At 37.7% G+C, this 144,179-nt stretch overlaps 2 protein-coding genes and 1 non-coding gene across 21 annotated transcripts; 2 read left to right on the forward strand and 1 right to left on the reverse strand.

Moving 5' to 3' along the window:
- Positions 1-55,265: 55,265 nt before the first annotated feature.
- LOC136216164 (small nucleolar RNA R71) lies at positions 55,266-55,370 on the reverse strand. Its single transcript, XR_010683155.1, has one exon. It is a non-coding gene; the product is annotated as a small nucleolar RNA R71 (small nucleolar RNA).
- A 5,849-nt stretch (positions 55,371-61,219) lies between these two features.
- On the forward strand, positions 61,220-82,302 carry LOC136202576 (adenylate kinase 5, chloroplastic-like). 16 transcript variants are annotated; one of them, XM_065993318.1, is made up of 11 exons: positions 61,220-61,756; positions 61,897-61,932; positions 62,000-62,080; positions 62,172-62,311; positions 64,252-80,347; positions 80,452-80,615; positions 80,690-81,056; positions 81,163-81,414; positions 81,534-81,675; positions 81,774-81,821; positions 81,947-82,302. In XM_065993318.1, the coding sequence occupies exons 1-5, from the start codon at positions 61,724-61,726 to the stop codon at positions 64,310-64,312; spliced, it is 351 nt and encodes a 116-aa protein (XP_065849390.1). In that variant the 5' UTR covers positions 61,220-61,723; the 3' UTR covers positions 64,313-80,347; positions 80,452-80,615; positions 80,690-81,056; positions 81,163-81,414; positions 81,534-81,675; positions 81,774-81,821; positions 81,947-82,302. The 16 variants fall into 16 exon arrangements, 13 of the variants coding, with proteins under 13 accessions (XP_065849390.1, XP_065849381.1, XP_065849367.1 ...); XM_065993309.1 differs by lacking the exon at positions 81,163-81,414; XM_065993295.1 differs by lacking the exons at positions 80,690-81,056; positions 81,163-81,414 and having other exon boundaries at positions 64,252-74,603; positions 75,078-80,347.
- A 19,115-nt stretch (positions 82,303-101,417) lies between these two features.
- Positions 101,418-109,209, forward strand: LOC136202642 (glutathione S-transferase DHAR3, chloroplastic). 4 transcript variants are annotated; one of them, XR_010674516.1, is made up of 7 exons: positions 101,427-101,784; positions 102,208-102,298; positions 102,508-102,651; positions 103,425-103,542; positions 108,245-108,385; positions 108,712-108,868; positions 108,963-109,209. XR_010674516.1 is itself a non-coding variant. In XM_065993405.1 (6 exons), exons 1-6 carry the CDS (start codon positions 101,547-101,549, stop codon positions 108,796-108,798), a joined length of 804 nt encoding a protein of 267 aa, XP_065849477.1. In that variant the 5' UTR covers positions 101,425-101,546; the 3' UTR covers positions 108,799-108,961. The 4 variants fall into 4 exon arrangements, 3 of the variants coding, with proteins under 3 accessions (XP_065849486.1, XP_065849477.1, XP_065849466.1); XM_065993405.1 differs by lacking the exon at positions 108,963-109,209 and having other exon boundaries at positions 101,425-101,769; positions 108,712-108,961; XM_065993394.1 differs by lacking the exon at positions 108,963-109,209 and having other exon boundaries at positions 108,712-108,961.
- Positions 109,210-144,179: the final 34,970 nt, after the last annotated feature.

Below are 144,179 nucleotides of genomic sequence, written 5' to 3' on the forward strand. Positions count from 1 at the left end.
ATTAAAAACTCTGTATGCTTTGCTGTTTGTTGAGTAGCCCAAAAAGATAGCCTCATCAGCTTTTGAATCAAACTTTGCTAAGCTATCTTTGGTATTTAAAATAAAACATCTACAGCCAAAGGCACGAAAGTATCCAATATTGGGCTTTCGTCCTTTCCAAAGTTCATATGGGGTTTTCTTTAATATAGGTCTAACTAGAGCCCTATTAAGAATATAGCATGCTGTGTTAATAGCCTCTCCCTAAAAATACTTTGGAAGCCTATGCTCATCCAGCATTGTCCTGACTATTTCAACCAGAGTTCTGTTCGTCCTTTCAACAACCCCATTTTGTTGAGGTGTTCTAGGAGCAGAAAAATTGTGGTCAATGCCGCTGGCTTCACAGAATTCAATAAACTTTTGGTTTTTGAATTCTCCACCATTATCGCTACGGATGTGAGCTAATTTTAGGTCTTTATCATTTTCAATTTTCCTAACCAAATTTGAAAATGTCTTAAAGGTCTCATCCTACAATGACCAAATTTTTCTATACCGAGAGAAGTCATCTACAATGGCCAAGGAAAATCTTCTTCCACCCAGACTCAGCGGCTGGACTGGACCGAAGAGATCCAAGTGTAGTAACTCTAACGGACGCTTAGTTGAGACAATATTTTTGCTGTGAAAAGATTGTTTGTTTTGTTTTCCAGCTTGGCAAGCGTGGCATAATTGATCTTTTTCAAATTTAAGTTCAGGCAGTCCCTCAACCAATTGCTTTCTTGCTAGTTTGGCCAGGAGGTCCATGCTTACATGACCAAGTCTCCTGTGCCATAGCCAGGAATTCTCTTCTTTTGATACTAAGCACACAGTTTTTGAAAACTTTTTCTCTAAGTCTAGCATAAAGACATTATCTATGCGAGGGGCAGTTAAGATTAACTCATTTGTTTTACCCTCGTATATTTTACATCCAGTAGCATCAAATATAACTTTTCTCCCATTGTCACATAGCTGAGCTACGCTGAGTAAGTTATATTTGAGTCCGCTGACTAGGGAGACAGATTCAATAGTAGGATTACCTCCGATGGTTCCTGACCCTACTATCTTACCCTTCTTGTTGTCTCCAAAACTTACGCTCCCTCCTCGTTTACGCTCAAACGTGATGAACTGAGTTTCATCACCCGTCATATGCCTTGAGCATGCGCTGTCAACATACCACATCTTTGACTTCTCAGCACATCTCAGGCTTACCTGCATTGTAACTAGTTACTTTTTAGGTACCCAATTCTTTTTGGGTCCTTGCTTGTTAGGTGCAACAGGTAAAGCATCATATTTTATTTTATGGCGGCATACATGGACAATATGGCCATTCTTTCCACAGAAGTCACAACTGACCTTCTGTTTAGGATGTTTCACTGACTTGTCAGCACCCCAGTGCTGAGCGTGCCAGCACACCTTAGTGGTGTGTCCTTTCTTCCCACAAAAGTCACACTGGACTTTTCGCTGGGGATTCCATCTCTGCTGAGTACCTTGGTACTGAGTTCTCAGAGGACTGTTTCTTTTATTTGGAACCTTTAGTTGGTTCTGGATAGTTGTGATGTCCTTTCTCAGTTTCTTTGAAACTGATTGGACTTCAGAGACAGACTCATGTATGATCTTCATGTTATCATGCAGAGTTGAATTGTCCTAAAGAAGGAATCTGAGGTCACTCAGTTTGACCTCTTCCACTTCGTCACAGCGCCTGCTGAGTGCTCTAACTTTCTTATTACACTTCTTGACAAGTGTGTAGAGATCACTAGCTGGGGAAGAGTAATTACCTCATTTGATTGCTCTTCGTCATCTGATGCGACGGATAGGTCAGCATGCTCAGAGACGCACGGCTCAGCAAGTTCGTCAGCCATGAAGCATATCTTCGCTGACTCGGTGGCCTCAGTTTCTGTAGATGAAGACTCATCACTGTCGCTCCATGTAGCCACCATTGCCTTTTTGCCGTTCTTCTTGTCGTTCTTCAGTGTGGGGTAGCTTGACTTAATATGGCCGGTTTGATGGCACTCAAAGCATGTAATGGGCTTTGAGCTGTCCTTTTTATATTTGCTGTCGCTTGAGTCAGCTTTATACTTATCAAACTTTCTCTAAGGCTTCTTAGAGTATTTGTCATTCTTCCTGAATAGCCTTTTCATCTTCCTTGTGAACATGGCCATCTCCTCATCATCAGTTGAGCTCCCGTCAGTGGAGTCAGCTTTCATGACAAGGGATTTCTGCTTCTTGTCTTCAGATTTTTCCTTCACCTCAAAGTTTTTCATAGATATCTCATGGGTCAGCAATGAACCGATGAGTTCGTCATATTTGTAGGTGGTTAAATCCTGAGCTTCCTCAACAGCTGTCTTCTTTGCTTGCCAGTCTTTAGGAAGACTCCTGAGTATCTTTTTGACTTGTTCTTCCTCAGTGAAGATTTTCCCAAGTCTCTTGAGCTCATTAATGATGTTGGTAAACCTTGCATTCATGTCTGAAATGCCCTCATCATTGTTCATCTCGAACAGCTCGTACAGTCTCATCTGCTGATTCACCTTGGACTCCTTTACTTTATTGGTTCCCTCGTAGGTGACTTCCAGCTTTTTCCAGATCTCTTGTGCCGACTCACAACCTGAGATTTTATTATGTTCTGCAGCATCGAGCACACAGTGAAGCATATTGATAGCCGAAGCGTGATTTTGGAGCTTCTTAAGATCATCCTCTGTCCATTTGGCGTCAGCTTTTACAACTATTTGGCCAGCCACAACTTCAACAGGTACAAATGGGCCTTGGACTATAGATAGCCAGGCACTCATGTTTGTAGCCTGAATGAAAATTTTCATCCTATTCTTCCAGAAGGTATAGTTTGACCCAAAGAATAGGGGAGGCCTAGTAATGGACAGCCCCTCAGGCAATATCTGAGTTGTTTGGTTTCCAGGGAGAAATCGAGTGCTGTTTTCGCCCATGGTAGGGATCAGCTCAAGGTTGTTAGACCTTTTACAGTGAGCTTTTAAGCTCTGATACCACTTGTTGGTCCCTTGTAGGGTTGCAAGTATAGTTCCAATGGGGGGTTAGGAACTATTTAAACTTTTTTGCAATTAGGGCAGACTTCTTTTTCTAAGGAAAAAGGTTTTAACAGCGGCGCTGAGTAAACAGCAAGATACTGGCTTAGTCAACTGGTGACTAGGTCAGTTTCTTAGCTTGAGTCAGGAGATAGCACTTAGAGTCTATTCCTGAGCTCAGACGTTTAACGCGCACAACTCAACTTGACCTCTTTACTTGGTCAATTTTTGGTTATTTTAAGCAAGCAATATATATAAGGAGTTAAAGGTAAGAAATACTTTACTCAGCAGATTTATCCAGGTTCGGCTTCTTCTAAGCCTACGTCCTGTCCCCGGAACACGTTCCGAGATTTCGAATCCTCTACTGAGCTCTTTAAAGGTAGAGCCTCAAACCCTTTACAATCTTAGCAACTGAGTATAACAAGAGTACCTTCCTCTATACCTCTACTCAATCATAATCTCACGCTGAGTACTATAACCGAGTACTCAGCCTCTCCTTTCTATCTTCTAGAAATGATAAGTGTTTGTCCTATACAAAGATTTGCTAAGACACTTTAGACGATTGAAATAATCACTCTAGACTTTTACACAGATATAAGAATTGTAGTGTAAGATTTGCTTTGCTTCTTTGCTTGCAGAACTTGTGTAGAAATTTGGTCAGCGTAATGGCTTGATCAAGTTCTGTATGGAATGAAGCTTCTGATGGCACTATTTATAGAGACGTCTGGGCATCGGTCATTTCGAATTTCGAAATAACCGTTGGAGGGAAACGGCTTCCTGTCGTTGTCATCCTGACTTGCTCAGAGCTCTCGGCCAATCAGATTTGTGTATCTTCTGTCCTCGGTCAGCTCAGCAGACTGTCTCTCCTTTTACGGTAAAGTTAACTGGACAACATACTGTGTCGTCTGAACTTTACCCAAAGTAGAAATACTTTGTCTGGAAGTTTTCTTAAGCCAGCTGCTGTCTTTGTACGTTTGTCGAATCTACTCAGCAGCTTCATCTTGAAGTTGTTCCCGAAGGTCTTCTAGATCCTTCTTTTGCTGAGTTGCATTTTGTCCAAAACGGCAACGTTTTGACAAACGCGGGCCGAGTTGTACTGAGTTGTTTGACTTGGGCTTTAACACTTGTATTGGGCTTGGGCCTTTTAATTCTTGTGTCTTATAAACAGTTTTAACTCAACATTGAACAAACACATTAGTAGAATAAATCAAAGCATTTAAACTTAGTGTGTTTAGAATATTTCACTTAAACAATTTTGTCAAATCAAAATTATGTGGAAAGGTGTTTCAACAAACTCCCCCATTTTGATGTTGGCAAAACTATTCAGCGAAGAACTCAGTATTGAGCTCCCCCATGATAGTTGACCTATTTCAACTTAGCAAACTCCCCCGTAAGGGTTGAGCTACTGACTTAGTTTTACTCTAAACATTTAAAGGTTTAATTCGAGTAAGTCTAAGGTCAGTTTTCAGATATAGGTCAGCTTATTAAACATATTCTATTTACTCAGTATTAAGCGGAAGGTTTAATCATATAGAGTGCGCTGAGTAATTTATTGTTCAATGGATTCTTAACAAACAATGTTTTATAAGCACATAGGACAATGTCAAACATGTTATCAGCATTTGATTCAGTCAATAAGATTTATAAGTATAAAACATAGCTGATTTAATTGAAGATACGTAATGACTCAGTACACAGTAACATATATCATAACTCAGGAATAGGAATAAAAGATGCAGATATGATATATTGATAGTAGTCAGTGTTTACACAACAAAACTTATAGATAAGGCATATAGATTACATCTGACTTAGTCTATACTGAGCTAGCCTATCTATTTCTTTTTCTTGTGTTGCGACTGACTTCGCTCATGCTGAGCTCTAGCTGCTTGTTCTTTCTCCCCCGTTTTGTCAGCATCAGGAGGAGGAAGTCTGAAAGCATCAGTTAAGACAGCTCGAGTCAGTTCTTTAGACAGCTCCTTAAGTTTCTCAGCGCTTTCGTTGACGTCGTCAAAAATTGCAACTCCATCAGCTGATACCTCTTCGGGTACGTTGAGTTCAGCAGCACTGAGCATGTTTACGCTAAACGCTTGAGCTTTGCCTTGCCAGATGAGAGCTTCAGTAAGACCAGCAAAGATTTGGTGAAAGGTCTTTAAAAGGGCTGTGTCGTAATACTGACGTTGAATATTGTTATGACGAATGTGGTTGAAGGTTTGTTGTATGATAGACTGCATCTCATTCTATTTCATTGCGTCAGTATCCATTTCTTGCTTATTCAGATTCAGCAAGCGAATAGCCTCACCAATTTGCTCTACTGAGCACTGATTGTAAGAAACCATTTGCTCGTTGGTCTTGAGTTGCTCGGTGTGAAGCTGAGCAAAGAGCATCTTGATTTCAGATGAAGTGGCATAGTCGGGATTCACAGCTGACAAGTTCTGAACTTGTTGGTGTAAAGAGTTCAAGTGTTGCACAGTTGTCAGCTGGATCTCAGCCAGTTTGGCGATTGAATCCTGCTTAGCTTGATGTGCTTGGAAAGTAATGATTACATTCAGCAAGTCCTTGAGTCCCTTAACTTCGTTGAGAAGTTGAGTGACCTGGGAAACTTGAGTATTCTCAAAATTTGAAGACCCAGCAGCAGGAGGAGTGGACCGTTGAAGGTCTCTGATCAACGCTTGCACTAAGTCAATGATCTTTTTGCCGGACTCAGTGGCATTCAGATAGCTTTGTGAGCCTTCAGGGACATCAGTGTGACCGGAAGGAAGAGGAGTGAAAGGAGTGACTTGGTCAGTGACTGGAAGTGTTGTACCAATCTGCACTTGAGGTTCTGGGATAGTTGATTGATCAGCAGAGAGTTGAGTTGGAGAAGTGGTAATACGAATACTGTCTGTGCTGACGGCAGAAGTGTCTGGAGTCAGCACCATGCTTGAAGAAATAGCATTCACAGTAATCGGCTCAACCTGACTGGTTGAGGTGGCGGAAGCATTTTGGTCGGCATGTTCCTGTTGAGAAGAAACAGAGGCTTGCTTTTCTAATGACGCCGATGCAGTAGAGGTAGGTTGGTGTTTGAAAAATTTGAGCTTTACTGAGGTCCTTGGTTGTCTTTGAAATGACAAAGTCAGGAAGAGTTGGTGGTGGCACAAAATCTTCACTGACAGGCTTCTCACTGGCCTTAACCAACTTTCTTCTTCTACGAGGTGGAGTGACAGTTTGACTAGGATCTCCTGAGTGAGAGGGGGAAGATTCGTGTTGCTCATCATGAGGCTGGTCAACTTGTTCTTGGACTGGATCAACATTGTGTTGATCAAGTACTTGCTCATCTCCAGCGGTAAACCCATCATTGGCCTGCTCAGTCTCATGTTCACTAGCTGTCTCTTCAGAGTCCTCAGCGTCATCCTGACCGCTGGCCTCTTCTTCTTCTTCGGTACTGTCACCATCAAGTTCTTCCTCAACTTGTGAGATGAAATGATCATCCAGTTGTACCTCATGTTCTTCGGACTTAGCTATTGTACCTTGACACTGGGTGAAGTGAGAGTCACCCGGTACAACAAAGTCTGTAGGTATGGCGTTGAGGGGAGTCAGTGTAGAAGGCTTCTGCTTTTTCTGAGGTTGCTCAGTAGTTTCCTCAGTTCCAGGCTCACCTTGCCTGCTTCATTTCTCAGCTGACTTACCAGCTGACTTCTGTCTTTTTGCTGGAGACTCAACATTTTTGGAAGGAGTCTCAACAGTTTTTCTTTTGCGGGAAGCTGGGGCCTTAGTCCTTCTCCATTTCTTTGGCTCAGCAGTTCCCTCAGCTTGTCCAGCAGCAGCAGCAGTAGCAGCTTTACCTTTCTTCAAAGGCTGTCCAAATTTCAATGCTCTCAGCGAGGCAGCTGTTATCTCAGATCCTCGAGTCTTCTCCTCACCTTCGAGATCAACTTTATGGTCGATGAGGATTCTTGTGATGATTGATCCTAGCCTCAGCATACCAGAGCTGCGTAGGAAGCCAGCGACAAGAAAAACTGGCATGTTGATTGGTGTGTACGTCAGCATATGCCATATAAAGCACTGCTCGAAGTTCGTTGCTGAGGTAGTGCAGTTGATCTTTGGGTAGATGAAGTAGGTCAGCAAGTAATTAGCCATATTCTGGTGCTGACCCATAGATGAAGCTGAGACTTCTCCTGAGTGACCCTCAGGTTTACAGAAGTTGGTTGCATACCCAGTTCCATCCTGATCTCCAGATCTCCTCAGCCTTGCTCCCTCAGTTTTTAATTTGAGCATATTTCCTAAGTAGAGAGGGTTAATGAAGATGGTTTTCTGTTTCACCACTGTACATAGATAGTCAGTGTTGTCATTTGCAATGCGGAGGTTGTGGTAAAACTCCCTTACCAGGTCAGGGTAGGTGTCATCCCTAACCGAAAACAGCTCCGTCCAGCCATTTTGTGAAATCCACTCGCAGAAGGGTTGTTTGTTTTGTACGAAGTTTTCTGATACCCATCTTGAGGGCTCAACTTTCCATTCGCGGACGTTCTCAAAGACCTTGGAGTAGGTCCTGACTTTTACAGGCTTTCCCTGACCAGAGGTTTGGCCAGCTTTTCCTTTGCTCGGCGAGGTTACTTTGGTAGGTTCCGGCACAGAGGTTTGCCTGGAAGTGTCATCGGAGTTGGGCTTAGAGTGGCCAGCACCAGAGATGTTGTAGGAAACCTTAGTCATTGTTGAGGATGGGAAAGCTTAGAGGGATTTTTAGAGAGAAAGAATTTCTTTGCCAGAGTATTCGATAAGCGTAAAGAATAAAAATGGGGAATTACCCATTATTTATAGAGGTGAGAAATGGATCTTATCGAATTCATGTGTCAGTTTTGCCTCGGGATTGTGAACAGACAATAATCCTGGCATTTATGACACATTCGGCACGTACGTCATCCTAGGTGGCTATACGTGTGCTTTTGCAATGATTCTAACGGATATAACACTCAGCGTTTAGAATACTAATCGTTTGATATTCTGAGTGGTCAGTATTGCATAATGGGATGATTTCTAAGTTTAAGTTTAAACTAACTTACTCAGTGTGCAAGTTTACTCAGTATTTGCTGTTTAATTAATTTCAATGAGTACACAGCAAAAGCAATCATTCAGCATAGTAATTCACTCAGCATGCATATTCATTTAGTTCAGGAATTTACTGAAGAGGATTAAACATACCAATAGCTTCTCTCAGTATGCTGAACTGCTCACGGGCCAGTGGCTTCGTGAAAATATCCGCAAGCTGTTCGTCCGTTGGGACAAAGGTCAGCTTGATCTCACCTTTGAGTACATGGTCTCTAATGAAGTGATGTCTGATGCTGACATGCTTCATTCTGCTGTGTTGAATTGGGTTCTTTGAAAGATCAATTGCACTTTTGTTGTCACATTTGACTTCAATTGTCTTCGTTTGAACACCATAGTCTTCAAGCTGTTGCTTAATCCATAGGACTTGAGCAACACAATGACCAGCAGCAATGTACTCAGCTTCAGTGGTAGACAAGGCTACTGACGCCTGCTTTTTGCTGAACCAGGATACAAGATAGCTTCCTAAGAAGTGACATCCTCCAGAGGTGCTTTTACGTTCCAGTTTATCCCGGCCATAGTCAGCGTCAGTGTATCCAATGAGTGTGAAATCATGAGTATTGGGATACCATAAACCTGCGTTCACTGAGCTTTGCAAATATCTAAGGATTCTTTTTACAGCAATGTAATGAGATTCCTTATGGTTAGATTGATATCTAGCACAGTAGCATACTGAAAACTGAATGTCCGGTCTACTGGCTGTTAAGTAAAATAGAGAGCCTATTATACCTCGATATAATTTTCTGTCTACTGACTTACCATTCTCGTCAGCACAGAGGACAGTGTCAGTGCCCATATGAGTGGATATTGGCTTGCAATTCTCCAAGTCATATTTCTTTAATATCTCCTTGGCATATTTGGCTTGACTGATGAAGATGCCATTCTTTCCTTGTTTAATTTGAAGACCGAGGAAGAAGTTGAGTTCTCCCATCATGGACATTTCAAACTCAGTCTGCATTTGTTTGCTAAACTCCTTGCACATTGATTCGTTAGTTGCACCAAATATTATATCATCAACATAAATTTAGGCCAGCAGGGTATCTTTACCCTTTCTCTTAATGAATAAGGTTGTATCAGCTTTACCCCTGACGTAATTTCTAGTTAGCAGGAAACTGGTCAGCCTCTCATACCAAGCACGTGGTGCTTGCTTGAGGCCGTACAGAGCATTTTTGAGTTTATAAATGTGGTTAGGGAATTTATGGTCCTCAAAACCTGGAGGTTGATTAACATAAACCTCCTCGTTTATAACTCCATTAAGAAATGCACTTTTGACATCCATTTGGAATAATTTAAAGTTCATGTAAGATGCATATGCACATAGAATTCTAATTGCCTCTAGCCTTGCCACTGGGCAAAGGTCTCACCGTAGTCAATACCTTCTTGCTGACTGTAGCCCTGAGCTACAAGCCTTGCTTTGTTCCTGACTACATTCCCTTGTTCATCCATCTTGTTCCTGAAGACCCATCTTGTTCCAATGGTCTTTTGACTCTTTGGATGAGGCACTAGCTCCCATACATCGTTTCTTCTGAATTGATCGAGCTCCTCTTGCATTGCGTTCACCCAGAATTCATCGTACTCAGCTTCAGCAAAATTCTTCGGTTCCTGAACTGAGACGAAAGCAACATTGCTGAGGTACTTCCTGAGTTGATTCCTCGTCATCAGGGTATTCCTAGCAGAATCAAGGATCGCACTTTCTGAGTGCCCTCTAGGAATCCTTATCTCTTTAGGTAGATTTATGTCTTGTGCTGTTTCTGTTTCAACAATCTCTGCAGAAGTAGATGGGTCAGTAAAAGTAATCTTAGGTTCACTCTTACTCTTGCTCAGCCTTTTCGTGAATGACTCAGTAGCTGGATCTTGGTCAGCGGTTACTGAGTGTGGATCATCTTCGGTTAGCGGCTGGTATCTACCTGCAGGGTTAGTTTCATCGAACTCCACATGTACTGACTCTTCTAGAACTTGAGTTCGCTTATTAAAAACTCTGTATGCTTTGCTGTTTGTTGAGTGGCCCAAAAAGATAGCCTCATCAGCTTTTGAATCAAACTTTGCTAAGCTATCTTTGGTATTTAAAATAAAACATCTACAGCCAAAGGCACGAAAGTATCCAATATTGGGCTTTCGTCCTTTCCAAAGTTCATAGGGGGTTTTCTTTAATATAGGTCTAACTAGAGCCCTATTAAGAATATAGCATGCTGTGTTAACAGCCTCTCCCCAAAAATACTTTGGAAGCCTATGCTCATCCAGCATTGTCCTGGCTATTTCAACCAGAGTTCTGTTCTTCCTTTCAACAACCCCATTTTGTTGAGGTGTTCTAGGAGCAGAAAAATTATGGTCAATGCCGCTGGCTTCACAGAATTCAACAAACTTTTGGTTTTTGAATTCTCCACCATTATCGCTACGGATGTGAGCTAATTTTAGGTCTTTATCATTTTCAATTTTTCTAACCAAATTTGAAAATGTCTTAAAGGTCTCATCCTACAATGACCAAATTTTTCTATACCGAGAGAAGTCATCTACAATGACCAAGGAAAATCTTCTTCCACCCAGACTCAGCGGCTGGATTGGACCGAAGATATCCAAGTGTAGTAACTCTAACGGACGCTTAGTTGAGACAATATTTTTGCTGTGAAAAGATTGTTTGTTTTGTTTTCCAGCTTGGCAAGCGTGGCATAATTGATCTTTTTCAAATTTAAGTTCAGGCAGTCCTTCAACCAATTGCTTTCTTGCTAGTTTGGCCAGGAGGTCCATGCTTACATGACCAAGTCTCCTGTGCCATAGCCAGGAATTCTCTTCCTTTGATACTAAGCACACAGTTTTTGAAAACTTTTTCTCTAAGTCTAGCATAAAGACATTATCTATGCGAGGGGCAGTTAAGATTAACTCATTTGTTTTACACTCGTATATTTTACATCCAGTAGCATCAAATATAACTTTTCTCCCATTGTCACATAGCTGAGCTACGCTGAGTAAGTTATATTTGAGTCCGCTGACTAGGGAGACAGATTCAATAGTAGGATTACCTCCGATGGTTCCTGACCCTACTATCTTACCCTTCTTGTTGTCTCCAAAACTTACGCTCCCTCCTCGTTTACGCTCAAACGTGATGAACTGAGTTTCATCACCCGTCATATGCCTTGAGCATGCGCTGTCAACATACCACATCTTTGACTTCTCAGCACATCTCAGGCTTACCTGCATTGTAACTAGTTACTTTTTAGGTACCCAATTCTTTTTGGGTCCTTGCTTGTTAGGTGCAACAGGTAAAGCATCATATTTTATTTTATGGCGGCATACATGGACAATATGGCCATTCTTTCCACAGAAGTCACAACTGACCTTCTGTTTAGGATGTTTCACTGACTTGTCAGCACCCCAGTGCTGAGCGTGCCAGCACACCTTAGTGGTGTGTCCTTTCTTCCCACAAAAGTCACACTGGACTTTTCGCTGGGGATTCCATCTCTGCTGAGTACCTTGGTACTGAGTTCTCAGAGGACTGTTTCTTTTATTTGGAACCTTTAGTTGGTTCTGGATAGTTGTGATGTCCTTTCTCAGTTTCTTTGAAACTGATTGGACTTCAGAGACAGACTCATGTATGATCTTCATGTTATCATGCAGAGTTGAATTGTCCTGAAGAAGGAATCTGAGGTCACTCAGTTTGACCTCTTCCACTTCGTCACAGCGCCTGTTGAGTGCTCTAACTTTCTTATTACACTTCTTGACAAGTGTGTAGAGATCACTCAGGGCATTAACCATATCGTTTCTGAGCTAGGGAAGAGTAATTACCTCATTTGATTGCTCTTCGTCATCTGATGCGACGGATAGGTCAGCATGCTCAGAGACGCACGGCTCAGCAAGTTCGTCAGCCATGAAGCATATCTTCGCTGACTCGGTGGCCTCAGTTTCTGTAGATGAAGACTCATCACTGTCGCTCCATGTAGCCACCATTGCCTTTTTGCCGTTCTTCTTGTCTTTCTTCAGTGTGGGGTAGCTTGACTTAATATGGCCGGTTTGATGGCACTCAAAGCATGTAATGGGCTTTGAGCTGTCCTTTTTGTATTTGCTGTCGCTTGAGTCAGCTTTATACTTATCAAACTTTCTCTAAGGCTTCTTAGAGTATTTGTCATTCTTCCTGAATAGCCTTTTCATCTTCCTTGTGAACATGGCCATCTCCTCATCATCAGTTGAGCTCCCGTCAGTGGAGTCATCTTTCATGACAAGGGATTTCTGCTTCTTGTCTTCAGATTTTTCCTTCACCTCAAAGTTTTTCATAGATATCTCATGGGTCAGCAATGAACCGATGAGTTCGTCATATTTGTAGGTGGTTAAATCCTGAGCTTCCTCAACAGCTGTCTTCTTTGCTTGCCAGTCTTTAGGAAGACTCCTGAGTATCTTTTTGACTTGTTCTTCCTCAGTGAAGATTTTCCCAAGTCTCTTGAGCTCATTAATGATGTTGGTAAACCTTGCATTCATGTCTGAAATGCCCTCATCATTGTTCATCTCGAACAGCTCGTACAGTCTCATCTGCTGATTCACATTGGACTCCTTTACTTTATTGGTTCCCTCATAGGTGACTTCCAGCTTTTTCCAGATCTCTTGTGCCGACTCACAACCTGAGATTTTATTATATTCTGCAGCATCGAGCGCACAGTTAAGCATATTGATAGCCGAAGCGTGATTTTGGAGCTTCTTAAGATCATCCTCTGTCCATTTGGCCTCAGCTTTTACAACTATTTGGCCAGCCACAACTTCGATAGGTACAAATGGGCCTTGGACTATAGATAGCCAGGCACTCATGTTTGTAGCCTGAATGAAAATTTTCATCCTATTCTTCCAGAAGGTATAGTTTGACCCGAAGAATAGGGGAGGCCTAGTAATGGACAGCCCCTCAGGCAATATCTGAGTTGTTTGGTTTCCAGGGAGAAATCGAGTGCTGTTTTCGCCCATGGTAGGGATCAGCTCAAGGTTGTTAGACCTTTTACAGTGAGCTTTTAAGCTCTGATACCACTTGTTGGTCCCTTGTAGGGTTGCAAGTATAGTTCCAAGGGGGGGGTTAGGAACTATTTAAACTTTTTTGCAATTAGGGCAGACTTCTTTTTCTAAGGAAAAAGGTTTTAACAGCGGCGCTGAGTAAACAGCAAGATACTGGCTTAGTCAACTGGTGACTAGGTCAGTTTCTTAGCTTGAGTCAGGAGATAGCACTTAGAGTCTATTCCTGAGCTCAGACGTTTAACGCGCACAACTCAACTTGACCTCTTTACTTGGTCAGTTTTTGGTTATTTTAAGCAAGCAATATATATAAGGAGTTAAAGGTAAGAAATACTTTACTCAGCAGATTTATCCAGGTTCGGCTTCTTCTAAGCCTACGTCCTGTCCCCGGAACACGTTCCGAGATTTCGAATCCTCTACTGAGCTCTTTAAAGGTAGAGCCTCAAACCCTTTACAATCTTAGCAACTGAGTATAACAAGAGTACCTTCCTCTATACCTCTACTCAATCCTAATCTCACGCTGAGTACTATAACCGAGTACTCAGCCTCTCCTTTCTATCTTCTAGAAATGATAAGTGTTTGTCCTATACAAAGATTTGCTAAGACACTTTAGACGATTGAAATAATCACTCTAGACTTTTACACAGATATAAGAATTGTAGTGTAAGATTTGCTTTGCTTCTTTGCTTGCAGAACTTGTGTAGAAATTTGGTCAGCGTAATGGCTTGATCAAGTTCTGTATGGAATGAAGCTTCTGATGGCACTATTTATAGAGACGTCTGGGCATCGGTCATTTCGAATTTCGAAATAACCGTTGGAGGGAAACGGCTTCCTGTCGTTGTCATCCTGACTTGCTCAGAGCTCTCGGCCAATCAGATTTGTGTATCTTCTGTCCTCGGTCAGCTCAGCAGACTGTCTCTCCTTTTACGGTAAAGTCAACTGGACAGCATACTGTGTCGTCTGAACTTTACCCAAAGTAGAAATACTTTGTCTGAAAGTTTTCTTAAGCCAGCTGCTGTCTTTGTACGTTTGTCGAATCTACTCAGCAGCTTCATCTTGAAGTTGTTCCCGAAGGTCTTCTAGATCCTTCTTTTGCTGAGTTGCATTTTGTCCAAAACGGCAACGTTTTGACAAACGCGGGCCGAGTTGTACTGAGTTGTTTGACTTGGGCTTTAACACTTGTATTGGGCTTGGGCCTTTTAATTCTTGTGTCTTATAAACAGTTTTAACTCAACATTGAACAAACACATTAGTAGAATAAATCAAAGCATTTAAACTTAGTGTGTTTAGAATATTTTACTTAAACAATTTTGTCAAATCAAAATTATGTGGAAAGGTGTTTCAACAAACATGCCCGACACCACTCAGGAGGTACCGGACTCGCCAGCGGGGCTTTCTAGTGCCGACTCTCTGAGTTTTTTCCTTAATTTTTAAATTTTCAAACTAATGGAATCAACCGATTTAGCCGTTTATCTAGGGTTTTCGTCACAGGTCCTCCGACTCGGTGTCTACAGTTGCCCCTACTTTTCTATTTTGACACTGACGTGTGTGCTTTTTCGAAAACATTTTTCGTGAAAACCACACACGCAATGGGAAATATATTAAACAAAAGACACATATAGAGTGGGAGGGAAAATACCTGATCTCCATGTCGCAAGCCCCTACCTTGTCTTCAGTCTCCACATCGACTGTCCAATCCTAGTCTCTACATCGACCGTAGGTGTCGACCGCAAGTACACAACTTTTTCTAGTGACCCTAGTCTCTAAATCGACCGTAGGTATATAGCTCTTTCTAGCGACCCTAGTCTCTGAATCGACCGCAGGTATATAGCTCTGTTGGAGTTTAGTGTCCTAAAGACAATTGTTTTAGGATATAAATATTAATGAATAAATTGTTTATCTAATCATTTGTTTAATCAGATATATAGCATTAAAATGTAACTATATATAAAGGCACAAATCTTTCATAAAGAAAGTAATCCTAAGTTTATTTAAGTAGTTATAAAGTGTTCATACAAGCATGAAGTGAGACTATACTTTATAATAGACCAATAGACTTAAAATCAACCCAGGTCAAGTAATATGTTATAGGGGTTGGTGATGGGCGTGCGTAAACGGCTTAGGTAGAGCTTACGAAATATATATTATGCTAAGTGCGTTACGACTACGGATGTGATCTTCCTAAATGCTCTATCTCTACTAGACGCTACGTCTTAGGGGCAAGTGTACCCCGTCGTATCAAGTAATAATCCGGTTAAGACCGGGTATCGAATCCACGGGATTTATAACTACAAGTATTAAACGACTCGGTTTTATACGTTATCTAAGCAGTGAATACTTTAGGTTGGTTTGGTTGACAACTACAAACTACTCCTAAGCTATTGGTGAGACAGATTTATGTAATGGAAAACTCCACGGAATGATATGGGTGACGATAAGTTATAAATATAATAAACAAAAACTCTGAATATATTCGATTGATGATTTTACTCTTGCAAAGACGACTACGTGTAGTTCGACCGACCCGTGAAGTATTTAGACTACGTGGTTCCTAGTCAAGGTGTGTCTAATGGTGGGGATCAGAAACTAGGGCCCGTAAGTTCCGTGGTTTGTCAATTCCTACGGTTTCCGGTGCGTCACTTCCGGTAAGGCAACACCTATATGAATCCCTAAAGATAGCCCGAATGGCGTCGGAAATCGCGTTCCCCTACACAATAATCAATTACGAGTATCAAAACAAGCAATAAACATCAACACATATATAAAAACGGAAATTGCAAATCATATATTATAAATATGGGAAGTGTAAATGCGGAATACAACCAAGCCTAGTACATATGAAGAGTACAAGCTAATTAGCGGGTAAAGAGGGAAGAATCGGCCCTTGGAACTAGCTAACCGGACTCAAGGCCGTCTCTTAGGTCTTGGAGGTGGAACTCTCGAGCTTGGTGGACGAGGATGGAATGGAACTTTGACGGAATGACGGATTAAACGAACAAGCTCTCAAGGTGGTAGAGTTTTATTACATAAAAACTGGGATCCCTCAATAGGTGCTAATCACCCTTATTTATACACATCAAGCTAGGGGTAAAATTGTAAGTTCACAAGGTGCAAGCATGGAGGGACATGATTTTCTGCAGATTTCCCATGACACGCCTCGCGTATGGTGGAGTACGCCCCGCGTATTTTCCCATTCCGTCAGAAATCTCTTGCATGTGGACCAAATCCAGATCTTGTTGTCTCAACCACGCCCCGCGTAGACTGGGGTACGCCTCACGTGGTTGAGCTAGGGGTAAAATTATAAGTTCACAAGGTGCAAGCATGGAGGGACATGATTTTCTGCAGATTTCCCATGACACGCCTCGCGTATGGTGGAGTACGCCCCGCGTATTTGCCCATTCTGTCAGAAATCTCTTGCATGTAGACCAAATCCAGATCTTGTTGTCTCAACCACGCCCCGCGTAGAATGGGGTACGCCTCGCGTGGTTGAGCTTCTGAGATTTTATTGCTTGAATTGGGTCTTTTACGCCACGCGTAGTCTGAAGCACGCCTCACGTAAGTAAGTCTCTAGTTTTTTGGACTGAAGAACTTCCCATACACGCCACGCGTGTATGGTTGTACGCCCCGCGTATTGTTGGTTGACTTAGAAGATCTTGCAGTCTGACATTCATGATTGAGACATTATTGCTTATCATTGCTCATACGCCCCGCGTGGAAGGTAGGACGCCCCGCGTGGCAGTGGGTAGGTTCTACGTGGTGCCTGCGGATTGAGCAATTATTTCTGACAATGTGTTCCACGCCCTGCGTGGAGGGTGATACACCCCGCGTATGTCAGAGGATTTTTGCTCCTTGCTCGTACCTGAAATACAATTCTCGAGAGCCGAGTTAGCTTGAAGTTTTATTTTCTAATTTAATCAAAAATAAGGAAAATTAACCGAAAGTACGGAATTTATTTTTATTTCGTTATTTTATTAAAACATTCTATTTTTGCAATTAAACTTATTTATTTAATCCAAAATTAAACCGTAAATCACGCTAAAAGATAGGGACGAAACGCCCCTATCAAACCTCCTCGGACTTTAAATTTTTACTTGTCCTCAAGTAAAAGAAATCGAAAGACAATGGATTGAGATTATTAAGAAACAAACCGTCGGTTGGTTTTACCAAGTGCGTGATTCCGAAGCTAAAGTTTTATGCAAAGTTTTCGGCAAGTACCTACGCAAACAAATGAGTGACCAAAACTTGTTTGAAACCTCCATGATCAAATTTAATAGGCAATATTAACGGGGGTTGATTATCTTTTGAGAACCTGATAGTACCTCACCAAGGAATTTCACTCTTACGCTCAATTTTGGTGGGTCGGTGTTTTTGCACTCTCCTTTGCACTTACTCGAAGTCACTTTGAGTTTGCATTTTCATCCGGGTTTTTCTTCCTATGTCATGGTCTAGGCAATATTAAAAATGGACCCGGAAGGGGGTTGTAATGTGGGTGGCTTTTTAGTGGTTAATTTTTAGAAACTCGAGTTCAAACACCATTTTGATGATCGCACTGTGTTTTTATTTTGGCCTTAGTAAGTTCGTAAAATATAACTCGAAATTGCTCGGGTGGAGCTTGAGAATGCCTTTTGCTCTTTATTGTGTTTTTCTTTTTCTTTTTGTTTTGAGAGCGGCACAAAAATGATTTCGAAAGCTTATGATGCTTAATTATCAAGGCCTTGGCTTATTTCGGGTAGTTTTGGTGCGATTTGATTTTGTTGGTATTTAAACAAGAGGAAAAAGGGTTAAATGTTAAAAAGGTATTTAACAACAACAAAAAGTCGGTTAATAGGCTCGAGGGGGTTTCCTAAAGGTTAATGAAAACGAAAAAAAATAACGCTTGTGGAAGACTCGACTCTAAATCCTTGCAAGGTGATAGCTTAAGACTTGAAATACAGATTTCACTTAACCTATCTATTTTGAGTTGACTCAGCCTGTACAAGTAAAACGAACGTCTCGCTATATGTGACTTGACATTACCCATAGTCATAAGATTCAGTTCAAGGACGTAGTTGATAAAGGATCGAATTATACCATAACTAATACTGAAAAGTCAACGACAGAATCAACCTGTCTTCTTATAGCTCTAGGGGAATGATTACGAACTTGCTAATCACATACTCTGTGCATCATTCCGTTATGCAAAGATTAAAATATAATTCTTTGAAAATTAATTTTAATAGTTGCATACGGCTAGAAGCAATAAGAACCTAATGGGTCACACATAAGACTTGGAACCCAAAAGAGAGACAGATGTTAATTAATTGATGGAAGCCCAACTGAGCCCAGTAAGAACCAGTAATAGAGGGTGTCGAAATTTATGTATGTAAATACATAAATAATTAATTTGATTTTTATCTATTCTAATTAGATTAGGATTATGAATTAAATTAATTAAAGGATAAATGAGTTAGGAGTTTTAATTAGATTAAATTACTGCTATTATTATCCAATAATGTTATTATTATTATTTTTTATATATTAGATATATTAATGGATAATAATTATGAATCCTATTCCGAATAGAATTCTTATTTCATTAACCTAATTCTATCTAACTATGGATTAGATACAAGAGAGAGTATAAATACTCCTATAGGGATTTTCGAAATCCTCCCCCTAAGAACAAGCTAGAGAGTTTCGAATTCCACCCTAGCAACAAGAGAGAGAATTTCGACCCCTAGCTCGAGGACGAGATTTTCCACCGCTTCCTACCGATTCAATTGATTTCATCTTTCTTTCTTTATCCTTGATCTTGTGTTGATTAATTAGAGGCAAACTACTTTGGTTGTTATTCAACGGTTGATTCTAACTTGATCTTATATTTGTTTTGTTCTGTGCTCGGGAACTCGAAGTAAGAGTTGTGGGCACATCGTTTACAACGGTAGATAGAACATCAAAAGGTATTTCTTCTTATCCCTCTTTATATGAAATAACGGTTAATGAATCTTATGGTTTATGGAAATAGGTTAAATTTTTATATTTCCGCTGCTATTCGTTAGCATATTTATCAAACATTGGTATCAGAGCCATCGTTAAATCCGTTATTTCATATATGAAAATTTAGAAGTTTTTCAATAGGATTGAATAAATATTTATGGTTAGGTTAATTAACAAATAGTTTTTGATTAATTAATCCTAAAGATAAATAAGTTTTAATTACTTGTTAATTAAAACAGATTATGCGTATGTTCCTAATTATTTTGGTTGATAATCATTATAACAAAATCTATTGGTTTTATAGTTAGATTGATAAAATCAGTTTTATTAATTCTAAAGATAAAACGAAAATCTATAGTAGGTTTTCCTATTTTCTGAAAATCGTTTTAAAACCGTTTTAGAACTGATATATATATATTTAAAATTATTATTAAAAAAAATTAAATACGACAGCAGCTCGGGTCGCGCCTAACGGCGCGACCGGCCGCTGTCGCGCGGCTGCTGCCTCGCGGCAGCCGCCACTGCCGCAAGGCAGCGGCGGTTCAGCAGCCCAATCTCGGACCCGGCCCGAGACCCACTTGAATTTTAAATTAATTAAAATCAGTTTTCTATATAATTAAATATATATGTTTCAGAAATTGATAGTATTCTATTTTGGAAAATCGAATGAAAATTTATTTAAAAGTTTGTTTTACCCTTTTGTAAATCAAAAGTATTAAATGAATTAAAATCAAAATAATTGGGACGTGCATAATTAAAGTTTTGTATAGTTGTATTAATCTAAAAGATTAATATAGAAGATACAAAACTATTAGAAGTAAAATTCAGTGTTTTGAAAACCGGACCGGACCGGCCGGTCGAACCGATCGAACCACGAACCAGTCAAGTGTCCGGTCCGGTTTTAGCTATACAGGTTCAACTATATTAAACCGTATCAAATCGGGATTGAACCGCGAATCGGTGTTGAACCAGTGAACCGGATTGACCCTGGTTTTTTGCCATTTTTTGAAAAACATATTGAATTAAGAAAAAAATTTAAAAATTAGGTAGAGAACAACCTCTTTAATAATTAGTGTTAATTAATTTAATTTTAATCTTAATATTGTGTTAAACTATGAGTTTGATTTTAGATGTGTGAATTTTTAATTAATGTGTTAAATTAAGGATTGGTTGCCGATGTGTGAATTTTTATATTATCTGTATGAATTTTTAATTTTTAATTAATATGTTAACTTAAGAATTGTTTATTATATGTATGAAATTTTTAATTTTATGTTCAATGAAACATCATTTTATTTTTTATATATATATTTATTTATTTTTTTATCCGGTTGAACCATTCCGGTTGAACCGATTGAACCTATTGAACCTTGAACCAGTTGTCTCACCGGTTCAACGTCCGGTCCGGTTTTCAAAACATTGGTAAAATTGGATGAAAGTTAATTTGATAAGTTAATGTGATTAATATAAATATTACATAAAATAGTTATGTAATCAACCAATTAAATTTATTTAATTGAGTCTATGCATGTTTGGAGTTATGGACATATTTGGACCCTCTTTTAGTCTTTTGGTATTTTTGAAATAGGGCCTGCGCGTCCTGCCTTTCTACTATCTATTGTAATTTCTCCTCTCATCTAATTCCCTTCAATTCAATTGAAGTTTTCTTTAGTAGTATAGAAATTAATATGTAATTTCAAGGCGCCATGAAGAAGACGGAGGACCTAAAGAGAAATATGTAATAGTTAGTATTTCCTTAGGTTTGGCCTTTTATTCCGTCTCTGGCTCGACGGAATAATTTAGATGATATATCCATAACGCCAATGTATGTGTCTGATGTATGCTAAAACAAATCAAGACTAAGTTAGATTATGAGACCTAAAATAAAATCCCTCATTAAAAAGTTAAGTAAATAAACAAGTTATTAAAATCGGTTGCCCCTCCCTAATATTATAATTCAGCCGACAGTACTGGGGGCCTTTGGGTTGTTGAGCAAACTCAAGCTCGGGGTCTTACGGTAACACCTGAATTATTGAAAATTATTTTTCATGAATATGGGGTAATACTTAAATTAGATTATGATAATTGGATGAGCAAACTCATGTTGTCATAAACTAATGGGCAATATGGTTGGGATTAATATGAATAGCATATTAGTTACTAATGTGGTTAGTAACCCAATAACCTAGGAATCACATTAAAGATGTGATTGATTACATGAATCTACCTAACGAATGAGACTAGCTTGTTGAGCAAACTCAAGGCGAAATTTCAAGAGTTAGGATCCTAGCTCACTAAAGGATTTGTGAAATTCTTCGAATTAATATGGAGGGCTATTAATTTGGCAAAATAGTGGAAGCAATCTAAAATAAACAAAGGCCTATAATTTTAGATTGATACACTTTAAAGCAAATGAATAACACACGTTTACTCTTTCTCACTCTCAGGTTTATATAATCACTCTTAAAATCATGACTAAAACCAATCTGCAAAACATTCTTACCGATAACAAATTGAATGGTTCAAACTTCACCGACTGGTTTCACAACCTCAAAATTGTTTTGAAGTTGGAGAGGAAAGGGTATGTACTTGATACGCCGATACCCCCTTACCCAAAGGATGATGCTCCCTACCAAGAATTTTATGCTTACTTGAAGCATAAGGCTGATGGCGATCAAGCTGGAGACATCATACTTGCATCCTTGACACCGGAAGTAAAAAGCAACTGCATGTAGATATGGATGCCTATTCCATGGTCAAGCACCTGAAAGAGTTATTTGTGAATGAAACTCGGTGCGAACGCTTCGAAATAACAAAGCAATTATATAGATGCAAGATGAAGGTGAGCACATCTATAATGGCACATTGTGCCAAGATGATCAGCCTTATCACCAAGTTTTCTAGTATTGGAGATGCGATGGACCGTGAACTAAGTGAGAACTTACTTCTTCAGTCCCTCCCCGAGAGTTACTCACAGTTCATCATGAACTACCAAATGAGTGGCTTGCAAACCTCTCTTGAAGAGCTTGCTAATATGCTCGAGACAGTCGAGCCCAATATAAAAGAAAATAAGGAGATATCAGACCTTGCTATTGAAGGATCAAAGAAGAGGAAAGGGATCTCTCCCGATCCAAACCATCCTGATAAAGGCAAGGAGGCTGTGCTCACCGAAATAATGGGAAAGGAATTGAAGAAGCCCAAAGGAAGGTGCCACTATTGTGGTGACGTGGGGCATTGGAAGAGAAATTGTTCTTTATACCTAGCTACCCTCAAGAAGGGAGAAGCCGGGACTTCAACATCTGGTATGCTTTATATTGAAATAAATACAATTTCGCAGTTTGAATCTTGGGTACTTGATACCGGATGTGGATCTCATATTTGTACAAATATGCAGGAACTAAATCAGACTAAGGAATTGAAGAAAGGAAGCATAAACTTGCGAGTAGGAAATGGAGCAAGAGTTGTCGCCCTCGCAATTGGAGATTATGTTTTAAATTTGCCCTCTGGGCTTGTAATAGAATTAAGGAACTGTTTGTACGTTCCGCAAATGTCTCGTAACATTATTTCTATTAGCCGTCTTGTTGATGACGGTTTTCATATTTCAATAAAAGACAAGAGTTGCAATTTTTATAAAGATTCGATCTTTTATTTTTCAGGAATATCACAAAATGGGATTTATGTGTTAGATGACAAAATTCCTCTTTTTGCAATTGATACCAAAAGACATAAGCTAGATAATTCAACTTACTTGTGGCATTGTCGTTTAGGCCATATAAACAAAAGACGCATGCTTAAGCTACATCAAGATGGGCTTATAAATTCAATTGATCCTGAATCATTGGAAACATGTGAAGCATGTTTAAAAGGCAAAATGACAAAGACACCCTTTAGCAATAAAGGTGAACGTGTATCAGACACTCTTGGACTCATTCATTCAGATGTATGCGGTCCTATGTCAGTCCAAGCAAGAGGATGATTCAGATACTTTATTAGCTTCATAGACGACCATACCCAATATGGTTATATCTACTTGATGAAGCACAAATCCGAAGCTTTTGAGAAATTCAAATGCTTCAACAATGAAGTGGAAAATCAACTAGAAAAGAAAATAAAGACACTTCGATCCGATCGAGGTGGCGAATATCTTTCAGATGATTTTCTGAATTATCTAACTGAATGTGGGATTTTCTCACAATGGACACCTCCCTATACACCACAACACAATGGTGTATCCGAGAGGAGGAACCGTACCCTACTAGATATGGTACGATCCATGATGAGCATAGCATTACTTCCAAAGACATTCTGGGGCTATGCCTTAGAAACTGCCCTCTTCACCCTAAATCGAGTACCAACTAAATCCGCTACTTCCACACCATATGAATTGTTCGTTGGTAGGAAACCCGTGTTCTCATTCATGAGAGTATGGGGTTGTTCAGCATTTGTCAAACGCATTACGTCCGCTAAACTAGATTCTAAATCTGATAAATGTTTCTTCATTGGATACCCTAAGGAAACTGTGGGATATTACTTCTATCATCCAGATGATCAGAAAGTGATAGTATCCAAACACGCAACCTTCTTAGAGAAAGAGTTTCTCGAAGAAACACAAAAGGGAAGCATGATTGAACTTGAAGAAGTTCAAGAAGAAGAAACACCGACTGAAGCAACAGAGGCGGTTGAGGTGCCCGAAGCAGTCCCATTAGATGAGACTGCAGTGCCACCTATTCGTAGATCACAAAGAGTTCGTGAACTCCCAGTTAGATATGGTTTTCTAGTGGGAGATGATGACGAGGTTCTCGTGTTAGACGACGAACCCGAAAACTACGAAGAGGCTCTTACTAGTCCAGATTCTAAAGCATGGCTTGAGGCCATGGATTCTGAAATGGATTCCATGTACACCAACCAAGTGTGGACTTTGGTTGATCCACCCGAAGGGATAAAACCCATTGGGTGCAGATGGATCTTCAAAAAGAAGATAGACATGGATGGAAAGGTTAGCACCTACAAAGCTAGGTTAGTAGCGAAAGGATATCGTCAGAAGCAAGGAATTGATTGTGACGAAACTTTCTCTCCTGTGGCTATGTCCAAATCAATCAGAATCATGAGTGCTATTGCCGCTCACTACGATTATGAGATTTGGCAAATGGATGTGAAAACAGCTTTCCTAAACGGAAACCTGCTTGAGGATGTATATATGATGCAACCTGAAGGTTTCATATCAAAGGATGCAAACAAAGTTTGCAAACTTCAGTGATCCATTTATGGAATCAAGCAAGCATCTAGAAGCTGGAACAAGCGTTTTGACGAAACCATAAAACAATTTGGTTTCAAAAAAAATTGCGAAGAAGCTTGCATTTACAAGAAAGCAAGTGGGAGCTCTGTAGCATTTCTAATATTATATGTGGATGATATATTACTAATGGGAAATGACATAGCTCTGCTACAGTCGGTAAAAGTGTGGTTATCTGGTAACTTCTCAATGAAAGACCTTGGTGAAGCAGCTTATATACTTGGTATAAAGATCTACAGAGATAAATCAAGAAGACTGCTTGGTCTTTCACAGGCTACATACATCGAAAAGGTGCTAAAGCGGTTTAGCATGCTTGAATCAAAACGAGGTAACTTACCCATGCTACATGGAGTAAAGTTAAACAATCATCAATGTCCTAAAACCGATGATGATAAAAAGCGCATGGCTGTAGTCCCGTACGCCAGCGTAATCGGTTCGATTATGTATGCTATGCTATGCATTAGACCTGACGTAGCGTTCGCGTTATCTGTAACGAGTCGTTACCAAGGAAATCAGGGAGACGAGCACTGGATTTCCGTCAAGAACATTCTTAAGTACTTGAGAAGAACTAAAGATATGTTCCTAGTGTACGGAGAAGGGGATCTGAAAATAGAAGGATTTTCAGATGCAAGTCATCTCACAGATGAGAACGATTTTAAATCCCAATCAGGATACCTGTTTATCTTGAATGAGGGCATGGTCAGTTGGAAGAGTTCCAAGCAGGGAAGCGTAGCTTTCTCTATGACCGAGTCAGAGTATATCGCAGCTGCGGAAGCAGCAAAGGAAGCGGTTTGGATTAGAAAGTTCATTACAGAACTTGGTGTGGTGCTTGACATTGTAAATCCCATTACATTGTGTTGTGATAACAATGGAGCCATTGCGCAAGCAAAGGAACCACGGTCTCATAATGCATCCAAGCATTACCTTAAGCGATACCACATTATAAGAGAAATTGTGGCAAGAGGAGATGTGAGAATAGAAAGAGTACCTACAGAGGACAACGTTGCAGATCCGTTGACAAAGCCCTTAACCCAGAAAGTACATGATCGTCATCTAACTTCTACTGGGATAAGTTATAGAAACAATTGGCTTTAGTCCAAGTGGGAGTATGTTGGGGTTTAGTGTCCTATAGACAATTGTTCTAGGATACAAACTTAATGTAAATGAATTGTTCTTTATATTATTTGTTTTAATGAGATATATGTTTTACAACTATATAAAGGCAATCCCTTTTAAGCACTAAATAAAGTCTAATAAAAGGAAATCCGTAAGTTTGTTTTAAAGTGATTATAAAGTGTTCATACAAGCATGAAGTGAGACAAAACTTTATAATAAACTAATAAACTTAAAACCACCCCAAGTCAAGTGATATGTTTAGGATTGATATATCACTGTTGAGACTTGCATGTAACAATGTCTTCTGTCCGACAGAAAGCTGATCTCTCAATCTTCATATATACAGATATATGGACAGTTACATGGATCCGATGAAAAGTAGTTCATTAGGATTGGGGACCCGACTTGAGATAACAGGATGGGTAGATTCATCCTTGTCACCTGTTCATCTCATTGGTATTAATAGGTGTAAATAATCTTCAGACTCAAAGGAATATTAATTGGTATTCTGGATTACGAAATGTGACGCTTTGACTCCGGTGTAACACGATCCTTAACAGAGATGACTCTGGGGTGTGAACAGCAGACGTTGGGTATCACAGGAAGTGATTGCGGGATCGTTATATATTGGATTGAGCATTTATCACTCCCGATAAATGGGAGATATGTCCATGGATCGCTTGTGGAAGACTCGACTCTAAATCCTTGCAAGGTGATAGCTTAAGACTTGAAATACAGATTTCACTTAACCTATCTATTTTGAGTTGACTCGGCCTGTACAAGTAAAACGAACGTCTCGCTATATGTGACTTGACATCACCCATAGTCATAAGATTCAGTTCAAGGACGTAGTTGATAAAGGATCGAATTATACCGTAACTAATACTGAAAGGTCAACGACAGAATCAACCTGTCTTCTTATAGCTCTAGGGGAATGATTACGGACTTGCTAATCACATACTCTGTACATCATTCCGTTATGCAAAGATTAAAATATAATTCTGTGAAAATTAATTTTAATAGTTGCATACGGCTAGAAGCAATAAGAACCTAATGGGTCACACATAAGACTTGGAACCCAAAAGAGAGACGGATGTTAAGTAATTGATGGAAGCCCAACTGAGCCCAGTAAGGCCCAGTAATAGAGGGGGTCGAAATTTATGTATGTAAATACATAAATAATTAATTTGATTTTTATCTATTCTAATTAGATTAGGATTATGAATTAAATTAATTAAAGGATAAATGAGTTAGGAGTTTTAATTAGATTAAATTACTCCTATTATTATCCAATAAGGTTATTATTATTATCCTTTATATATTAGATATATTAATGGATAATAATTATGAATCCTATTCCGAATAGAATTCTTATTTCAATAACCTAATTCTATCTAACTAGGGATTAGATACAAGAGAGAGTATAAATACCCCTATAGGGATTTTCGAAATCCTCCCCCTAAGAACAAGCTAGAGAATTTCGAATTCCACCCTAGCAACAAGAGAGAGAATTTCGACCCCTAGCTCGAGGACGAGATTTTCCACCGCTTCCTACCGATTCAATTGATTTCATCTTTCTTTCTTTATCCTTGATCTTGTGTTGATTAATTAGAGGCAAACTACTTTGGTTGTTATTCAACGGTTGATTCTAACTTGATCTTATATTTGTTTTGTTCTGTGCTCGGGAACTCGAAGTAAGAGTTGTGGGCACATCGTTTATAACGGTAGATAGAACATCAAAAGGTATTTCTTCTTATCCCTCTTTATATGAAATAACGGTTAACGGATCTTATGGTTTATGGAAATAGGTTAAATTTTTATATTTCCGCTGCTATTCGTTAGCCTATTTATCCAACAGATATAGGTATAGGCTTTTTATTTGGTAGAGAGGAGAAATGTATAACTCATGATTTGTAATATAATGCATTCAGTCGATCATAATAATTCCAATCATTCTCTTCAAATATATTCATGCCTTTATTTATTTACGAACAACAGATATACTTAGCCAATTGTACATTATTTTTGTAATTGCTCAAGACATAACTACTGTTACCAGGACCCGCCTTTTTTCGGTTTTTAGATCCTAACGATTTTTCAACTCTCCTTTTATTATCCCGGAATTTTCAAATGAGCGCCCTCTCGGGTTTTCACTCATTAGGATGTCCCTTATTGTTGCATAGATCGCCCTTTGCGGGTTTTCAACCTATCGGGAATTTTTATTTTCTCTTTTTTTTTTACGAAAAGTATTTCTTAAGCCTATCCAGATTGGTAGGTTCCGAGAACTCAATGCCATCCATCATGGTTAGTTTCACCGCCCCTTTGCTTAGCATCTTCTTCACGAGGAATGGTCCTTCCCAGTTTGGCCTGAACTTGCCCCTAGGGTCGGTGTGCGTCCTTCGGATCTATTTCAACACCATGTCTCCCTCTTTGATAGGACTAACCTTAACCTTTTTGTTGAAGGATCGGGCCATCCTCCTCTGATATAGCTGCATGTGGTAAAGGGCCTACATCCTCTTCTCGTTGGCCAATGCCAACTGTTCATACCGTTTCTTCACCCATTCCGCTTCAGTAATCTCTCCATCTACCGCGATTCTCAGCGATCGCCTCTCAATCTCAATCAGTAGAACTGCTTCTGCCCCATATACTAAGGAGAACGGCGTTGCCCCAGTAGATGTTCTAATAGTCGCGCGGTAGGCCCACAAAACAAGTGGAAGCTAATCGTGCCAATTCTGATGCGACTCCACGGTCTTTACGAGAATCCTCTTAAGGTTCTTATTTACCACCTCCACTGCCCCATTAGCTTGCGGGCAGTATGGAGAAGATCTATGATGCTCAATACCGTATTCCTGGAAGAGACTTTTCACTTCCCCCCTGAAACTGGACCCTATTATACGTGATCATGTGGTGAGGCACCCCGAACCTGGTGATTAGATGCTTTTCAATAAACTTCCTCATTTGCTTCGATCCCAACTTACTAAACGATTCTGCCTCTACCCACTTAGTGAAGTAATCAATGGCAACTGCGATGAACTTGTGCCCGTTTGATGCATTAGGCCTCACCTTGCCGATGATATCAATGCCCCAAGCTGCAAAAGGCCAAATGGGTGCCAACACGTGCATTTCCATAGCTGGCAGGTGATTATAATCCCCATGGATTTGACAATCATGGCATTTCTTCACATATTTGTTGCAATCTCTTTCCATGGTGAGCCAATAGAAGCCTTGCCTTATGATTTTCTTTGCTAACACTGCTCCTCCTTTATGGGCTCCACAAATTCCCGAGTGCACTGACTCCATCGCTTCACGGGCTTCTCCCTCGTCTAAACATCTCAATTGTAACCCATCGGTGTGCCTTTTGTAAAGCAAATCATTGTGCATGATGAATTGTTAAGCTAACCTTCTGATCACGACCTGATCCCTAAGTTCTGATTCTGCCGGATAAGTTCCACTTTTCATGAAGTTCACGATGTAGAAATACCAAGGCTTTCCATCCACTCCTAACAACATTACATCTTCGTAGCATGGTTTGTGAGACCTCCTCAATACTAGAGGCTTTAAGGCAAAGTTCCGTGGATTATCCCATACCGACACCAACGTGGACAAAGCATCCGCCGCTTGGTTCTACGCTCGAGGAATATGATAAAAGCGGCACTCACTAAACCTCTGTGCCAACCCCCCTAGCTGGTCTAGGTACGGGCGCGACCTTTCTTCCCTTACTTCCCAATTTCCCTGGGCTTGCTCGATAATCAGCTTTGAGTCGCCCCAGATTTCAACATACGATGCTTCGAGCGCTGCTAACGATTCTAACCCGTAGATGCACGCTTCATACTCGGCCATATTATTAGTGAGAGGGAACGATAACTTCTTTGCCATTGGGATCCTTTCTCCTTCTGGTGAGATAAGTAACACTCCTACCCCGGCTCCATTCGAGTTAACCGCTCCATCAAAGAACATTTTCCACGGTATAACTTCTATTGCGTTCAGGTGCTCATAGGGAAAATCATAGTTTATCTCCTCTTCTTCCGTACTTAGGGGCTGATTGGCCAGAAATTCCGCTATGGCTTTCCCATTGATAACCCTCTTCATTACATATTCGATGTCAAATTTTGACAAAAGCAACAACCATCGGGCCAGCTTCCCCGTTAAGGATGGAGTTCGGTACAGATACTTCACGGGATCCATCCGGGAAATAATGATCACTTTGTAAGACTGAAAATAGTGTCACAGCTTCTTCGTTAGCCATACTACTGCCACGCACATCTTTTCGATCATATTATACTTAAGCTCGTATTCCAGGAACTTTTTACTCAGATAATACACCGCATGCTCCACCCCAGTGTCCCCTTCCTGGGCCAACATTGCTCCCATGGATCGCTCCTCGATCGCTACATACAGGAGAAGTGGTTTTCCAAGTTTAGGCGGTCTCAAAACCGGTGGATTAGTCAAATAGGTCTGGATGCTCTCCAAAGCTTGCTGGCATTTGTCGTTCCAAACCGTCGGTTGATCTTTCCGTAGCAGCTTAAAGATTGGTTCACAGATTATGGTGAGTCGTGCTATGAACCGACTGATATACTGAACCTGCCCTAGGAATCCTCTCACTTCTTTCTCATTCTTCGGTGCCGGCATTTCCTGTATGGCCTTCACTTTATCGGGATCCACCTCAATCCCCTTATTACTGATTACATAGCCTAGGATTTCCCCGATGAAACGCCAAAGAAGCACTTCTTTGGGTTCAACCTTAGCTTGAATTCTGCGATTCGGGCCAAAAATTTCTCAAGTGCCGCGAAATGCCCTTCTCTTATCTCTGATTTAACCATCATATCGTCCACATAGACTTCCACTTCTTTGTGTATCATGTCGTGGAACAGTGCCGTAGCCATTCACTGGTAAGTTGCCCCGGCGTTTTTCAAACCAAATGGCATAACCCTATAGCAGTATGTTCCCCACTCAGTAGTGAACGAGGTTTTCGCTTTGTGCTTCTCAGCCATCTGAACCTGCATGTAACCCATGAAATCATCCACGTTCTTGTGTAAGACACTGGATGCGGCACTGTCAATCAACACATCGATGTGAGGCAATGCAAATTCATCTTTGGGGCAAGCTTTGTTGAGATCTCTATAGTCGACGCACATTCGCACTTTGTCGTCCTTCTTTGCGATTGGCACTACGTTTGCCACCGATGGCGGATATTCGATTACTTTGATGAAACCTGCCTCTAACTGTTTCTTCACTTCCTCTCTGATCTTATCCGCCCATTCCGGCCTTATGCATCGGAGCTTCTGTTTTACGGGTTTAGCATCCGGGTATGTTGGAATACGGTGAGTTACGATTGATTGATCGATTCCCGGCATGTCTTTGTACGTCCACGCAAACACTATTTCGCATTTTTTAATTATTCTTTCAAATTCTTTCCTCTCTTTAATAGTTAATTCTTGAGCAATTTGTATAAGTTTAGGATTTTCATCCGTGCCAAGATTGAAAGTTGACATTTCTATTGCATTGATTTCAAATGTAGGCATGTTATATGAATGAGAATGCATGGAATGATCAAAATCAACATCAAGTAGGTAAGCAAAATCAAAATTCATTTCATTGATAGTATTGGCGAGTACATCGTCAGATTCAAACAAAGCAGTAATACAATTGTCATCATCGGGGTTCTCGGGCTTCTCATAGGCTTTGGAGGTGCTTGGTTCATCCACTGCTCCCACGGTTGCCTTAGTAGTAATGACATGCTCCTTGGCATTCAGATCCAGCATCATGAGCTCCTCTATGAAGCAGCTTGCCTCTCCTTTGCCCCAGCTAGTAACATCATTGAAGATCTCAAATCTTGGCAGAATCTTTCCATCAGTGACCCGACCCGCTCCCGTCATTACAGTAATTTCCAGCTCATCATCAGACTCATCCCAGATATTGATTGCAGCTCTCTAATTGATAACTTCCTCGTCCAAGGAACTTCCCCAAATATCTACGACCATCAGATCCATCACGTGAGGGACGTTCGGATTTACGTAGGAAGGGTCCGACGATCCATACCGAGCCCAGCCTATCAGTTCGTCATAATCCTTTAAGAACACCATGCTCAACTTCGTTGCCATAAGTGGAATAGCCCCCTTTCGGATGCACGTGAGTTTCTCCTGATCGCTTAAGGTGACTTGACACGAGGTATACTTGAACCTCCATCTTCTTGCGTAATCCACAAATGCTTCCTCGGGAAACTACTTGATCCTTTCTAAATCCTCCAACGACCCTGTCCACGGAATGTATGTCTCATATCTCCGTATAAAGGCCTTTATGAGGGATCCCTAGTCCCCCTTTGTCTTCACTGAGAGCATTCGGTGCCACATCAAAGCTTCTCCTGTGAGTGTCTTTAGAAAATGCTGAATCAACTCACTTCGATAGAGTCCCGCGTCGTACATGTAGGCATGGAAACGGTTTATGTGATCGATGGGGTTCTCATCTCCCTTGTACTTAGCCATGGTTAATACCGCCTCTGGTGTCTCCTCATCGGGTGACTCGGGCATTTCTTCCGGATGTCCCCATGTGGTGTATTTCTTGATGAATCTCTTAGTCATTTCAGCCCAATTCACCTTAACGGTCATCGGAAGAGACATATACCACACCAGTGATTCTCCTGCCAACGAGTTGCAAAACAAACTCGTAATTTCCTCCTCTTTGAAGCCCAGGGGACCCATAGCGGACAGATAAAAATGCAGGTGCTCCATGGGGTCCTTGCCTTCATTATACTTGCTGACAATTGGCAATGGGCGCTTGATAGGCCCAATTTGCATCGCGCTATGTTTCACCACCTGTGCTTTGGCTTTTCTATACTTCATCAAAAACAAGCTTGACATTAGTGACCAATCATGCTTAGTCGATTCAGGTAGCAACTGAAACCACCTCAAAGGTTCGCCCGCTAGCGATAGATAGAACCACGGAGCGACATCTTCCACCTCATATGGCTCTCTAAACATAGCGCACACATACCCGAATAAATAGACTTCGGGATCTTCTACCCCACTGAACAAACTCAACACCGACCTGACCCTCTAAGATGACACCTCTTCGGGTTTTCCTTCATCATTTATCACTTCCTCTGTTAGTCCTTCTCCTAAGACGGATACATGCAACCCACTTCCTACATTTATCTTTTCATCGGAGTCCAACAGCTCCTCTTCATCCTCCCCGAAGGGTCCTACTATCAAGCTTCCTTCTAGCCTAGATCCGATCATGCTCACCCTATGACTAGGCAATGGATTACGCCTAGTGGAAGGGTTCACTAATGAAGGATCAACTATTTTCTTTTCCTCAATCAAATCTTCGATCTCATGCTTCAACCTCTCACAGTTCTCAATAGTGTGCCCGTAATTACGGTGGAACTCGCAGTACCCTCTAGCTTGCATCTGCGGAGTAGGCTGCGCCTTGTTATAAGTGTTGGGGTTTAGTGTCCTATAAACAATTATTCTAGGATATGAACTAAATATAAATGAAGTGTTCTTTATGTCATTTGTTTTAATAAGATATGGTTTCATAACTATATAAAGGCAACCTCTTTTAAGAACTAAATAAGTCTAATAAAAGGAAATCGTTAAGTTTGTTTAAAGTGATTATAAAGTGTTCATACAAGCATGAAGTGAGACGAAACTTTATAATAAACTAATAAACTTAAAACCACCCCAAGTCAAGTAATATGTTTAGAAATAGGATTGACATATCACTGCTGAGATTTGCATGTAACAATGTCTTCTGTCGAGACAGAGAGCTGATCTCACAAGCTTCAGATATGCAGATATCTGGACAGTTGCATGGATCTGATGAAAGGGAGTTCATTAGGATTGGGGGCCCGACTTGAGATAACAGGATGGGTAGATTCATCCTTGTCACCTGTTCATCTCATTGGTATTAATAGGTATAAGTAATCCTAAGACTCAAAGGAATGTTAATTAGTGATTCTAGATTATGGAATGTGATGTTTTGATCCTGTTGTAACACGATCCATAACAGAGATGACTCTAGGGTGTGAACAGACGTTGGGTATCACAGGAAGTAATTGCAGGATAATTATACATTGGATTGAGCATTTGTCACTCCCGATAAATGGGAGATACGTCCAAGGATCGCTTGTGGAAGACTTGACTCTAAATCCTTGCAAGGTGATATCTTAAGACTTGAAATACAGATTTCACTTAACCTATATAATTGGAGTTAACTCGGCCTGTATAAGTAAAACAAACGTCTCGCTATATGTGACTTGACATTATCCATAGTCATAAGATTCAGTTCAAGGATGTAGTTGATAAAGTATCGAATTATACTGTAACTAATACGGAAAGGTCAACGACAGAATCAACCTGTCTTCTTATAGCTCTAGGGGAATGTTTCGGATTTGCTAATCACATTTCGCGTACTCATTCCGTTATGCAAAGATTAAATATAATTCTGAGAAAATTAATTTAATAGTTGCATACGGCTAGAAGCAATAAGAACCTAATGGGTCACACATAAGACTTGGAGCCCAAAAGAGAAACGGATGTTAATTAATTGATGGAAGCCCAACTGAGTCCACTAAGGCCCAGTACATAGGGGGGCGATTTTATGTATGTAAAATACATAAATAATTAATTTGATTTTAACAATTCTAATTAGATTATGATTGTGAATTAAATTAATTAAAGGATAAATAAGTTAGGAGGTTTAATGAGATTAAATTGCTTCTATTATTATCCTATAAGGTTATTATTATTATCTTTATATTTAGATATAATTATAAATAATAACTAATAAGAATTTTATTCCGAATTAAATTCATATTCAGCAACCTAATTCTATCTAACTAGGGTTTAGATACAAGAGAGTATATATACCCCCTTATATGAGAATTTCGGCCAAGCCCTAGTCTGCCGAAGAGAGAGAATTTCAACCCCCTTGTTGAGGACGAGTTCATTCACCGCTTCCTTCCGATTCGATCGATTATCATCTCTTTCTCTTATTCCTTGATCTTGTCTTGATTAATTAGAGGCAATCTATTCTTGATTGCTTTTATACGGTTGAGTTCTAACTTGATTTTGAATTGTGTTTTTGTCTTGTGCTCGGGAACTCGGAGTAAGAGTTGTGGGCACTTCGATTGCAACGGTAGATAGAACTTCAAAAGGTATTTCCTTCCGTCCCTCTTTATATGAAATAACGATTAACGGATCTTGTGTTAATGGAAAAAGGTTAAAATTTTTATATTTCCGCTGCCAAACGTTAGCCTATTTTCCTTCAGTGGTATCAGAGCCTTCGTTAAATCCGTTATTTCATATATGAAAATTAAAAGGTTTTTTCAATCAGATTGAATAAATATTTATAGTTAGGTTAATTAACGAAACTGTTTTGATTGATTAAGTCTAAAGATAAATAAGTTTTAATTAATTGTTAATTAAAATAGATTATGCATATGTTCCTAATTATTTTGGTTGATAATCATTGTGACAAAATCTATTAGTTTTATAGTTAGATTGATAAAAGTTAGTTTTATTAATTCTAAGGATAAAACAGAAAATCTTTGAAAGGTTTTCCTATTTTTTGAAAATCGTTTTAAAACCGTTTTAATACTGATATATATATATATATATATATATATATAGATTTAAAAAAAACGGAACAGTAGTCCGGGTTGCTGCCTCGCGGCAGCAACCGTTTTGCGACTGGACGTCACTGCCGTAAGGCAGCGGTGGCCAGCCGCCGCGCTGCTGCCAAACGGCAGCAGCGTGTTTAGGTCTCGGCCCCCTTTGCGGGCCCGGCACGAGTAAAAGCCAATTTGTTTTAAAACCGTTTTAAAATAAAATAGTTTTAAATATATTTATATATATAAGTTTCATAAATTAATAGTTTTCTGTTTTGATTATCGAATGAAAATTTATTTAAAAGTTTGTTTTTACCTATTTGTAAATCAAAAGTATAAATATGTAATTGATACATTTAATTAGATTTAATATAGAAGATACGAAACTGATACAATTAAAATTGGATGAAAGTTGATTTGATAAGTTAATGCGATTAACCTAAATATTACATAAATATTTTATGTAATCAACCAATTAAATTTATTTAATTGAGTCTATGTATGTTTGGAGTTATGGACATATTTGGACCCTCTATTTAGTCTTTTGGTATTTTTGAAATAGGGCCTGCGAATCCTGCCTATCTACTATCTATTGTAATTTCTCCTCTCATCTAATTCCCTTCAAGTTAATTGAAGTTTTCTTTAGTAGTATAGAAATTAATATGTAATTTCAAGGCGCCATGGAGAAGACGGAGGACCTAAAGAGAAATATGTAATAGTTAGTATTTCCCTAGGTTTGGCCTTTTATTCTGTTTCTGGCTCAACGGAATAATTTAGATAATATGTTCACAACGCCAATGTATGTGTCTGATGTATGCTAAAGCAAATCAAGACTAAGTTGGATTATGAGACTTAAAATAAAAATCCCTCACTAATTAAAAGTTAAGTAAATAAGCAAGTTATTAAAATCGGTTGCCCCTCCCTAATATTATAATTCAGCCGGCAGTACTGGGGGCCCTTGGGTTGTTGAGTAAACTCAAGCTCGGGGGTCTTATGGTAACACCTGAACTATCGAAAAATTATTTTTCATGAATATGAGGTAATACTTAAATTAGATTATGGTAATTGGATGGGTAAACTCATGTTATCATAAACTAATGGGCAATATGGTTGGGATTAATATGAATAGCATATTAGTTACTAATGTGGTTAGTAACCCAATAACCTAGGAATCACATATTGATGTGATTGATTACATGAATCTACCTAACAAATGAGACTAGCTTGTTGAGTAAACTCAAGGTGAAATCTCAGGAGTTAGGATCCTAGCTCACTAAAGGATTTGTGAAATTCTTCGAATTAATATGGAAGGCTATTAATTTGGCAAAATAGTGGGAGCAATTTAAAATGAATTAAAAGACCTATAATTTTAGATTGATGTACTATAAGGCAAATGAATAACATACGTTTACTCTTTCTCACTCGCAGGTTAAATTAAAACACTCCTAAAATCATGACTAAAACCAATCTGCAAAATATACTTACCGATAACAAGTTGAACGGTTCAAACTTCACCGACTATATCGCAACCTCAAAATTGTTTTGAAGTTCGATAAGATAGGGTATGTACTTGATACACCGATACCCCCTAACCCGGCAGATGATGCTCCCATCGAAGAGATTGTTGCTTACCAAAAGCACAAGGCTGATGACGATAATGCGGGATGCATCATACTTGCATCGATGACACCGGAATTGCAAAGGCAACATGAGGGAATGGATGCCTATTCCATCATCATGCACCTAAAGGAGTTTTTTGGGAAACAGACTAGGTGCGAACGCTACGAGATATCAAAATTGTTATATCGTTGCAGGATGCAAGAGGGCACATCTGTGATGACACATTGTGTCAAGATGATTGGCTATATTACCAAGCTTTCTAATATTAGATTCGCGATGGATAACGAACTAAGTGTAGACTTAATTCTTCAATCTCTCCCAGAGAGTTATTCACAGTTCATCATGAACTACCAAATGAATGACTTGCAAACCTCTCTTGAAGAGCTTGCAAACATGCTCAACACAGTTGAGCCCAATATGAAGAAAGACAAGGCAATGTCGGCTCTTGTCATAGAGGGATCAAAGAAGAGGAAGGGGAATTTTCCCAATCCTAAACATTCCAAGAAAGGCAACCATGCCCACTAGAGCTAAAGGAAAGGAAGTGAAGAAGCCCAAAGAAGAGTGCCACTTCTGTGGTAAAGACGGGCATTGGAGAAGGAACTGCAATGAGTACATAGCCTCCCTAAAGAAGGGAAAAGACGGTGCTTCAACATCTGGTATGTTTTATATTGAAATAAATACAATTTCAAAGTCTGAATCTTGGGTACTTGATACCGGATGTGGATCTCATATTTGTACGAATATGCAGGAACTAAATCGGACTAAGGAATTGAAGAAGGGGAGCATAAACTTGCGAGTAGGAAATGGAGCAAGAGTTGTCGCCCTCGCTGTTGGAGATTATGCTTTGAGTTTGCCCTCTGGGCTTGTAATAGAATTAGGGAACTGTTTGTATGTTCCAGAAATGTCCAGAAACATTATTTCTATTAGCCGTCTTGTTGACGACGGTTTTCATATTTCAATAAAAGACAAACGTTGCGAGTTTTATAGAGATGGGATTTTCTATTTTTCAGGAATATCACAAAATGGGATTTATGTGCTAGATGACAAAATTTATGTATTCGCAATTAATACCAAAAGACATAAGCTAGATAATTCGACTTACTTGTGGCATTGTCGTTTAGGCCATATAAACAAAAGACGCATGCTTAAGCTACATCAAGATAGGCTTATAGATTCAATTGATTCTGAATCATTGGAAACATGCGAAGCATGTTTAAAAAGTAAAATGACAAAAACACCCTTTAGCAATAAAGGTGAGCGTGTATCAGACACTCTAGGATTAATACATTCAGATGTATGCAGTCCTATGTCAGTCCAAACAAGAGGAGGATTCAGATACTTCATAAGCTTCATAGACGACCATACCAGATATGGTTATGTTTACTTGATGAAGCACAAGTCCGAAGGTTTTGAGAAATTCAAATGCTTCAAGAATGAAGTAGGAAATCAATTAGGAAAGAGAATAAAGATACTTCGATCCGATCGAGGTGGTGAATATCTTTCAGATGATTTTCTGAATTATCTAACTGAATGTGGGATATGCTCACAATAGACACCTCCGTATACACCACAACACAATGGTGTATCCGAAAGGAGGAACCGTACCTTACTAGATATGGTGCGATCTATAATGAGAATAGCATTACTTCCAAAGACAGTCTGGGGCTATGCCTAAGAAACTGCCCTCTTCACCCTAAATCGAGTACCAACTAAATCCGCTAGTTCCAAACCATATGAATTGTTCGTTGGTAGGAAACCCACATTTTCATTCATGAGAGTATGGGGTTGTTCAGCATTTGTCAAACGCGTAGCGTCAGACAAACTAGATTCTAAATCTAATAAATGTTTATTCATTGGATACCCTAAGGAAACTATGGGGTATTACTTCTATCATCCAGATGATCAAAAAGTAATAGTATCCAAGCACGCAACCTTCTTGGAGAAAGAGTTTCTCGAAGAAACAGAAAAGGGAAGCATGATTGAACTTGATGAAGTTCAAGAAGAAGAAACACCGACTGAAACAACAGAGGCGGTTGAGAAACCCGAAGCAGTCCCATTGGATGAGACTCAAGTGCCACCTACTCGTATATCACAAAGAGTTCGTGAACTCCCAGTTAGATATGGTTTTCTAGTGGGAGATGATGATGAGGTTCCCATGTTAGACGATGAACCCAAAAACTATGAAGAGGCTCTTACCAGTCCAGATTCTAAAGCATGGCTCGAGGCCATGGATTCTGAAATGGATTCCATGTATACCAACCAAGTGTGGACTTTGGTTGATCCACCCGAAGGGATAAAACCCATTGGGTGCAGGTGGATCTTCAAGAAGAAGACTGACATGGATGGAAAGGTTAGCACCTACAAAGCTAGGTTAGTAGCGAAAGGATATCGTCAGAAACAATGAATTACGAGATTGCCGCTCACTTGTGGCTATGTCCAAATCAATCAGAATAATGCTCGCTATTGCCGCTCACTACGATTACGAGATTTGGCAAATGGATGTGAAAACAGCTTTCCTAAACGGAAACCTGCTTGAGGATGTATATATGATGCAGCCTGAAGGTTTCATATCAAAAGATGCAAAGATAGTTTGCAAACTACAGAGATCCATTTATGGACTCAAGCAAGCATCGAGAAGCTAGAACAAGCGTTTTGACGAAACCATAAAATAATTTGGTTTCGAACAAAATTGCGAAGAAGCTTGCATTTACAAGAAAGCAAGTGCGAGCTCAGTTGCATTTCTAATATTATATGTGGATGATATATTATTGATGGGAAATGATATAGCTCTACTACAGTCGGTGAAAGTATGGTTATCAGGTAACTTCTCCATGAAAGACCTTGGTGAAGCAGCTTATATACTTGGTATAAAGATCTACAGAGATAGATCAAGAAGACTGCTTGGTTTTTCACAGGCTACATACATTGAAAAGGTGCTAAAGCGGTTTAGCATGCTTGAATCGAAACGAGGTAACTTACCCATGGTATATGGAGTAAAGTTAAGCAATCATCAATGTCCTAAAACCGAAGATGATAAGAAACGCATGGCTATAATCCCGTACGCCAGTGTAATCGGTTCGATTATGCATGCTATGCTTTGCACTAGACCTGACGTAGCGTTCGCGTTAAGTATAACGAGTCGTTATCAAGGTAATTCGGGAGACGAGCATTGGAATGCCATCAAGAACATACTTAAGTACTTGAGAAGGACTAAAGACATGTTCCTAGTGTACGGAGAAGGGGATCTGAAAATAGAAGGATTTTCAGATGCCAGTCATCTCACAGATGAGAACGATTTTAGATCCCAATCAGGATACCTGTTTATCTTGAATGGGGGCGCGGTCAGTTGGAAGAGTTCCAAGCAGGGAAGCGTAGCTTTCTCTACAACCGAGTCAGAGTACATCGCTGCTGCGGAAGCAGCAAAGGAAGCAGTTTGGATTAAGAAGTTCATTACAGAACTTGGTGTGGTGCCTAACATTGTAAATCCTATTACTCTGTACTGTGATAACAATGAAGCCATTGCACAAGCAAAGGAACCACGGTCTCATAATGCATCCAAGCATTACCTAAAGCGATACCACATTGTAAGAGAGATTGTGGCAAGAGGAGATGTGAGAATAAAAAGCGTACCTACTGAGGACAACATTGCAGATCCGTTGACAAAGCCCTTAGCCCAGAAAGTACATGATCGTCATCTAAGTTCTACTGGGATAAGTTGTAGAAACAATTGGCTTTAGTCCAAGTGGGAGTATGTTGGGGTTTAGTGTCCTATAGACAATTGTTCTAGGATATGAACTAAATATAAATGAAGTGTTCTTTATGTCATTTGTTTTAATAAAATATGGTTTCATAACTATATAAAGGCAACCTTTTTTAAGAACTAAATAAGTCTAATAAAAGGAAATCCTTAAGTTTGTTTAAAGTGATTATAAAGTGTTCATACAAGCATGAAGTGAGACGAAACTTTATAATAAACTAATAAACTTAAAACCACCCCAAGTCAAGTAATATGTTTAGAAATAGGATTGACATAGCACTGCTGAGACTTGCATGTAACAATATCTTCTGTCGAGACAGAGAGCTGATCTCACAAGCTTCAGATATGCAGATATCTGGACAGTTGCATGGATCCGATGAAAGGGAGTTCATTAGGATTGGGGGCCCGACTTGAGATAACAGGATGGGTAGATTCATCCTTGTCACCTGTTCATCTCATTGGTATTAATAGGTATAAGTAATCCTAAGACTCAAAGGAATATTAATTAGTGATTCTGGATTATGGAATGTGATGCTTTGATCCTGTTGTAACACGATCCATAACAGAGATGACTCTGGGGTGTGAACGGCAGACGTTGGGTATCACATGAAGTAATTGCCTGATAGTTATACATTGGATTGAGCATTTGTCACTCCCGATAAATGGGAGATACGTCCAAGGATCGCTTGTGGAAGACTTGACTCTAAATCCTTGCAAGGTGATATCTTAAGACTTGAAATACAGATTTCACTTAACCTATCTAATTGGAGTTAACTCGGCCTGTACAAGTAAAACGAACGTCTCGCTATATGTGACTTGATATTATCCATAGTCATAAGATTCAGTTCAAGGATGTAGTTGATAAAGGATCGAATTATACTGTAACTAATACGGAAAGGTCAACGACAGAATCAACCTGTCTTCTTATAGCTCTAGGGGAATGTTTCAGATTTGCTAATCACATTTCGTGTACTCATTCCGTTATGCAAAGATTAAATATAATTCTGAGAAAATTAATTTAATAGTTGCATACGGCTAGAAGCAATAAGAACCTAATGGGTCATACATAAGACTTTGAGCCCAAAAGAGAAACATATGTTAATTAATTGATGGAAGCCCAACTGAGTCCACTAAGGCCCAGTACATAGGGGGTGATTTTATGTATGTAAAATACATAAATAATTAATTTGATTTTAACAATTCTAATTAGATTATGATTGTGAATTAAATTAATTAAAGGATAAATAAGTTATGAGGTTTAATGAGATTAAATTGCTTCTATTATTATCCTATAAGGTTATTATTATTATCTTTATATAAGAATTTTATTCCGAATTAAATTCTTATTCAGTAACCTAATTCTATCTAACTAGGGTTTAGATACAAGAGAGTATATATACCCCCTTATATGAGAATTTCGGCCAAGCCCTAGTCTGCCGAAGAGAGAGAATTTCGACCCCCTTGTTGAGGACGAGTTCATTCACCGCTTCCTTCCGATTCGATCGATTATCATCTCTTTCTCTTATTCCTTGATCTTGTGTTGATTAATTAGAGGCAATCTATTCTTGATTGCTTTTATACGGTTGAGTTTTAACTTGATTTTGAATTGTGTTTTTGTCTTGTGCTTGGGAACTCGGAGTAAGAGTTGTGGGCACTTCGATTGCAATGGTAGATAGAACTTCAAAAGGTATTTCCTTCTACCCCTCTTTATATGAAATAACGATTAACGGATCTTGGGTTAATGGAAAAAGGTTAAATTTTTTATATTTCCACTGCCAAACGTTAGCCTATTTTCCTTCAATAAAGAGTGAGGGATTTCAACAATCCCTTTTCTGCAATTGTTCGAAAACTTTTGCATTGGTTTGATCAATCTTGGCGAACTGCCTCTTCTCGATAGCGTTAAGTTCAAGCACTTTCACTGCGGCAGATTCTGTACTTGCACTCGACCCTCCGACACTATACCCAGACTTCGTCCACTTAGTATAAGCTTTCTTCGGCTCATCGTCCCCCTCAACTGTCAGGGCGCAGCTATACATCTGACTGAAATCGGTAAAAGGCATATACTGCAGCTCATTCTTAATATACGGCAACATGTTGCCAATCACCATTCGGATCTGATCCTGCTCAAGCGATTTCTGCTTCATAACTGCCGCCTTTGCTCTCCACCTCCTCACAAAATCGGACAAGGATTCCCCAACCTGCTGCTTAGTACTCTCTAGCTCCTTTAAAGTAACCTCAAGCATAGTGTTGAAGCTATACTGGGCGATGAATGCCTTTGCCAGTTCTTTCCAATCTCTCTTCGTCACCAGCGACAACGCATGAAACCACACGAGGGCAGCCCCCTCCAGGTAAGTATTGAATAGTCCAAGAACTTGTTCCTCATTTAGGATCGTGTGTTTCATTACCGCAACATACTGGTTTATGTGAGCCGTGGGATCCCCAATTCCATCGAACTTCTTCATGTCAGGGAGCCGGAATTTCAAAGGCAAAGCAGTTGCCGATAAGCAGTTCTTCAAATTATAAAAGTCCTGACTCCCGGAGCTTCCCCCGTGCAGATCCTGCACCTCCTGAGTGATGTGCTGCTTCCATTCCTCTTCCTTAGCTTTCTCCTTCTCAAGCTATTTCCGGATGTAATCCTGATAATCATCCTCATTCCCAAAGCGGGGACCAGTGTTCACATCATTCGCAGTGCGCTTACTACCACTCTTGTTATCCTTCAAAGCCAGCTCATCTAGCTGGACCAGAATTGCGGCTAACTGATCGTTAATGTTGTTTACAGAATTCTCCAATTCGGCCACTTTTTCATTAGTCGCAGACATACTGATCGAAGACTGAGCAGACTCGGACGAAGATGATTCAGAAGCCACAACTGCTGATTATGATGGTCCAGAACTGACAATGTGTAACTGATCAAACTGTCTGATTAGCCGATTATTATCACGGAACCAATACCTCTTAATGATGATGTCTACGTGAGCGATACCCATTAGTATGTATGCATGATTTATATGCATGAGTCGTGGTGTGTGCGTTTATTATTTTCGGATATATAAGATAAGAAGAACAAACGTCAGTCCATATACACGTATCGCAATATCTCTCTTCCACCCTTATTCCTCCACACACTTGATGGTCCAGGTCTCTTTCCTAGGATTTTGGTTTGGGTCTCACATTGCGGTCCAGGGGACGCGTGATGCCGTTGATTATTGCGGAAAAATAAATCATTCATCAAACAATACAATTCGTTCTGACGTATCGACGTTTAGTGACTAAGATATCGACCAAATTGGATTGTCCTTTCGAATAACTCATCTTTTGTTATTTCGCGAGACGCGTTAAGGGTATTGACTCCCTTTTAAGCGTATCTCGAATTTAGACGTGGCACGAGTTATTCTTTTGGCTCAATCGTTCGTTTTTGACAATGATTCGTTCCCTTTTATTCGCGTGGGTTCGTGTCTCGATTTTTGGATTACGACGAGATCTTTTGGATCTATCGAGAGACGTAACCACGTGTTCGTTTAGTGATGATATCACTTTTGGATTTTATTTTAGGGAACGGACTCATCACGTAACGTGTTTGTTTCTAGCGTCAAAATCCGCTTGCTCGTTTTGGCTACGTGAAAAGACGGTGAGTCTTATTCGAGCACACGGCAATCTTTCGGCTAGCGACAACTCTTTATTTCTTCCGATTCACGGGATATATCATCTCAGTGTGGTTATAGAAAATCAACGTTTCGTTTAATCGCATGCTTATTCGAAGCAGGGCTATTACCGTTCTCTTCATTTAGGCATGAATCAAACAAACACGGAAATCGGGCCATATTTCTTATAGTTTTGGTAACGGTCGAAATGATAGAGCCATTAATCAAACCCACAGTCTCGTCCATATGGTGCAATTACGCGGTTTATCTTAATTCGGCTTCGTGATTTTAAGCGGCGTATATACCAGTTCGAGGCACGTATTTAACGAAATTGGTTCATTTTCTTTAACTACCCTCAGGATCGACATATATCGTAGATACGGAATGATTTTGGTCATTTTTATTTTCTTTTCTTAGTCACTTTTGCGGAAACGTCCATTTCTCCTTAGAACAACGCAAGGTGTAACGTAAGAGCTCATTTTTTATTCGGAAGGGACGGGCCATGTTCACGAAACTCCTTATGTTACAACGGGGTCGTTCAAAACAGAAATGTTCTTTGTTTTCATTTATTCATAATCTCGCTTTATCCCAACGTATTTAAAGAATGTGAATAACGGCTACCGTTAATATAGTCTTTTGAATCGAGATATAACTATCCTTAATACCAAACCGATCTTTACTAATACGTGCTTACGTCACAACGTATTTCCTGAACATGTGCCTTCTTCGGGACACGGAAAGGGACTAGGCGGGTCGCACAAGTTCATTCATACGAGGTGATTAAGTCGTCTTTAGTTCAAGTCGTTTCGATGTTTTGGGGTAGTTTATATATCGGTTTAAGAGTATATATTAACGTATCGTTTCATTTTCTTTACGTATTTTAGGTTTAGACATGTATCATGGCAATTTGAAAACACGAATTGATTCATTCATCACATCAAAACTTGTAACGGGTAATCCTAGGGAAACTTCTAAGGCTACTATATGCTGATACAGCTGATCGTGGGACCTTACAGGACCGCATGAATTCACCCCTATCGAATGGATGGGGACCCTTTAGCGCCTTATTGTAAGGGGGAACTTACACTAGCCTCTTTCGAGCGACGAATGGACTCTCAATAGAGGTTTCGCGGAAATTACCCAAAAGGTTTGCAATAATGCACATGAATGCATATGAAAAGAAATAATATGATCCGTCCCCGTTATAGGCATAATACACGCCTTCCGAAATCAAATTTCTCTACTTCCCCAGCAGAGTCGCCACTTGTAGGTGCCACGGCCTCCCCCAGAAGACCCGGGGGGGTGGACACCATTTTGAGCATATTATTGAAAGCCATTTTAGTAAAGAATTACCCATTTACATGAATTAGAATATGTAGAAGAAAGAGGGAGATAGAAGGAAGAATTGGTTTATTTACAACGTGAATTATGCTTTAAGCTATACATTAAATCTAAATTAATCTCCACTCCCCAAAGAACAACTTATTTACATGGTTCGGGCCTTAATCACCGTTGGAACGATTTAGGCACGTTTCAAAACCCCGTTAATTTACATGTTTTCACTCGAATCGTCGTTGGAACGACTCGAGTGTTTGAAAACGTGAAACAAGAAGTTTTAACCCAAAAACGTGGTTAAGCATACAAGTCCATTTATTTTTATACAAAACCGTTTTAACGGAAAACGATTCAAAACTCTATTATTTGCCGAAAAAAGCGTTTTTAATTCCAAGGTTCGCTTAATCCGTCGTTGGAACGGATTAAGGTTTCAAAACGTGATATTTTAGGAAGTCGTTTAAATGATAAAGAACTAAAAACCTTTTATTTACATTAGGAACCTCTATAAACCTTTAGTTTAAATAAGCAAATTGAAATCTTTTTGTGGTTTATTTTTCCCATTTTTCACTCAATTTAACCCTTACTTGAACATATTTACAACAATTAACAAATTAAGTCCAAACTCACCCAACCAAATACATTTCAAATATACATACATTTTGGTAAAAAAATGGTATTTATACCTATAGATTAAAAATGAGGTAAATAAAAGATACATATACTATGATAGTTAATAAGTAAAAATAATAATGAAAACAATACTTTAATTAAAAACAAGTAAAAACAATGAACAAGGTTCATAAAGAATAAGAAAATAACTTTTAATCCCCAAAATAACTATTATGATAAATATATAAAAAAATAACCCTCCCCAAATATACATTAGTATAGTTTAAATGAATTTTAAGAAAAACACATATATATACATATAGTCTTTATAAAACCAAATTAATGAAAATGACATCCCAAATGTACCAAAAAGGTAAATGCATAATAAGTAATTATTAGTTATATACCCCAAAAATAATTTTAATAAACATATTATCTAATCATATATACATATATAAGAGACCAAATATCAAAAGGTTAAGAAACATGGCTTAAAAGGGCATTTTTTAGTTTCAGCAGCTTTACGACGGAAAAAATCCGTCGCTAAACTATTTTTAGTGACAGAAAACGGAGAATTACAGAAACAATCCCACAATTTCCAAATTTATTAAAAAGCTTTAGATCTACTCTATTCTATCATTTTGGTCCCCAAACTACCCAAATCGGGTCATAGTCTATAACGGAGTCTCCCAAAACGATGTTTTATTTCAAAACGTTAATTAGAAAAACGTTTTTAAATCTTATATCTACAACGTTTTAGTCCCGAACTACCCTCAAACGGGGTCACGGTTCGTATTGGGATTTAAACGAGGTTTTTTTATTTCAAAACAAAACCAAACGTTTATTTAATACGAGACGGAAATTAAATAAATACGAAAGAATAAATGAAAGTGGAAAATGAAATAAATAACTAGAATTATAAATAAAATAAATAAATAAAAACTATAAATAAATAAACGAAATAAATTAAACGAGTCTAGTCCTCAGATAATACCTCAAGATCGTTATTAACGGTCGAAGTCGGTTGATTCCACGAGTTATGGTTTTTGGTGTATTTTGTGTTTTTTTGGTCCAATATTTAACTTTTATAAAATTTCAATTTTTTTAGAAAAATAATTTTTTTCCAAAAAAAATCCACTTTCTCTCTCTAGAAAATAAATTTTTCCAAGAAAGAGCTCCTCAAAATCCCCCCCCATGCATGGGGATCCGTGCCTTTTATAGGCACGGATCCCAAGGTTGGGCGTCGACCAACATGGGTTGGACGTCCGCCCAACAATTGTTGGGCGACGCCCAACAATCGTTGGGCGTTCGCTCAAACGACTAGGCGACGTCCGACGAAAGTTGGGCGACACCCAACGCGATTTGGGCGATCGCCCAACGGGCGTCGGGCGCCCCGTCAAGCACTCGTCAGACGTCCACCCCATGCATGGGGATCCGTGCCTTTTTTATAGGCACGGATCCCAAGGTTGGGCGTCCGCCCAACAATTGTTGGGCGACGCCCAACACTGTTGGGCGGATGCCCGACAATCGTTGGGCATTCGCCCAACGAGAGTCGGGCGGCGCCCAACAATCGTTGATTATTCGCTCAAACGACTAGGCGACGTCCGACGAAAGTTGGGCGACACCCAACGCGATTTGGGCGATCGCCCAACGGGCGTCGGGCGCCCCGTCAAGCACCCGTCAGACGAGTGCTTGGCGTGCCGAGCGCTGCGCCTGGTGCCCGCGAGACGACACTCGTTCATCGGGAATGATGTTCATCGTTCGCTGACCGATGCCCGACCTCCGGGGCCTTCTCATTTACCGATAAACGGTGAACATGCCCGACACCACTCAAGAGGTATTGGACTCGCCAGCGGGGCTTTCCAGTGCCGGCTCTCCGAGTTTTTTCCTTAATTTTTAAATTTTCAAACTAATGGAATCAACTGATTTAGCCGTTTATTGTGGGTTTTCGTCACAGGTCCTCCGACTCGGTGTCTACAGCGCTGCATTCAGGTTCAAAAGCAATTGAACTTATTTCTTTAGCAGGAAGACTGCTACTGGAAGCAAAGAGCGAAAGCTTTTTGGTTAAAATCTGGGGATAGAAACTCCAAGTTTTTCATGCATGTGTCAGTAAGCAAAAACGAACTAATCATATTTCCTGTATAACCAATGAGGAGAGGGTGGAGATCTATGATATGGCGGGTTAGAGAGAGTTGCTAAGAGTTACTTTGACAAGCTGTTTACACAAGCAATTGGAGTCTATCACCCTTTTGCAGATATTATTTCGGCTTCAGTATCTAAGGAAATGAATGCAGCTTTCATGGCTCCCTTTGATTCGGTTGAGTTTCGGGATGCAATTTTTGACATGCATCTGGATAAATCTCCGGGGCCCGATCGTTTTGTGTCCTGGATTTTACTGGCAGTTTTGGGATCAGATTGGGCCTTCGATTGTGGCAGCTTGTTCGGGTTGGTTGGCTAGAGGTGAATTCCCGGCTAATTTAAACGATACAATCATTACGCTTATTCCAAAGTGTGAACAACCATCTCAAATGACGGATCTTAGGCATATTTCGCTATGCAATGTATTGTATAAAGTTATTGTCAAGGTTCTTACAAAAAGAATGAAAGGTATGCTAGATGGTATTATTTCTGAGAGTCAATCTGCGTTTGTCCCAGACAGATCTTTGATCGATAGTGTGCAGATTACTTTTGAGGCAATTCAGTTTATGGAGAGAAGAACCCGTGGAGGAAAAGGGCATATAGCTCTGAAGATTGATATCAGTAAAGCATATGATAGGGTTGATTGGGGCTTCCTGCAGAAGATTATGAGGAGGATGGGTTTATGTTCACAATGGGTGGAATGGATCATGTTATGCATTACAACTGTCTCATATTCAGTTTCAGTTAATCAGAATCTGGTTGGTCCAATCATACCTAGACACGGGCTTAGACAAGGTGATATGCTTCCTCCTTATTTATTTATCATCTGTGCCGAGGTGCTTTCTCATCTAATCGCTCAAGCTGAGAATGAGGGTAGATTAACAGGAGTTCGGATTTGTCAGAATGCCCCAAGCATCATGCATCTTCTATTCGCATGCGAATTTTTTTTTTGTTTTTTGAGGCAACGGTAGAAGAAAGTCGTGAGATGGGTGAGGTACTTCGAGTCTATGAAGCAATGTCAGGACAAGCTGTGAATCTTGCTAAATTGGGAATATTTTTCAGTTCTAATATGAAGCCTGATGTGCGAACTCAAATCATAAATTTACTTGGGGTACATGCTCAGCTGGATACGAGCAGGTATCTGGGTCTTCCTTTGTTGATTGGGAGGTCGAAAAATATGATCTTTGGCTTTTTGAAAGAACGGATAATAAGGAGACTTAACATTTGGTCTTTTCGCTTTTTATCAAATGCTGGGAAGGAGGTGCTACTTAAATCGGTAGCGCATGCTCTACCTACATTTTGTATGAGTACGTTCTTAATTCCCAAAGGTCTATGTGATGAGATTCAGAAAATTATGAACTTTTTATGGTGGGGTATGAAAGCTGATGGGAGGAAGAATATCCATTGGATGAGTTGGGATCGATTATGCAAAAGAAAGGATCATGGTGGTTTGGGATTTAGAGATATATGTGCTTTTAATTTAGCATTGCTTGGTAAACAAGGGTGGAAATTAATTGATAGTCCCCACACTCTAGTTAGTCAGATTTTTAAAGCTAAATATTTTGCAAGGGATGACTTTCTTTCCTCCAGATTAGACAATAACCCTAGTTTTTTCTGGAGGAGTGTTTAGAGCTCGATTGATTTATTGAAATCGGGTATTCGATGGAAGATTGGTCAAGGAGATAGAATTTTGGTATGGACAGATCCATGGATTAGCACAAGAGAAGATTCAGGGTAAATTCGGTTTGTACAGATGATAATCAGGATGCTCGGTTAAAGGATCTCTTCATTTCGGGTACACACATTTAGGATAGAAGCAAATTGATAGCCTAGTTTCAGCCTTGTGATGTAGAGGTTATTCCAGTTATGGTGGTTCTTATGTTGGATAGAGAGGATCAATGTATTTGGCATCATGCTCCGAATGGGCTATATTCCACAAAAACGGGTTATAGGGTGCAGGAAGTTCAAATTGTCAGCAACACAATGGAGGGATGGAATCGGATCAGGAAACTGTCTGTACCGCCAAAAGTTATATCTTTCCTTTGGAAATTCGAGGTGTTAATTCTCCTGTATCGAACTAGATTAGCTGCAAGAGGGGTCATTGTGGTGGACAATTGCATTTTCTATGTAATAGATATCGATTACGGATGGCATGTGTGTTTTTTCCCGGGAATGTTGGAGTAAAGCTAGTATCGTTGCCCCTAGGTCAGATTTGGAACAGGTGGAAAATTGGTTTTTAATTTCTGTGCGTCAGTCTCTATGGAGGAAGCTAGTCGTGCTACTATGGTTTTATGGGCAATTTGGACGTAACGAAATCAGAGGTTGTGGAATGTGAAATGCAGCTCTACCGATGTTGTAATTTCTAATTCATTACGGTTTCTAGTTGAGTGGCTGGAGGCGAATTAGGGTGATCTAAAGGGAGATAGTGAAGGAAAATAGGCAAACGTTTAGCAGTAGAAATATAATTTTTTTAACCTATTTCCTTAAACCAAGATCCGTTAATCGTTATTTCATACAAGGAAGGATAGAAGGAAATACCTTTTAGAAGAACTATCTAATGTTGCTAGCGAAGTGCCCTCAACTCTAGTTCCGAGTTCACGAGCACAAACCAAAACACAAGATCAAACAAGTTAAAATCTCAACCAATGAATAGCAACCAAAATAGATTGCCTCTAACAAATCAACACAAGATCAAGGATAAAGAGAAAGAGATAAAATCAATTGAATGGAAGCAAGCGGTAGAAAATCGATCCTCTACGGTAGGGGTCGAATTTCTCTCTCCTCGGCATGTACTAGTGTGTGTCGAAATATGTAGGGGGAGGGGTATTTATAACCTCTTGTATCTAAACCCTAGTTAGATAGAATTAAGTTACTAATTAAGAGTTGTATCCGGAATAAAACTCTTATTTATTATTATCTATAATTATATCTAAATATTAATTATAAGATAATATTAACTTATTTAATAGGATAATAATTAGAAGTAATATAATCAAAATACACCTTCTAATTAAATTATCCTACAATTAATTTAATCCACAATTATAATCTAATTAAAATTGTCAAAATTAAATTAATCCCACATGTGTCTAATACACATAGATTTCGCCCCCCTTATATTTGGGCCTTAGTGGACTTAGTTGGGCTTCCATCAATTAATTAATATCCATTCCTCTTTTTGGTTCCAAGTCTTATGTGTGACCCATTAGGTTCTTATTACTACTAGCTGTATACAACCATTAAATTAATTTCCCAAAATTACATTTAATCTTTGTATAACGGAATGAGTGCGAGGACTGTGATAGGCAGAACCGTAACATTCCCCAGAGTTATAAAAAGACAGGTTGATTCCGTCGTTGACCTTTCCGTATTAGTTACAGTATAATTCGATCCTTTATCAACTACATCCTTGAACAGAATCTTATGACTATGGATTATGTCAAGTCACATATAGCGAGACGTTCGTTTTACTTGTACAGGCCGAGTTAACTCCGAATAGATAGGTTAAGTGAAATCTCTATTTCAACTCTTAAGCTATCACCTTGCAAGGATTTAGAGTCAAGTCTTCCACAAGTGATCCTTGGACATATCTTCCATTTATCAGGAGTGACAAATGCTCAATCCAATATTAACTATCCTGCAACTACTTCCCATGATACCCAATGCCTGCCCGCACACACCCCAGAGTCATCTCTGTTATGGATCGTGTTTGAACAGAGTCAAATTATCATATTCCATAATCCAGAATCACTAATTAACATTCCTTTGAGTCTGAGGATTACTTATACCTATTAATACAAATGTGATGAACAGGTGACAAGGATAAATCTATCCATCCTGTTATCTCAAGTCGGGTCCCCAATCCTAATGAACTCCTTCACTGGATTCATGTAACTGTCCAGATATCTGCATATCTGAAGCTTGTGAGATCAGCTCTCTGTCTCGATAGAAAACATTGTTACATGCAAGTCTCTACAGTATTATGTCAATCCTTATTCAAAACATATTACTTGACTTGGGGTGGTTTTAAGTTTATTAGTTTATTATAATGTTTTGTCTCACTTCATGCTTGTATGAACACTTTATAATCACTTTAAATAAACTTGGAGATTTCCTTTTATTAGACTTATTTAGTTCTTAAAAGTAAATGCCTTTATACAGTTTGAAAACCATATCTTATTAAAACAAATGATATAAAGAACAATTCATTTACAGCTGGTTTATATCCTAGAAAAATTGACTATAGGACACTAAACCCCAATAGATAGCGGACTGCGACTGGATACAGCGGATAAAAAAATGGAAATGTCCACCTACTGGTCGATTAGAATGCAATACCGATGGTCCTATTTCTATCGAATGAGTGCAATTTGAGACGGGAGCTGTTTTGCACGATAATAATGGGGATTTTATTGCAGATCTGATGTTAAGCCTAAAATATACCTAAAATATCATCAATATTTACATCAGTCTTACTACGAATTTGTGCTGTTTATATCTATTTTGAGTACTTTTACATTCGAATCTGTTTCTTTCATGCAATGTACTTAAATATTTGGTAAACTCCAAATAGGAACGAAAAGAGGTCAAAAATGAAGGAAAGACCCTACAAAAGGAGTCAAAGACGATGAAAATCAAACGCACCGAAACGAAAACGAGGAACGAAGTAAGAGACGGAAATAAATTCCCATTCTCGGAAATTCTGGCAGCACAACATAGACATGTTCATTTTCAAAGATACGCGTCCGTTCGATTGGATAAGAACGTCTCTTCGCAGCAGACACGTTCTTTAGACTCGACTCTTCAACATCTATAAATAAGAGTTGATTTCAGAGTTGATATATGATTTTTTAGAGTTAAGATTTAGTACAGAATTAATGCAGAAATTCTGAGTCAAACGATTCAGAGTTAGAAGTTCGATTTTGTAAAATGCAATATGATGTACACACATTGTTTATCAAATAATTACAAACGCAATAGCATTTAGATTTAGATTAAGATCGGTTTATATTAGTTTACATTCTGGTAGTTGACGAACCATCTCTATTCCGAAGATTCAGCGAGAAGATTAAGTAGCGGATTCGACCCACAGCCTGACAAACTCTAACGAGGTTTGAGGAAAGGATTGACGACCCGGAACTCTCATGTCGTTTGAATGCTTCCATGCTTTTTATTCTCTGTAAACTTGTATGAAATTCATACTTCATCTAATAAAGTTCATGCAATTCAATAAATTTTTATGTAGCACTTCTATAAATGACCGGAAGTGAGTTCTGGTGTTTTCATTAAAACGTAGTTGAATTCAATATCTTTACAAGGAAACTTTGTTGAACACTTAGGCAAATTCATTCTTAAGGACGATATGATCGTTAAGTCGGCTTATCGAAAATAAGTGTTAATTTGGTTAAGGTAGCAATCTAACCCGGCCGTAGGAGGATTGTCTGCGGTTCAAAGCCTTGTAATTGAAGGAGTTTACGTTATTACATTTTTATAATTTATACAAAGTTTAAAGTTGTTTTCTTTGCTTAATGCAAACGAATACAATTATTCTCTTATTTTAAACACTAAACGTTTCTGTTTTGTAATTCATTCTTAAAACATAATTGATTTCTAACATTCTACATATTCTAACCTAATTCTTATTCTATCAGTCTCAAAACCAATTTCAAATAATGATTATCTATCGGGTTAATACACATATTTGCCCCTATGTTTTCGCGGAAAAACAGATTTACCCTTACATCAAATAAACCCACAAAACTATCCCTGAATTTTCCATAAACCTGCAATTATACCCTAATCTGACGGAGTTGCTAAACGACGATGACATCAAACCTTCTTGTCTCCAAAAAAATTGGATGACGACAATCAAAATTCATTTGGTTTCTTATTGTTTTCTATTGCTGTTGTTTTTGGATTAATTAGGAGGTTTAGACGCCATTTTATTAGGTTGATTGAGCTTTTATGAAAATGAATTTTGACCAATCTGTTCTTCTAACTTGCTTTTAATCGAAATTAAATATGCATATTTTTTTCTGTTTGTGATTGGTTGTTCTTTTCTGAAGTTTTTCTGGAGATAAGAAGGTTTGATGTCATCGCCGTTTAGCAGCTCCGTCAGATTATGGTATAATTGCAGGTTTATAGAAAATTCAGGGATAGTTTTGTGTATTTATTTGATTTAAGGGCAAATCTGTTTTTCCGAGAAAACACAAGGGCAAATATGTGTATTAACCCTTATCTATTTATATAAACCTTAAGTCGTATTTAATCTACACATAAATAAGTTTTTGTTGAAAAACGTTCCTTGTGGGATCGATATCTTTTTATTACTACAAGCGAAACCGTACACTTGCGGAAATCGCTCAACAAGTTTTTGGCGCCGTTGCCGGGGAAGGCCAAATCTTTTAACAAAAATTTAGACTTTTTATGTTTTATTTCGAATCTAGGTTTATACATACTTATTTCAACTTTTGCAATTTATTAATTTTTATTTACTAACATATTTATTTTTCAAATTCTGTTTTGAAGGTAGTTTCGGTTCGTGCAAGATTTCAAGTTCATGTGTAGTTCTCGAAGTTCAGGCATCCCACCAAAACCGCAAGACCCAGAAATTGAAAAGACAATTAGAAAGAAAAAGAAAGAAAGACAAGAAAAATAAAAACAAACAAAATTCAGAACCACAGCCAGAAAATATGGCAACACTTATGGATTACGCTAGGCCAGGAGTAGCCGGTGTAACAAATAGCATAGTTAGACCCCAAATAAACGCAAACCAATTTGAAATTAAGCCAGCATTGCTTAATATGTTGCAAAATAATGTAACATTTTATGGGTTACCTAACGAAAATCCTAACACCCACTTGACAAATTTCTTAGAAATTTGCGACACTTTTAAAATAACAGATGTGACTGCCGAAGCAATCAAACTTCGCCTTTTTCATTTCACTTTGAAGGATAGAGCCAAAGAGTGGTTAACTTCTATGCCAGACGCAACATTTGAAACTTGGGACCAACTTGCCCAAGCATTTTTATCAAAATATTTTCCTTTAGCAAAAACCGCAAGAGTCATAAAAGAGTTAACATCTTTTTCTCAAAATGATAATGAAACTCTTTATGAGGCTTGAGAACGTTTTAAAGAACTTCAACATTTATGCCCACACTAACAATTGCCTGATGCACTTTTAATGCAAACATTTTATAATGGATTAAATCCTACAACTAGAGGTTCATTAGATGCTATGTCGGGAGGGTTATTTATGAAGAAGACATCAGCCCAAGCAAGAGAACTTTTGGAGGAAATGGCAATCAACAGCAGTATGTGGCCCGCAGAACGTGGACATATACCAGTGGCGAAACCATCATCCTCAACCACATCATTAGTTAAAGGTATAGTGAATCTTGATCCAGTCGCGATGTTACAAGCCCAATTTTCTGCCTTGTCGCACAAAATTGATAGGTTTATGGCACCGTGCGATACCAATGGTAATCCAATCCCAACGGATGTGGATTACGAAGGTATGAGTGAGATCGAACAGGTAAATTTTGTCCAAGGGCAAAACCAAACTAATAATCCCTATTCTAGTACTTATAATTCTGGATGGAAGAATCATCCTAACTTTAACTGGAAAGATAATAATAATAATAATAATAATAATGCAATTGCTAATCAAAATCGTACCAATAATTATCAAAATCAATCAAGAGATACTATTAGCACTTTATCTTCTAAAATCGACAAATTTTTAGATGCTATCGGTGGAAAAATAAGTAATCACGACAATGGTTTTAAACGGATCAAGAATAAATTCGATCAGCTTATTAAAAACCACTCATCTAGCATCAATAATTTGGAGGTTCAAATTGGCCAAATTGCTAAATCAATTCCATCCCAAAAAGAGGGAAGTCTTCATAGCCACACGGAAGAAAATCCGAAAGAGCATGTAAAGGCTATCACTCTTCGTTCAGGGAAAAATTATTTAGGTCCGAAAATGCCCGGAGATTCAACTCTACCAGGAACTGATTTACCAAAATCCAAAGAAGATACATTAAACACCAAAAGTTCACCAATTGACTCAAGTACAAAAACTTTTGTACCCAAACCATCTTTTCCACACAAAGTCCGAAATAAGGACTATGACAAACAACTTTTAACATTTTTGGATAAACTTAAAAATTTGCACATTAATTTGACGTTTATGGATGCAATTACGTAAATTACTAACTATGGTAAGTTCTTAAAAGATTTAATTTCAAAGAAAATTAGTTGGGAAGGAATTTCATCCATTTCGCTAACTAAGGACTGTAGTTCAAACATGTCAAGCAATTTGCCTACTAAACTCAAAGATCCCGGATGTTTTACTATTCCGTGTAAATTGGGAGATATTGAATTTCCAAGTTGTCTTTGTGATTTAGGAGCAAGTATAAACTTAATGTCGTTGTCTATTTTTAACAAGTTAGGTTTAGAAGAAGATATCAAACGTGCCAATATACATCTCTGTAGCAAAATCCAAAAGAGAATATCGTGAAACACGATCTTTGGTGTCTATACCGCTTCCCTTCCTCATCTGAAATAATGTCGAACGGGTCCATATTCAACATGCAAACGATTGTCAGAGGTAGATGAAACTTTGTGAGTAATAACCGTATGTCTAGGCATGGCGTTTGAAATTTTGGACTTTATGAGAGGAAAATAGAGAAATTGCGAAAAAGATAGAAAAAGTGGAGGGTTAGGTTATGGAGTTTATGTTTGGGGAAAAAGATGAATAGTAAAAATGTGTATGGAAGATCAAAAATATTATATGAAAAAAGAAGTGTGTTTGGATAGGTGAAAAATTTGGTATAAATTAAAGGTGACTTGATGTGAAAAAAAAAGAAAAAGTGATGTAATTAGAGAAGAAAATGGAAAAAAATCAAATTTAAGCAATTTTTTTTGCTGAAAATCGAGAATCTCGACTGAGATTTTTAAAATTTCGATCGCGACAGGGGATTCTCAAGGAGAAAAAAATTGTTTTTGAAGTTTCTGGTTGTGTAGAGATTCTAAAAATCGCTACAGGGATTTTCGAGTTGTACACTAAAATCTTGAATTTTTTACATTTGCAACTTATAAAAATTATTTCTTCTTGCACTAATGTTCCTTTAATGATATTTAAACCTGCCAAAACTCAAAAACAAAACTAAAAATTAAATAAAAGGTTAGCATTAAGGGCTTTCCTTAAACTAAGAGTTATAAAAATATATAATTTCATTAACATGGAACATATATACACAATCAAAAACTTAAAGATTTGCAAACAAGAACTAAAAACATAGAAATGTTACAGAGAATAACATTGTAAATACAACGAAACAAATCTAACCTATTCTTCATCCTTGTTAATGGAAATTTCACGTGCTTGTACCCGGTTTATTTTTACTTGTATTGTTAACTGTCTCTCTTGTGAAGAAAGAAACTAAGGACCAAGATGAAATTCACGTTTGACAAGACCTTCGTTCTCCAAGAACTCGAAATCAAGGACGGAGAATTGAGCTTTTAACACCAATAATAATTCCACTAATAATATTCCCATATCCAATTTTCGTTTTCCTCGAACGTGAGGTAGAAATCAAACATTCCATTAAAGTTTGTGAAGAATCCACAACATTACCTTGAAAGAATTTTTGGTGTTTAAAACTGATGAATTAAAATAAGGAGTTCAGAAATTCTGAGAATAAATGAAAGTATGAAAAATATGTCAAGTTTTTAATTTATAGGTTTCAAACCAAAAAAAAAATCATGATTATTGAAGGAAAATGTGTCTTTTGGTGAAAAATTTGAAATTAATGCAAAAGAGAAAATGGAAGGAAAATTTTTTATTTTTATTTTTTTTTAATTTGAAAATACGCGTGTCGCGGTCGAGATTCCGAAATCTTAATCGCAACACGCCTTCCCCTTGGCAAGGAATGCTTTGCGTTGATCCTCCCTAATCTCTGTTGAGATTTTCAAAATCTCTGCATGATCAGAAATTCCTATAAGGCTAAAAAATAAAAAATCTCTGTAGAGATTTTCAAAATCTCTATATGAGCAGAAATTTAGTAAAGACCTTAAAACAATAACCTCAGTTGAGATTTTAATAATCTCTACTGAGATTTTCATAATCTGTGAATGAGCAGAAATTCCTCAAACTCTAAACAAAAGTCAATGTTGAGATTTTTAAAATCTCTATACAAACATAAACTTAAAGTTTATGGAATTTTAATTAATTTTTAATTCAAATGAGATTTTTAAAATCTAAAGACACTTTCCTAATTAAGTACAAATAGTTAAGATACATAACATATTTTTTAATATCTTTCAATGATCAAAATCATTATTTCTAATCTAACTATTATTTTCTAAACTAAAGACTAATGTGTAAACTAAACTAACTACGAAATGTAAAAATTAAAATACGAAAAACTAAAAACTAAAAATGTGATAGTCCTTAAGAATCCTCAAGAAGAATCTAAATCATTGACAAAATCAATTACCTGGACCGGTTTTAAATATGGTCCCGTCCATTTAGACTTTAACTTACCTAGAAACAACCTCAATCGGGAATTGAAAAGTAAAACTCTTATCCCCAACTGCACAAATTTTTTTTAGCGTTTTCTCAATTTAAGGATCTAGTGATTCCGGTTGAATGCCCGAACTTCTAGTTCTGTGCACGAACAAAAACTACGCGAAAGAACTGAAACTTTCGAAACTAGGCTAAAAGTAGACAATTCCTTCCTAGCGAGTAAGATAATTTCAATGACTGTATTCTTCATTCCTACTTTCTGATATATCTGTCTGAAAAGAGTTTCCATGGTGATTTCTTAGAGAGATAGATTCAGGTGTTTAAGGAAATGATATGATAAAAGAAGAAATTATTTTGGTTTTAATGTAGGAATTGAATAAATTTTTTACAAAGAGATATGATGTTTTGGTGAAGGATTAAGTTTATAGAAAAGAGTTAAAGGTGTTTGGGAAGAAAAAAAATTCTGGAAAAACCATCTGTGACGTCTGACAAGCTTTTTCAAAAATTTCCTTTCCCTTCTGATGTATCTGCATGCTGAATTCCTTTTCTGTAGATTTCTTCTGTGAATTTGTATTGATTATCATATCTCTAGTTGATTTCCTTTGAGAAAACTTGGACTTTTTTCTGCTTATCTTCAAACAATCTAAATGCAAACGTTAAATAACAATAAGGATTTAGTCCTAATGACCATCTTCAAATAAAATAAAATAAACTATAAAATAAATAAATACATAAATTATATAAATCTATAAACCAAGATTCAGAATAAAATAAAACAATAATAAAAAAAATCAAATATCAACACCGTTCCCCGGTAACGGAGCCAAAAACTTATTGGGCGAATTCCTCAAGTGCACGGTTTCGCTTGTAGTAATAAAAAGTTATCGATCCCACAGAGAACGTATGATAATTTGATTAGAAATTATTGTCTTTATTACATTCATTTTCTCGAGGTTTATAGGAAATCGTTAATGGTTTAAAATGGTTTCTAATCCTAATTTTGGTTATAGTTAAGATTACAATTTATAGAAGTTATGTTTAGATTAAAGTTCATTTCAAGACTTGTTTTCACAAAGCAAGAAAATCACTTATAACTTTGATTAGATTATCAATGTGTAATAATTTATCGATTAATTCAACTTATTAGGCTTTAAACTGCAGACAATCTTTCCTTGATCGGCCTAAGATTGAATACTTTAATCAAATTGGTGTTTTATATTTGATTAATCAAGTTCTCGCAAATAACCAAATATAAATCCTAATTTGCTTAAGTGTACAACCAAGTTTTCATGGAAATAAGATTTGTTTAAAAAGGTTTTTATGAAAACACCAAATAAATTACTTTAAGAATATCGCTAGATCAGACTTAAAATAACACCAGTAAAAATGGAATTGCATTGAAAAGATAATTTATTAATTTGTTATGAATCGTCACAAGTTAACAGAGATGAAGAAGCTTGGACCATGGCTAACTAATTGAGTTCGGGGTTGTCAATCCTTTCCTCAACTTTGTAGGCTTGTCAGACCCTAGGGCGCCTCCTACACTGGTTCTTCTCACTGAATTCTCAGAATAGAAACTGGTCTGCCTCTACAGAGTGTAAACTCATCTTCGAACAAAAATCTAACTTAAGCTATAAGAACTACATATTGTATCTCAAACTATTTGCACAACTTGTAACTTTATAACAAGTTTGTGTAACTACAACCAACCATGAATTAGAACAAAAAAACATGAATTTTGAATTCCTTTCTCTATTTATAATGTTCCAAAAGGTGTGCTTGAAGGGACATATCCATTGGTGAAGAGTCGCCTCTATCCGGATGAAAGAACGCGCCGTTTGGAAATTAACACATGTAAAATGTGTCTTACAAAGTTTTTGTCTCTGTAGAGATTTCAGGAATCTCTACTGCGGCTTTGGGAAGAAGAAGAACTGGCTGAATTTCGCGTTTTTGGCAAATGAAAACGCGTGTCGCGACCGAGATAATGAGAATCTCGGTCGCGACAGACACTCCGTGTCACTTCCTTATTTTGATTCCAAAATCTCTGGCGCGACCTCTGAAATCTCGTATGCATCTTTCACAAAAAACTTGATTTCTTACTCGTATTTGCTCCATTTTTGCTCCTATTTGGAATTTTCCAAATAATTAACACCTTGCACATAACACTAGTACAGAAATAGCTTATAGCCACGCCTTATTAGCCACGGTTGTTTGAAAAATCATGGCTACAGGTAATTGGCATCGGTTATATAAAAAACCGACTCAAATAATAGGTTATTAGGGTCGGTTTTTTAAAAAAACCGACTCTAAATGTGTTTTTTTAAATTGCCCGCATTTGGAGAAGTTATTGGTGTCGGTTTTTCAATAAACTGACACCAATGAGCCGGTTATTAGGGTCGGTTCAAGCTTGAACCGATGCTAATTACTATTGTCAATGGGGTCCGTTCATTGAAAACCGACACCAATTAAAGTCCCATTTACACATTACGTATCTTTCTCCTCTCTCCTTTGCGCAAAAACCACAGCAGCCTCCTCCTTTCTCTCGTTTGCGCAAAAACCACCATGTTTTGAGTTTGAGTTTGAAGTTTCATCCACACTGATTAGGTTTCGTTCGTGTTTCGGTTGTGGTAGAAGCAACAGAAAAGAGGTAAGTGAATGGGTTCGTGTTCTATCTTCTGGGTTTCTGGGTTTCTAGGCTTAATTGTTACATGGGTTCGTGTTCTATCTTCTGGGCTTCCTTTATAATTTCATATTCTGTATTCTTTCTTATGGGTTTCCTTTATTATACATGTTCCATCTTCTGGGTTTCATTCTTCTGGTTTTGTTTATCATATGAGTTTCATATGTTCTGATTTTGGTGGATTCGAGTTCGTCTTGGTGTTCTTTGGAGTTCGAAGTTCGTGTTCGATTTCGATTTCGGAGGCGGGTTAGATTTCTATTGCTGAGATTTTGAACACCCTACCTAGGCATACTCTATACTTTCTCAATGATGCTTAAAGATAAGGGTTTAAGAGGAGGGGTTAGTAAGGATTGAAGAGCTGATTCTTCCTTCCCCTACGTTGTTTTATTTAAGCTTCACAACTCTCAGTACAATTCGTTTCCTATAATTGTTCGAATATAAATGCATATCCAATTCGCTATGTTATTCCAAATTGACAGGTTGAGATTGCTATTCCGGAGCTGAACCCAGAAATGGTAACTATTTTTTTTACGGAGTTCCCTATAAATTTAGTTGGACTTGACCATATGTTATAATGCACAGGATGTTTATCGCATAGGTACCTTGATGGAATTGGTTCGGGTTATTGCTCTTTCATTTGCTGATGATGGAAAACATGTCAAGGTAATTAGAAGTCAATGACATAATTCGGCATATGCTGCTTGCTTTTCCTTTCTTTTCTTTTTATCTGATTACTCAGAGATTTCTATGTTAGGTCTGTGTTCAAGGTTCTATAAGGCAAGGCGCCCTTGCTAGAATGCCTCTGCAGCTTTCAGGCACTAGAAAGATTTTTGGAATATGTGGATTGGGGAGATTATGGAGCTCTTGGAACCTTTATCCAAATCGGTTCTATAGGTGCGGGATATACTGAGCCTTTTGTGTCACTCTCTGCTCTATCTATATCTTATTTTTCTGCTGTTGATTCGTGGTGTCATACATATAGGACTTATCCTTTACATCATATGTCCAACATGTTGATGCATGCCCACTCATATGCATTCAAAATAGTTTCTCTTCTTAAAAGTAAATGCACCTTTAGTTACATAAACTTGTGCAAACCAGAATTATTTTGGCAGCTATCTTGTTGAATTAAATTAATCAAATCATGTATCATTTTGGTCAATCCACAATTTCAAGCATATATGGCAATTTCTATTAGAAAATAGGGGGTATTTGATGACTCATTTGCATATTTTTCATGTTCAAAAGCTGTTCATTTGTAGAAAACAGAGCTAATATGTTTGTAATAATGTAAGCATGGTATGGGTTTTGAGGTATGGTCTCCTCTTCTTCTATGTATATATATATATGTATTGTAACAAGTTAAAATATATCAATTCTAGGCTCTAAATCTACATGGTATCCCATGGATTCCTCTCTAGTTCCATGGTCTGTAACAATGTTCATATGCATAAAGTTTGTAGCAAATTAGTTCAAAGAAATTTACTGTGATTTGTGTGTGTATTGTTGGTCCCTTATAACGTTACAAGTATAGTTCCAAGGGGGGGTTAGGAACTATTTAAAAAAATTTAAGCTAGGGCAGACTTCTTTTTCGTGAGAAAAAGGTTTGGACAGCGGCGCTGAGTGAATAGCAAGATACTGGCTTAGTCAACTAGTGACTAGGTCAGTTTCTTTACTTGAGTCAGGTTGTCATCCTGACTTGCTCAGAGCTCTCGGCCAATCAGATTTGAGTATCTTCTGTCCTCGGTCAGCTTTTGGTCAGCTCGGCAGAATGTCTCTCCATTTATGGTAATGTCAACTAGACATCATACCGTGTCTTCTGAACTTTACCTAAAGTGGAAACACTTTGTCTGGAAGTTGTTCTTAGCCAGCTGCTGTCTTGTACTGTTTGTCGAATCAACTCAGCAGCTTCGTCCCGAAGTTGTTCCTTGAAGGTCTTCTAGATCCTTCTCTTGCTGAGCTGCGTTTTGTACATAACGACAGCGTTTTGACATACGCGGGCTGAGTTGCCTTAAACTGTTTGACTTGGGCTTTGACTTCCGTATTGGGCTTGGGCCTTTTAATCTTGTGTCTTATAAATAATTTAACTCAACATTGAACAAACACATTAGTAGAATAAATCAAAGCATTTAAACTTAGTGTGTTTAGAATATATTTTAATTATATTTAAACAATTTTGTCAAATCAAAATTATGTGGAAAGGTGTTTCAACAAACTCCCCCATTTTGATGTTGGCAAAACTATTCAGCGAAGAACTCAGTATTGAGCTCCCCCATGATAGTTGACCTACTATAACTTAGCAAACTCCCCCGTAAGGGTTGAGCTACTGACTTAGTTTTACTCTAAACATTTGAAGGTTTAATCGAGTAAGTCTAAGGTCAGTTTATAGATATAGGTCAGCTCATGGAACATATTCTATTTTACTCAGTGTTTAAGCGGAAGTTATAGCATTCAGAGAGCGCTGAGTAATTTGTTGTTCAATGAGTTTTATAAGACAATATTATACAAGCATATAAGTCAATATAAGTTAATGTCAAACATGTTATCAGCATTGGGTACAGTCAACAAGTTTTATAAGCATTAAACATGGTTGATGTAATTGAAGATACATAATGATTTAATACTCAGCATCATAGATAATAACTCATAACTCAGTTTTTTGGATAAACAGATGCAAGTATTGATATTACTAGAAGTAGTCAGTGTTTACAGCAAAAGATAAAAAAAACATAACATAACACATAGAGACTACAAACACATAGCATAACTGAGCTAGCCTAAATTCTATTTCTTTCTCTTTTGCTTGGACTGACTATGCTCATGCTGTGTTCTAGCTTGTTCTTTCTCCCCCGTTTTGTCAGCATCGGGAGGAGGAATCCTAAAGGCGTCGGTTAAGACGGATCTGGTCAGTTCTGTGGACAGCTCCTTAAGTCTATCTGCGCTTTCGTTGACACCATCAAAAATAGCAACTCCATTATCTGAGACCTCGGAAGGTATATTAAGTTCAGCAGCGCTGATCATGCTTACTATGAAAGCTTGAGATTTTCCTACCCAGGTGAGTGCATCAGTCAGACCAGCAATGACTTGATGAAAAGTCTTCAGTAAGGATGTGTCATAGTATTGACGCTGAATATTGGTGTGACGTATGTGATTGAAGGTTTGTCTGGTGATAGACAGCATTTCATTTTGCTTCATAGCGTCAGTATCCATCTCTTGCTTGTTCAAGTTTAACAGTCGAACAGCCTCACCAATTTGCTCCACGGAGCATTGAGAATAGGAGACCATTTGCTCATTGGTCTTGATTTGCTCGGTGTGAAGCTGAGCAAAGAGCATTTTAACTTCATCAGAAGTTGCATAGCGCGTGTTCGCAGCTGACAGCGTCTGAACTTGTTCTTGAAGAACGTTGAGATGTTGAACTATTGTCAGCTGGATCTCAGCCAGCTTTGCGATGGAATCCTGCTTAGCTTGTTGTGCTTGAAAGGTAACGATGACACTCAGCAAGTCCTTGAATCCCTTAACTTCGTTGAGAAGCTGGGTTACATGGGAGAGCTGAGTTGTCTCAGCAGTAGAAGACCCAGCAGCAAGTTGAGTGGTTTGATGAAGGTCTTTGATCAGTGTTTGCACCGAGTCGATGATTCTTTTTCCAGACTCGGTAGCATGCAAGTAGCGAAGAGGGCCTTCATTAACTTACAGTGTTGCCTCAGTATGACCGGTTGGAAGAGGAGTTAGAGGAATAACGTGGTCAGTGACTGGAAGTGTGTTTCCAATCTGCACTTGAGGTTCTGGTAGAGTTGATTGATCGGCAGATGTGTTGATTGGAGAAGAGGTAATTCTAATGCTGTCTGTGCTGACTGGGGCAGGAATGTTTTGAGTCAGCACAATGCTTGGATTGACAGTATTTACAGGAATTGACTCAACTTGACTTGTTGAGTTGGCGGAAGCATTCAAGTCGGTGTGTTCCTTTGGTGAAGAAACAGAGGCTTGCTTTTCAAGTGAAGCTGATGGAGTAGAAGTTGGTTGTTTTCTGAAAAATTTCAGCTTGAGTTTTGAAGGGTCTTGGGTCGGTTTCTGGATAACAAAGTCAGGGACAGTTGGAAGAGGAGTGTCAGTGACAGACTTCTGACTTGCCTTGATTAATCTTCTTCTTGGAGGAGGAGCGTCAGCTTGTATAGATTCTCCTGAGTGAGAGGGAGAAGTTTCCTCTTGATCAGCATTAAGCTGGTCAGCTGGTTCTTGTCCTTGATCATCATTGTGTTGGTCAGGTTCTTGTTCAGCAGCCAACCCAGTATTGGTTGGCTCAGCATCAACCTCACTAGCTGTTTCCTCAGTGTCCTCAGCGTCATCCTGACCGCCTTCTACTTCTTGTTCTTCATCTTCTTCACTATCACCATCTAACTCTTCCTCAACTTGTGCAATGAACTGATCGTCCAGATGCACCTCATCTTCTTGATGCTCAGCTATAGTTCCTAGACACTATGTGTAGTGAGAATCACCAGGAACTACTACGTCAGTAGGTATAGCATCAATGGGAGTCAGTGTAGAAGACTTCTGCTTCTTTTGAGGTTGCTCATCCTCAATTTCAGGCTCTTCTTGCCTGCTCCTTTTCTCAGCTGACTTAGGTCTTTCCTGACCTGGTTCAGCAGCTGACTTTGACTTCTTGGTCTGAGGCTCAGACTTCTTGGAAGAGGTCACAACAGCTTTCCTCTTGCGGGCAGCTGGAGCCTTTGTCCTTTGGCTTTGCTTTGGAGCTGTTTCCTCAGCTTGTTGTTCAGCAGCAACTTTTCCTTTCTTTAGTGGCTGGTTGAACTTCAAAGCCCTCAGCGATGCAGCTGTTATTTCAGATCCTCTAGCTTTAACTTCATCATTTAGGTCTATTTGATGATCAATGAGGATCCTGGTGATGAGCGATCCCAACCTGAGAGTTCCAGTGCTCCTTATGAACCCAGCAATCAAGAATACTGGCATGTTGATAGGCGTATATGTCAGCATATGCCATATAAAGCATTGCTCGAAATTTGTCGCTGAGCTGGTGCAGTTTATCTTTGGGTAAATAAAGTAGGTCAGCAGGTAATGAGCCATCTTTTGGTGCTGACCCATGGATGAACTTGAGACTTCTCCAGAATGACCAGGGGGCTTGCAAAAGTTGACTTCATAGTTAGTGTCATCCTGATCTCCAGTTCTTCTCAGTTTTGCTCCCTCATTTTTCAGCTTTAGCAAATTCGCCAAATAGGTGGGATTGATGAAAATCGTTTTCCCCCTTACCACTGTTGTTAAGTAGTCCTGGTTATCGTCAGCGACTAAGAGATTGTGGTAGAACTCCCTTACCAGGTCAGGATAGGTGTGATCCCTAATGGAGAACAGCTCTGTCCATCCATTTTGCGATATCCATTCGCAGAAGGGTTGTTCGGATGTCACGAAGGCCTCAGACACCCATCGCGAGAAGTCTACTTCCCATTCGCTAATGTTATCAAATACCTTGGTATAGGTTCTGATTTTGGTCGGTTTTCCTTTGGAGGAGGTAGCTTGCCCAGTTTTGCCTTTGCTCGGCGTAGTGACCTTGGTGGTTTCAGGCACAGAAGTTTGCCTGGAGGGTTCATCGGAGCTGGTCTTAGGGTGACCGGCACCGGAGATGTTGACGGAAACTCTAGTCATTATATCAGAAAGAGGATTGGGAAGCTTTGAGAGTCTGAGAGAGAGAGAGAATGCTTTGCCAAAGAATTCGGTAAGTGTAAAGAAAATAAAGAATGGGGATTTACCCATTATTTATAGCGATGAAGTGTGGATCTTATCGAATCCATGTGTCAGTTTTGCCTTGGGATTGTCAACCGACAAGGATCCTGGCTTTTATGACACATTCGGCGCATACGTCATCCTAGGTGGCTATTCGCGTGCTTTTGCATTTAATGCAACGGATCTAACACTCAGCGTTTAGAATACTAAGCGTTTTATATTCTGAGTGGTCAGTAGTATATGAAAGGATGATTTTTCAGTTTGAAAATTACTACTCGGTGTGCATATTTACTCAGTATTGATATGTTAAGTACTCAGCATAACAATCACTCAGCATGCATAACTCATTCAGCATAGTAATTCACTCAGCATAAATTAACATTTTAGAACAGGAATTTACTGAAGAGGATTAAACATACCAATGGCTTCTCTCAGTATACTGAACTGTTCACGAGCCAGTGGCTTTGTGAAGATATCAGCAAGCTGCTCATCCGTTGGGACGTAGGTCAGCTTTATCTCACCTTTGAGTACATGGTCTCTAATGAAGTGATGCCTTATGCTGACATGCTTCATTCTGCTATGTTGAATTGGGTTCTTTGATAGATCAATTGCACTTTTGTTGTCGCATTTGACCTTAATTGTCTTTGTTTGAACACCATAGTCTTCAAGTTGTTGCTTAATCCATAGGACTTGAGCAACACAGTGACCAGCAGCAATGTACTCAGCTTCAGTGGTAGACAAGGCTACTAACGCCTGCTTCTTGCTGAACCAAGATACAAGACAGCTTCCTAAGAAATGACATCCTCCAGAGGTGCTTTTCCGTTCTAGCTTGTCTCGACCATAGTCAGCGTCAGTGTATCCAACGAGTGTAAAACCATGAGTGTTGGGATACCATAAACCTGCGTTCACTAAGCTTTGCAAATATCTAAGGATTCTTTTTACAGCTATGTAATGAGATTCCTTAGGGTTAGATTGATATCTAGCACAGTAGCATACTGAGAACTGAATGTCCGGTCTACTTGCTGTTAAGTAAAGTAGAGAGCCTATCATACCTCGATATAACTTGTTGTCTACTGACTTACCATTCTCATCATCACACAGGACAGTGTCAGTGCCCATAGGAGTGGATATTGGCTTGCAATTTTCAAGATCATATTTCTTCAATATCTCCTTGGCATATTTAGCTTGACTGATGAAGATGCCATTCTTTCCTTGTTTGATTTGAAGTCCAAGGAAGAAGTTGAGTTCTCCCATCATAGACATTTCAAACTCAGTCTGCATTTGCTTACTGAATTCCTTGCACATTGACTCATTAGTAGCACCGAAAATAATATCATCAACATATATTTGAGCCAGCAGGGTATCTTTACCCTTTCTCTTAATGAATAAGGTTGTATCAGCTTTACCCCTGACATAGTTTCTAGTCAGCAGGAAACTGGTCAGCCTCTTATACCAAGCACGTGGTGCTTGCTTGAGGCCATACAGAGCCTTTTTGAGTTTATAAACGTGGTTTGGGAATTTAGGATCCTCAAACCCTGGAGGTTGATTAACATAAACTTCCTCGTTTATAACTCCATTAAGGAATGCACTCTTAACATCCATTTGAAACAGTTTAAAGTTCATGTAAGATGCATATGCACATAAAATCCTAATAGCCTCTAGCCTTGCCACTGGGGCAAAGGTCTCACCGTAGTCAATACCTTCTTGCTGACTGTAGCCCTGAGCTACAAGCCTTGCTTTGTTCCTGACTACGTTTCCTTGCTCATCCAGCTTGTTGCGGAAGACCCATCTTGTTCCAATGGTCTTCTGACTCCTTGGATGTGGCACTAGCTCCCATACACCGTTTCTTCTGAATTGATCAAGTTCCTCTTGCATTGCACTCATCCAGAATTCATCTTCCTCAGCATCAGCGAAGTTCTTGGGTTCCTGAACTGAGACGAAGGCTACATTGCTGAGGTACCTCCTGAGTTGGTTTCTTGTCATCAGGGTATTCTCAGCGGCATTAAGGATTGCACTCTCTGAGTGCCCTCTTGGAATCCTTATCTCTTTGGGTAGATTGATGTCTTGTGCTGTTTCTGTTTCAACAATCTCTGCAGGTGAAGACTGGTCAGTGAAAACAATATTTGGTTCACTTTTACCTTTGGTCAGCCCTTGAGGGAATGACTCAGCAGCTGTATCTTGATCAGCGGGTGCTGAGTGTGGATCATCCTCGGTCAGCGGCAGATATCTTCCTGCAGGGTTAGTTTCGTCGAACTCAACATGTACTGACTCTTCTAAAACTTGAGTTCGTTTATTGAAAACTCTGTATGCTTTGCTGTTTTTTGAGTAGCCTAAAAAGATAGCTTCATCAGCTTTTGAGTCAAACTTAGCTAGGCTATCCTTAGTGTTTAAAATAAAACATTTACAGCCAAAGGCACGAAAGTATCCAATGTTGGGCTTTCGTCCTTTCCAAAGCTCATAGGGGGTTTTCTTTAGTATAGGTCTAACAAGAGCCCTATTAAGAATATAGCATGCTGTGTTAACAGCTTCTCCCCAAAAGTACTTTGGAAGCCTATGCTCACTCAGCATTGTCCTGGCTATTTCAACCAGTGTTCTGTTCTTCCTTTCAACAACCCCATTTTGTTGAGGCGTTCTAGGATCGGAAAAGTTATGGTCAATGCCACTGGCTTCACAGAATTCAACAAACTGTTGGTTTTTGAATTCTCCACCATTATCACTTCGGATGTGAGCTAGTTTTAGGTCTTTATCATTTTCAAGTTTTCTAACCAAATTTGAAAATGTCTCAAAGGTCTCATCCTTGCTACTCAGCAAGATGACCCAAGTGTACCGAGAGAAGTCATCTACAATGACCAAGGAAAATCTTCTTCCACCCAGACTCAGCGGCTGGACTGGACTGGACCGAAGAGATCCAAGTGTAGTAATTCTAACGGACGCTTAGTTGAGACAATGTTTTTGCTATGAAAAGATTGTTTGGTTTGTTTTCCAGCTTGGCAAGCGTGGCATAATTGATCTTTTTCAAATCTAAGTTCAGGCAGTCCCTCAACCAATTGCTTTCTTGCTAATTTGGCCAGGAGGTCCATGCTTACATGACCAAGTCTCCTGTGCCATAGCCAGAAATTTTCGTCCTTTGAAACTAAGCATACAGTTTTTGAAAACTTTTTCTCTAAGTCTAGCATAAAGACATTATCAGTCCGAGGGGCAGTTAAAATTAACTCATTTGTTTTTCCCTCGTATATTTTACATCCAGTAGCATCAAATATAACTTTTCTCCCATTGTCACATAGCTGAGCTACGCTGAGTAAGTTATATTTGAGTCCGCTGACTAGGGAGACTGACTCAATAGTAGGATTAACTCCGATGGTTCCTGACCCTACTATCTTACCCTTTTTGTTGTCTCCAAAACTTACGCTTCCTCCTCGTTTACGCTCAAATGTGATGAACTGAGTTTCATCACCAGTCATGTGCCTCGAGCATGCGCTGTCAATATACCACATTCTTGACTTCTCAGCACACCTCAGGCTTACCTGCATTGTAACTAGTTACTTTTAGGTACCTAATTCTTTTTGGGTCCTTGCTTGTTAGGTTCAACAGGTAAAGCATCATATTTTATTTTATGGCGGCATACTTGGACAGTATGGCCATTCTTTCCACAGAAGTCACAGCTGACCTTCCGTTTAGGATTTCTCACTGACTGGTCAGCACCCCAGTGTTGAGCGTGCCAGCACACCTTTGTGGTGTGTCCTTTCTTCCCACAGAAGTCACACTGGACATTCTGCTGGGGATTCCATCTCTGCTGACCAGTACTTCGGTACTGAGCATTCAGAGGAATATTTCTTTTGTTTTGAACCTTTAGTTGGTTTTGGATATTTGTGACGTCCTTTCTCAGTTTCTTTGAATCTGATTGGACTTCAGAGACAGACTTATGTATGATCTCCATATTATCATGCAAAGTTGAGTTGTCTTGAAGAAGGAATCTGAGGTCACTTAGCTTGACCTCTTCAACCTCGTCACAGCGCCTGCTGAGTGCTCTAATTTTCTTATTACACTTCTTAACAAGTGTATAGAGGTCGCTCAGGGCATTACCCATTTCGTTTCTGAGCTGGGAAAGTGATATTACCTCATTTGATTGCTCCTCATCATCAGATGCAATGGAGGGGTCAGTATGCTCAGAGACGCACGGCTCAGCAAGTTCGTCAGCCATGAAGCAAATATTCGCTGACTCGGTGGCCTCAGCTTCTGTTGATGAAGACTCATCACTGTCGCTCCATGTAGCCACCATTGCCTTTTTGCCGTTCTTCTTATCCTTCCTCAGCGTGGGGCAGCTTGACTTGATATGGCCAGTTTGATGACATTCAAAGCATGTAATGGGCTTTGAGTTGTCTTTCTTGTATTTGCTGTCGCTGGACTCAGCTTTATACTTATCAAACTTTCTGTAAGGCTTCTTAGAATATTTGTCATTCTTTCTGAACAGCCTTTTCATCTTCCTTGTGAACATAGCCATCTCCTCATCATCTGTTGAGCTCCCATCAGTGGAGTCAGCTTTCATGACAAGAGATTTCTGCTTCTTGTCTTCAGACTTTTCCTTCACCTCGAAGTTTTTCATTGATATCTCATGGGTCAGCAACGAGCCGATGAGTTCGTCATATTTGTAGGTGGTTAAGTCCTGAGCTTCCTCAACAGCGGTCTTCTTTGCTTGCCAGTCTTTAGGAAGACTCCTGAGTATCTTTTTGACTTGTTCCTCCTCAGTGAAGATCTTCCCAAGTCTCTTGAGCTCATTGATGATGTTGGTAAACCTTGCATTCATGTCAGATATACCCTCATCATTGTTCATTTCGAACAGCTCGTACAGTCTCATCTGCTGGTTCACCTTGGACTCCTTTACTTTATTGGTTCCTTCGTAGGTGACCTCCAGCTTCTTTCAGATCTCTTGCGCCGACTCACAACCTGAGATTTTATTATATTCTGCACCATCGAGCGCACAGTGAAGCATATTTATAGCCGAAGCATGATTTTGTAGCTTCTTGAGATCATCCTCTGTCCATTTGGCCTCAGCTTTAACAACTGTTTGGCCAACCACAACTTCGACAGGTACAAATGGACCTTGGACTATAGATAGCCAGACACTTATATTTGTAGCCTGAATGAAATTTTTCATCCTATTCTTCCAGAAGGTGTAGTTAGACCCGAAGAATAGGGGAGGCCGAGTAATGGATAGTCCCTCAGGTAAGATCTGAGTTGTTTGGTTTCCTGAGAGAAACCGAGTGCTGTTTTCGCCCATAGTGGGGATCAGCTCAAGGTGGTTAAACCTTTTACAGTGAGCTTTTAGGCTCTGATACCACTTGTTGGTCCCTTATAACATTACAAGTATAGTTCCAAGGGGGGGTTAGGAACTATTTAAAAAATTTTAAGCTAGGGCAGACTTCTTTTTCGTGAGAAAAAGGTTTGGACAGCGGCGCTAAGTGAATAGCAAGATAATGGCTTAGTCAACTAGTGACTAAGTCAGTTTCTTTACTTGAGTCAGGAGATAGCACTTAGAGTCTATTCCTGAGCTCGTATATTCAACGCGCACAACTCAGCTTGACCTCTTTACTTGGTCAGTTTTTGTTTAAGCAAGCAATAAATATATAAAGGAGTTAAAGGTTAGAAATATTTTATTCAGCAGATTTATCCAGGTTCGGCCTCCAAGCCTACGTCCTGTCCTCGGAACACGTTCCGAGATTTCGAATTCTCTACTGAGCTCTTTAACGGTAGAGCATCAAACCTTTTACAATCTTAGCAACTGAGTATAACAAGAGTACCTTCCTCTATACCTCTACTCAATCCTAATCTCTCGCTGAGTACTATAACCGAGTACTCAGCCTCTCCTTTCTAATCTCTAGAAATGATAAGTGTTTGTCCTAAACAATGATTGCTAAGACATCTTAGATGATTGAATAATCACTCTAGACTTTTACACAAAAGATATGAAATATAGTGTAAGATTGCTTTGCTTTTGCTTGGAGAACTTTTCGTAGAAATTTGGTCAGCGTAATGGCTTGATCAAGTTCTCTATTGAATGTAGCAACTGATGGCACTATTTATAGAGACGTCTGAGGCATCGGTTCATTTCGAATTTCGAAATAACCGTTGGAGGGAAACGGCTTCCTGTCGTTGTCATCCTGACTTGCTCAGAGCTCTCGGCCAATCAGATTTGAGTATCTTCTGTCCTCGGTCAGCTTTTGGTCAGCTCGGCAGAATGTCTCTCCATTTATGGTAATGTCAACTAGACAGCATACTGTGTCTTCTGAACTTTACCCAAAGTGGAAACACTTTGTCTGGAAGTTGTTCTTAGCCAGCTGTTGTCTTGTACTGTTTGTCGAATCAACTCAGTAGCTTCGTCCCGAAGTTGTTCCTTGAAGGTCTTCTAGATCCTTCTCTTGCTGAGCTGCGTTTTGTACATAACGACAGCGTTTTGACATACGCGGGCCGAGTTGCCTTAAACTGTTTGACTTGGGCTTTGACTTCCGTATTGGGCTTGGGCCTTTTAATCTTGTGTCTTATAAACAATTTAACTCAACATTGAACGAACACATTAGTAGAATAAATCAAAGCATTTAAACTTAGTGTGTTTAGAATATATTTTAATTATACTTAAACAATTTTGTCAAATCAAAATTATGTGGAAAGGTGTTTCAACATGTATGTCTTCAGAAAAGGTTACATTTATCATTAAGCAAGGCAATAAGATCTTTTATTCAGCATTTATAGTTGTTTGAGTTTCACATAATACCATTTTTTCCTTATCTCTTGGCCTTTCTCTGTTCTCTTATTTTAGTATTATTATTCATGGTTTACATCAAGATTCAAACAAACATGTGCTTGGCATATAGTCAATCATTCTCTAGCACACTTTCTTATTTGTTGTGGTATTTATTAATTTAAAAAATTCAAAACATTAACGATTTACTAATTTCCACAATAGAAATAAGAAAAGAAAACATGTACTCACTTGTTATTGCATCATCTGTTACTAAATGAAAATAGCATTATTCAACTTTTGATAACGATGTTCATACATAACACACTTTTTTTTGTGTCATGCAATCATTATAACTTATAAGTCAACAATCTGCATACATAATATACTTTGTTTTTTCTTATTTATTTATATTTTCAAATAGTTTACTAATGTGCGTCTGGTTTAAACAAAAAGTGTCATGTAATTATTTTTATGCCATTTAATTTGAATGCTAAATATGTTGGGAACTATCAAAGAACCATTTTACCCAACCCAAAATCTTGAAGCATATACAACAAGAATGGCTATGGCTTGAAGCATATACAATACAGACTCATCTTATCATGTGTTGAAACTCTAACAACTGGAGTTTCCAGGATTTGGACCCTCGACGACTTGGTCTAAAAGGCTCTAATACCATATCAAGGAACTATTTGACCTAAAAGCTTCAGTTGATAGGTCAGGCACAAGAATATTTTATTATTATTATCTCTGACTGGAACAAAATTGAAGGTTCAAAGTTTAGTGTCCATGCATGTATTGTCTTGGAAATTTTACAGAGCATCAATTTGTGGGACATAAATGGCATCTGTTTTTGGTGGGAGCATTTGTATTTTTCTAGGTGACTTGCATTGTGATACATGGTTAGAAAAGCATGTTTTATTTTTCCGTTGAGTCCGCACACGTCCTGCTATGTTACCCTCAGAACCATTTACGTCCTGTTATTTTGAATCCCACTTCATTTCTATGGTTTATCTTTTGTTTCGTGGATTTTGTATGAAAACTGAACTTATGCACGTTTGTATGTATGGCAGAAGTTTTAGCCTCAAGTCATCTGTTTCAGTTTGTGGGTATTTTATCCTATTTTGTCACTTTACTGAGATTTTAGCTTATTTATTTTTGTTTGTGTACATCTCTTTCATTGTTTTTTAGATGCTTTGGATTCTGAACGGCAACCATGCCATTCTCAATATGAATTGGAGAAATGCTGCTAAAGAGAACTGTTACTAATAGTGTTTCCGTTTCTGTTTACTGCAATATATTTTATTTCCATAAAATATTAGATTTGCATATTAATTTGACCCTCTAACTTGATCTTTGAGATCAAGTAGTATGGCTTTCTAATGGTAACACCTGCAGTTTTGAACAAGATTAATGACCATAAAAGATAAGTTGAAGGGTCAAAATTGTAATAGAGTTTGAACTCGTGAGTAATTCTCATTAATGAAAGAGTATAAATACATGTGGTTACCTATAATTATGCTAAGAGATAATTACAGAATAAATTACAGTTAATCAAATATAATCTTCCTAAACAGAATATTTACATATCTATCACACCCCCGTAGTCGAAACCGGAGGAGGTCGGACGTTGAGACTAGTCCGAAAATCATCAAATAAAGCTTGAGGAAGACCTTTGGTGAAAATGTCGGCGATCTGATGTCGAGAAGGAACATGGAGAACTCGAACTTCGCCTTTTGCGACCTTTTCACGTACAAAATGTATATCCATCTCAATGTGTTTGGTCCGTTGATGCTGAACAGGATTATCAGATAAGTAAACGGCACTGACATTATCACAGTAGACCAAGGTGGACTTGTGAATAGGACAGTGGAGCTCGAGGAGAAGATTCCGGATCCAACAGGTTTCAGACACAACATTAGCAACACCTCTATATTCTGCTTCAGCACTAGAACGAGAAAGAGTCGGTTGACGCTTAGCAGACCAGGAAATGAGATTGTCACCAAGAAACACACAGTATCCAGAGGTTGACCGGCGGGTGTCAGGGCAACCACCCCAATCAGCATCAGTGTAAGAGACAAGAGAACTCAAGGAAGAGGAAGTGAGAGTGAGGCCAAGATCCATGGTACCCTTTACATATCGAAGTATCCGTTTGATGGCGGCCATATGCTGAGTTTTGGGATCATGCATAAACAAACAAACTTGTTGAACCGCATAGGAGATATCCGGTCGAGTAAGGGTCAAATACTGCAAAGCACCAGCAAGACTCCGATATTCTGTAGGATCATGGTATGAAGTGCCCGAATTGATACTGAGTTTTTGTTTAGTGTCCACTGGAGTAGCACAAGGATTAGAAGAAGTGAGGCTAGCTTTCTCAATAATGTCTGAAGCATACTTTCTTTGAGAGAGGAACAGGGCACCTGGTGTGCGAGAAACTGAAATACCCAAGAAATAGTGCAAAGGACCCAAATCCTTCATAGCAAACTCAGAACTCAATTTGGTCATAATGGAAGATCGTAAAGAATCAGAAGAAGCAGTAAGAACAATATCATCAACATACAGTAGTAGATAAGCAACATCGCTTCCTTGACGGAAGACAAAAAGAGAGTGATCAGAGATACTATGAGAAAATCCCAATGTAGAGAGGAAGGATGCAAACCGTTGGTACCAAGCCCCAGGGGCCTGTTTGAGCCCATAAAGTGACTTCTTGAGCAAACAAACATGATCCGGATAGTTAGGGTCGCGAAAGCCCAATGGTTGATGCATATAAACAGTCTCATTAAGATCACCATGTAGAAAAGCATTCTTGACGTCAAGTTGATGGAGGCCCCAATTTTTAGAAAGTGCAATGCTCAATACTGCTCGAATGGTAGCTGGTTTAACAACTGGACTGAAAGTTTCTCTACAATCAATGCCAACCAATTGATTTGAACCATTGCCAACAAGACGAGCTTTATGTCTCTCAAAGGAGCCATCTGCATTAAGTTTGTGCCTGAAAATCCACCAACTACGAAGAACATTAGCATTAGAAGGACGGGGTACAAGGACCCACGTCTTATTTTTAATAAGAGCCTCAAATTCATCGGTCATGGCATTTTTCCAATTGGGGTCGCGTAATGCAAGGGAAGGGTTAGAAGGAAGGGGAGATATGGTGGTAGAAGCATGAAGGTTAAGTCGACGGATGGGTTTGTAAATTCCATCCTGTGCTCGAGTTCTCATGGAATGAGAGGGAGCAAGTGTCTGTGGTGAAAGTGGAGAGGCTGTTGACATAGGGGAAATAGAAGCAAAGGGAGAATTAATTAAAGGGGAGGGCTGGGCCGTGGGAGAAGGTGGGTCAGGAGAGAGGGTAGCGGGTGGACTGGGTAGTATGGGCTGGGCTTGTGCGGTAGAGGAGGAGGGAGGGCCTGGCGGGGTTGAGGGAGAAGATGGGCCAGGTGGGTTCTGTGGAGGAGAAGTCGTAGGTGGGCTTGGAGAAGTAGGAGGTAATTGTGGGTGGATATAATTAATGGCAGGGGAAGGAAATGTAGAATTAATGGATGGTACATTTGAAGGGCAGGGAGTAGAGGACGTGGTAATCAGTTTTGCAAACGGGTAAATGCATTCATCAAACGTAACGTGCCGGGAAACAATGATTTTCCGAGTAGACATATCATAACATTTAAAACCCCGGTGATTAGACGGATATCCCAAGAAAACACAAGGTGTGGAACGGGGTTGAAGTTTAGTGCGAGAAGGGGAAAGGATAAGTGGGAAACATAGACATCCGAAAGTTCGTAAATGAGAGTAGCTCGGGTGGCGTTGATATAGAATTTGAGTAGGAGAAAAATAATTAAGAATTTTGTGGGGATAGATATTTAGAAGATAAGTAGCATGGTCGAGAGCATGATGCCAAAATGAGAGAGGAATGGAAGCGTGAGAGAGGAGAGTTCGTATGACATTATTAATAGTACGTATGGTGCGTTCCGCTTTACCATTTTGAGGGGAAGAGTAAGGACAGGAGAAGCGAAATTGCATGCCATTCAATTTACAAAAATCATGAAATTGAGAATTATTATATTCCCCACCATTATCACATTGAAAAGTCTTAATTTCCCGTTCAAATTGTGTACGGACAAAATTACGAAAAGCAAGAAAAACCGAATAGACTTGGGATTTATTAGATAGTGCGAAAGTCCACAGAAAATTAGTATAGTCATCTAGAAAGAGGACATAGTAACGATGACCATTAGAGCTGAACGTGGGAGAAGTCCAAATATCACTATGTACGACATCAAATGGCATGCAAGAGAAATTATTAGACGCATAAAAAGGAAGTTTAACTTGCTTTCCATAAACACAAGAAGAACAAATAGAGGCATCCAAAGATTTATTACAATCAATCAAACCATTATTTTTAAGGGTGCTTAAAATACTAGCCCCAGGATGTCCTAAACGATTGTGCCAAGTGCGATAAGATAAAGCAGAAAAAGCAGAAGGTGAAGAAAAATGCGAAGAAAAATTAGATGTCACTGGATAAAGGTCACCGGTGCTATTACATCTCATGATATGCATCCTCGTTTGCAAATCCTTCACAGAGAAACCAAAGGGATCAAATTCCACAGACACGTTATTATCAACAGTAAATTTACGTACAAAAATTAAATTTTGGATTAGCTTAAGGGCATGCAAAACATTGGTTAAGGCTAAGGATTTTGATTTAGTAGGCAAATTTGCAGTACCAACACCAATTATAGGAATGCAATGACCATTACCGACGATTATACTATTATTGTGACTCTTATTAAAATAAGAAGTGAGGTTACCTTCACTCGCCGTCATATGCGAAGTTGCACCCGAGTCCATGAGCCATGGTTGGGGAGGTTGGATGGTCATGGTGTGCAGTGCTGCGGCAATATCAGTTGGGCTGCAATTCTCAGCAAAATGGGCCTGCTGTGGACGGTCTCCAAGTATTCCTGATTGTGAAGATGGGCTAGGTGAAGATGGCAGTCCACGGTTTGGGCTTAGAAAAGGACCCTGCATTGTTGGGTATGGACAAGGTGGCGTGGCCCACTGTTGATAGTTGGCCCATGGTGGAAGAGCCCAAGGATTGAAAAATGCGGGATTAGGATGCTGTTGACCATGATAGCCGCGGTTGGTGTTACGGCTGCCTTGTCTTCTGCATGGTTGGACCTACCGCCATGACGACCGCCGCGGTGGTGACCGGACTGAGGAGAGAAAACCGGCTGAGGGGAAGCCGTGACTGGCGGAAACGCCGCTGTCGGCGAGTGGTCAGTAACGGAAAAAGCAGTCGGGTCCGAATTAGTCGCCGTTTTCTTCATACGAGCATTTTTTTCCAATACAAGCATCGAACGGACTTTGTAAAATTGTGGTAAGGTGTCACCATGACGTATTTGTGTCCCGACTGTTTCATAAGCATCCGTCAATCCTGAAATCAATTGGAGCACCAAACGATCATTAGAAACTGGAGAACCGACGTTTGCCAATTGATCCGATAAGGATTTGAGGTGTTGACAATAAGAAGAAGCGTCAGTGAAGTTCTCCATTTTGACAGCGGAAAACTCTTGCTCGAGATATAAAGCACGAGAGTTTTTATTATCGGAAAAGATGTCCTCAAGGCGGCTCCAAGCTTGAGCGGCGGTGGAATTAACTATAATGATGGTGTTGAGGAGATCATTAGATATGGTGCTATAAATCCATTGTAGAACAATGGCGTCAATACGAGACCACATACTCGGATTTTTAGTTTTCATAACGGACGAGGAAAATTCAGATTGATCGTCCGTGGAGGGAATGAGGTGATCAAGAACGAGAAACGCTTTCGCGTGAATCTTAAAGAGTTCCGACCAAGTAGTATATTGCCCCTTCTCTATGGTTAAGGTGTCTTTGATAAAGGAGGAGATATTGGTGATGGTGAGTGCGGGATGAAGCGGAGCGGGTGTGTTTTTGTCGGCCATAGTGTAGAGAAGGGGACGAGGAAGAACCAGGCAGATTCGAGAAGAAGGGGACAGAGATGCGGCCAAGGGAAGAGGATCGGCTAGGGTTTAGTCTCGTGATACCATAATAGAGTTTGAACTCGTGAGTAATTCTCATTAATGAAAGAGTATAAATACATGTGGTTACCTATAATTATGCTAAGAGATAATTACAGAATAAATTACAGTTAATCAAATATAATCTTCCTAAACAGAATATTTACATATCTATCAAATTGGACCTCTAAAATTTATTGTGGAACAAACTTGAATTTGAAACTAAGTTTGAATGAAGAAGAAGAATAAGAAGTTTCAGGTCCAGCTTACATGTCTGAGAATCCAATGCAGCAAAAGTATTGCCTAGCAGCTAGTAAACAGATGGTTGGGATCTTCTTATGTGTGTGGGTTAGATCTGACCTTTTTAAGCATATCTCTAATTAGAAGGCCTCTTATGTTGGTCGTGGCATTATGGTTTAACTTGGCAATAAGGTTAGTTAGACAAATTTATTATTGTTCATTGTTTGTCGGTAGAAGTTAACTGATTTTGAATGTAATTACTAAACTTGTTTTGTTTGTGTAATTTTGGTAAACAGGGCTCAATTTCGATAAGCATGACATTGTGCTTTTTATGTACTCACTTGACTTCGGGAGAGAAAGAAGGAGATGAAGTCAGAAGAAATTTGGATGTCACTGAAATATTAAAGAAAACTAGGTTTTCTCATTCCTGTCGAGGTCCTGAAAGTATATTCGATCATGAGTAAGTCTTCAGTCTCTACCTTTTCAAACACTAAATGTTAATTGATGCTAAGATTTCTTATCTCATTGCTAAAGATAGAGCAAACAGCTGGTCGTGTGTTCAAAGGATGGGAAGAAGGAAGGATATATTTCGCTCCAACATACTAGTACCTTAGAAATTCTGATGACTACGTTGTCCAAACCTCAAAATCCAAAGAGAAATGACGAACTCCTGCTTAGTAACATTTTTAATTAAGCATCATTCTACATATAATATAACATAATAGATACACTATATGTTTTTCATATTATTCAAAGTCGTTTTTGACTGACCCTGAATTCCCTTGACTCGATTCAAAATGTAGATTGAGAACTGAATTATATTCTTGTATAAGAAATGTAGATTAAGCAAAGATTAGAGAAGCTCAAAAGGGGGAAAGCCAAGGATTCACAATCTAGTAAAGTAAATTTTCTTTACTTCCCTTAGCCTTTCTCAGTATGCGCAGGTCTAGATAGACAAATAAAGCTTAGTGGTTTGACTATGAGAATGAGATTTATCTTTATTTTAGAAGGAAGCCAAAAAGTCTGCTTTGAAAAGAATTCAAGAGGTACTGATGGATGGAAAACCAGCACCATCTGTAGCATTAACAGATTTTAAGGAGGCAACAAAGCATCTTTATTTGCTTACCATGAAACCAATCATATATGTGGCAAATGCTGTAGAATCGGACCTTGCTATTCCTGAAAATAATCCACACGTTAGTCAAATGATGAATCTTGCATCTTAGTTGCAATCTGGACTAGTTTCAGTTTCTGCACAGGTTTATATATACCTTCATGAGATTTTATTCATCTCAGTGTATTTCACTGTCTATTTTCTTGGTGTCTTAATTCCTAACTGCAATGTGAGTTATGTAACTTGAGATGCTCAATGTTGTAGGTTGACTCAGAACTTATAGAGCTGCCATTTGAAGAAAGAACAGAATATGTGACAGAAAGTAATTTGACTTCAATATTATCAATTATGTAAAGTAATATTTTGATATTCTCCACAGGAACTAGAGCATGGACAATCCTAACAGGTTAGCCTGTTCTATTAATTTATGCCAACACTATTTTGATTAGTTCATCAATTTGGTAACTTCTATCTTAACTATTCTTCTTCTTCTTGCCTTTTAAGGTGGCGTATGATGATTTTGTTGCAGCTGCAGCAAGGGAAAAAGGACTTGTAAGTTGATTGCCCTTGACTGTGAAATTTACATTTGGATGTTCTATATCATTATTTTGGTTCTCTTAGATGCTTATTGTTTGCCACATTTAACCCTTATCTGAACTATTGTCTTGTATTTGTAGATTTCATTATGGCTGCCCTAGACCTTTTCTCCTTTGGAGTGTGCATCCTTTCATTTTGGGCGCATCAGGAGCTGGAATGCTATTAAGTTGATGCGTTAATAATGCCTATGCTTGCTGAAATACCCTTAGCGCATTTGCTAAACTACTACAACACTTGATTTTGAAGCAAGAGGCATACATGATAAAATGATATATTAGTTGATTTGAGTTAATGTATTAGTGTATTCGTGAATCACACAAACTTGGTTATCTATGCATAACACACTTGGTTATCTATGCATAATTGGTGTTTCAGATTTACTAATTGTAAACAACTCTGTTTCAGATTTACAAGTTATCTATGCATAATTAGATTATATGAGAATTAAGAAACATAGCCTTTTTTCTTACTTCTCTCACAATTAGGAAATTGGTGATAATAGTGTTTGCATGGATTTAATTAATGTTTCAGTAATATAACAGGATCAATCTTGATTACGGTAAACAATTGAGGGTAATTAATCTCGTTTACTGTTAATTACAAATAGAGCATGTCTAATTTGAATCTACTGCTGTAAAATTGCTAAAAACAATAACATTAGGGTCGGTTCTTTATAACAACCGACTCTAATATAATTAACATTAGACATGGTTGCAAAACAACCGAGTTTAATGATTAGAGCATTGGAGTCGGTTGTTACGAAAGACCGTGGCTAAAGACTCTTTTAGCCACGGTTTTTCGTAACAACCGTGGCCAAAATATAGGGCATTAGAGTCGGTTATATGTAATAACCGACTCTAATGCCCCTTTGGCCACGGTCGAACAACCGTGGCTAAAGACGTCAAGCATTTGCCATGCCTCCTTTGGTCACGGTTGTATAACCGTGGCTAATGACGGTAAATGACCGTGGCCATAGGCCATTTCTGTACTAGTGTAAGTAACAAATACCAACGTAAAATCTTAACGAAATAATATAATTAATATATATTTTACATGAAATTGAATACATTTATGCATGCTAATTTAGGTATATTTTGGGCTTATCATGCACAGACTGTTATTGGTAGAATCGTCATATCCCTAGAGCGATAAGAAGTCAGGTTGATACTGGCATTTACCTTTTCATATTAGGTTCAATATAATACGATCCTTCATCAGCTATATCCTCAAACAAATCTATAACTATGGAATAGGTCAAGTTATATATAATGAGACGTTTGTTTTACTTGTCCAGATAGAATTAACTCTGAATAGATAGGTTAAGATAAATCTCCATTTCTACCCTTAACCCTATCACCTTGCAAGGATTTTAAGTTAATTCTCCATAAGAGGCCATAGATATATCTCATATTTATCAGGATTGATGAATGGTTAATCTAACATTAACTATCCCACAATTACTTTATGTGATACTCAACGCCTGCTTGCACACACCCTAGGACCCTTCCTGTTATGGATCGTGTTAGAATAGAGTCTAAGCAATCACACCAATTAATTTTTGTTTGAGTCTGAGGATTATTTATAGCTACTAATACATTTGAGATGAACATGTGACATTAGATAAATCCATCCATTCTGTTATGTCAAGTCGGGTCCCCAATCCTAATGAACTCCTTCACCGGATCCATGTATCTGCCTAGATATCTGAATACCTAAAGCTTGTGAGGTCAGTTTTTTATTCACAATAGAAGACATTATTACATGCAAGTCTCAGTAGTATTATGTTAATCCCTAAAAATAATACTTGACTTAAGGCAATTTAAGTTTATCAACTTATTAGTTTAGAATCATAAGGTATAGTCTCACTTCAATCTTGTATGAACACTTTTTTGATTACTTATATAAACATGAGATTTTCTTTTGTTTAACTTGTTCAGTTGTGATAAAAAAAATAAATTAATGCCTTTATATAGTTAAACTTACTATAACTCGTAAAACAAATGATTGAGAAACGAACAATTTATTTACAAATATTTTATATCCTAAAACAATTGTCTATAGGACATAACACCAAGAGAACACACATCCATTCTTCGCAAATAATGATAATCTTTAAGAAATGACTAAATCTTCATTGTAGTCATCGTAGATGGTTGCTCTTCAGCATCAGATAAACTTTGTCCGTCGTTTTCTTCCCGATGGACTTATCGATTTTAAAGGGTTTCTAGGGTTTGGTCTTTTAGAAGCCATAGCTAGAAAAAGAAAAACTGGAAAAAGAAGAAGAAGTTATAAGAAGCATACTTATACTTAAAAGTAGAAATCACTATAAAGAGTTCCGACAAGAAGGTGAGGTAACGGAAAAGCAAGAAGTAAAAAGAAACCCACCATAAAACAATCATTATAATACAAATGGGGAGGCAATTGTAATGACGAGTGTTATCATTACTTATTAGTAATGATTAAAGAAGCATTAAATGTCCTGGCTGGCACCCTCAAGAATCGTGATACATCGCCATGTGGCGCACAAGAAGAAATCGTCGTCAACTCTAAAGACACCAAAAAACACAAGTTAATGTGCCCTGGCAGTCAGGGGCGAATCCAGGATTTCTCTCCCGTGGGGGCAAACAATACAACTAAAATAATTTTATCCAAAAAATAATAATTATAGAAAATCAGAGATCAAAGCTCAAGTTCAAGTAAAATAGTAGCAAAAATATAAAATCAAAATTCAAGTAGGAGCAAAAAAATACCAAAGCAGAGATGCAAAGATCGGAGATGGAGTGTCGGACCCACGATCAACGACCCGACTACGGAGGGATTGGCTGCCAATTTTGATTTAATCTTAGTTAGGATTAAGGATTTCGATTTAGGCTTAAGAAGAAATAAGAATTGAAGAAGAAGAACTAAAGAGATTAAAGGGAGTAAGAGAGACTGATGGTTTGTTTTAAAACCTATTTAGTTTTACATTTAAATATTTACGTTTTTTTGTCGTAAACAAAACGACGTAGTTCTAATTAAATAAAACGACGTCGTTTTGCTTTAAAACAGAATTAAAAAAAATAAAAAGAAAATATTAAATTTAAAATCATTCTTCATCCTCAATTATAGAACTAGTAAACCTTAAACCTCCATTGATGAAGGGGGCAAAGCTCTAAAACTTAAAAATTAATACCTGAGTTTTTAAAAAAAAATACAAATGTCAGTGAGGGCAGCTGCCCCCAGTGCCCCCATACTGGATTCCCCCTGCTGGCAGTTGCATTTATAAGCACCAGACGAGGGGAAAATCAACCGCCAGGAGTCCGCATAACCTCCTTAATAGTCCCTCGTTTTTCAAAAATTCCAAAAAAGACATCAATATCATCCCCCTCCTCCAACATATCAAGAATCACAAAGTACAATGCTTCTTCCTAAAGCCAATACTTTCTTATCCTAAAGAACGACAAATTAGACCTGGGGGAGGGGACATCTGATACAACACGAATATAACTCTGCCACGTGGCGCCTCAAAGGTGTGAACCAACTCTTAGAGATGGAGAGCACGTGACATCTCCTTAGCAAAATAAAGTAGTACGACTACGTAACAGGAAGCTTGGCTTGGGAAGTCTCACTAAGACCCAATCAAGGATCCAGTCGTTACCATAATCACGTTCGGTCCCGAGAATCATGAGCCTAGTGGGCTTGACGGATATCGGGCTCAAATATCTGGCACAGTTCCTCCTATCAACAAGAGAACTTGACCCACCATGCTCCACAATGCATAATTATCTTCTATAGCTCGACGTCAGTATAAATAAAGTAAGTTCAGCTCAAGGTATAAAAGCACATCTATTATATTAAGCTTACATTACGGTTTTTGTTTACTGATTGTGATTATCTTTGAATCCTTTCATAAAACTGACTTAAATATTGGAGCAAGTTCGTCGGACAACAATCCCCTTTTAATTTTGTTTCTATACCGTTGCAGATGTATAGGTGAAATTGTAGAATTCAATCACATTATACATTACACACTATCGAAAGTAATGGACAAAGAAAAAAAGATTTTTATTTTTCCCCTCGAATCTTGCATAGTTGCAATTATAGATTTGCATGATCGACATTGTGTGGAAATTGAAATTATAGATTGTCTAGCTGGATGTTTATATTAATATGATATGAAAACCTGAGTGGGGCCCAAGTTCAATCAGGAAATCATGGGCTTTTTGGTTGGTTTGTGATGGGTCCATCTGTTTATGCAACCAACCTTTCCTTTTCATCAATATTCCTTTTCAAGGTATTAAATTATTATTGCCTGTCAATTCATATTCTCCTTCCTTTAATTTTTTAAAATTACCCTTACCTATTTCGTTTTTCATTTTCTTTATCAAATTAAAGAAATCCTACTGTGCTGGGGCGGATCTAGGGGGGTAAGGGAGGGTCTCCCGACCCTCCGACCCTCCGGAACACCCTTGACGAATAGTGGTTCAGTCCCGAGAAGCCCCCCAAAATAATTCAAATTAATACTTATAATTTAGAATGTAATTATATAACATGAAATTAAGTTTGCATAGTTGGTTGTAGTGATAATTAAAGGCATCTTACATCCAAGTGGTCTTGTGTTCAAATTTCCCTCTTTTCACTTTTTATCTCATTTTAATTTTTTTCCTTAAACCTCATTCTCCTTTATTATTTTTAATTATATTTTTTAGTTACAAAATTCATGACCGAGAAAACAATTTGATGAGTAATTTCTCCAATTGACCAAACTTGTCAACGTTAGGGATAAAATTGCTCTTGGCTGCCAATATTAAGGGTAAAATTGCACCATTTTATACGTTAGAGGTAAAATTATTCTTAGGTGTAAACATTAGAGTATTTCAAATCTCCCTCTTTTCACTTTTTATCTCATTTTAATTTTTTTCCTTAAACCTCATTCTCCTTTATTATTTTTAATTATATTTTTTAGTTACAAAATTCATGACCGAGAAAACAATTTGATGAATAATTTCTCCAATTGACCAAACTTGTCAACGTTAGGGATAAAATTGCTCTTGGCTGCCAATATTAAGGGTAAAATTGCACCATTTTATACGTTAGAGGTAAAATTATTCTTAGGTGTAAACATTAGAGTATTTTTGCACCTTATCCTTACTTCATATTGAATCTCAATTGTTTTGTACCTTAATTTTTCCAATTATGATCAAATTTACCCTTATATTATCAAAAATTTGAAAATTTCGATTTGACTACTATGAATCAAAGCCTTAAGTCGTTATTAAAAAAAAAAATCTTCATGCAATTGAGCCCCTCCGGACCTTGAGCTCTGGCTCCGCCACTGCTACTGTGTATTTAGCACTACTGAGCGAGGAATCCATCTTTTAAACTCAACATTATCCACTAATATGTTTGCTTTAATACTTATTTTTAAAATTCCGAAACAATTAGATAATTACTTTCAATTTTTATAATAATAAACACTTAAAATTCATTATTTATTTCTTTCGAACTTTATTTTCAGTTTTATAAAATATCACCGGAGTTGTTCATAAATAACAAGCGTTAATTTCACCAATAGCCATTGAAGTGTTGAGTTAGTTTTAAAAATGTTAACGAACTTCGTTTTGTTTCACTAAAGTCAATGAACTTTCAATTTTTATTTCAATAACGTTATTTTGGTTACTTCATGAGAAAAAATTCACCTAAACAGTGTTAGAACATTCACGTTGAAATTGATTTTTAGGTATGATATGACAATCAGACGATAATAAAAAAATTTAAAAATTATATTTATTATTTAATTAGTGCAACTATTTGTAACTGTCACTTGATAAAAAAAAATCTATTTTATAGTTATCACGTGGCGTGTGATAGGGGTCGAAAATCCATATCTTTAGGTACGGTTATTAGGATAGTTTTCATTAGTTTTCATTCAATAAGCGAGCATTTCTCGCATTTTTATGCATGCGTGCGTGTTATTTAGTTTCAGTACATGTTTTATTTACTTTTATAGTTTCAAGCCGTTTCTGATTGTTTTCAGACGAAATATTGCCAAAATAGCACACACGTGAACTACACCTTATTTATTTCGGCTAATTGATCCACCAAGGGTCGCACCAAATGGAGTTTTTACTCAAATCTAACGAATGGTGGGTCAATTTAGTCTTTGGACTAATGTTTTTTTGGAGTTTATGTGCATGTGAATGGGATCAAATTCGGGCTAAAATCGCGTATCGGGGACCCCCGACAGTCGCTCGGCGAACTAGGCATCACCAGCCCGTCGAACTGGACTCTGCAGGCCAGCTTCGCGAGCTGGCCTGCGGGAATTAGTAAAAATACTGATTCCCAGTGCCACGATTCCACGATTTCGCCTCCACTCTTCCACCTGCATTGGGAAACAAGTTAGACTAGGTCTTAGACATGAAACTACAACTATAAATAGGACTTTGTAACATTGTATTAGATATCTTTAGTTTTGTAAAAGAAACCCTAGCCTCCACCCTAGAAGAATCCTCCTCCTTCCTTCGTCTGCCATTGAAGAACACCCACCTCTGTGCTCCAGAGGATTATTCAAGGCTTCCATCCTTCAAGTCCTAGGAAGACGTCTGCATTGGTCGACAGGTTCCCTGAAAGGGAGTACTTTCTCTTTTACATTCTGTTTGCCTCTAGTCCATTCTATGAATCCTAGGCTAATTGTATCATCATGATAATACTTTCTTCATCTTTAATATTAATCTAAGTTTTGTTTATTCAATTGATTGTTATCATTATTTTGAGTCTTACGCTGTTCTTTTCTAGGTTAACTCATTCATAAATCCAAATATTATCTTGGCACATTGTTGAGCGATTTTCGCAAGTGCACGGTATACGCTTGTAGTAATAAAAGATATCGAACCCACAGGGAACACTTTTTAACTAAAACTTTATTTAATTCGGTTTAATCACGTGTTTAGGTTTAATAAAAGAAATACGTTTTAATTGATGGAATTGGTTTTGGTAAATTAGGATTAGATAGAAGGATTATATTGAGTTTAGAGAACAATTCCGTTTTGGAATTTTGATTATAAAGCAGATACTTCCGTAATCGGAATAAAATAGAACTTATTTTCATAAAGCAAAGAAAGCAACTTTAACTTTGTGAGATTATGGACATGTAACAATATAGCGATATACTCAATTAAATGGCTTCGAACCATAGAAATCCCCCTGGTGTTGAGATGATTCCTACCTTAATCAAACTAGTGTTTTATTTCTGATAAGCCGCGATCAGCGATCATGTCATCCATAAAAACTAAATTTGTTAAGTGTTCAACAAAGTTCTTATATGACTAAGATGGAATAGAACGTTTTAATAAAAACACCAATTTATCATTTTGAAAATCATTTTGTCAGAACAATATCAAAATAACAACAGTAAGAATGTATTGAATAAATAAGTATATCATTAATGAAATGTGAATTTTCACAAGTTAACAGAGAAGTAGAAACTTGGATAGCATTGCAACGAAAACTTTGAGATCCGGGTCGTCAATCTTTCTCTCAAACTCCGTAGGTTCGTCAAACCTCATGCGCTTCAGCCGTCAATTCTTCTCGCTGGATCTTCGGAATAGAGACTGGTCTCGTACACTATCAGAATGAAAACTAAACTAATACTGTGTTTATAACTAATCTAAATACAATTCGTGTACATCACGATTGTTTACAGAAATGAAATCTAACTTTCTGATTCTTTTCTGAATCAGAAACTCAACATAACAACTTTCTTCTCTAATTTCTCTAACTTTTCCAACCTAACCAACCTTGATTTCTGAAATGGATCACTTATTTATAGTTGTTGAAGGGTTGTAAATGACGGGTCGTGTCTGCTGGTGAAGGGTCGCTTTTATCCGAACGAACAGGCGCGTTTTTCCGTTTTAAACATGTGTTTAGTGTGCAGGGAGGTTCGCTGTCGTGACTGAGATTCTGAAAATCTCAGTCGCGACAGGGGGTATAGGGACGAGTGAAAAACTTCGTTTTTCTCCCGAGCTGGCCTCCGCAAGTCGCGACTGAGATTCTCAAAATCTCAATCGCGACAGAGAGATGTTTCCCTGTCTCTCGACTGCTTTTCGTCCTCCTCGAGCGTTCTTCTGACTGATATGCATTCTTGGTACGTTTTTTAGGTTTTTCCTCCATTTTCGCTCCTATTTGGATTTAACCAAATAATTAAGTACCTTGCATCAAAGAAGTAAATAAAGACGTAAAAGTATTCCAAATGAATGTAATTAGCATGATTTTAATGTAAATTTAACGTATTTATATATGATATTTTAGGTATATTTTGGGCTTAACAAACTCCCACACTTAAGCTTTTGCTAGTCCCGAGCAAAATTTCACTGAATTTATTCCTTACTCAAACTCTTTATAAATAGAATATATATCCATATATTCCTCTTTGAATTAGTTTAAACCAAAAGATAAACTTTTCATGGTAAATTTATACGCAAAGCATCAAACTAGCTAGTATAAAAGAGATATATCATTCGTCTTGTATTTCAATTTTTATATTGAAGTATTCGGGACGGTGTAAGCACGCATGTTTTCGAATCTTTCGTCTCAAGGCATTTCTAAGCACAAAATTTCCTTTCCCAAACCTAAACTATTACAAATATAGATTTAAGGACTTAGGTTTAATATATTTGCTTTAGTTACGCCCAAGATAAGGGTGGTCTCGATCGTAACTTTATACGCATTAATTTGCTTTCGTGTTCGTTCAAGAGGTACCGACTATGCCATGGGTGGACGCAATCGTTACTTAAAACTTTAAACACGTTTAATTTTTGCTTTAATTTTTTTAACGTTCCTTTCATACCTCGATCGTGATAAGGGTGGTCGCAATCGTGGCCAAAAGTAAACGGTACTTAATGTCTTCCCTTTCATACCTCGATTGTGATAAGGTTGGTCTCAATCGTGGCCAAAAGTTAAGAATACGACTACTTGATTTAATTAATATGAAAATAAAATTGGGAAAGAAAAATAGCACATTCATCCTATATTGACTTGAAATTCAACATGTATTATGGCTAAAGTTTCCTTAAATACTTCAATTGGTTTTTAATGTAAGACGAAAAATAATATCGAGCTAAAAAGCTAAAGTTGTTAGTTTGATTTATGCCTATAAACCTAATTGAAAATTTGAAAATAAGATTTATATTTATCATGAATTCATGATATAAAATAGAGATTTGAAACTAAAGAAATTTTACTTATATACATTCACTCGAGACGTTTTTTATAAAATCGTATCGGAGATTTGTAAAAATATTTGTAAAAATATAGCCCGTATAGAAATATTATTTCTATCAATAATGATAACCTTAAAGTATGCTTAACATTATTTTGAAAGTAGAATTTATTTGAAAACATATGAAAAATATACTTAACAAAAATATATGTTTATGAAAAATTGCTAGTGTTTTTGAAAAGTGTTGCACTAATAAAAAATGTTGCAATTGTTTTTTGAAAAATGTTGCATATTATACTTTACTTAAAATTGAATAACAATATGCAAAATAAATAGCATTCATTCTTGTTCGTTGCATTCATTCGTACTTTAAAAATAAAATGAATAATATGAAATACCTCCTCCCACACTTAATTTGGACCATGTCCTCATTGGTGCAAAAAGCGATAAAACACGAAAAATAGTACGAAATAAACCATACGAATTAGAAATGAAAAATATAGTACGATAACATTCAAACATAATAATAAAGAAAATTGTACCGAACATAAATAAAAATATTGTACCGAACTTATCAAGACATAATAATAATAACGAAAATGAGTTAAAGATGGAAGAAAGATAGCAACCGGCGATGAGTAGACGTGTGCTCACGTCTCAATGTAGTGATATTGGCATCCACCGTGGTTATCCTCGAACTCATTTCGGTATTGGTAGCAACGACTTCATCTAACCGCAAATTCATGTGACGGTTATGCTCGTTCATTTGTGTCAAAACACGTTGCCATCCAACTTGTTCTTCAACATTTGGTTCTACATTTGCTTGCTCGGTGGCATTAACATCAACATTCTCCTCCTCCTCTTCTTCTTCTTCATCAAATTCCTCTTCATCATCCTCATCATCATCTTGGGCACCTAAACCTTGAGAACCCGAGGCTTCACTACTCATGGTAGCAAAAACACGTCTTGTGCGATCCGCATAAGAGATAAAGGCGGGGGGTCCCATTTTCTTCAATAAATTGGCTCTTTGAAGTGCCGTGAGATCCAATGAAGGTAAACCAACATGAGGTATATTTTGATAATCCGCTAATTCACCTCGAGCGCCCAAAACAATGCCGGTAATTAAATTACCCATAGGCACTTGCTTATTGCGGGACTTGGAAGCTCGAACTAAATTAGTAAATATCATCTCGATACTATCAATGGTCAAACCCTTAAAAATACTATCCAACACAAACAAATCACGAACTTGCACTTTTGAACTTTCAACCCGACCAAATAAGGAAAATGATAAAAACTTGTGAAAGAAGAAGATACAATCATCCTTAAGTAATTTACTAGATGTATTCTTTGGATTAAAAACATCTAAACCGGTCAAAGATTGCCAAACCGTGTTTGAATTAAAAGGCTTTGGTTTGGAATAAAAATTCCGAGTAGGAAAACCAAACCAACGGTTCATGGCCGCATACCCAACGTCATAACGAACTCCATCATTTCGAAAAGAGATAACTCCTTTCTTCTTGTCATAGGTTAGAGTAACCAAAAACTCAATAATATGCGATTTAAGACTAGGAAAACGCATACTAGAAAATCGTTTCCAACCAAGGACGGAAAGAAATTCATCAATACGCTCGGTAAAAGAAAGTGTGTTTACCGTGTCGGTGTCCAGAAAAAGCATGTCGACGAAATCTATTTGGCTATTAGAAAATCGGCGATATTTGCGTCCTTCGGCTTCCGTCGCAATATCGAACGGTGCTCCATATTGAACCCGTAATCGATTGACTTCGGTGGCCTTAGCTTTGTTAGCAACGGTCTTTCGTCTAGGCATTTTTTGTTTGTGAAATTTGGTGAAAGAGATGAAGAAATTTGAAAGAATGAAAGGAAGAGTAAAAGATAATGGTGGTGATTTAGGGAAGAAAAAGATAAATAGGGTAAAGATTTATGGGGAAGATGAGTGAATCTTGTTATTGGGGAGAGAAAAGATGATTGATTGGTGTAAAAAGAGGTGATTTAAATAGGTGTAAGTAATAGGTATTGATTAGGATAGATGAATAGGTAAGTATTTAGAGTAGAAATAGGAAAAGAACCAAAATTTCGCCCAAATCCCGTGACTGGAAGGCGCAAGTCGCGACTGAGATTTTCAAAATCTCAGTCGCGACAACAAGTACGTAGGGGGTCGAAATTGTTGCTGAAAGTGGTCCTCTTGTTATCTCAACTGAGAATTCAGAATCTCAACTGAGATTTTGGAAATTCTGGGTAAAATTGAGACTGTTTTTTATGATTTTAACACTTCTAAACCAATTCCTCTTATAATTAAGTGACATTAAGGTGAATATTAATCCCTGAAACTGAGATAAACAAAACTGAAACATTAAATTAAAGGAAAACCAAAGGTTGTTCCTTAAAGAAAAGAAATTAAGGAAAGAATTAATGCATTTTTATTAATCATAATCACCTATTAATTACTTATCAAACATATGTACACAAAAACAGAAATAAATCTATATACATGAACATCAAACATATGTACAGAATTACAATCAAACATTATAAATTTAAACAGTATCCCTATGAATTGGAATACGTTTTATTCTGGCCCTTTCTAATTGTTATTGAACAAAAACTTCTCTTTATGTGAGAGAAAGAAACGGTGGACAGACACGAAAAACTCGTTTTACGATTCCCTCACTTTCCAAGAACTCGTAATCAAGTATGGGAAAAGTCTCTTTATTAGTCCCAGGAATAGAAACTGATCCTTTGGTTCCTAGGATTATTCCACATATAATATTAGCGAACCCAATCTTCCGGTTCTTCGAATGGGAAACAGCAACTAACCCCTCCATTAGAATCTTCGAGGAGTTCACCGAGTTGCCTTGGAAAAATGTCGCCCACTACATAGAGATCAGTATCTTTCACAACATTGCTACTGACTCGACTCGACCAAAAAGACTATGACAGAGAAATTTATGTAGATACAACATGGAGTTTAGAATTTATTGATTTGTTGTAGGCAAGACTTGGATTGAATCTCCAAAATCCCGTCAACATTCTCCAGATATCAGTATAAGTCATATCTCTGCTAGGATGATGTGGAGTGGTGTCCCGTGGTGGAAAACCAAACCAAGTATGAAGTTCAGGATATCCAAAAGTGAATATCTTCCCTTCACAACGAAAACTGAGACGAACACGCCTCTTATTGACGAACCGAATAGTAGACAAAAACTCTAATACCCAGTTTCCAATTATAGGAAACTTTACTGATGCAAACTTGGCCCATCCTAAGTTTGTCAGATAGCGATTCATGTCATCACTTATCCCGAGTTCTTTGTTCAGGAACTCATATACAGCATTCCACAAAACTGTGCATATCTAAACTATAAATAACGTTTCCCCTCATCATGATTGTAGATTGGAAACCATGCTCCATAGCGTGAAGAAATGTCAACACGCTTGCTATGAGCAGAAGTGTGTTTTCGAACATTTTTCAAAGACTTAGTCATGTCTGTGAGAGAGAAGAAAATATAGTCTGTAGGATTTGAGAATTTGAGAAAGAAATTCAGAAAGATGAAATGAAATGGAAGAAGTCTGATCCTACAGGAATATATAAGACATTTAAGTGAAAGGTTGTGTCTGTTAAAAAGAAAAAATGCAAAAAGTGATACCTCTTCGAATCAACTGACAGAAATTTTAAAAATTAGATGGCTGTAATCCCTTACAGTTATTTCAAATTGGAAAAGACAGAAAATCTCAACTGTGATTTTCGGAATCTCAACTGAGATTTCCAAATCCTGAAACATGGAAAATCTCAACTGAGATTTTTGCATTTTGTAATTCCTCAAGATCACTTAACACTTAATGAAATCATTTTCAAAACATGACTAGATTAAAATTTTAATGTTGACAAACTTATTTGTACACAAAATAAAAATGAAAATAAAAACAAAAATAAAAATATTTAAATTAAAAAGAAAAATAAAAATTATGAACACAAGATAAGAAAAACTAAAAATTAAAAATATGAAAACTAAATAAATTAATTTTCATAGAACAAAAGACATCTTATTGAAAATTATGCGTGTCATGAATATCGATAGAGAATTGTAAAATCTCAGTTGAGGATTAAAAATTCTCAGTAAGTTCAGAAATTTATAAAACTTCAAATAAAAATCACTGTAGAGATTTGTTTAAAAATCAATATACAATCAGAAAATTAAATTATGTGTGATTTTAATTCAATTGAGATTTCTTTAAATTCAATTGAGATTTCTTTAAATCAAAAGATACTTGCCTCATTAAGTACAAATATTTAAGATACATAGCATATTTTCAATATCTTTCAATGAATTTTTTTTTTATTTCTAATCTAAACATTATTGCTAAACTAAAAATGAATATAAAAATTAAACTAAAATGAAATATAAAAATTAGAATATGAAATATTAAAAACTAAAAATGATGATAATCCTTAAGAATTCTCAAGGAGAATCAAAATTATGGACAAAATTAATTACCTGGACCGATTTAAAATAATGGTCCTGTCCATTCTAACTTACCTGAAATCAGATTTTTTTTTTTTTTTTACGTTTTCTCAATTTAAGGATCTACTGATTCCGGTTGAATGCCCGAACTTCTAGTTTTATGCACGAACAAGAACTACGCACATTAACTGAAACTTTCAAAACTATTGTAAAAATCAACAATTCCTTCCTAGAGGATAAGATAATTTCAAGGACTGTATTCCTCACTCCACGTTCTGATGTATCTGTCTGAGAAAAATTTCCATGGTGATTTCTTAGAGAGATAAATGTAGGTGTTTAAGGAAATTGTATGATAAAAGAAGAAATTATTTGGTTGTAATGTAGGATTTGAATAATTTTTTTACTAAGAGATGTGATGTTTTGGTGAAGGACTAAGTGTATAGAAAAGAGGTAAAGGTTTCTGGGAAGATTTTTTTTTTCATGGGAAAAATTATCTGTCTTGTTCCTGATACTGCAGTTGCGGAACCCGATATGCAATTTGAAAAATTTCCATTCCCTTCTGATGTATTTGCTAGCCGAATTTCTTTTCTGTAGACTCATTCTGTGAATTTATATTGATGATCAAATCTCCAGGTTATCTTTGAAAAAACTTAGATTTTTTTTTTCTGCAAACATCTAATTGCAAACGTTAAATAACAACGAGGATTTAGTCCTAGTGACCATCCTCAAAAATAAAATACTATAAAGATAAATAAATATATTGTTAACCAAGGTTCGGAATAAAACACGAAAAATATAAATTTTTGTTAAAAAATTTGGCGTTCCCCGGCAACGGCGCCAAAAACTTGTTGAGCGATTTCCGCAAGTGCACGGTATACGCTTGTAGTAATAAAAGATATCGAACCCACATGGAACGCTTTTTAACTAAAACTTTATTTAATTCGGTTTAATCACGTGTTTAGGTTTAATAAAAGAAATACGTTTTAATTGATGGAATTGGTTTTGGTAAATTAGGATTAGATAGAAGGATTATATTGAGTTTAGAGAACAATTCCGTTTTGGAATTTTGATTATAAAGCAGATACTTCCGTAATCGGAATAAAATAGAACTTATTTTCATAAAGCAAAGAAAGCAACTTTAACTTTGTGAGATTATGGACATGTAACAATATAGCGATATACTCAATTAAATGGCTTCGAACCATAGAAATCCCCCTGGTGTTGAGATGATTCCTACCTTAATCAAACTAGTGTTTTATTTCTGATAAGCCGCGATCAGCGATCATGTCATCCATAAAAACTAAATTTGTGTTCAACAAAGTTCTTATATGAATAAGATGGAATAGAACGTTTTAATAAAAACACCAATTTATCATTTTGAAAATCATTTTGTCAGAACAATATCAAAATAACAACAGTAAGAATGTATTGAATAAATAAGTATATCATTAATGAAATGTGAATTTTCACAAGTTAACAGAGAAGTAGAAACTTGGATAGCATTGCAACGAAAACTTTGAGATCCGGGTCGTCAATCTTTCTCTCAAACTCCGTAGGTTCGTCAAACCTCATGCGCTTCAGCCGTCAATTCTTCTCGCTGGATCTTTAGAATAGAGACTGGTCTCGTCCACTATCAGAATGAAAACTAAACTAATACTGTGTTTATAACTAATCTAAATACAATTCGTGTACAGCACGATTGTTTACAGAAATGAAATCTAACTTTCTGATTCTTTTCTGAATCAGAAACTCAACACAACAACTTTCTTCTCTAATTTCTCTAACTTTTCCAACCTAACCAACCTTGATTTCTGAAATGGATCACTTATTTATAGTTGTTAAAGGGTTGTAAATGACGGGTCGTGTCTGCTGGTGAAGGGTCGCTTTTATCCGAACGTACAGACGCGTTTTTCCGTTTTAAACATGTGTTTAGTGTGCAGGGAGGTTCGCTGTCGCGATTGAGATTCTGAAAATCTCAGTCGTGACAGGGGGTATAGGGACGAGTGAAAAACTTCGTTTTTCTCCCGAGCTGGCCTCCGCAAGTCGCGACTGAGATTCTCAAAATCTCAGTCGCGACAGAGAGATGTTTCCCTATCTCTCGACTGCTTTTCGTCCTCCTCGAGCGTTCTTCTGATTGATATGCATTCTTGGTACGTTTTTTAGGTTTTTCCTCCATTTTAGCTCCGTTTTAGCTCTGTTTTCGCTCCTATTTGGATTTAACCAAATAATTAAGTACCTTGCATCAAAGAAGTAAATAAAGACGTAAAAGTATTCCAAATGAATATAATTAGCATGATTTTAATGTAAATTTAACGTATTTATATATGATATTTTAGGTATGTTTTGGGCTTAACACACATATTGCGAGCTGAATCTGACTAAGTCAGAGCCTATAAGATTGACAACCTTATGGAAGATTAAGCTCAAATTTCTGAGCCTTAGAGCTAGTTTCGGCTTTACAATGGAATCACGCGCTAGGAACCATAGAAGGATAAGTAGGGTTAATCACCTTAGGCATAAGCGACTCGGTTTAGGTTAACATTTGAATGTTAAAATACGATTGGAATTGGTATTATCGTATCACCCCATATCATTCCAGGTTGATTTACCTTGCTAAAGATCACTTAGGAGTAGATTTAACTTAATTAGGAGTAGCTTTAATCTAATTAGGAGTAGTTTAACTTACAAACCATCAATCTCAAACCCCCCCATAGCCTAGATAACATTAGAAGCCTAGTAGTTTGGTACTTGCGGTATAAATCCTGTGGATTCGATACCTGGACTTGGCCAGATTATTACTTGATAACGACGGGATACACTTATCCCTTAGTGAGTCTCTTGGAGCGTTAGCTCCGAGGTGCATTAGCGTGCACGTGATTACTACATGATTGCCATATTATACGTAATAGAGATTACAACGTGGTTGTAATGTCACTATTCCAATGTTTTTTTCTATATAGATTGTTTAGAATTACTTAATGAATAAAAAGTAAAATTACTTACTTTATTAAAACAAAATAAAGTTTAGTGATGTAGGAATAAATGAGGTAAACATGCCCTGACCCATTTACTGATCCATTTATGGCCAACCCGTAACCTAATCAGTTCGGGTTAGGATTAGACATTTATGTTTAACCTAGCTATAAATATATAACTATGGAGGCTAAACCCAACACCCTAAGAACACAATAATCAAAGATACTGCACAAGGCAATCCCTCTGTTCCATTTCCCTTAGCTGTCCCCCCCCTTTGTTCTCGGGTTGTGTTTCTTAGTTCATGGAACAACGGAGATTGCTCCTTCAGTGTAGTAACATCCTAGATCGGTGAGACCGAGCCAATATTGATTACTTCCACTGTTGTTCAACGGATATGCGCTATAAGAAGTAAGTCATGTTGATTTATTTATTCATAGAGTCTGGTTCATTACCCGTCCCTTAAAGGTTAGAGAAATCCATTATGGCTATTTAGAGAATCTTCATTGGTATCAGAGCTCTTTTAGTTCTATGTCTCATCTGTTAAGAACCCTCTATGCATGATTTATGATTCTATTAATTTGTGTGATTGGATGAATGCATGCTTAGTTGAGTCATGTCTCAATTTTTTAAATGTATCTCGAGATGTTTTTAGTCTACCAAAATTGCCATGTGGATGCTGGAATTTTCTAGCGCATTTAAGCGATTTAACGCGCGCCAATTAGGGAATGTTTATATTATTATTACACCTATTTCCAGTCGTCAAAACCCGAAACCGACCATACCACCGAACTTAGAGACCCCCGAAAACCCCACACTGGCCAAACTTTCAATGCCATGCGTGGCCGGCCATCGCCCACATGAACGACGCGTGTGGCGTGTGCGTTGTCTCCCGACATCTGCTTGGCTTCGATTTTTTTATAGTTTGCTCGTTTTAGTTTTAGAGAATTTTCTGTAATTTTTAATTTATTTTTGGATGTAGAGAATAATTGATATTGAATTAATTAGGATTCTGTAATTGTTTTTAATATGTAAAAACTATTTATAAATTCTCATAGAATTACTTAAATTAAAATTAAATTACAACAATATATAACCTTTTTTAGATTCTAAAAATTAATTTTTCAGAGACCCGTTTCTGGTTAAAATTATTTTTAATAAAAGATTATTATACTTTTTTTAATTTTTAGATCAAAATGTACTTTTAATATATTTTGAATGTACGTGTAATTGAAAATAATTATTAGAAATATTTTTTTATTCTTTGATTATTAATTCATAATAGATAATTAAATAATATTTTTAATTGTTATATGTCAGATGTTGCGTATAACTGTATGACTGTAGTCTGTTTGCAAAATAAATAAATAATATTTTTATTTGTTAGATTTTTTACCGTTTATGACTTCGGAAATGACTAAATTACTCTTTACTATTTACCTTCAAACTTCAGAAGAGGAAATCCAATTTAGAAGAAGAAGCTATTTGTATGGAGAACAAGAAAAAGAACAGACCCAATGCTTACGAATTTGAACGATTAAGAAGAAAATCAAGAAGAAAAACACTCAAAGTTGATTTCATATGCATTAGAGTTTAAAGGAAAGGAAAATAAAGGAAAAGAAGCACGCAAATCCAAATTGATAGAATCTTAATGAGAGTCTAACGGCAGGGACTAAACAGTTCATGAGAAAAACGTTAGGGACTAAACAGTTCACCGAGAAAAACGTTATGGACTTTACCATGTGTTTTTGAAAATACAGGGACTAAACAGTGTGTCAAAATATAGAGACTAATAAATTAATTACTCTTTTTATTATATGACGTTTTGAGTTTTTTAATTTGTTCTTTTTTATATGTCGTTTTGTATTACCAATGCACTGTTAGAAATATTTTTTCAATTTTATACTTATTTTTTCAATTTTATACTTATTTATGGTAAGAGAAAGAAGTTTAGTATTCAAACAAATAATCATAATTAAGTCATAAAAACTAAGAGAGAGAATTTTTATATAGAAAGTAGAAATTTAGGAGAAATGTATTATGAGTAACAACAACAACAAAGTCTTAGTCCCGAAATGATTCGAGGTCGGCTAACATGAACCATCATATAAAACCGTGAAATCAAGTCGTGTCAGCGACACAAATTCGCTCCCTTCCACTCCGTCCTATCCACTACCATATTTTCCTCAATTCCCAATAAATTCATATTATGAGTAAATTAATCATTTTAAAAGTGTAATTAATATTATATTAGAATTGATAAAAAACCTTAAATGATATATAAAAAAACGAGGAATATATACGAAGAGTATTTTGGAAAAACACACTTTGAAAATATCTAATTGGCAAAAAGCATCGTTAGGCTCTTGATCTTTCATTTTTTAGTTCATTAAACCATTGATCTTTTTATTTGGATATATTACACTCCTGATCATTTATTTTTTGTCTTATTAAACCATTGGTGACCAAAAAATGTAAGATTGACGATAAAATTCGGTTAATATACTGTTATTCATTGCATTTGGATTTGAAATTTGCATTTTTTCACTGTTTGAAAGCAGTTTTGGATGTGTAAAGTAACTATAGGAAAACTATAAAAACCTTAATTCAAACTGTAAAAAATATTTTTTGAATAATTTCAAATACATATGAAGTTAATAACGTTATTTTAATAGAATTATATATTTACAATTTACTAATTTGATTATTAAAAACTTAATGAGATCAAAAATAAATAATCAGGAACTTAATGTATCAAAATAAATAATCAAAAACTTAATAAACCAAAACATAAAAGAGACTAATAATGCTTTGTTAAGAGGCAGTGTAATGGACTTAGATATATAAATAAAACTCGCAATCGAGCTGGTTTTATAATTTACCCTTTTAAAAATTATACTCTTTTTATTGGCCACGTGTGTAGTAAGACTCTGGTTGCCGTTTCTGGCTTTCTGTTTTTTCTAGCACAGAGCGAGAGCCAGAAGAACCTCATCTCTCCCCCAATCCGTACTTTTTCAGAGCGCAGAATAAAAAATGTCTACTGCAAGAATCCAACCGACAGCAACCGTAGCTGCAGCATCGGCGGCTTGTGCTTTCTCCTCCACATTCAAGAATCACCTTGGTTTCACTCTTCGTTTTCCTCAAACTAACCAAGTTTATAGACGCCATCGAATTAGAAGAAACTTCTCTCTTCTTGCAATGTCTGCTGTATCTAACCCTCTCGAAGTCTGCGTTAAAGCTTCCGTCACTGCCCCCAGTAAGCTTGGCGACTGTGAGTGTTCCTCTTCTTTCTATTTGTCTTCCGAGAGAATGCTCATCATTTTTCTCACTGTTACGATTTTTTACTTTTCTCTTCTAATTCATAGTGCATTAATTATTTTCCCTATGTAATTGACGACTTCATTTCTTTTGCACATTTCTTTTGGCTTCATTTCTGTTACGTTTTTTACTTTTCTCTTCTAATTCATAGTGCTTTAGTTAATTTTCGTTTGAGTTAACATTCTATAGTCGTTTATAATTTAAGAACCATATTCCTATTCCACAAGATAGCATGATTATTATGATCCATAAGAAATTGAGTAAAAAATTTACATAATTTAGGTGTTAAACATTAAACCACACAATGTTCAGTGCTATTTAGTATACGATTCATTTTATGATTAAAATCAAATAGTAATTTTCAATTTCTTTTCAGGCCCTTTTTGCCAAAGAGTACTGTTGACTATTGAGGAAAAGCATCTTCCTTATGATATGAAGTTGGTAGATTTGGCTAACAAGCCTGAATGGTGATTATTTGAACTGAAGCCATCTCCTTGAGTTCATTCCCTTCCCTTTTTCTAATTGTTATTGAATTTTGTTATAGACCCCGACTAGAAAGAAAACAAAATAAACGCCGTTGATAATGCTAACTAGCCAAATGTTCTTTTGTTTATTTTGTCTTTTTGGTTCATATTTAATATCTATTTATTTATTTATTAATTTATTTGATGTTCAGGTTCTTAAAAATAAGTCCAGAAGGTAAAGTTCCTGTGATAAAATTGGAGGATACGTGGGTTCCAGACTCGGATGTCATCACACAATCACTGGAAGAAAAGTTTCCAGATCCACCATTGGTAACACCATCTGAGAAGGCTTCAGTGTATGCACCATGTTAAGTGTGATAGAACCAATTTTCTATTATTATTATTATTATTATTTGAGAGTAATCCTTTTGTGCTTCCATTCTGAATTTGGTTATAATGATGTAATGGATGAGCCACAAATTCTCTAATATATAGTCATTTAATTTTCTATAGACGATTTTATTTGATACATACTTTTATATTTTCTTTTTGAAGTTTGACTAACAATGGTGGAAACTTCTTCATGAATTTCATCTTAGAGAATCGCATACCTACAGAAATGTTTTTTGTTTAGTAAATGGAAAGATGGAATTGTGGTTGTATATCTGGTTAGAAAAGTTAAATGGTTTTATTAGATGGCAAGGTTTGAAAATATGATGTTGTATTTACTCAGGTTTTTGGAAAACTTGATCTAAACATGAATTTGCATTAACTAGATTGTGATTAATTGCAGTTTTTGTGATTTTTGGTGGTTGGAAGTTCTTTCATTATCATGTTAGATGTAAGATGGAAAGCTTTTGATATTACATACAGAATGAAATAATAGTTTCTGACTATCTTTATTTTATTTGTATTTTTTTAAAGGATTCTTTTTTTGTTCAAGAACTGGACGTACTATAACTATATATATATATTTATCATCTTTATGCAACCAATATATATTTTTATTTCATCTTTATGCAACCAATAAGTGTTAAGCTTCTACAGGATTGTTGTGGCTCACATATTTTGTTGGTCATATAGAACTGAGGCTACTGATCCTAATTCTAAAACATGTTGCTTGATGTAGTGGATCAAAGATCTTCTCCACATTTATTGGTTTTCTTAAAAGCAAAGATGCCAGTGATGGGACAGAGCAGGCATTGCTCAATGAACTAAGTGCCTTCGATGATTATATCAGAGAAAATGTGAGTTCTCATTTTACTTAAGTTTTGTTTGGTTGGTCTCATTATTGATATATGGCATGGCGAACTAGTTTATTTACCTTTGGACTCTTCTGATTTTTGTCTAATTGTTTGACATGGACGTCCATTAATAAAATGCTATCATGCACTCATTCCCTCTATCAGAAAAATCGTCTTTTCTCTCAATTCATAATGAGCGTCAATGTACTTAAAGACTCCAGTAATTCACGGCCAAACATAAACTATTATATAGACCTGATATTTCTAGACAGAAAATAGGTTTTTTATCCATTTTTCATTTGGGTCCTGTATTTCCTACTACTGTTTGTGTATTCTATAGCTACTAATGCATTTATCCATACAAACAGAGAACCATACAAGATACTGAGTATACTCGAAATGTTTTAAGATTTCCGACTTCTCTGCCCATTCTGGTTTTGAACCGGAAAGTCTTGCCTTGGCAGCTCATTACGTTCTAAACCCAACTCGCGTACCACTTGAATCGGCGAACAATGGAACCCTTGTCACCTTCTTCAACCCCAGGATTTGATGAGTCGGCATCGAGATGCCAAACGACTCCATCAATAAGAGCTTTTGGGAGTCATCAGCCTGTTATCCTCGGCATACCATTGATCCGTTGAGCGAGAGTCCTTCCATGGGACTCCTGGATCACTATGGCCGGCTTTCGTCTCTGTTCGACCAGTGAGTCTCTCAGTCAGGTAGGCTTATACCATTACGCTCACGAGCAGAATCTTAGCTTGAGCCTACCTTCACACACCTCGGGTACTCTTTTCGCCCCAGATAAACTACCCACCTCGCAGCCAACTTCCTCCCATTTCAATAGATATAACAGAACCTTTCTCATTCCATTTCATATTCTATTTGAGAATTCTTTGGACGTGCTAGCTTCAAGTCCTCTTCAACTTCTTTGTCGAGCTCACTTTCGAGATATTCATTCTATCTTAGCCGAACACTCCAATCTGAGATAACCAGCGGGAACTGCATGAATTGTTCAGTTGAGAGGAAATGTGATGTGGTGCCAAACTCCCGTGTGCTTAGGATCTTCCATTCTTCCGAGTCAGTCATCTGAGGTCCAAGTCTCCCTGCAGTATCTCCCGAAGAACATACACGGAAGACTTCTATGTAGGCAGATGCTTCCCCGAGGTTGTGTAAGATCTTTCTATCATTGAAAAAGACTGAAATTAGAAGAAAACCTAAAAGAAAGAGTTTAAATAAGTTATCCCATAAGTGCAAACGAGACTCCACATCTAGATCAAGTTAACCTTTCAAATGATTCTTTAACTTCTATCAAAGAGCAATTCTCGGCATCAATGCACCAACCCATGCCAAGATCTGATCGGATGGCCCGTTTAACATGCTGGGATAAGGTAGGCCTTTAGGACTTACTGTTAGCTCCTTCTCTTCTTATTAAGGTATTAGTACTGGTGGAAATGGGAGAGAGTGCTCGTAGCCTTATCCAAGATACTAAGGTAAGATTGTGACTACTCTCTCTTCTTCTCTTGGGTATGAACTAAAGTATATCATATTGCTGTGCACCATTAGAAAAGATCATATGAGGGAAAAATTGCATGTTTTAGGAGTAAAGGAGGTTACAGTTTTGAACATCAATTAAGGCAATCTTTCTTAGCTGGCATGGTTGGCATAAAGTCACTATGAAATAATGATGGAATGAGATTCATCCTTTGACTATCAAATATGTATGGTACAAATGAATTCCCATGCTTCTGACTTCATTATTAGTATTGGATGCTTTTGAATCATCTCCCCAGCTTCTGATAGGTAACGGTAGAGGAAATAAGGGCAAGTTACGAAAAATAGGAACACATGGTTATGGGTCTTATAGGGGTGGGGGGGGGGGGGGGTATATTTTTAGGTGTGGGGTGAGATTGTAAGGGAGCTTTTGGAAATTAGTCTTTCGGATGTTGGCTTTAGGCTTGGGAAGGGGCATTGCCCTATAGGAGTAAAGGGATCTATCCTTTGTTCATTTTTCTTTCCTGTGTTTGTTCAGCTCTATCATCCATAGCCTTACTGGTTTTTGGAAGAGTTCAATTAATAGAAGCTCTTATTCTCTATATTGGTGGGTTATACCAACTGTTTGGTTTCTCATTCTCTATCAATTTCCCTCCCAATAGCTGTCTATTGCACCTCTTCCAAATCTTTTCCTTGTGAAACATTTTATTTTTCTTTTGAACTTGTAATTCTTGCATAAAAGACATCTTTGAAAATCATAGTATTGCCTTCACTTGTTGCCATTATTCTGAAGCTCCTATAGTTTCATTTGATTTGTGGCATATGCCATCCATGTTGCTGTCATGACTAGTTCTTGTCATCATTGAACTTCAATTGCATGATTTTCTACTGTTTTTACAGTAACATTCCATGCCCATTCATCATTGCCAAGTTTAACAATGTAGGATGGCGATGTAATCAATCATTTTAATTCTCATTCCTAATTTGTGGAGCACTTGATCATCCTACAATACCGGATGAGTGATAGGGATGGCATTGTCTGTGTAATGGAAACATTGCAAACCTATGTTGCACGGAAACAGATATGGATACGGAAACGATACTGGGAAACGTAATTTCTGAAAAACATAAGAAACGGAAACGTGGGGGAAACGTGTAAATATTAAAAATATAGGGGTATATTTATAAATATTAAAAATATAATAATACATTAAATAAAAACAAGATTGAAGAACAAGATGAAAAAAGTCCAAGCTCAATCAAGATTCAAGAGACAAGGATTATAGGAGAAAGAAATATGGATAAGTTCTTTAAATTGAAGTATACAAGGAAGTAATTATCTCTCAAATACAAAGTTTCAATTTTCCTAATCTTGGATTAAACAGGAACTGCAAAATAGAAAGTTTGAATTTCCAAATAGGTGGGGAAACCGTTTAAAAACTGAGAGACGTGTTTCATATTTTTGGTAATTACGGAAACGTTTCGTATCAGTTTCCGAGAGTTTCCATTTCCCACATCTGCCGGAAACCGCGGAAACGCTTGTCATGAATAGCTTCCGTGCATTATAGTTGCAAACACGTTTTTCCATATTGCCTATAATAAGCATATCAATGGAGACTCAAATTGTTTATAAGAGTGATACTGCGGTGAAATATTTTTGTGAACATTCTCTTCTCTTTTTGGGCTTTCTTCTTTTAACAACCTTTCGGGACATGTATATAGGCAGCAACGCAATTTCCCCCCTGTAAAAATGGAGTATCTGAGCTGCGGAGTTTTCCGTTAAAGGAACATTGCATGCATAATGAAGATGCACATTTTTTTGAATGATCCTGTGCAATTTGGTACTGATATTTTATTCTTTAATAGGAAAGGCAATAGGGCAGGGGAGAGGCAGCTTATGTTTCCCTGTTTGTTCCAAGTCTGAATACTTTTGTTAATGGTTTTTAAATTATTAAAAATTATAATGTTTGTATATTATCATGTGGTGCTATATATGTATGTTAACATTTTCATGGAGGAAAACATTAAGCAATAAGTTAAACACTTCCAAACATAAATATGTTGTATATGTTGCAAGTGAAGATTAAACTATAAGCATTCCAGGCTTAACAATATTTACCAATACGAAGTTCAAATACAACATATAATTTCATTTTTTAATTCAGGCAAATTTTGGGGGCACGACATGGTTGGGTGTTTTAAGTCTCCTTTGGTGGTGTGCCACCTGCCAATTATAGGGGTAGGGCTGTGTTCCTTATCATGGCCCTTAACATTAGCCTCACATTTAAAAAGCTTTTCCTCGAGTAAAGTTGAACATATGAAAAAGATCCATGTATGGGCTTGACTGATTTAGATCAAAAGCTTTTGAGAAATTTACCTTTCAGAAGATTAACATGTGTTGGTGGACCAATGATTTCTTGTTTTCTTTACTGGATTATACTATCGTGTGAGAGAAGTTATGCTGAGGATGGAAAGAATTATGGATGATCTTTTGTAAATTTTCTATTTAGAAAAGTTTGCTTGCTAAATTAGATCACTATGTACCACATTGTTGAGTCAAATGCATGTGTTTGTTTGAAATTTTTATTAGTTTGGAATAAGTTATAAATTTGGATCTTTATATTTCTTAGTTATTGGCTTTAAAAAAATGTAATAACTCCGTTTGTACTTTATAATTTGGTCATTAAGTTGATTCTACGCAGGAAATGCATCAGACCAATGCCTAGTTCTTCTACAAATTGCATATATCCAAAAAAAAAAAAAAAAAAAAAAATTTTGAGGCTTGTGTTCTAGTCCAATCTAGTAAACTTATAAGTTTATTGACTTGTTTCCTGAGTGGGGATTTTAGTCATTTAGGATAAAGATTAAAGTTTGAAGAATCTAATGTTTCTATTTTAGGTTAAATTGGATTTTTGATAGTTATATATGTATTACAAGTGTTCTAAAATTGTTAAGTGAAAGATGCATGTCTAGTTTGTTTGTTTCTGTTCTATCTAAGTTGTGCATGTAATTCTTTTTTTCTGTTCTTAAATCTCGGTGGAAATAAAATTTCTTTAGTTTATTCCATTTTATGTTATGAATTGTAGGTGGTGAGCCAGATTTATGAACCTTCCCCTAATCAGGCATATTTGATTTTTATACAAGAAATAAATTAATTGCAACGCCTTTTGGCCATAAAAGAGGCTTCAATATGTTTGAAATCTTTATTTTGAAGGGTCCTTTTATCAATGGAGAAAAAGTTTGTGCAGCCGATTTGTCTCTTGGACCAAAGTTGTACCACTTAGAGATTGCTTTGGGGCACTATAAGAAATGGTCGGTTCCAGATTCACTCCCATATGTGAAATCTTACATGAAGGTATGTGTGTCCTATCTGAACTGAAGTCGATGCTATTATTCTTGTGAGTATTTGTGGTTTATAGTATAAAGAATATGAACAAGCCTTTGGCATATTCTTATTCCACAATGACAATATCCTACCCGTGTTAAAAGGCAATGATGGTCACTCAACTTTGCAAACTTTGACTATGTTGACTAAACTTCAATTTGTGTCATAATTTTACTGTGGACGCTACCATAAACTTTTATTTATAGAGTGAACAAACTAGACAAAAATTGAAGTTTAGTGATGAAATAGGCAAAGGATGACTGTAATTTGGACATTTTTGGATGTGATTTGTTCAGGCAATTTGGTCGCTGGATTCATTCATCAAAACACGTGCGCTCCGTGAGGATGTAATAGCTGGATGGCTTCCAAAAGTTATGGGTTAAAATTGCTTTACTGCTTCTTTCAAAACCCATATTCAGACCAATTTGATACATCTTCTTCACCCAGATACTTGTATGCCTTTCATCACTTTTCTCTCTCTACATTGTAAAGTTTTTTACAATCCTCCATATTCATAATAATAATAACTTCCTCTCTTCTTTTTCAGGTCTAATCGATTAAACTTAAATTTTGTAATTAAAATGCCTGTCAGTTTGCGGTTTTTCTTTTCTTTTTTGTCACTTGAATCAAGGGGTGTGCATCGCTTCAAAACCGAACCGAAATTACTAAAATAACTGGCACCGACACTTAACCGAATAGTATGTAAAACCGAAATATTCGGTTTGGTTCAGTTTTAAACCGAACAAACCAAATTAGTTAAAAAAATAAAAAACAAATACAAGTTACTAGCTTTACTTACTAAAATATTGGCTTATTATCTCAATAATATTAAAAACAAAAACTAAACTTGTAACATTTAATATGTGTATATATATATATATATATATATATTTTTTTTTTCCCGGTGCGGTTTGATTTTACTTTTTTTTTTTCAAACTGAACCGAACATCAAAATGCACCTAAAACTAAAACCGATATTGAAACGAAATGTTAAAAAAATTGAATCGAAAAACCAAATTCAATTGATTCGGTAAGCGGTTTAAACTGAACTAATACGTGAATTAGTGAGTTGGATTGAGTTGAATCAACTAAAATTTACGATTTGAGGAATAATATTTTGGTAAAAAGGAATGAGCTATCTTAAAGTTAGTTTCTGTTTTTTATATTCTTCGTTACGGTCGTTAACTTTAATGTGAGAATCATACATGATTCTTATACTAATTACAACGGAAAAGACGATTAAAAAAATAGAATTTTCTGAATTAACTCAAATATATATACCACATCATCCATTTAATAAATTCTATTTTATTAAACTACTCAAATCCAATAATTAAACTCTACAACTACTCAATCGTAATGGATCCACCAAGCACAAATGATCCACCAAATTAATTAAATCATATTATATTATTTTAAATTTAATATATATATATATATATATATATATATATATATATATATATATAAGAGATCAAGTGTGACACATTGTTTATGGTACGACAAGCTTTATTGTGTGATAAAGACCAATTTTGTAATTAACCAAAAGGAGGTGGCAAATTTGTAAATAAAAGGAAAGAGAAAGTTGTTTTATTTTTTTTTAAAATGCATTTTCCCAACTTTTCCAACCTCGTTTTTCAAAAATTTTTATACCGTTGGACTCGTCTTAATTAAACGGTCATTTTAAGATCCATGAAGCTCAAGTAAAAAAAAAATTCCGGTGAACGGAATCCGAATGGGCGTTTTCCGGCAAGAAAAAAAGTGTCCAGAAAATTCTCAAAAAATTTCAAACAATGTAAAACATTATTCTAAGCAACTTTAATTCTTGGGTCGAAGCGATATTTCTTACGGTTTAGTCCCAATAAAACTTTTTCCTTAATTTTATCCATTTTACATGCTTCAACAATTTGTTGGGTAAAAACTGTAAGGAATCTCGCTTTGAGCCAAGAATTAAAGTTTTTTAAAATAATGTTTTACATGTTTTGGAATTTTTTGATAATTTTCTGGACACGTTTTTTGTCCTACTTACGTTGTTCCAAATCAATGTACCATTTGTTCCAACATAATACTTATATTGTTCCAACAGAAAATTGTTTTATTTCTTTTCTTTAAAATATATTTTTCTGACATTTCTAACCTTGTTTTTCGAAAATTTTTATACTATTAGACTCGTCTAAATTAGACAGTCATTTTAAGATCCCTGAAGCTCAAGTAAAAAAAATTCCGGTGAACGGAATCCGAGTGGGCATTTTCTCGAAAGAAAGAAAATTCTAAACAAATTCCAAAAAATGTAAAACATTATTCTAAGAAACTTTAATTCTTGGGTCGAAGCGGGATTTCTTACGGTTTAGTCCCAATAAAACTTGTTCCTTAATTTTATCCATTTTACATGCTTCAACAATTTATTGGGTCAAAACTGTAAGGAATTTCGTTTTGAGCCAAGAATTAAAGTTTCTTAAAATGATGTTTTACATGTTTTCAAATTTTTTGATAATTTTCTGGGTACTTTTTTTTGTCCTACTTACATTGTTCCAAATCAGTGTACCATTTGTTTCAAACATAATACTTGTATTGTTCCAACAGAAAAATGTTTTATTTCTTTTCTTTAAAATACATTTTCCCAACATTTCTAACCTTGTTTTTTGAAAAAATTTATACTATTAGACTCGTCTAAATTAGACGGTCATTTTAAGATCCCTGAAGCTCAAATAAAAAAAATTCCGGTGAACGGAATCCGGGTGGGCGTTTTTTGGCGACAAACAAAGTGCCCAGAAAATTCTCAAACAATTCCAGAAAATGTAAAACATTATTCTAAGAAACTTTAATTCTTGGGTCGAAGCGGGATTTCTTACGGTATAGTCCCAACAAATTGTTGAAGCATGTAAAATGGATAAAATTAAGGAAAAAGTTTTATTGGGACTAAAACGTAAGCAATTCTATTTCGACCCAAGAATTAAAGTTTCTTAGAATAATGGTTTACATTTTCTGGAATTTTTTGAGAATTTTCTAGGCATTTTTTTTCTCGCCGGAAAACGCCTACCCGGATTCCGTTCACCGGAAATTTTTTTACTTGAGCTTCAGGGATCTTAAAATGACCGTCTAATTTAGACGAGTCTAATAGTATAAAAATTTTCGAAAAACGATATTAGAGATGTCGGGAAAATGTATTTTAAAGAAAAAAATAAAACAATTTTCTCTATCATTTCTTTCATTTTATTTACTAATTTGCCACCTTCACCTTTTTAATTATCATCAAAACTATATAGTTTTGTTATGTCACACAATAAGCTCCTTGTCACAACTTAAGTCATTGTCACGCTGGATCTCACCCCTATATATATATATATATATATAATAAAAAACTTAATAAACATTGAGTGGTTGATAAGTGGTTTATTATATACTCCATTAGAGACGCTCTAATAGAAACCGTGATTGTTGGTTGCCTACACCATTCGGAGCAGTACACATTGGTAATTTTGGCACCGGAACTTAAAGGACAATCTATTAGTCACTCATAAGTAAGTTCAGTTCCGTAGTAATTATCATTATTTATATATAATTATTTATTATTATTATTATTATTTATATATATAGTATTATTTATATATATATAATTTATAATTAATATTATATATATATATATATATATATATATATATATATTAAAAGTTGTGCGCAATGCACTTACATTAAAAAAGAAAAACCCTCAACCCATATGATTCGAACCCATGACCTCTAGGATCATAGGTAAGCTCCCAACCAACAAGCTAAGAGTTTCACCACTAGTATTATTTATATATAATTCATCATTATTTATTATAATTATAATTATTTATATATAATTTATAATTTAGTATTATTTATATATAAATTCATTTACCAAAAAAAAAATTATATATAAATTCATCATTATTTATTATAATTATAATTACTTATATAATTTACAATTTATTATATATATAATATATAATTTTTATTATATTTTTTTATATATCATTTATCATTATATATATATATATAATTTAGGCTAAATAATTATAAGGTCCTTACGTTTTTACTTAACATATTAGTAAGTCCTTCATATTATTATAAAGTCCTTAAGTTTTATCTTAATCAATTATTTAGTCCTTTCATTTGTTTTTTTAAATGAAAGTTCAAAATTGCCCCTAGTTATATATATATTTAGTGTCAAATTTAATCTAAATAGTTTTAATAAAAAATTTGAACTACATATGCACCGAAATTAATATACCGGACAAAATGTATTATTTATTTTCTTAAATTTTAATTATTTTTTTATTCTTTAATATAATATCTTTAAACTAACATTAAATATTATTATGAATTTTCTATGATTTTTTCATATTTATTTTTATAATTATAGTCTTACTCATATTTTAACCATTTTTGAAATATTTTTTATTCATTTTTTAGTCCATAAATTTTACTTTATTAAATTAAAGTTCTATAATTATATAAAAATTAATAAATCAATTAGTTTATATTGGAGATATTGTGACTATATAAGAAAAAAGAGAAAAAATATAAAATAGGAAAAATAGATGTTTTATTATTAAAACATAGAGTAAAGGGTAATTTTGGTATTTTAAAATTTATTTAGTATAGTTTGACCATTGACTCAAACATAAGGACTAAGGAGTTAACAAAAACAAAAACAGAGGGACTGTATAATTATTTCTAAAAACAGAGGGACTAAGTAGTGTATTAAGTAAAAACATAGGGACCTTATAATTATTTACCCTATGATTTATCATTATTTATTGTAATTATAATTATTTATATATAAAATATATCATTATATATATAATTTATTATAATTATAATTATTTTGTACAATTCAATTAAGTTCAGTTCAGTTAATTTAATTTAATTTCAATAAAAAAGAATATGGCCTAACTCCTTGAAAGTGATATAATGTGTTCTTTATTTTTTCTCAATCGAAGAAGATGTTGACCCGAAAGATCACTAGCCTTTTAGTTGACTTTCCATATGCAATGTGGTTTTTCTTTTTATAAAAATGTGTAACGTAACCTTTTAGGGGACGTTTGGTTCAAACTTCGGAATCAGAATTGGAATCAGAATCGGAATGTTACGAAATCAGAATCAGAATCAGAATGACTATTTATTTATTTTGTTTGATTTAATCCGGAATCGGAATCCAATTACTTTTAAGAGTGTTCGGTTCAAATTTCGGAATTGGAATCAGAATCAAAATCAAAATCAAAATCGAAATCGAAATTGGACAAAATTAAAATTTCTTAAATTTTAATAAATAAATAAAATATGAAAACCATTAATTATAAACTAATCCAAAAAAAATTAATTATAAAAATATTCCCAAATTAAATTAACAATATATAAATAAATATACTATAGTATAGTATATAGTAATTATTTCAAGAACCAAATGTATTGTAGTATAAACATATTATATTATATAAACAAATATACTACTATAATATAGTATTACATAGAACTATATATATTTTTGGAGTAGTTAGCTTTTTATTTTTTTTGTTATGGTATAGGTAGTTTTTTTTAGTGGAATTGTGGTATAGGAAGTTACAAAAACGTGGGTTCTTTCAAAAAAATTAATTTTATTTTGATATGGGAATTGGAATCAATTTGATTAAAGGAGAAAGAAGAGAGAATGGTTGATTCCCATAATAGGATGAATGTGATTTCATTCTTATATTAAAATTTCTAAAACCAAATATTAATAAAGGTAATTAATTATGATCATTCTCATTCCCTACTATAAATATACCTAACCAAATACCCCTTTAGGTGCATGAACTTAGAGAGGCTACTATTAAATATGCTCTAAGAACATGTAACTTTTTTTGGAAGAAAAAAGTCACATTGCATATTGGAAATCAATTGAAATACGAGTGGTCAAAATCTCTTCAGATTGAGAAAAAATAAGAGGCATGTTATGTCAATTTCAAAAATTGAAGTGGCTAATAAGTTGTTCTTTAAGTTTGGGGGAGCAAAGTGATCAAAATGGACAACTTTAGAGGGCTTCACATGGTTTAAGCTAGAGGTAGCAAAAGTACACACGATCCGATTACACGATACAAAATTTTAGTGTTTGAATTTAGCTTAGTAGGAAATGTGTCCATTTTTAGGTTGATACGTAAATTTTTGGGTTTGAGTTTGGGTTGATATGCTAACTCGAAAATGACAAGAAATGACATGTGTTGAAACACCTTTCCACATGATTTTGATTTGACAAAATTATTTAAGTTAATCCATGATTAAGGGGCAATTAAATTTAAGTGCTTTGATTTAATTGTACTAATATGTTTGTTCAATGTTGAGTATAAGTATAAATGAAAACAGAAATAAAAAGTAAGACAAGACGAAGTCAGCATGAGAACACAGCACAAGCTGAGTAGAATGCAACTCAGCATAACAGAAGAAAAGTCATCTTCAGAACAAAAAATGAAGCTGACCAAAGAAGCTGAGTGGAACGCAACTCAGAAAAGTCTTCCTATAAACTAAAGCTTGTAGACGAAGCTGACCACGGAAGCTGAGTAAGAATATGACTCAGAAACAAAGAACAAAAGCAACGTCAATAAAGTCAAGCTGAGTGTTCGTCAGGACAGCATGATTGATCCGTTTGCTAAAAGACAAGATCCGACATCTGTCTACACCAATAACAGAAGCCTTGGAATTACGCACATAGTCCATTTCGAGATGCATGGGTCAACTGTCCTTTAGCTAAAAGACGAACTGGCACTAGAAGACGCACCTGCGGGAAGAAGACAAGCCTAACGCCTGGTAAATTTAGACGACATGATTGGCCTGCAAATCTGAAGCTGACCAGAACAATGACGCAATAGATCCGTTTGAATCCAACGGATAATTCCAGATTCAAATCATTAGAGCTTCAGACTTCAACTATAAAAGGACAAGTTCATTCTTGGATCCTTTGCCGATTGCCGAAAAATACAAAGAGAAAAAGAGTATACATACAAAGCACATTCAAACAAGAAAAAGATCTTACACCAAATTTTCATTTATGTGTAAAAGCTAAATTGATTTTGTAATCATCTAAAATGTTCTTCATCTAGAAAGAACAAGTTTGTATCAATTGTAAAATTGAGATAGTTGTGCTGAGTACTCAGTTTTAAGTACTCAGTGGTAGAGAAATCTAGGTGTTCGGTTATAGCACTTAGTAGGAGTTGAGTAGACGAATAGAGGAAGGTACTCTTGCATATTCAACTGCCTTGTAAATGGTTTGTGCTCTACCTTTAAAGAGCTCAGTATTGGATTGAAAAAGCCCGGAGGGACTCTGAGGACTGGACGTAGGCGGAGAGGCCGAACCAGGATAAGTCGTGTTGAGTAATTTCTAACTCTCTCTCAATATATCTATTTATGTGTTGCTTGATTAAATTGCTCAGGATATAAATTGTAAAAGCTGACACTGAGTAATCTTGGTGCTGAGTTGGAAGCTGACCTCAAGTGTTAATTCCCCAACTCACAAGTAAAACAGTTCTAGTCAGCATCTGACTAAAGATGTGTTACATCTCTCGGCCGTGCTGACCTAAACTAAGTTAAGTAAATTAAAGAATTGATTAAGTCAGCATAATTAAGTGAAAAAGTTACATTAGTTCCTAACCCCCCTGGAACTAATCACACGGGACCAACAAGTGGTATCAAAGCTTAGTAGCTCACTACTCAAAGATATAACTATCTTGAGCTGATCCCGATAAATGGCTGAGAACAACACTCGTTTCCTTCCAGGAAATCAAACAACACAGATACTCCCTGAGGGATTATCAATTAGTCGGCCACCCTTGTTTTTCGGATCAAACTATACATTTTGGAAAAACAGGATGAAGAACTTTATTCAAGCTACAAACATGAGTGCGTGGCTTGCAATAGTTCAAGGCCCATATGTGCCTTACAAAATAGTTGACAACGAAAAAGTTGTCAAAAGTGAAACTGAGTGGTCAGAAGATGACCTTAGAAAATTACAAAATAATGCTTCGGCTATCAATATGCTTCACAGTGCTCTAGATGCTGCAGAGTACAATAAAATCTCAGGTTGCGAGTCAGCACAGGAGATATGGAAAAGGCTGGAGGTGACCTATGAAGGCACAAGCAAGGTCAAGGAATCAAAGGTGAACCAACATATGAGACTGTATGAGCTGTTCGAGATGAATGAGAATGAAGATATCTCGGAGATGAACTCAAGGTTCACAAATATTATAAATGAGCTTAAACGACTCGGTAAGAACTTCACAGAAGAAGAGCAGGTGAAGAAAATCTTGAGGAGTCTACCCAAAAGCTGGCAAGCTAAGAAAACAGCTGTGGAAGAAGCTCAGGACTTGACCACGTACAAATACGACGAGCTGATTGGATCTCTGCTGACTCATGAGATCTCTATGAAAAACTTCGAAGCAAAAGAAAATTCAGAAGACAAGAAGCAAAAATCTCTTATCATGAAAGCTGACTCAACCAAAGCTGACTCATCAGATGATAAAGAGATGGCCATGTTCACAAGGAAGATGAAGAAGCTGTTCAGAAAAAATGACAAGAATAGCAAAAGGCCATTCAGAAGAAGCGACAAATACAGAGCTGAGTCCAGTGACAGCAGATACAAAAAGGACAGCTCAAACCCCATCACATGCTTCGAGTGCCATCAAACTGGGCACATTAAGTCAAGCTGCCCTAACTTAAAGAAAGAAAAGAAGGGAAGCAAAAAGGCAATGGTGGCCACATGGAGTGACAGTGATGAGTCAACTGTTGAAACACCTTTCCACATGATTTTGATTTGACAAAATTATTTAAGTAAAAATATTCTAACACATTAAATTTAATAAGCTTTGATTTATTACACTAATGTGTTTGTTCAATGTTGAGTTTAATTGTATATAAGACATTGAGAATAAAAAGACCAAAGGCCCATTAAGTGGAAGACAAGCCCAAGTCAACATATCAATATCATTCGGCCCAAGAGATTCCAAAACGGAGCCGTATCAACTAAAACGACGACTCAGCAAGAGAAGGATCGAGAAGCCTTCGTGGCAAAAGCTTCAAGATGAAGCTGCTGAGTTGGACGACAAAGCAGTCAGGACAGGGGCAGGAAATGTTCAACTTCCAGGCAAAGTATTTCCACTTTGGGAAAAGATCAGAAGGCACAGAAAGCTGTCTCGTGGACTTTTCCTTAAATGGCGAAACATTCTGCCGAAGACTGACAAAGACAGAAGATGCAAGAATTCTATTGGCCAACGACGCTGAGCACGCACAGAGTGACAACGACAGGAAGCCTTTTCCCTCCAACGGTTATTTCGAAATTCGAAATGACCAGGTGCCTCAAGTGTCACTATATAAAGGCCATCCATTTGCTTCAATCAATGCAGATCTTCAACTAGCAATCACGCTGACCAAATTCATACTCGAAGAATCTGTGAGAAAAGCAAAGCAAATACCTTACACCAATTTCCATACTTTTGTGTAAAAGTCTAGAGTGATTTCCAATCATCAAAAGTGTCTTAGCAATTGTTGTTTAGGACAATCTCATTATCATTTCTAGAAGTATAGAAAGGAGAGGCTGAGTACTCGGTTATAGTACTCAGCGATAGAATAGGAGTGAGTAGAGGTATAGAGGAAGGTACTCTTGTTATACTCAGCTTCTAGTTGTAAAAGGTTTGGTTCTCTACCTTTAAAGAGCTCAGTAGAGAATTCGAAAGCTCGGAACGTGTTCCGGGGACAGGACGTAGGCGTAGAGGCCGAACCTGGATAAATCTGCTGAGTAACATCTCTCTAACCTTAAACTCCTTTGATATATATATTGCTTGCTTGAAAACTGACTAAGTAAAGAGGTCACGCTGAGTTGTGTCCATTGAGTATCTGAGTTCAGGAATAGACTCAAGTTATATTTCCTGACTCAAGGAAAGAAGCTGACTTAGTCACCAGTTGACTAAGCTAGTGTCTTAAAATCACTCAGCGCGCTGTGTAATTCTCTTCATAAAGAAAAAGAAGTCAGCCTAAACGAACAAATTTTAAAAATAGTTCCTATCCCCCTTGGAACTATACTTGTTACGTTATAAGGGACCAACAAGTGGTATCAGAGCTTAAAAGCTCACTGTGCAAGGTTTAACTACCTTGAGCTGATCCCCACTATGGCTGAAAACAACACTCGATTTCTCCCAAGAAATCTGACAACTCAGATTTTACCTGAGGGTCTGTCCATAACTCGGCCTCCCCTATTCTTCGGGTCTAACTATACCTTATGGAAGAATAGGATGAAAAATTTCATTCAGGCTACAAATATGAGTGCATGGCTATCTATAGTCCAAGGCCCATTTGTTCCTGTTGAAATTATTGGTGGCCAAACGGTTGTCAAATCTGAGACCAGATGGACAGAGGATGATCTCAAGAAGCTACAAAATCATGCTTCGGCTATAAACATGCTTCACTGTGCGCTAGATGCTGCAGAATACAACAAGATTTCAGGTTGTGAGTCAGCGCAGGAGATCTGGAAGAAGCTGGAGGTCACCTACGAAGGAACCAACAAGGTGAAAGAGTCCAAGGTGAACCAGCATATGAGATTGTACGAGCTGTTCGAAATGAATGATGATGAAGGGATCTCAGACATGAATGCAAGATTCACAAACATCATCAACGAGCTCAAGAGACTTGGGAAGATCTTCACTGAGGAAGAATAAGTCAAGAAGATTCTTAGGAGTCTTCCTAAAAGCTGGCAAGCGAAGAAGACTGCTGTAGAGGAAGCTCAAGACTTAACCACCTATAAATACGATGAACTCATTGGCTCACTGCTGACCCATGAGATCTCAATGAAGAATTACGAGGTGAAGGAAAAGTCTGAAGACAAGAAGCAAAAGTCTCTTGTCATGAAAGCTAACTCCACTGATGGGAGCTCAACAGACGATGAAGAGATGGCTATGTTTACCAGAAAGATGAAAAGGCTGTTCAAAAAGAATGACAAATATTCTAAGAAGCCTTACAAGAAGTTTGATAAGTACAAAGCCGACTCCAGCGACATCAAGTACAAGAAGGACAGCTCAAAGCCCATTACATGCTTTGAATGTCATCAAACTGGCCATATCAAGTCAAGCTGTCCCTCGCTGAGGAAAGAAAGGAAGAATGGCAAGAAGGCAATGGTGGCAACCTGGAGTGATAGTGATGATTCATCATCATCTGAAGCTGATGCCACTGAGTCAGCAAAGATTTGTTTCATGGCTGATGAACTTGCTGCGGCCATGTGTTTCTGAGCATGCTGACCCCTCCATTGCATCTGACGATGAGGAACATTCAACTGAGGTAATATCACTACCCTTGCTCAGAAATGAAATGGTTAATGCCCTGAGTGACCTCTACACACTTGTCAAAAAGTGTAATAAAAAGGTTAGAGCACTCAGCAGGCGATGTGACGAGGTTGAAGAGGTCAAACTGAGTGACCTTCGATATCTTCTTCAGGACAACTCAGATTTGCATAGTAACATAGGAATTATGCAAAAGTTTGTCTCTGAGGTCCAATCAGATTCTAAGAAACTGAGGAAGGACGTCACATCAATTCAGAACCAACTTAAGGTTCCGAATAAAAGAAATAATCCTCTGAACACTGAGTACCGAAGTACTAGTCAGCAGAGATGGAATCCTCAGCGGAATGTCCAGTGTGACTTCTGTGGGAAGAAAGGACACACCACAAAGGTGTGCTGGCATGCTCAGCACTGGGGTGCTGACCAGTCAGTGAGACATCCTAAACGGAAGGTCAGCTGTGACTTCTGTGGAAAGAATGGACATACTGTCCAAGTATGTCATCATAAAATAAAATATGATGCTTTACCTATTGAACCTAACAAGCAAGGACCCAAAAAGAATTGGGTACCTAAAAGCAACTAGCTATATTGCAGGTAAGCCTGAGGTGTGCTGAGAAGTCAAAAATGTGGTACATTGACAGCGCATGCTCGAGGCATATGACTGGTGATGAAACTCAGTTCATCACGTTTAAGTGTAAACGAGGAGGAAGCGTAAGTTTTGGAGACAACAAAAAGGGTAAGATAGTAGGGTCAGGAACCGTTGGTGGTAATCCTACTATTGAGTCTGTCTCCCTAGTTAGCGGACTCAAATATAACTTACTCAGCGTAGCTCAGCTATGTGACAATGGGAGAAAAGTTATATTTGATGACACTGGATGTAAAATATTCGAGGGTAAAACAAATGAGTTAATTTTAACTGCCCCTCGTATTGATAATGTCTTCATGCTGAACTTAGAAAAGAAGTTTTCAAAAACTGTATGCTTAGTGTGAAAGGAAGAAAATTCCTGGCTATGGCACAGGAGACTTGGTCATGTAAGCATGGACCTCCTGGCCAAATTAGCAAGAAAGCAATTGGTTGAGGGTCTGCCAGAACGTAAATTTGAAAAAGATCAACTATGCCACGCTTGCCAAGCTGGAAAACAAACCAAACAATCTTTTCATAGTAAAAACATTGTCTCAACTAAGCGTCCATTAGAGTTACTACACTTGGATCTCTTCGGTCCAGTCCAGCCGCTGAGCTTGGGTGGAAGAAGATTTTCCTTGGTCATTGTAGATGACTTTTCTCGGTACACTTGGATCATCTTGCTGAGTAGCAATGATGAAACATTTGAGACATTTTCAAATTTGATAAGAAAACTTGAAAATGATAAAGACCTTAAGTTAGCTCACATCCGAAGTGATAATGGTGGAGAATTCAAGAACCAACAGTTTGTTGAATTCTGTGAAACCAACGACATTGACCATAATTTCTCTGCTCCTAGAACGCCTCAACAAAATGGGGTTGTTGAAAGGAAGAACATAACCTTGGTTGAAATTGCCAGGACAATGCTGAGTGAGCATAGACTTCCAAAGTACTTTTGGGGAGAAGCTGTTAACATAGCGTGCTACATTCTTAATAGGGCTCTAGTTAGACCTATACTAAAGAAAACCCCCTACGAACTTTGGAAAGGACGAAAGCCCAACATTGGATACTTTCGTGCCTTTGGCTGTAAATGTTTTATCTTAAATACCAAAGATAGCTTAGCTAAGTTTGACTCAAAAGCTGATGAAGCTATCTTTTTAGGCTACTCAACAAACAGCAAAGCATACAGAGTTTTCAATAAACGAACTCAAGTTCTAGAAGAGTCAGTACATGTTGAGTTCGATGAAACTAACCCTGCAGGTAGATACCAGCCGCTGACCGAGGATGATCCACACTCAGTACCCGCTGACCAAGAACCAGCCGCTGAGTTATTCCCTCAAGGGCTGACTAAAGGTAAAAGTGAACCTAAAATTGTTTTCACTGACCAGTCTACTCCTGCAGAGATTGTTGAAACACAAACAGCGCAAGACATCAATCTACCAAAGGAGATAAGAATTCCAAGAGGACACTCAGAGAGTGCTATTCTTGATGCCGTTGAGAATACCCTGATGACGATAAATCAACTCAGAAGATACCTCAGCAACGTAGCATTCGTCTCAATCCAGGAACCAAAGAATTTCGCTGAAGCTGAGTATGACAAATTCTAGATGAATGCAATGCAAGAAGAACTTGATCAGTTTAGACGAAATGAAGTATGGGATCTAGTGCCAAAACCAAGAAGCCAGAAGACCATAGGAACAAGATGGGTCTTCCGCAACAAGCTGGATGAACAAGGGAACGTGGTCAGAAACAAAGCAAGACTTGTAGCTCAGGGCTACAGTCAGCAAGAAGGTATTGACTACGGTGAGACCTTTGCCCCAGTGGCAAGGCTAGAGGCTATTAGAATTTTATGTGCATATGCATTTTATATGAACTTTAAATTATTTCAAATGGATGTTAAGAGTGCATTTCTTAATGGAGTTGTAAACGAGGAAGTTTATGTTAATCAACCTCCAGGGTTTGAGGACCCTAAGTTCCCAAACCACGGTTATAAACTCAAAAAGGCTCCGTACGGCCTCAAGCAAGCACCACATGCTTGGTATGAGAGGCTGACCAGTTTCCTGCTGACTAGAAATTACGTCAGAGGCAAAGCTGATACAACCTTATTCATTAAGAGGAAGGGTAAAGATACCCTGTTGGCTCAGATTTATGTGGATGATATCATTTTTGGTGCCACTAACGAGTCAATGTGCAAGGAATTTAGCAAGCAAATGCAGACTGAGTTTGAAATGTCAATGATGGGAGAACTCAACTTCTTCCTTGGACTTCAAATCAAACAAGGAAAAAATGGCATCTTCATAAGTCAAGCTAAATATGCCAAGGAGATATTGAAGAAATATGATCTTGAAAACTGCAAGCCAATATCTACTCCTATGGGCACTGACACTGTCCTATGCGCTGACGAGAATGGTAAGTTGGTAGACATCAAATTGTATCGAGGTATGATAGGCTCTCTACTTTACTTAACAGCGAGTAGACTGGACATTCAGTTCTCAGTATGCTATTGTGCTAGATATCAATCTAACCCTAAGGAATCTCATTACCTAGCTGTAAAAAGGATCCTTAGATATTTGCAAAGCTCAGTGAATGCAGGTTTATGGTATCCCAACACTCATGATTTCACACTCGTTGGATACACTGATGCTGACTATGGACGAGACAAGCTTGAACGAAAAAGCACCTCTGGAGGATGCCACTTCCTAGGGAGCTGTCTTGTATCCTGGTAGAAGCAGGCGTCAATAGCCCTGTCAACCACTGAAGCTGAGTACATTGCTGCTGGAAGCTGTGTTGCTCAAGTCCTATGGATTAAGCAACAGCTTGAAGACTATGGCGTTCTAACAAAGACAATTGAGGTCAAATGTGATAACAAAAGTGCAATTGATCTATCAAAGAACCCAATCCAGCACAGCAGGATGAAGCATGTCAGCATCAGACATCACTTCATTAGAGATCATGTACTCAAGGGTGAGATCAAGCTGACCTATGTCCCAACGGATGAGCAGCTTGCGAATATCTTCACGAAGCCACTAGCTCGTGAGCAATTCAGCATACTGAGAGAAGCCATTGGTATGTTTAATCCTCTTCAGTAAATTCCAGTCCTAAATATATATTCAAAATGTTGAGTGAATTACCATGCTGAATGATTTATGCTATTACTTGCTAAGTAGATAAATATATGCTGAGTGATTATATCAAGCTGACCTACTAAGCATAAGAACCATTCCTTTGAACAACACTGACTAGTCAGAACGTTAAACGCTTGAAATTCTTAACACTGAGTAAAGAGCCGTTGCAAACTTTAATGCAAAACACGCGAATTCAATAGCCACCTAGGATGACGTATAGGCTATAATTAGAAAAGACACGCGCCGTATATGTCATAAATGCCAAAATCTTTGTCGATTGAGAATCTCGAGGTCAAATTGACAATGCAACATCTTGGATCGACTCAATACCTCTATAAATAGTGGATGTATTCCCACTATGATCTCTTTACGCTTAGAAATCTTTGGCATTTATATTTCTCTCTCAAAATATTCCCAAACTTTCCAAAACTTCTCTGAGAATATGACAAAAATCTCTATGAACATCTCCGGTGCCGGTCACTCCCAAAACCGCTCCGATGATAATCCCACTTCTCCTACCGAGCGTAATCCCACTGGAGCTTTTACGCCGAGCAAGAAAGCTCAAACTGTCCTAGCTACTTCTTCTAAAGGTAAACAACAGACGAAGGACAAGGGTAAGAAAGTCGAATAACGCACCTACACTAAAGTCTTTGAGAGTGTGAGGGGGTGGAAGATTGACCAATCTCGTTGGTTCTCACCCGGATTCGTGGATGCCGAGCAACCTTTCTGCGAGTGGATCAAGAAAAATGGCTGGACCGAGCTGTTCTCAGTTCATGATTATACTTACCCTGAGTTGGTACGCGAATTTTACGCCATCCTGAAGGTCGCCAAAGATGACAGGAACTACCTAGCCACTAATGTTCGAGGAAAGAACATCTCCATCACCCCAGCGTACCTTGCCTCACTGTTCAAGTTAAAGAATGAAGGAGCTATACTTCGTAAGTCAGGTGACCATGACAAAACCGACTACGTTAAGACCTTCTGCAAACCTGAGGGTCACAAAGGTGAAATCTCGAGCACGTCCATGGGTTAGCATCAAAAGATAGCCTATTATATACTGACAAATTTCCTCTACCCCAAAATAAACTGCACCAACTCAGCAACCAACTTCGAGCAGTGCTTCATATGGCACATGCTGACCTACACGCTGATCAATATGCCTGTTTTCATCATCGGTGGGTTTTTACGAAGTACAGGAACCCTTAGGCTGGGCTCCTTCATCACTCGAATCCTCCAGGATCACAAGGTAGACACAGTTGCGGAGATTCGAATTCAGGGAACTGAAATAACAGCTGCTGCCCTATTTGGTTTGGCATATGACCTACCAATTGTGCCGAAGGAAGGAAAGGGGGAAGCTGAACAGAATGTTGAGGGGGCAAACACTGAGGGGGCTGTGACTCGCAAGGGCAGAACACAACGAAAGAGGAAAGCTGTGCAAAGCACCTCTAAAGGAGCTGCCTCTGCCCCAAAGAGGATAAAAGTTGTATATACCGGAACACAACCTCTAACTCAGCAAAGTCCGGGTGTATCTAGATCAGCTTCGAAACGACCTAGGGAAGCTGAGCCTGACACTGAGGAAAGTGACGACATTGAAGAGCAACCGCTGAGCAAGAAGAAGAAGAAGCTCAACTTTGAGTTAAGACCCATCAAAGCAATACCGACAGACATCGTCGTTCCTCCTAACTCTCACTATGCACAAAGTCAAGGAATTGACGCTGAGCAACAGGCTGAGGAAGAACACGACCAAGATCAAGTAGGCAGTCAGCTTGATGAGGAAGAGTTGGATGACCAGTTTGAAGAAGATGAACTGGATGATGAGTCAGATGAGGAAGACAGTGGTCATGATGACACTGAAGAAACAGTTGAGGATGAGCAGTTTGAACCAATCAACACTGAGTTGATTGAAGAAGAAGAAGCTGAACACACAGAAACTACTCCTGCTGCTCAAAGGGAAAACTCACCTAATGACTCTATCGAGTCCATTCCTTGTGATCCCACTCCTCCAAAGCTTAAAAGACTCATAAAGAAGAGCGCCGTTCGAAAACCGGTCATTGACCTAATGGGAGACTCCCCGCTGAGAGATGAAATCACTGACCTTACTGAGGTACATCTCAAATACTTCTCCAACCCTCCTAAGTCTGACCAAGGGCACTTAGAAAATCAAGCCTCTGTTTCTCCAAAGGAACATACCGACTTAAATGCCTCTGCAAATCCAAGCAATGCCGAGCAATTGCTCGAAGATTCCGCTCCTCAAACTGTTGAGCAAGATAAGGACTTTCCTACCCAGGTGGATGCTGAACTTCCTCCAATTCCATCACCAAGTCAGCTTCAGCCTGACAACGTGTAAGGAACTCTTTCTGCCGATCCTCCACTTCCCCAAGTAAATGAGCAGAATCAGAATCTGTCATCCTCAACTGACAAAGCTGGGCCAACCAATGTCGAGCAGAACCAAACATTGCCCCTAACTGGTTCTACTCCACTTCCGGCATCAAGGCCAACACTGGATGGATCCTTTAATTACAACATTGCCTCTGAGTCTGGTAGACGAATTGTTGACTCAGCTCACGCTCTCATCCAGGACCTCCAAAAATCCAGTACCAATGTCGCTGAATCCAGTTCTGTTGAGACAACTTCACTCTCATCTATCACTCAGCTTCTCACTGAGATTAAAGGTATGAAGGACCTTCTAAGTGTTATAACTACACTGCAATCTCAACAGCCCCGGCAGGACTCTATACTGAAACTGGTCGAACTCCAGCTGACCATTGTCAACCATATGAATTCTCTCCAATAGGAATTTCATCAACTGTCAGCTGTGAACTCAACATATGCCACTTCTGCCGAAGTCCAACATCTCTTTCGCCAACTTCACACTGAGCAAGAGAAAACAAATCATCAGCTTTCCACCTCCTCCCAATGCTCCATTGAGCAAATTTCTGAGGCTGTACGTCTGCTGAACTTGAATAGGCAAGAGATGGCCACTGACGAGTTTAAAATGAACGAGATTCTGAAGTATTCTCGTTCCATCTACAGCGATGTGCGCAAAATCCAGGGTCAGCGTGAGTATTATGATTCATCCCTACTCAAGATGTTTCATCAAGCTTTTGCAATCCTCACTGACACCATGCACTGGATTGGCAAGTCTCAAGCTGCTGTGTTAAGTATGCTGAGTGCCGCATCTATCGGTATTCCTTGAGACATTATCGATGATGGCGTTCCCATCTTCGACGGAATGAATGAAAGCTCGAAAAAGCTAAAGGCATTTTCTCAACGTCTCGCTCAAGCTGCCAATGACTCAATCTTCATTCCCAAACCTGATGATGGCAAAAAGGGGGAGAAAGATCAAGCCCCAAGAACTCAGCAAGCTTCAGGTAGTCAGCAACAGAAGGGCAAGGGCAAACAAAAGTAGCTTAGCTTATATTGAATTGGATAGCTAGATGTTGTCTTTTGAACCTCTATATCTGTTCTTTTTGTTAACTCTGTTGTGCTGACTTAAAACAAATTATATTCATCTCTATCTCTTTCGAAATGACTACCTTTATGCGATGCTGACTTAAGTAATTAATATAATTTGTTAAAAACGCATCTTCATTGAATCATCTGTGCTTTACTGTCTATATTATTTGATGATATGACTGCTGTGTTGATCATGCATGTTGACCACTTCTTATATGTCGATTTAACTAAAACTCATTGAACAAATCATACTCAGCGCTCTCTGATATTTAAACCTTCCGCGTAAAACTGAGTTAAATAGAATATGTTCCATGAGCTGACCTATCTCTGAAAACTGACCTTAGACTTATTCAATTAAACCTTAAAATGTTTAGAGTAAAACTAAGTCAGTAGCTCAACCCTTACGGGGGAGTTAATTCCTTTAGGTCAACTATCATGGGGGAGCTCAACACTGAGTTCTTCGACTGAATATTTTTGCCAACATCAAAATGGGGGAGTTTGTTGAAACACCTTTCCACATGATTTTGATTTGACAAAATTATTTAAGTAAAAATATTCTAACACATTAAATTTAATAAGCTTTGATTTATTACACTAATGTGTTTGTTCAATGTTGAGTTTAATTGTATATAAGACATTGAGAATAAAAAGACCAAAGGCCCATTAAGTGGAAGACAAGCCCAAGTCAACATATCAATATCATTCGGCCCAAGAGATTCCAAATCGGAGCCGTATCAACTAAAACGACGACTCAGCAAGAGAATGATCGAGAAGCCTTCATGGCAAAAGCTTCAAGATGAAGCTGCTGAGTTGGACGACAAAGCAGTCAGGACAGCGGCAGGAAATGTTCAACTTCTAGACAAAGTATTTCCACTTTGGGAAAAGATCAGAAGGCACAGAAAGCTGTCTCGTGGACTTTTCCTTAAATGGCGAAACATTCTGCCGAAGACTGACGAAGACAGAAGATGCAAGAATTCTATTGGCCAACGACGCTGAGCACGCACAGAGTGACAACGACAGGAAGCCTTTTCCCTCCAACGGTTATTTCGAAATTCGAAATGACCAGGTGCCTCAAGTGTCACTATATAAAGGCCATCCATTTGCTTCAATCAATGCAGATCTTCAACTAGCAATCACGCTGACCAAATTCATACTCGAAGAATCTGTGAGAAAAGCAAAGCAAATACCTTACACCAATTTCCATACTTTTGTGTAAAAGTCTAGAGTGATTTCCAATCATCAAAAGTGTCTTAGCAATTGTTGTTTAGGACAATCTCATTATCATTTCTAGAAGTATAGAAAGGAGAGGCTGAGTACTCGGTTATAGTACTCAGCGATAGAATAGGAGTGAGTAGAGATATAGAGGAAGGTACTCTTGTTATACTCAGCTTCTAGTTGTAAAAGGTTTGGTTCTCTACCTTTAAAGAGCTCAGTAGAGAATTCGAAAGCTCGGAACGTGTTCCGGGGACAGGACGTAGGCGTAGAGGCCGAACCTGGATAAATCTGCTGAGTAACATCTCTCTAACCTTAAACTCCTTTGATATATATATTGCTTGCTTGAAAACTGACTAAGTAAAGAGGTCACGCTGAGTTGTGTGCATTGAGTATCTGAGTGCAGGAATAGACTCAAGTGCTATTTCCTGACTCAAGGAAAGAAGCTGACTTAGTCACCAGTTGACTAAGCTAGTGTCTTAAAATCACTCAGCGCACTGTGTAATTCTCTTCATAAAGAAAAAGAAGTCAGCCTAAACGAACAAATTTTAAAAATAGTTCCTATCCCCCCCTTGGAACTATACTTGTTACGTTATAAGGGACCAACATCAACCTCATCAGAAGCTGATGCAAATAAGACAACAAATATATGCTTCATGGCCGACGACGCTGCTGACCAAAGCCAATCTGAGCAAGCTGACCTCTCTAACGGTTCTGGCCAAGAGGAACACTCCAATGAGGTAACATCTCTACTCTTGCTTAGAAATGAAATGGCTAACGCCCTGAGTGATCTATATACACTAACTAAAAAGTGTAACAAGAAAATAAAGGCACTCAGCAGGCGATGTGATGAGATCGAGGAGATCAAACTAAGTGATCTCCGACATCTTCTCCAAGACAACACCAGGCAAGATGAAAATCTGAAAATCATGCATGGTTTTGTCTCGGAAGTCCAAACTGAGTCAAAGAAGCTTAGGAAGGACATCATGACTATACAGAACCAGCTAAGTAAATCAGCAAAGAAAGGGTTCTATTCCAATGCTGAGTTTCAAGGTACTGGTCAGCATAGACAGTACACTCAGCAGGGCAGTCAGTGTGACTGTTGTGGGAAAAAAGGACACACCATAGATGTGTGTTGGTATACTCGGTGGAATGTCCAATGTGACTTCTGCGGAAAGAAAGGTCATACCACTAAGGTATGCTGGCATGCTCAGCACAATCGTGCTGACCAAACTCAACATCACCCTCAAATGGTAACTTATTGTGACTTCTGTGGTAAAAACGGCCACACCATAAATATATGTCGTCACAAATTAAAACATGATGTAGCACCTGTCTATGCTAACCAACGAGGACCCAAAAAGATTTAGGTACCTAAAGATGAATGATTCAAAATGCAGGTGAGCCTGAGGTGCGTGGAGAAGTCAAAGCTTTGGTATATTGACAGCACATGCTCGAGGCACATGACTGGTGATGAAACTCAATTCATCACACTTGAGCGTAAACGAGGTGGAAGTGTAAGCTTCGGAGACAATAAAAAGGGTAAGATAGTCAGTTCAGGTACTATCGGAGGTAACCCTACTATTGAGTCAGTCTCCTTAGTCAGGGGTCTCAAATATAACCTATTGAGCGTAGCTCAGCTGTGTGACAGCGGTAGAAAGGTTGTATTTGATGCCACTGAGTGTCGGATACTCGAGGGAAAAACAAACAATTTGATTTTAACTGCCCCTCGTGTTGACAATGTGTACATGTTGAGTTTAGAAAAGAATTTTTCAAAAAATATATGCTTAGTGTCAAAGGAGGACAACTCCTGGCTATGGCATATGAGACTTGGTCATGTAAGCATGGACCTCCTTGCCAAAATAGCAAGAAAGCAATTAGTTGAGGGATTGCCCAAACTTAGATTTGAGAAAGATCAATTATGTAATGCTTTTCAGCAAGGTAAACAAACTAAAAAGTCTTTTCAAAATAAAAATATTGTCTCAACCAAGTGCCCATTGGAATTACTACATTTGGACCTTTTCGGACCTGTCCAGCCACTCAGCTTGGGCGGTAAGAAATTCTCCTTAGTTATTGTAGACGATTTCTCTAGGTATACTTGGATCATCTTGCTGAGTAGAAAGGATGAAACATTTCAGATGTTTTCCACATTAATCAAAAGACTTGAAACTAACAAAGACCTAAAAGTAGCTCATATTAGAAGTGATAATGGCGGAGAATTAAAAAACCAACAGTTTGACGAATTCTGTGAAGTCAGTGGCATTGACCATAATTTTTATGCTCCTAGGACTCCTCAACAAAATGGGGTTGTTGAAAGGAAGAACAGAACAATAGTTGAAATTGCTAGGACAATGCTGAGCGAAAATAGGCTTCCAAATTATTTCTGGGGTGAAGCTGTCCACACAGCAAGCTATATACTAAATAGGGCTTTAGTTAGACCTATACTCAAGAAAACCCCTTATGAACTTCGGAAAGGACGAAAGCCCAACATTGGCTACTTTCGTGCCTTTGGATGTAAATGTTTTATACTCAATACAAAAGAAAACCTTGCTAAATTTGATGCTAAAGCTGACGAAGCGATCTTTCTTGGGTACTCAACTAACAGTAAAGCATATAGGGTGTATAATAAACGAACTCAGGTTGTAGAAGAGTCTGTACATGTTGAGTTCGACGAAACTGACCCTGCAGGAAAGTTAACTCAGTCTGCCGAAGATGACCCAAGCTCAGCTTCCGCTGACCAAAATGGAGCCGCTGAGTCGTCACCACAAGGGCTGACCAAAGGTAAACACGAACTCGAAATTATCTTTGCTGACCAATCTACTCCTGCAGATATTGTAGAAACACCTATTCCAGAAAACTCAACATTACCTAAAAAAGTCAAAATTCCAAGAGGACACTCGGAGAAGTCCATTCTTGATGCTGCTGAAAACAAGCTGATGACGAGAAATCAGCTTAGAAAGTATCTCAGCAATGTTGCATTCGTCTCAGTTCATGAGCCAAAGAACTTCTCGGATGCTGAGCACGACGAACACTGGATCAATGTTATGCAAGAGGAGCTTGATCAGTTCAAAAGAAATGAGGTATGGGATTTAGTACCAAAACCTAGGAATCAAAAGACCATAGGAACTAAGTGGGTCTTTAGAAATAAACTAGATGAGCAAGGCAATGTAGTCAGGAACAAAGTCCGACTGGTAGCCCAAGGCTATAGTCAGCAAGAGGGCATTGACTATGGTGAAACTTTTGCTCCCGTTGCTAGGTTAGAGGCTATACGTATATTATGTGCATATGCTAGTTTCATGAATTTCAAACTATATCAAATGGATGTCAAAAGTGCTTTTCTTAATGGATTTATAAACGAAGAGGTATATGTTAGTCAGCCTCCTGGGTTTGAAGATTCAATATTTCCAAACCACGTTTATAAACTCAAGAAGGCCCTGTACGGCCTGAAACAAGCACCACGTGCTTGGTATGAGAGGTTGACCAGTTTCCTGCTGACCAGGAACTATGTCAGAGGCAAAGCTGATACAACTTTGTTCATTAAGAAAAAGGGTAAAAATACCCTGCTCGCACAAATTTACGTAGATGATATAATCTTTGGTGCTACTGACGAATCTATATGCAAAGAATTTAGTAAACAGATGCAAATTGAGTTCGAGATGTCAATGATGGGCAAACTCAATTTCTTCCTTGGACTCCAAATCAAGCAAGGGAAGAATGGCATCTTCATTAGTCAGTCTAAGTACGCCAAAGAGATGTTAAAGAAATTCGATATGGAAGAATGCAAGCCCATATCTACCCCAATGGGTACTAACACTGTCCTCTGTGCTGACGAGAAAGGTAAGTCGCTAGATAGTAAGTTGTATTGAGGTATGATTGGCTCTCTGCTTTATCTTACTGCCAGTAGACCTGACATTAAGTACTCAGTATGTTATTGCTCAAGATATCAAGCTGACCCCAGGGAATCTCAACTTATAGCTGTAAAAACAATTTTTAGATATTTGCAGAGCTCAGTTAATGCAGGTTTATGGTATCCAAATTCAAATGACTTCACACTCATTGGATACACTGATGCTGACTATAGACGAGATAAGCTAGAGCGTAAGAGTACTTCAGGAGGGTGTCACTTCCTTGGAAGCTATCTAGTATCTTGGTTCAGCAAGAAGCAATCATCAGTGGCCCTGTCAACAACTGAAGCTGAGTACATTGCTGCTGGAAGCTGTGTGGCTCAAGTCCTATGGATAAAGCAACAGCTTGAGGATTATGGTGTAAAAACAGAAACAATAGAAGTCAAATGCGACAACAAGAGTGCCATCGACTTATCTAAAAATCCAATCCAACACAGCAGGATGAAGCATGTCAGCATAAGGCATCACTTCATTAGAGATCATGTACTCAAGGGTGAGATCAATCTGACCTACGTTCCAACAGATAAACAACTTGCGGATATCTTTACGAAGCCTCTGGCTCGTGTGCAATTTAACATACTAAGGGAAGTTATCGGTATGTCTAATCCTCTTCAATAAAATTCTATGTTTAAATTGAATGTTGAGTGATTATTACATGCTGAGTGATTTATGCTTAATTAGTAACTATTGCATGCTGAGCTAAATATGAATTATATCACCCCATGCTGAGTAGACATACATATTGAGTGATTATTATAAGCTGAGTTACTAAGCATAACGAAATTCTTCCACGAGAAACTGACTACTCAAAATATCAAACGTTTAGAATTCTAGACACTGAGTAAAAGATCCGTTGCACAATTAATGCTAGCACGCGTATTAAATAGCCACATAGGATGACGAAAGCGCAATAATTAGAAAACACATGCGCTGATTGTGTCATAAATGCCAGAATCATTGTCGATTGATTATCTCGAGATCAAACCGCCACTTCAACGTATCAGATCAACTCGGCATTTCTATAAATAGTGGACGAATTCCCTCTTGTCTCTCTTTACACTCAAAATTTCTGGCATTCAATCTCTCTCTCTCTCTCTATTAAATCACAAAACCTTTCAAAATTTCTCAAGAAAATCATGTCTGATTCCCAGAATATCTCCGATGCCGATTACGACCAAAATCGCTTCGATGAAAACCCTCCATCTCCTGCTCAGCAGGACTATGATGAGACTTCTATTGAGTCTCAAGGACATGGTCATCATGACCAATCCAAGGTCAATACTCCGAGCAAGAACCCTCAAGCTGACCCAGCAACCTCTTCGAAAAAGAAGAAAGAGAAGAAAGACAAGCAACCTAAGGAAAAGGAATTTCTTCAGGTTTACAACTGTGTACAAAATTGTGAGGTACTTCGTTGCCGGTGGTTCTCCCCAATTTTTGTAACAGCTGAGCAACCGTTCTGTGAGTGGATGTCCAAAAACGGGTGGTCAGAATTCTTTTCTATCTCCGGTAAAACTTACCCCCGACTAGTATGGGAATTCTATTCGAATCTCAAAGTGGATAAGGACAACGCTGACCATCTAGTCACCAAGGTCACAGGCAAGGACATCACGATAACCCCATCCTATCTAGCAACTTAGCTAAAGCTGCCAAACAAAGGTAAAGAATTCAGAACCACAAACGCCAAACATGACTACCCCGTTGAATTCTGTAAACCGAAGGACCACAAGGGAGAAATAGCCAGCATGTGTATGGGTCAGAATCAAAAAATGGCTCATTACATCCTGACCAACTTCATATTTCCCAAGGTCAACTCCGCCTCATCAGCCTCAAATTTCGAGCAAAAATTTATCTGGCACATGCTGACCTACCAACCACTCAATATGCCCGTCTTTCTCGTTGGTGCATTCCAACGGAGTACCGAGAAACTCAGGATGGGCTCCCTCATCATAAGAATTCTTGAGGACCATCAGGTAAGCACCGTTGGTGAAGCTGAGTCATGGGGTACTGAAATCACAGCGGCACTACTGTTTGGGTTAGCATACAACCAACCCCTCAAGTCTAAGAAAGGAAAGGGGGTTATTGAGGAGAATGTCGAAGAAGTTAATGCTGAGGAAGGAGAACAAGCTATGCCAACCAAGAAAGGAAAGACAATGGTGGTAAGCAAGGAACCTGCTGATCGCACTAGGTAGGATAAAAAGAGGAAAGCTGCCCAAACCTCTTCCAAAGACATTAACTCAGCTCCGAAGAAAATTCGGTTTGTATCACATGGGAAGAAAGTTGATACTGAGCAAGGTCAGGAGGAACCTGTGTCAGCAGAAAAACATAAAAGGCCAGTAGAGACTGAAGAAGAAAGTGAGGAAACCCCTGAGCAACCTTTGCAAAAGAAGAGGAAACCTTCTGGGTTAAAACCGATTGATGCACCTCCTCTAGACTTTTTAGTCTCTGAAGACTCACACTTTGTAAGAAGTCAAGAGATTGATCTTGAGAAAACCCCTACTGACCAGGAAGAAGAATTGGGAAATGATGGAGGTCAGTTTGATGTTGAAAAGGCAGATGATGTTGAGCCAAGTAAGGATGGTGATGTTGAGCAAAATCAAATAGTTGATGCTGAGCAAACTGAGAATCCAACTGTGCAAAGTAAGTCAGTTGATGCTGAGTCCACAGCAAAAGAAAAAGCTGTGAGTGATCTCAATGCTGACCTTGGGCTAAACTCCTCTTCCGAGTCTCTTGACTCCATTGCTGCTGATCCTTCTCCTCCAACAACTAAAGTCAGCATAGGCAAACGCCTCAAACGAAAGGCTCAAAAATCTCCAGTCATTGATCTTCTGGACGATTCTCCGCTAAGGGAACCAATCTCTGACCTTACCACACTCCAGTTCCAGTTCTTCAATACCGTCATTGAACCAACCTTGGACCAAATCAAGAAAAAGCAAGCCTATGTTTCTCAAGCTGAGGAACAAGCCAACCCCAAAGCTCCAAAAGGTCTTGTTCCTGCCGAGCAAGTGCTCGAAGTTCCTGCTACTCAAAACAATGAGTTAGCAAAGGAAAATCCTGCTCAGGTCAGCACTGCATTACCTCAATCTTCTGAAACTACTCAGCTTCAGGCTGACTCTGAACAGGTCAATATCTCTGCCGATCCACCTCTTCCTAACTCTTCAATGCAGAATGAAAACTAGTCAGTTCCTGCTGCTGACCTAAACAAAAGCCTAGCCGCTGACTGTTGAGCGATTTCCGCAAGTGCATGGTATACGCTTGTAGTAATAAAAGATATCGATCCCACAGGGAACGCTGTTTTAACAAAAACTTATTTTGAATTGGTTAAATATACTTTTAAGGTTTATAATATGGAAAATCGTTAAATCGGATTTGGTTTTGAAATTGCTAGAATGAGAATTAGAATAGAGTATAAAGATGTTAGAAAATACTTCTGATTTAGGAATTAATTTACAAAACAGGATTGTTTAGTTCTTTTAGAAAAGTAAACAAGTGTATTCATTTGCATTAAGCAAAGAAAACAACTTTAAACTTTGTATAAATTATAACGATGAAATAAATGACGGAACCTCTAATTTTTAGGCTTTGAACTGTAGTCAATCCTCCTACGGTCGGGTTAGATCACTACCTTAACCAAATTAAAACTCTACCGAGATAATAATTTGTCTAAGTGTTCAAGAAAGTTTCCTTGTAAAGATTTTGAATTAAACTACGTTTTAATGAAAACACCGACAATCCACTTCGGATCCTTTACCAAAGTGCTGCATGAAAATCTATCGAATAGAACGGACTTTATTAGATGAAATATAAATTGATACAAGTTTACAGAGAACAAGGAGCATGAAAATATTCGACGGCGTGCAAGTGAACAGGTTGTCAATCCTTTCCTTGGGTTTCGTTAGAGTTTGTCAGGCTCAGGGGCGGATTCTCTACTCAATCTTCTCGCTGAATCTTCGGAATAGAGACTGGTCTATCTACTACCAAAATGTAAACTAATATGAACAAATCTAAATGCTACTGTGTTTGTTATTATTGAATAAACAATGTGTGTACATCATATTTCTTTTTACAGAAACGAACTTCTAATCTCTGACTCATTTCTGAGTCAGAGTTTCTGCATAACTCTTGCACTAATCTTAAAATCTAACTCTCTCATTATCTTTTCAACTCTAAATCAACTCTTTATTTATAGATGTTGAAGAGTCGTGATTGAAGTGTCGTGTCCGTTATGGAGAGTCATGTCCGCTTTGAAGGATCGTGTCCGTTGTGAAGGGACGTTCTTATCCACCCGAATGAACGCGTTTCTTGGAATTTAAACGTGTGTTTATTGTGCTTGGCAGAATTTCTGCTCTTACCGAGAATGGAAATTCTCGGCCGAGAATGGGGGAGCATTTATTTGGTCTTCAAACGAAGAGAAGGAGCTGCTGAAAACGCATGTCGCGACCGAGAATTTGGATTCTCGGTCGCGGCCCACAAATTCTCTACCGAGAATTTGGATTCTCAACCGAGAATTTAGAATTTTTCTCCGTTTCTGACTTCGTTCTTGTTTTCCTCATATTGGTGTGCTGATTTCTTCGTCTTTTGGCTCCTAACTTAGGGTTTTTCCTTCGTTTTTGGCCTCTTTTTGTTCCTATTTGGATTTTACCAAATATTTAGGTACCTTGCAAGAAAGAAACATATTCGGACGTAAAAGTACTCTAAATAGATATAAACAGCACGAATTCATGGCAAAACTTCTGTAAATATTAATGATATTTTAGGTATATTTTGGGCTTAACACTGACTAAGCTGGCACATCCAAGTCTGGACAGCATAATACTCCTCCTCCATCCGGTCCTATTCCATTTCCGGCTTCTGAACCTCAACATGATGAATCTTATGCTTACATGCATGCTACTGAGTCTGGATGAAGAATCATTGACTCAGCTCAAGCATTACTCCAGGATATTCATCAATCTAATGTCGATGCTGCTGGGTCTGTTAATGTTGAGCCAACACAACTATCTTCTGTCGCTTAACTTTTAACTGAAATCAAGGGTCTTAAGGATCTACTGAGTGTCATGACATCCTTTCAATCTCAATAACCCAAGCAAGAATCTATCGTGAAGCTGGCTGAACTACAGCTGACAATGGTCAATCATATGAATGCTATCCAGGGCCAACTCAACACTTTGTCAGCTGCGAACTCAATCTATGCAACCTCTGCTGAGGTTAATCAACTTTTCACCCAGCTAACTTTTGAGCTGACCGGGACTCGTGTATTAATCTCCTCCTCCTCCCAGTGTTCCATTGAGAAAATTAGTGAAGTTGTTCGGCTACTCAACTTGAGTAAAGAAGAGATGGATACTGACCAAGTAAAGACAAATGAGATTCTGCAGTATTCTCAAGCCACACTTAAGCATGTCCGACATACCAATGCTCAACGTCAGTTCTATGATGTTGCGTTGCTCAAAATGTACCATCAATCTTATGCTAAGCTGTCAGAATCTATAACTTGGATAGGGAAATCACAAGAGTATCTCTTGAGCATGCTGAGTGCTAACATTAGGATCCCTGCTGCCACTCTGGACAATGGCATGGCAGTCTTCGACGGTCTTCGGGAGAGTACGAGTCAACTCCAAGCATACTCAGCCAAACTAAATCGTGTTGTTCTTCGTGAGATATTTATTCCCCCTTCTTCTGATGCTGGCAAAACGGGGGAGAAAGAAAAGCAAGCTGCTGGAACTCAGTAGAAAACGGGGGAGGCATCTGGTTCCGCAACACAAAGTGAGCAACAAGGAACCGCCAAAGGGAAAGGCAAAGTTAATCTTGCTCACCAAGCTCAAGTCAATAGGAAGAAATAGATTGGCTAGTCTTAGTTTCTTGACTTGTAATTTTATCTGGCGTGTTCTATCCTGTTTAAGCTGACCATCTATATATTTATACATCTTTCATTCAAACTGATAAATCTTATGTGATGCTTACTTACTTGTTGTGCTATATGTTGATCTGTCTTAAATGAACAAACAAACAAAATTAAAAAAGAACATACTCAGTACACATTAGCTCTGGTACATCCTTCCATAAACTCTGATACCTAAACTATCTATGTATCAAACTGAGTAAACATATGTTTCAAGCATTGAACTCTTCTGAAAACTGACCTAGGCTCATATGAATTAGATCTTGGAAGGTCTAGAATTGAACTAAGTCAGTATAGGCATGTCTTAATTTTACTCGATTAAATCTTGGAAGGTTTAGAGTTAAGTCAATAGATGCAACTCTTACGGGGGAGTAACTTCAGAAGCATAAAAAGAATTTCAATCATGGGGAATCTCAATGCTGAGTTCCATTAATTAAATATTTTGCCAACATCAAAATGGGGGAGTTTGTTGAAACACCTTTCCACATGATTTTGATTTGACAAAATTATTTAAGTTAATCCATGATTAAGGGGAAATTAAATTTAAGTGCTTTGATTTAATTGTACTAATATGTTTGTTCAATGTTGAGTATAAGTATAAATGAAAACAGAAATAAAAAGTAAGACAGGAAGAAGTCAACATGAGAACACAGCACAAGCTGAGTAGAATGCAACTCAGCATAACAGAAGGAAAGTCATCTTCAGAACAAAAAATGAAGCTGACCAAAGAAGCTGAGTGGAACGCAACTCAGAAAAGTCTTCCTCTAAACTAAAGCTTGCGGACAAAGCTGACCACGGAAGCTGAATAAGAATATGACTCAGAAACAAAGAACAAAAGCAACGTCAATAAAGTCAAGCTGAGTGTTCGTCAGGACAACATGATTGATCCGTTTGCTAAAAGACAAGATCCGACATCTGTCTGCACCAATAACAGAAGCCTTGGAATTACGCACAAAGTCAATTTCGAGATGCATAGGTCAATTGTCCGTTAGCTAAAAGATGAACTGGCACTAGAAGACGCACCTGCGGGAAGAAGACAAGCCTAACGCCTGGTAAATTTAGACGACAGGATTGGCCTGCAAATCTGAAGCTGACCAGAACAATGACGCAATAGATCCGTTTGAATCCAACGGATAATTCCAGATTCAAATCATTAGAGCTTCAGACTTCAACTATAAAAGGACAAGTTCATTCTTGGATCCTTTGCCAATTGCTGAAAAATACAAAGAGAAAAAGAGTATACATACAAAGCACATTCAAACAAGAAAAAATCTTACACCAAATTTCCATTTCTGTGTAAAAGCTAGATTGATTTTGTAATCATCTAAAGTGTTCTTCATCTAGAAAGAACAAGTTTGTATCAATTGTAAAATTGAGAGAGTTGTGCTGAGTACTCAGCTTTAAGTACTCAGCAGTAGAGAAATCTAGGTGTTCGGTTATAACACTTAGTAGGAGTTGAGTAGACGAATAGAGGAAGGTACTCTTGCATATTCAACTGCCTTGTAAACGGTTTGTGCTCTACCTTTAAAGAGCTCAGTATTGGATTGAAAAAGCCTGGAGGGACTCTAGGGACTGGACGTAGGCGGAGAGGCCGAACCATGATAAGTCGTGCTGAGTAATTTCTATCTCTCTCTCAATATATCTATTTATGTGTTGCTTGATTAAATTGCTCAGGATATAAATTGTAAAAGCTGACACTGAGTAATCTTGGTGCTGAGTTGGAAGTTGACCTCAAGTGTTAATTTCCCAACTCACAAGTAAAACAGTTCTAGTCAGCATCTGACTAAAGCTGTCTTACATCTCTCGGCCGTGCTGACCTAAACTAAGTTAAGTAAATTAAAGAATTGATTAAGTCAGCATAATTAAGCGAAAAAGTTACATTAGTTCTCCTAACCCCCCCTTGGAACTAATCACACGGGACCAACAACATGGATATTTAAATTATTGTTATATTCTTTTGTAATGATGCGGATATCCAATCAACGACATATGAGAAGACGATTGATGGACAAAGTTGGGTCAAAGGAAAAACACACCAACACACCAAAAAAAAAAGATTTTTTTGCTGAAAAACAGACCCACACACCATGTGGATTAATGACCAAAAATAAAATACAAAAAATAAAGAGAAACTATTACCATTTGTTGTATGATATTTTAATAAATGCATAAAATACAAAAATAGAAATGTTTGTTCCCACAATATATTTTAATGGGGCATTATGTTGTCTACTGAATGGACTCTAGCAAGTGTACTAGATACAAGTAATAAAATGATAAGTCCAGTATCGTATCCACAGGGATTGAGAATCAAAGTTTACAAGAAATATTTTGTAGAACAGGGTGTGTGGTGTGTGTCAATTCTTTAATTTGAGAGGTGTTGTTCAAACATAAACAAGATCAAAGATTTAGTTGATTTCAAAGAGTACTTAATGATAAAAAAGGCAAAACAGGTCAAGCACAGCAGAACAGGTTACTTTCAGTCTCTAAACACCCTATTTATTCATGAATGACGTAAAGTGAAGTCAAGGTCTCTATTTTAATGCTCACTTAAGTCAACTCTCGTGTGTTCTTAAGATTCTAAGACGTACTACAACTTTAAGCGTCCCTAAAGTCGGTTCTTTCTTGCATTACGATCGAAACATCATTCCTATTTAAGAAAACCCTTGATACAAACTCCTTACATCTCTGTTTCGAGGTTGAATGCTTGATAAATAGTTCCGTGAAGATGAAAGCAGTTTCCTATCATGCATCTAACACTAACATACATGCTTTAAGCAATGGAGTTAAAAGTTTATCAAGCATGACATAATATATCACCATTCATTCATAAATAAGATAATAGAAGACTTACATAACCAGCCCTAATTGGCCAAACCCATTCAAAATGACTACTCACTCATGGTAAAGAGTGAATAGCCTGAGTTAATTCCACAGACCTCCATTGGAGGCGTCATCGTCCTAAGAGAGTTTCGCCTCTCTTCAAAAGTTCTAACTAAAACTGATTGTCTCAAGAGTAAAAGGTGTCCCTTTCCCTTCCCTCGACTACATCTATATAAAGGAAGAAAAACGAACCATGCCACCAAATATTACAAAAAGATTGTTTTCGTATAGCTACTAATACTAGGGAATGATTAATTTAAGTTGACCCTTGAACACTCAAGGGGTGATCCATCTTATCATCATGTTGCTTTCCTGCCTCCCTGCGTCTTCTGCATCTGCCGCGCCGCTCCTGACACTTGTCCAGTCGCTATCCGTCATCGGGTACACAACGGAAATCCTCTGGATCAAAGGATGCTCGACTCCTTATGGTTTGTTGCAAAAAAGGCTGTGTTATCGCCCATTTTGACTTAATCAATACAATCTGCATAAAACACTTATAAGCCCATATGTTTCGGAATATTTAGCCTGAAATGCATATAAAATGTTATTAAAATGCTGTTTAATTATAGTCATATTCATGCCCAACAAATACCCCCAAATAAAATCCTTGCTTGTCCTCAAGTAAGCAAAAAGATAACAATAACACAAGAGAATAATTTTAGGCATGAATAATTGAAGGAGTATTTACAGAAAGAATTTATGCAGAAACAAGGGAAACAGATTTATAGGAGAGTGATTCAAACAGAAAGAATTTAAGAAGAAGAACTTGAACAATTTGTGACTGCTAATGAGGCTTTTGCTAGAATCAAAGTTTAAATCCCTTTCTTATGGAATTCCTCAAAGCGTCAATTTGAACCTCAATCCTCATTTAAACCACCTGCTATGCTCCAAGTGCCTCACTAAGTTCAGGAGGATTCACACACTCTCAAATGGCCTTTGTTGCCATAAGGGAAAGTATCATCACTCCTCAGCTTAGTACTATGATCGTTAGGTTATGACATTGCTTATTGGCCCTATCTCGATGGATCAAAAAATTTCCGATCATAGTCAAAAGGTCTTGACATGGGTTGTATTGTTAGGCTATGGCTAAGGTATGGATGTGAATTGGCAATTTAAGTGTATGAATTTTGTCTACATGCAATGCAATTCACCATACTTGGCACTTAGCACAGATCATTACGCACAGCCTGTTTCACAACATAGACCAAACTATCCCTTGAATACACAAACATAATTATCCAAACATTTGACTTTAGTCTCAAGATGTAAGCATTTGTCAAAAATTTAAGAGACTAATTCAAACACTTTCCTGTTATCTTTTAAAATTTCTATTCATTCCTCAAATGTCATCCTTTCACCGTTTGATCATTATAAACACATATTTTCTAAAAAAAATTCATTTTTTTTCCGAGCAGCTTGTTCTGAGCAATAGACAAATTCAAGGTGTTTTTGGGATTACAGTGAAGGTAATTGGTTCCTTAAATTTGTGTTTGCGAAAGAATAGGTTAAGGCACAAGTTGGATATCCTAAAAATGTGAGTGCAAAGCACATGTAGGCTTTTTGTGGAGTGAACTTGGAATCTAACTGCCTTTTTCCTCCTACGATCATCCAAAATTTTACCATTTTGATTAGGCAGCCAAAGCAATACCTACCTAAAGACAATATGCACTAGCCCTCTCATGAAGAATCATCACATTTTCATGCTAATGTAGGCTCAAGTTCTCACATTTCAGGGCTTTTGCATTGGAGCAGGAGATTCTTTAAGTGAAGATTGAGTTAAAACTTGAAAATTTTCAGAATTTCACGATTTAAAAAGGGAGCTCAAATAATAAAACAAAGCTATCACCTTAAATTTGCAATCACAAAAGCACAATCAGTTGTGAAATGGATCAGAAAGTGAAATGATTACATAAACACATTATGCGATTTGTTTACGAGGACGTTAAGATTTTATCAGAAGGAAATTTGCTTAAACTTATCATACTACAACAACAGCATGCTTCATCTTTTTATCATGTTATGCTCAAGTAGTTTTGCAGTAGTTTAAACGCATGCAATCCACCCCCAAATAAAAATTAACATTGTCCACAATGTTACTCTAACAACATGATAAAAGAATCATAACATGATAACATGGGAGTGTAACAATAAAAACAAAGAAGGGTTATAAGTGTTACCGGATGCTTGGATAGCGACAAGTTTGAGGTTTTAGACAAGTGGGGAACGATAGGAATCAATCTCTCGATCCTTAGCAGGAGCAGCACCATCCCCTTTCGAGGAGGTAGCAGTATTTGTTTCAGGGACAACAGATTTCGCTCTTACCGGACTTTTAATCGAGGCACCCGAAGGACTTTCCCGCCCATGCTCTTCTACACAGAGGTGCTTCAGCATATCCACCTCACTTTGTAGAATAGCAGTTTTATGCTCTAGGGCATGGATTTGGTCGCGGTTAGCCACATTCTGTGCAAACATGGCATTGAACTTACAGACAATATCATCATTGGTGAGCTTTTCACATTTCATGTAAAAGGAAAAATCTATTTCGTGCTCAACTTGCTCGGACTCAGAGGAGATAGAGACAGTAGGTTCACTCTTTCTCTTGCGGCTTTCAACTCTCCTTGATTCAACAAAATCTGCCATCCAGACCCACTTCCCATTCACCATTTTCCCAAAACACATGCTCTGTAAACTCCTTAAATCAATCTGGTCAGGGTGGTTTACAACAGTGAGCCGGGTGCGGTCCTCTGGCTTAAAGACTCCAATTTATGCTGCAATCCGAGTCACGATGCTCCCACAACAGATGACCGAGGAATTCTTCTTCCCGAAGTTGGCAATGTACTCCCCAAACCAATAGCCTAGATTCATTCTGGGCCCAGTTGTCATACTCCACAAAGCCGTAAGGTCGGCATGGGGAATAGTGGCCTGGTTTTCGCGGGCAAAGATGGTGCCAAAGACCAGTTTATGGAGGTACCGGACGACATAGTCATCAATATTTGAAGCCTTGGAAACACTACCGTCATGCCTCGGCTGGTTCGAAATAGATTGCCAGAAGGCCTGTGGGTCAAATACATCTGGGGTTTGCGTGAACGCCTCCTTGTAACTTTCCGACTCAAGGTCATCGTCATCCGTGGCACCCAATAGACTGTTGAACATGTTCAATGAAGGCCGCTGGGTGTGAGTCATCAGCCTGAAACTAAACTTGCCTTCCTCGTCCGGGTCAGTAATCTCGGAATTGTGCTTAAACGTAGCCAGGAATTCCAGCGTGAGTTCTTTGTAGGCCGACTCAGTCATTTCAAAGAAGCAGCCGAAATGGCGTGCCTCCATGAGGCTCCGCACCCGCTGATCAA

The sequence above is a fragment of the Euphorbia lathyris genome, chromosome 1 (assembly GCF_963576675.1).
Source record: "Euphorbia lathyris chromosome 1, ddEupLath1.1, whole genome shotgun sequence".
In the NCBI taxonomy this organism is placed as follows: Eukaryota; Viridiplantae; Streptophyta; class Magnoliopsida; order Malpighiales; family Euphorbiaceae; genus Euphorbia; species Euphorbia lathyris.

What these genes read in the sequence shown, in the direction of transcription:
- LOC136202576 (XM_065993318.1), top strand. Translation starts at nt 61,724, where the DNA reads ATGATGCTTAAAGATAAGGGTTTAAGAGGAGGG. An exon ending in ATAAGGGTTTAAGAGGAGGG is followed by an intron (nt 61,757 to 61,896) that starts GTTAGTAAGGAT and finishes CCAAATTGACAG; the next exon opens with GTTGAGATTGCTATTCCGGA. An exon ending in CGGAGCTGAACCCAGAAATG is followed by an intron (nt 61,933 to 61,999) that starts GTAACTATTTTT and finishes TATAATGCACAG; the next exon opens with GATGTTTATCGCATAGGTAC.
- LOC136202642 (XM_065993394.1), top strand. Translation starts at nt 101,547, where the DNA reads ATGTCTACTGCAAGAATCCAACCGACAGCAACCGTAGCTGCAGCATCG. An exon ending in TTGGCTAACAAGCCTGAATG is followed by an intron (nt 102,299 to 102,507) that starts GTGATTATTTGA and finishes TTTGATGTTCAG; the next exon opens with GTTCTTAAAAATAAGTCCAG. An exon ending in CCATCTGAGAAGGCTTCAGT is followed by an intron (nt 102,652 to 103,424) that starts GTATGCACCATG and finishes TGCTTGATGTAG; the next exon opens with TGGATCAAAGATCTTCTCCA.